Here is a 144,179-nt window from a genome sequence, read left to right on the forward strand (position 1 = left end):
GAGTTGAAGGTTTTTACGGAAAAAGAACAAAACAAGAACAGATTCTAGAATTTAGAGAGCTTTACTGAAGACTACACAGAAAGAGAAAACCTTTAGTTAAGCTTGAATGTCACCTCACCAGAGGACAGGAATCTAAAATTATGATCATAGGGCTGTGCTGTGTCTCTGCCTCTAGGCCATCTAGGATATTTAACATGTCTAGTCATAAAATTCATTAAACTGGGGGTATCATTTATTTCGGCAGTATCTTGCCTGTGGAACCAACAAAAATTAAAATACATATTTTAAAAAAGATCTGAGTTGGTTTCTAGTTACTTAAACTACAAGCGTGTAAGTACTTAGTTTTCATCTCCAGTAACCTAAGAGGATAAAGCTTTTTACCTTTGATCTGGAATTTATTTAATCTTCTAGGACTGAGTTGGCAATTCTAGGTCCAAATTACAGATATTTAATACATTTCAGTTCTGTTCTCTGGTTCATGATGATAATTTTACCACTAGCTCTTAACACTTGTACCAAATTGCTACATTAATATTAACATGAGAGTGAAAATTTAACTGGTAAATGGTATGCAAATTTACCTAACGCAAACTTTAATGGACTAGTGCACTCAAAAAAATTCTTTAAAACAAAGGTAGCTGAAGTGGTAAAAAGACCCGTTAATCAGCATTAAAAGGGAAGATTACAAGTAAAAGAATGTAAAATAATTTAAAGCAAGAATGACTGATATTAATCAAACAATATGAATGTAATAGTTTGTATAACCCATTTATTATACTATGGGTTGTAAAGAGGAAGACTTTTTTTTTCCTAATCACAGCTCTCTGTCAAATTCCATTTTTCTCTCCTCTTAATTAAATCTGGGACCAGTCCCATATTTTCTGTCAGTTGCCTGAGGGTGGTTATTTGGTTTACTCCTAATCCAAGACCTCCCCGTGTGGGGTACTTCTTTTCTATGGTTTCCAGAGGCTCATGTCCCGGACTGGGGAGAGCCTCAGAGCTGCTGCCTTTCTTCCATTCTGTATAACTTCCTGCAGAGGCACAGCACCACCTAATTTCTCCATTCCTTTGCAGGACCTTGGGACTCAAATGGAGAAAGGGCTGCAACCTCTTTTTCCCAGTCATACCACTCCAATCCCCTCTCACAGGCAGAGCAGCGCAGGCCACTGCTGGAAGCATCGTGCCTTCAGCATTCCCTAGGCAGGAAGTGGTCTCACGCTGATGCAAGGGAGAACTTCTTCCCTCCCCGCCGGATGGAGCAACCCCTCCAGGATTCCCCTTTCCAACGGCAGCTCTAAGATTCCGCAGCACCCAGCTGGTGAGGGTGGTGTTTTTACATCCTGGTTGCAGGAACCCCCGCAACCTACCAATAATTCTTTTGGGGTTTTGGTGGCCTAGTTTTAGTGGATACTTTCAGGATCCTCCTCTTCACCACGGGAGGAAAAGGACTCACTCTCACTGTAGACATTTATGCAGCTGCTGGAGATTCCCAGGGCTCCCTCCCTCCTCTAGTCCTGTTTCACAGCCTGGAAAGTTGTGGGGCTGGTATGAGAGTTGAGTAGAGCAGAACCAATTCAATCCTGAGGAAATTTTCTTGACCCAGTTATTAATGGAGCTCCTTACGGCGTGGGAGTATTTAATGCCTCTTTGCCCTTAGTTTGGAGTCTCATTTACTGAATTCCGGGAAATAAAAAGTTCCATTCAACTGTTGTTACACCAGAAACATTCATTTTCTGTTTCTGGGTTTTTTCCATCCTCATTCTTCTCTTTTGATATTGCAAGATATTCGATTTTGCCAACATGCCAATGATTACCAAGATGGAGGAGGAACTGCGGTTAACACATTTAATGTGCTGCTAGGTGTCTGTGGTGCATACCCCCTGGCCCCGCAACTTGGGGGGAGTTCTAATGAGTTTTAGAGGAAGTGAGTTGGCTTCCATTTGCCTGCTTGGAGATTGGCTGGGTAGGTTTCATTTGAAAATTCAATCGCTAATTCAGGAGGGGAACCCTGGAGTTGTGGTGGTTAAATGCTAGGGCTGCTAACCAAAGGCTTGGGAGTTCGAAACCGCCAGGCGCTCCTTGGAAACTCTATGGGGCAGCTCTACTCTGTCCTATAGAGGCGCTATGGGTTGGAATCGACTCCACGGCACTGAGTTTGGCTGGTTGGTTTAATTCAGGATATCTGTTTGGCAACTCCTTCAGTAAACCACGAAACCCTGGTGGTGTAGTGGTTAAGTGCTACAGCTGCTAACCAAGAGGTCAACAGTTCAAATCCACCAGGCACTCCTTGGAAACTCTATGGGGCAGTTAGTTCTACTCTGTCCTATAGGGTCCGACTATAAGTCGGAATCGACTCAATGGCAGCAGGTTTGGTTTGGTTGTTTTTTTTTCTCTAAACTAGGAGTTCTCAAAGTGTGGTCCCCTGATCAGCAGTAGCACCATCACCCGGGAAATTGTTAGAACTATAAATTCTCAGGCCCCACCTTGGACCTACTGAATCAGAAACTGGGCTAAGTCCCAGCCATTTGTATGATTAGTCTGTATCTAACAAGCCCTCCAGGTGATTCAGATGCAAGCTAATATTTGGAACCACTGTTCTCAAGACCCTCCTCTTCCCCAATTCAAAATGATATCCTGGCCTCTCTAAGAAATGGGTGTCTACCTGGTATGGCCTAAATAAGAACGATGTGATTTACTCTAAAAATTATTCCTTCACAATTCTCTGACCATATTTCTTCCATCACATACTTCAGCTTAAAAGCTTTGTGATGCACTTTAGCCAAGGCAAAGAAAATCTCTTTTCTCCTTCCTGAGAGGACGGAACTCCTGAAGTTTATTCTTAACTACTTTAAACAAAGTAGTTTCCGCTTGAATCTGGTTATCCTCACAGTGATGGGTGTTATTACAGGTATTCCCTTGGAGGCAATAACACCTCAAAGTGGAGCTTTCCCTTCCCTACGTCATTTTTTCCCATAGCACTTACTACCACCAAACAGACCATATATTTTACATACTTATTTTATTTACTGATATCTTCCCCTACATAAATGTGAGCTTCCTGAAGGAAAGGGTTTTTGTCTGTTTTATTCACTGCTGATTCCCCAGCACCTGAACAGGACTTGGCACAGTGTAGACACTCAGGAATTATTTGTTGAATGAATGCATGGAGGTTGTTTTACAAGCTGTTGTAGATTTCTACATTTATTGAATAATTAAAGAAAACGTATGGTTTTTGTTCTTATTTCTGTTTGTGAGAATGCTTAATATCATAGGCTTCATAAGGTCCTCAAAAGTCCCATCATTTTAGTACAATGTAACTGAATCAGTGAGCTAGAGAATTTACTAGGCTGATGTGCAAGTTATTGTGCTTCAGGGAGGGGTGGGCTGGAACTGGACAGGGACGTCTATGACGGGCGTAAGGGGAGCTTAACTATACGAAACCAACACAGAAGAGTTCTGTCAGCAACTCCTGGACGTGCCAGTTTGCTGTTTCAACAAGAATGCCTGACCGTAGGGATTATAGTTGGATAGTAAATCTGTTTATCAGTAATCGTGTTAGGTCAAACACCTCCCAGGATGCAGTATTTCCAGCTTCCTCCCGGCACATTTTATAGCTCCCACTTCACAGATGTTCAATGTTTTCTCCCTTGTTGACAATCCTGTTGTGACGCAGTAGAGTTGGTTTCCACCTTTGAAGCACTGAGGGGGCAACAGGCAGATACATTTGGAAGTGGAGGCTGCAATGGAAGAGGAGATAGTATGACTCATCACAATACCTTAGGGTTTGGTTTCACCTAACTCCTTCCCAGAGTGATGAGCTCCTTGATGGCAATGAATGAAAAAGCTTAAACAAAGGCAAAAGCCCCCAAATCCCAGCTGAGGTTGAATGGGGTGATCTGGATATGAAAGCAGAATGCACTAATAAACCGATCGATTACCGTCTCCTGTCAGCTTTATTTCCACAATGTCTTAAACCTGTTCTTTTCTATCTTTTCTCATTGGCCTTGTTTTAGTATGTTTGTAGTTATTGTTTATCTAGCACGGGGCAGATTATCCAATAGCAAGGTAAACACAGTGCTTGTCTTGCTTACCAGATCATCTGTAGTGAACGATTTCACATTTTCACCACATCAAAGGTTCTGCTTCTAAGTATGTCTGGCATCTATCTCTCTCCCAACCCCACAGCACTTTCCTACAGAATCAAAGCCTCTTTTCAAATTTACAGTCTCTGGCCAGGACGGATTACCTGGTAAGGAAGGTAAGCACGAGCTTACTTGCGCTTACAATCTGTAGTGACCAATTTCACATGAGTTTCTGGTTGTGAGAAAACCAAAAACATATTTTAAATTATTTAAATAAAACCCTTCTTAATAAATATCCAAGTTTCAATTGATTACCCCAAGACATTATGCTAATTTAAGCCATATTGATTAAGTGTTCAAACTTTTTATTATTCTTTTTTTAGACAAACTTAGAGTCTTGGAGTCTGCAGGGATTTAGATATATGTACAGCAAAGGGGTAATAGTAAAGGCAGATATTTTGATGAAATTGTAAACTACATATTATTTTTCTGTCAGATTTGAAAAGAATAATTTATGGGGAAAACAGCAGAAAAAAATGTCTTGGAATAGAAGAGTTCCATGAAGACCTTTTATCCACAATAAATGAGAAAAAACAGAAGCAACTCACTAAACACATCCCCAAATACTTGACCTACCTATTGTAGTATATTTAGGGATCATTTTTATCCTCCCTGCTGTCCAAAATCCCATTATTTTCTGCACGTATTTTTGATAATAGCATTCTCACAGTAGCAATTCCCAGAGTGATATTTTGAGTACAAAATGCTGTACATTTTCAGCTATTTTCTACCACAAATTATTGTTTCTGGGACAGATGCCAGTAGGGTAATAATGTTGGTCAAGCATCATTAAAATAATAATAATAAAAAGGCATAGTAGTTTTTATCTACAAGGTAGCACTGATTACAATTAAGCAATGTATGCACTGGGCCCTGTGTGGTACCAAGGTTGGAAGCTTCAGATGTTGATCTCCTGGTTTGTTGCCAGCAGGTGTGGCCTGCTGACTATGCCTCCCGTGTCCATCCTCTGTCATGAGTTCAATTCTGTGCCTGCTCAAGGGAAATGGGGCCTGATGATCGACTTTCAGTGTATCAGGAAGGAACTGGACTTGGGAGGTAAGACCTCTCTCTTTTCCAGTACTACGCTCAAGAACATTGGGCTGGAATGTGAAAGCAGAGTCAAGTGGAACAATAACGCTTTTGTCTTTTTTTTTTTTTTTTGCAAAAGTAAGATGGTTTTAGCAAAATTTAGAATAACAATTCAGTTAAGTTCCCATTGCATACTTTCTGCCCTGATTTAAGATAATTTCTCAAAATGTGTCACAAGAGAAATCTAGCTGCCTGTCTGGGTTCTGTTACATCCTAATTTCTAACTCACCTTTGTGTATTATATGAAGCTTATTTAAGCTACTTCAGAGTCATATTTCATTTTAGAGTGAATGTACTTCTGTGATGTCCCTGCTTCCAAACAATTCACAAATGAAATTCCAATAGCCAATAAATTATGGAAAATAGAAATGCAGTGCCACTTTTAATCATCAAGTTGGCAGGGATATAAAAGAGTGATAACTTCCAGGTTTGGTGAACACGTAAGAGGGCAGGTCAATATAGTACATTGTAGGTAGGAATATAATACGGTAAAAACATTTCTGCAAAGCAAGGTGATACATTGTATCAACAAAATTTGTTTTTAAATATGTTTTTAAACAGTTCTACTCTGTCCTATAGGGTTGCTATGAGTCTAAATCAACTCAATGGCACTGGGTTTGCTATATTTTTAAAATATATATTCATATATTTTAAAATACAAAAATAAATACGTTCTAAAATAACTTCTATCTTCAATTCCAGTTTCTAGAGTATATCCTAAGGAAATCTTAGTTTATAAATTTTTCTGTGATGGATTTATCTATCAAAACACTGATTATAATAGTGAAACAGTGGGAAAAAATCCAAATGCCTAACAGTATTAGTTAAATAAATCACAAAAATCCACATGGACTTCTCGCAGACATCAAAAATGATGTGACAGAATAATACACAATGACATTGAAATAGTTTCATGATACATTAGGTACAAAAAGGCCATATATAAAATAGCAGGTAGTGTGTGGTCCCATCTTATTTTTTAAGAATCTGTATTATATACACGGCCACTCCCGAGGTGTGTGAGGTCCCTGGGCCAAGTTTTTTATGGGCTTCTGTTTATATAAACAATTTAAGTCACCTCAATATTATTAAGGTAGTTACTTCTAATTGCGGGCAGGTCATGTATTTTTCCTTCTGTTTAAATCATTTTATATAAAAAATTTTTTTACAATGAAAAGGAATTATTTTTGATTAATGAAAAGGAATTATTAAGGAAGATTACGTATATATGCAAATAAGATACACTAGCTGGGGTGAAGGTTAAGGAAGAGCTTTTCTATTACAGTGTGTAGCCAGGCCTGGAGCTTACCTAAACATTTTTCCCAGTCATAGCAGGTGTCATAGCCACAGGATTCTCTCTTTGTGCTATCCAATGAAAGTTTTACCCTTTCAAGGCCCCATTCTAACTGTGGACCATCTTGGCAGGAACCAACATGTAGAAAATGCAGTTGTTGGTTATTCAAACATTTCTCAGCCGACAACTCACAAGCAGATGAAGTAAAGTGATGGCTGGAGGCTGTATCAAGCACACAGAGTTCTTCTGAATAAGAGCTGTCCAAGAAAGGAAAGCAAGTGTTTACATGTGAAGATCAGAAAAAAAAGAAAGGGTGTATAACCAGTTAATTATGTTAACTTACCACTTACAATCTCTCTCTTTTTAATCCCTCCATTTTATCCTTCATGCTGCCTGGGATTAATTTTTCTAAAATTTCATTTTAACCTTTAACTCCCAATTTTCCACAAATTACAGTCTGAATTCTTAAACTCTGATAATCAAGATCTTTCATAAATTGGCTGCAGCTGACTTCTTTTCTAGTGTTATTTCCTATCCTCAAAAATTCCGCCTCATCACCTGCCAATTGTATTTATTATCTACTAACGTGAAGAAAAGGAGTCCCTGGATGAGACAAATGGTAAAGGTTGATGGTTCAAATTCACTCAAACCAAAAATAAAAACCAAATCCATTGCTGTTGAGTCGATTCTTATTCACAGCGGCCCTATAGGATGGAGTAGACCTGTCCCATAAAGTTTCCAAGGAGCACCTAGTGGATTTGAACTACTGACCTTTTGGTTAGCATAGGTAGCTCTTAACCACTATGCCACCGGGGTTTCCAAATTCACCCAGAGGTGCCACAAAAGAGAAACCTAGTGGTCCACTTCCGAAAACGTCACAGCCACTGGAAACTCTATGAAGAGCATTTCTACTCTGACACAAATGGAGTTACCACGTATTGAAACTGACTTGACAGCCACTGTTTTTTTTTTTGCTTTTTTAGCATGAAAACACTATTCTCCTTTTGCTGCCATCTCATGCGCTGCTCAGTCGACAATACATTGTTTCTCCTCTGTGTTCAGTTCGATTCTTGGCTACATTTTGAAGTTTCTTTTACCAGCTTAGCCCATGATAGTCTGTACTTCCTCTGAATTCTCTAACACTCACTGATTGCAACATTAATTTAGAACTTGTCATATACAGTTTTATACCATTAAGCAGCTTTTGAAGTGTGACCTTATTCTGACTAAGAGTATAAGCTTTGAAGTCATTCCCTGGGTAACCTGCTTAATCTAAGTAGGTCCTACCACCAAGATGTAACAAGTAGTCACAGTCTTTCTCCTGCTGAGAGGATATGATGGTGGTTGCTCCAACTTGTGTATCCTCTCTGAAGACAACTTTAGAGTCAACAATCAGTGCACCAGTGTGTAAGATTGTTTCCAGGAACCGGCCTCTAGAACCCACAGCTGAGAACAAAAGATGGCTTTCTAAATGCAGAGAATCTAAGCTGTGGGTCCAGCCACTACACAAGCTCCTCCAACTCCAAATATAAGAGGCCCGAGTTGTACAGAAAGAGGCTATTGAGTTATGGACAAACTGAGAGAGGAGTTCCAGGGGGTAGTCTGTATTTCTACCATTTGGTAGGACAAAGATTAAGAAAGCAATTTCCTCTGGATTAAGTGGACAATGTAAAAAGTGTAGGTATTCCCAAGAGGGCTTTTTGCTGAGTGAGGGACTCCAGCAACAAGAAGTTATGAGGTGGGCTGCTTGTGCTGAATAGAACCGCCTTTGAGTGGAATCTTTCCCCTGTCAGTGGAATTATCAGAAAAAGACCCCTCTAGCACTCTTTAAAAAAAAAAAAAAAAAAAAACCAATAAATGTGTTTTTATAAGCATCTGGTCAGCTACAGCACAGAAGAACATGAGAACATGACTTTAACATAATCAGTGTTAAAAGTGAAACATCGTAACTGTGACCAAGTCTTTTGGCTTCCAACCCCATCATTCTCTATTCTTTTCTCCAACATTTTTTAGGTGTACAATTTAGTGATATCAACTACTTTAATTATGTTGTGCTATCATCACCCATAATCATTGCCAAATTTCCCATCACCATAAACAGAAACTCATTGCTTACAAAACAATGACTCCTCCCTTTCTGCCTCCCTGCTGCCCCTGGTAAGAAGCACTCATGGCACAACGGTTAAGCACTTGGCTACTAACTGAATGTTTGGTCGTTTGAATCCGCTCAGTGGCTCTGAGGAGGAAAGATCAGGCGATCTGCTTTCTTAAATATAACCCATGGCTACTAAGGCGATTCCGACTCATGGTGACCCTATAGGACAGAGCAGAACTGCCCCACAGGGTTTCTGAACTGTAACTTTTACAGAAGCAGACTGCCACATCTTTCTCCTGCAGAGCAGCTGGTGGGTTCGAATTGCTGAACTTTTGGCTGATAACTTAACCACTGCACCGCCAGGACTCCTTCCCGTAGAGACTGTATCCTAGAAAACCTTATGGGGCAGGTCTACTCCCTTACATGGGGTTGTTATGAATCGGAATCAACTCGACGGCACCTAGCATCAACAACGGCACCACCCCTGTTAACCATGAATAAACTGTGGTCTCAGCACACTTGCCTACTCTAGATATTTCGTGTAAGTGAGATACAAAATATTTTTCCTTTCATGATTGACTTGTTTTACTCAGCATAACGTTTTCAAGGTTCATTCATGTTGTAGCATGTATTAGGACTTCGTTTTTCTTTATGGCTGAGTAATTCTTTCCTCCTTAGTAATTTAACTCTAGTTTTGTTCAGAGTGGCTGTGCATCTTGCCAAAAGATTGCATTTTACTGCGTGCCTTGCAGGCAGGTGTTACTGTTGTTAGGTGCTGTTGAGTCTGTGTGGACTCTTAGCGACCCTATATGTAATAGAACGAAACACTGCCTGGTCCTGCACCATACTCACAATCACGGTTATGCTTAAACCCATTGTCGCAGCCACTGTGCAGGTAGGTGTAGCCACGCGTTATTAGTCTCTTAGGGCTGCCTGAACAAAGTACCACAAACTGGGTGGCTTAAAACAACAGAAATTCATTCTCTCACAGTTATTGAGGCTACAAGTCTGAAATCAAGATGTTTGCAGGACTGTGCTCTCTCTGAAGATTCTATGGGAGGAATAATTCCTTGCCTTTTCTAATTTCTGGTAGCCCGAGACATTCCTTGGCTTGTAGAGGGGTCACTCCAATCTCTGCCTCTTCATTACATGGTGGTCTTCCCTCTGTGCCTCTCTGTGTCTGTCTCTCATAAAAAGGGGACCAGTCGTATTAGGTTAGGGCCCACCCTACATCAGTATGACCTCATGTAAACTTAACTAATTATATCTGCAGTGACCCTGTTTCCCAATAAGGTCACATTCTGAGGTTCCAGGAAGGAGACGCACTTTGGGGGAAACTATTCAACCCAATACACCATGTGAGTAAGTGAAGGTTAGTAAGGAGGAATCAGGTGATGGGTTTTCCAGGAAATCTCCTTAAAAAGAGGAGATGTGCCCATTTTTAGTTTTTCTTCTTCCCTGCTCTGGCAGAGCAATCTTGGATCAAGAAATAACTTTAAAGATGTTAGAGTAGAGAGCTGGAAAGACACTCAGCCCCACATGAAATGACAAAGTCACCTTACTAGCCTTCAGCTTCCTACCTCTGCATTTATTTTGTGCAATAGAGAAGCAAAATTTTATTTTAAGCTAATGATATTTTGGATTTGTCTGTTAAACTTAGCTGAAACTAGCTCTTAAGCAACCTTGCCACTTCTGGGTTGGTTCACGTAAAGAAAAGGCAGTTACACCAACACAGAGCAGGCAGTAGTGGCAGTCACATGCAGACCTGCCATTTTTCTTCTCCGTGCTCTCTGCCGCAGCATGAAGGAATAAATTGGTAAAGCTGTGTGTGTGTGTGTGTGTGTGTGTGTGTGTGAAGTCCATGGTCATAACATTTTTTCCGTTTCAAGCTTTTAGAATCACAATTTTTCCCTATATTTAAGGGAAAGGGGAAGAGCTTTGAGATAATTGAGTCTGGAGTTTTAAAATGGACAGGAATAAATCCTTATAGCCCAAATAGGACTGTTTTAAAAAACAAAAGCCAAGCAAACTTAGGGATGCAAGCTGAATGATAATTAAGAAAGCTTGCTACCAAGTGGAGAAAGAGGCATTCAACGGAGCACAGGGGTATAAGTCATGTGAAAAATTAATATGTTCCATGTTTGTGCATCAATAAGCTCAACTCCTCCACCAAGTTGGTTACCCTAGATTGGCTTTTCCAATTTCCAGACACAGTCCATAGGGTCTCTCTTACCTACAGTCTTCTGCTGGAGACATACAAATGCATTCAGATCCTGACTGTTTTTGTCCCAGCTGACAATGGCCCTGTAATTTTGTCAGAATATCTGAAACAAAAAGAGATAAAAGAAAAGTGCACCACAGGACTCTACATGGGAAGCTTGAATTCAGGGCAAGGAGGCAGAGGTGAAAGATTCTCATTTATCTCCTGGAGTTACAGCACTCATTTTGGATTTTCCAAATATGTTGTCATGAAATATTCTATTGGAAAAGTTCTTTCCAGTTCTCACGAGCTGTCATTTTTCAACCTCAAATTGCCATTAAATTCAGAGAACTAAAGAAAATAGAATTAGCGATATTTATGTTCATTTGTTTTTCAAATATGTATTGAGCACCTAAAGTGTTTCTGGCGCTGTGCTAGGTTCTGGGCATAGTGGGTAGAGTAAAATCTGATCCAGACCTTCTGCTCATAGAGCTTACAGTCTTTTGGGGCAGATAGACAGTAATCAAACACAGTAATACAGATAGAATTGCTGCTGCTATTAGTGCTATTAAAGAGAAAGCATATAATCAAGAAAATTGATGTAGCCAGAAAGGTTGGGAATGGTAAAATGGGGAGAATGGAGAGTGTTCAAAGGAAAGAAAGTATTAGATAAAATGTGCTCAAAAGAGAGGCAGCCTGTGACTTTCCTGGAACTGTAAGGAGGCCAGTGTGATTGAAGTAGAGAGAAAGAAGACCATGGAGCAAGAAGCAGCCAGAGAGTAGATGGTTTCCAGGCTGTGCAGCATCTTATAGGACATTTGAAAGATATTTGTCTTTATTTTATAAACAGGGGGAAGTCTTTGATGGGTTTTATGCAGATGGTTGTATGACAAAATCAGATCTGGATTTTGAAAAAGAAATTCATTCTGGCTTCACCATGGAGAAGGCATGGTGATTTGGAGAGTCATGGTGGACAAGAGGGCCATGGGTAGACAATCTATGAGGATATTATAGTAGTTCAGGTGAAAGACGATGGTAATTTGGACTAAAGCCCAACAACAACAATAACACTTGGGGTATATTATATGAAAAGGGAAATTTTGGTTTTCTTTGTTTGCTGTTGAGGCCCACCCAGAGAACCTTAACTGGCTGAGTTGGAGCTGGTGCTGACCTCCCAAGCCTGTTGGATGACAGTAGAACTCCCTGGTCTGGATCTGACATTCACAGAACCAAAATGGCCTTGTTAAGAAAGTAATTGTCAGGAAGAAGCAGTAGGCAGGCTTTATCTAGATAGTCTGCCACATTAGATGGCAGAGCAGGTTATTCAGCTCATAGTTTCTTCTCTTAACCTACCAGCTAGAAGGTTTGATAGGGGAAGGAGGTTTATGCTAGACGTAAAAATAAAGATTTTTAAAATTTGGTTGGTTTTCTTCATTTCCTACTATTACTGACTATTAGGACCCTAATTCCATATGATGAAATTCAGCCCAGAACCTCCATGAACATGGAGATGTGCAGCCTGTAAGGCCTCAGGTACTAAGATTTACACTGACTTGGGATTGATTTTCTTTTTTTGTGTGTGTGTGGCTATGCATCTTTGCCCTTTGTAAATAAATCCACACTTAGTTCTGGCAGAGAGTCCAAGCTATAGATTGTTTCCAAAGAGAATCAGCTTTCACGTAGCACACAGCACTGCTCTGTCACTAGTGTTTAGAAATTTTCAGTGATCACATGGAAGGAGCCTTTGTTTCCCCACTAAGTGTAGAAGCCTGAGCTGGTGCTCAGCTGCCCCACACTCCCGGGGATTTGCGAGCTACATGTGGATGAAAACACTACTCAGTCTTCAAAGTGCTGAGGGCAAGGGGATCTTCTGAAGTGAGGCAGGAGGTGTCAATTCCTCAGAAGAAAGAAGGAACTGTGAAGGCATACAGTAACTCACTCCTGCAGGAAGTGACACCCTCTTTCACATAGAAAGAAGTAAGAGTCTTTCCCCGGCCAAGTGACAGCCTAAAATTCTCTTTACCTTACTGTTCTCCACACATTGAGAGGAAAGAGTGTTCTGATTTATTGATTATTTTGTTTCTCCTTCTATGACTCCCTTCACTGATCTTTAGTTCTTTCAGTATTGTAGGAGAGGAAGCATATAACGTAGGATATTTATCTCCTTTATCTAGATATAAAACGTATCTTAGTTTAGATTATGATTTAAATTTCTTTTCTAATCACAGAGTTGTATTGTGCATCTGAGCTCACACACATGCACCATTATGTATATAGGGAGGAGGATCCTCCCTAAGGTACCCCGGGATTTTAACTCTCTAAAGCCAGCAGTTGCCCATCCCTCTGACAACATCAGGCTTCAAGTGAAAGCAAGATACAATATTAACCTGAAAGATTCTCAAGAGGTCTCCATACCAATAATGTTATTTAATGTTACTCAATATATTAATTTCCTCCTTCCCTAAATATTTTATAAATGCTGAGAAGAGAATAAAGAAGACAACATGGCAAAGAGCTTGGAGGGATTAGCGGAGCTGGTGTCTAGTCTCTGTTTGACCCAGACTGTGTAACCTTATGTTTAATTTAGCCTCTCTGTGCCTCTGGCTTTTCCATAAGTAAAACAGACCAAATCATATCTGATCTCAGCTACCTCCACAAGAATTCTCTGATTACAAAAGAGGAATTATTTCAGCAAGTATATTGAGAACTTTGGAAGATATGAATTTTAACAGAAGCTCTCATAACTGTCCTCCAATTAACTGTCTTGCCAGATTAACTAGTGTTCTCCGGTGCCCTTGTACCAGCCACCTGTTGAGCTATATGTATACTAACAGTCTTCTTTATTTGCAAATCTATTTATGCCAGCTTTTTTTTTTTTTATAGTTGTTATAGCTGGTGGCCCAGTGGTTAAAAGTTTAGCTGCTAACCAAAAGGTCAGGAGTTCGAATTCACCAGCCGTTCCTTAGAAACCCTATGAGACAGTTCTACTCTGTCCTACAGGGTCGCGATGAGTTGGAATCAACTCAACAGCAATGGGTTTGGTTTTTGGCTTATACTTGTTATTGTAATTGTGTAAGGTGATTAAATATTAAATAAACTGACACAATAAAGAAAGAGAAAGGAGTATTCTTATGACAACTAGGTCAAAAACTTTGAACAATTTAATAAAGGTGATCAGCAAAAAATTTGTTTTAAATTAGTTGTGGATGGGACTTCTGTAAAAAATCAAGGAAAAAAAAACCACATTTAATCTAAAAGTATTTTCTAGTCAGTTTGCTTCAATATGCTTCAGCTCTCTTCAAAACAATGGTTCTTTACTCTGGGTGCACATTTGGATTAGCTAGAAGAGCTTTTAAACAAGTGCTGGGCCCTCCCCCAGTTCAGTGAAATCAGTATGTTGGGGATGGCAGCCTGGCCATAGGTATTTTCTGGAAAAGTGTCCCTCGTGGAGTTAAAAATCATTGTTTTAGAGACACTGATATGAGATAACATAGGTGAAGAGTTATGAGTGTGCTTTATTTGAGGAAGATGCTTTGAAACTCAAGTCAGGAGACCACACAGGAAATAAAATCCCTTTGTCCTACACTGGAAAATTGATGAATGCCATTTTTATGTTTTACATTAAAATCAAATGCTTCATTATGTGGGTACTCCTTTTTTTAATACCCAGATACTCAGAGTCACTGTACCAAAAAGAATTGGTTGATTTTCAACCATTTTGGGAGGTGGCATATGAACAAGAACTGATGGTACTGAAGGAAGAAGTCCAAGCTGCACTGAAAGCATTGGTGAAAAACAAGCCTTCAGGGACTGATGAAATATCAGTTGAGATATTTCAACAAATGCATGCAGTGCTGAAGGTGCTCACTTGTCTACGCCAAGAAATTTGAAAGACAGCTACCCGGCTGACTGGCTGGGAGAGATTCATATTTTTGCCCATTCCAAAGAAAGGTGATCCAACAGAATGCAGAAATTATCAAACATTATCATTAATATCACAACAGGCAAGTAAAATTTTGCTGAAGAAAATTCAAAAGAGGCTGCAACAGTACATCCAAAGGGAATTGCCAGAAATTCAAGCCATATTCAGAAGAAGACATGGAACAAGGGATAACACTGATGATGTCAGATGGATCTTGGCTAAAAGCAGAGAATACCAGAAAGATGTTTACCTATGTTTCATTGACTAAGCAAAGGCATTTGACTGTGTGGATCATAACAAGTTATGGATAACATTTTGAAGAATGGGAATTGCAGAACGCTTAATTGTGCTCATGCAGAACCTGTACATAGACCAAGAGGCAGTTGTTCAAACAGAACAAGGGGACACTGCGTGGTTTAAAATCAGGTTGTACCAAGGTTGCATCCTTCTACCATACTTATTCAATTTGTATGTTGAGAGAATTACTCAAGAAGCTGGACTATATGAAGAAGAACACAGCATCAGGATTGGAGGAAAATTCATAAACGACCTGTGATATGCAGATGACACATCCTTCCTTGCTGAAAGTGAAGAGGTCTTGAGGTACTTACTGACGAAAATCACAGACTACAGCCTTTGGTATGGATTACATCTCTGTGTAAAGAAAACACAAATCCTCACAAGTGGACCAATAAGCAACATAATGATAAACAAGAAAAAGATTGAAGTTGTCATTTGACTCAGATTTTATTTTACTTGAATCCACAATCAACACCCATGGAAGCAGGAGTCAAGAAATCAAAAGATGCATTGCCTTGGGCAATTTTGCTTCAAAAGACCTCTTTAAAGTGTTAAAAAGCAAACATGTCACTTTGAGGACTAAGGTGAGTCTGACCCAAGTCATGGTATTTTCAATCACTTCATATGCATGCGAAAGCTAGACAACGAATAAGGAAAACTGAAGAAGAATTGATGCCTTTGAATTACGGTGTTGGTGAAGAATATTGACTATACCATGGACTATCAGAAGAACAAACAAATCTGTCTTGGAAGAAGTATAACTAGAATGCTCCTTAGAAACAAGGATGGCAAGGCTTCATCTCACGTAATTTGGACATGTTATTAAGAGGGACCAGTTCCTGAAGAAGGAAATTATGCTTGGTAAAGGGTCAGTGAAAAAGAGGAAGACCTTCAATGAGATGGCTTGACACAGTGGCTGCAACAATGGACTCAAACATAACGATGGTTGTTACGATGATGCAGGACTGGGCACCATTTTGTTCTGTTGTTCATAGGGTTGCTCTGCGTCAGAACCAACTCAACTGCACCTAGCAACCGGAACACTTTTTTAATGGCCCTTTATTCAAAATTTGTAGTTAACTATCAATTCTGTTCTTTCTAGAAGAGAGCCCTTGTATTCCTCAAAATATTGAAGTTTTATATTGGGAAGGAAAGTTGAACTTACCCTCTAAAGACAAGATTTGAAAGCTTGAACTACAGCAATAACTCCCCATTTGCTGCCTGACCTCGTTACTTACTTAAGATGAAATATAACCTAGCCCTTCAGTAGAATCTTCTGGCTTCTCCCTCAAAACACACTTAAGGGATAGCATTGCTGTAGGTAATATACTACCAATCTTGGGGTGCACCACCTTAGCAGACAGCAGAATCCTGAGCTACTACTCACCTTTCTCACAGGTGAGTGAGTCTGAAATGGGTGGTGTCCAGGAATCCCCACTGCACGTATACTTTGATGGCCCAGCTACTACAAGGCCTTTGGGGCAGCTTAGCTCAATGGAGTTGCCAATTTTATATACTCTTTCGAAGGGTGACAGTGTGAGGACTTCCGGCAGAACTGGCTTGAGGCACCCTATCCCTGCAAGGAGAAAAACATTTCAGATGTGGAGCAGAATACTCAAGCAAATGAAGTTAGATTTTATACAACCAAAGAGGTGATTTTAGTGAGATTTACTGCATTCATTAAGCTATAAAAAAATATAGTGCCTCCTTTTAATCAGAAAACCTGGGAGTTAAGGATCCCAGGGAGTTCCTGGGTGGTGAAAATAGTTCAGTGCTTCACTACTAGCCAGATGGTTGACAGTTGTATCATGTCCAGAGGCTCCTGGGATCACAGGCCTGGCTATTTTCTTCCCAAGAGTCACCGCCTTGAATACCCTGTGGAGCAGTTCTACTCTGCACACTTGGGGTTGCCATGAGTTGAAATTGACTCTGTGGCAAGTAACAACAAAAGGATCGCAGGACTTTCCTCTGAGGTTCTTCCACGAAGAAACTCCCTTTAGTTCCATTACCTGAGGTTCCCTTTCTCAGGAACTGCCTCTGACACAATCAACTTTTGTTACATTAGTGGGATCTTTACTTTTCAAGAAATTAATGTCTTGCCTCTTCTCTCTAGTGGGTTTCCTCAAAAGCAAGACACTACATTGTGGGTAATAGAGAGGGAGGATATTCTAATTGACATTCACAACTCTGCTTCGTGGTGTACCATAATAGCTTTTTTGGGTCCCCATTTGAGCTTTGAATCTTGTTTTTGATTTTACTGTTACATGGATATGTGCAAAGTTTACAAGCTCTTGAGAGTTTTCTTTACTCTTCCTCAGCAAACGATGTGACTATGCTCCAAGGAGGGGTGCCTTGGAGAAAGCTGCATCACATGAAAAACTCCATTTATGATACATAAAGAGTGTAAGTATCATCTTTCTGGGACTCATCAACTCGTACCAATTTGTGCAGCAGGCAAGGCAGATGTCTGTGGTTATATGTGGTATGCAGACTTCCTGAATTTCTTCTCAAGTGCATATTTCACATCCCTGTGAGTATGAAGCTAAAAGACAGGGACAGTAGAACTGAAACATGATGATATTTTGAAATCTAATTTTAGCAAAGGAGTCCTATTTTCTGCTTCACTAAATCTTTTTACCAGAGTTACTGAAAAAGTAGTAAAATACACTGATTTAAGTGTATGACTATGCTGTATTTATATTGGGCACATTCATTCTTTAGAGTAGTCACACCAAATGTCTGCCTGGGTTCTCACGTTGGCATTGCACGTCTCCTTGCCTCCAGGTCTGGTCTGGTAAGCATCTGAAGTACTGGTACCCAACAGCTTTGAATCCAGTAAAGCAGAAAATTTCAACTTCTTCCCCAACTGAGTATAGTTTCTTTTCATTCTAGAATTAAAACAAAAACCAGGAAACTATTAATGCTATGAATAAAGAACTCAAAACACCTCAGGGTCATCCTGGATTCTTTGTATTCGTTCACTCCTGTGTCTGCTTAGTCGCAGAGTCCTCTCAAATTCTACTTCTAAATATCTCTCAAGTTCTCTTCTTCTTTCCTGTGCCATCATCAATGCCTTTGTTCAGGGAATTTACTGTCTCGTGCCAGGACAACTTTCTACCTGGTCTCTCTTATTGTTAGAATCTTCCTCTTCTAATCCATCTTACATATTGCTGCTATAAATTGATTAAGATTTTTTTACTTGCTTTCCACCTGCTTTGAATTGAATTATTATTATTATTTAAAAGATATGCTGAAGTCTTGAACACTGTACCTGTGAATGTGGACTTGTTTGGAAATACAGTTTTTGAAGAGGTTATTAGTTAGGTTAGCATGCAGTCATCCCGGAATAGGGTGGGTCCTAATCTTATACAACTGGTGTTCTTATAAAAGGGGAGAACAGATACGCAGAGACAGAGAGATGATGGCCATGTGAAGATACATCTACAAGCCAAGGAATGCTAAGGATTGCTGGTCATTACCGGAAGCTAAGAAAGAGGCATGGAACAGAGTCTTTCTCAGAGAACTCAGAAGGAATCAACATGACTAATACCCTGATTTTGGGCTCCAGAAATATAAGACAAAACATTACTGTTCTTTTAACTACCTCATTTGTGGTATTTTATTACTGCAAACCTAGCAAATAAATATATTACTGCGTACAGGGTGGTCTTAACCTATGCTTCTTAACCTGTGGCCTACTATTTCAAGAACAGAAACACTATATACTCAGTAAGTGGTGGTTATAAATGGAATAAATAATGCATCCCACCAAAACAAAAACAAACCCATTGCCATTGAGTCTATTCTGATTCACAGTGACCCTATAAGACAGACTAGAACTGCCCCCTACAGTATCCAAGGCTGTAATCTTTATGGAAGCAGGCTGCCACATCTTTCTCCTGTGGAGTGGCTGGTGGTTTGAACTGTCAACCTTTTGGGTAGCAGCCAAGTGCTTAACTACTATACCATCAGAGCTCCTAATGTATCAATACATGCAGCAATTATATATAGTTACTATCATGGCTAATCGACTAAATCGCTGAAAAATGTTACTCAATTCCTAGTAACCTATTGAAGATCAGGTATTTTCTCAATTAATGGATAATTAAAGTAAAACTACTGTCATTTGGGGGTTCACTTACAAATTTCAAGATAAAGTGGATTTTACTTCGCTTGGAATATTAGCTTTATTCTGCTTTACCATCCTCACCTCCTGCCCTTCCTCCTATAAAACCTATATTCTGGCAAAAAATGAAAAATAAACCCACTTGACTTTTTGAGCATATTATTCTCTTTCATGCTTCTGTGTATTTATCTGGCTATTCCCTCTATCCTCAACACTTTCTCTTTTCCTGGCCTGACAAAGTCATTCTGCAAGATTTAACTCAAATATAACTTCTTCTGTGAAAACCACCTTGACTTCTCCAGTTTCATGAGGCGAATCAACCTTTCAACTTTGGTGGCAACTTGTGCAAAGCCCTATTTTTTATAGTGTTCATTGCATTTATCGGTCCCATCCTTGACACTTGAATGGCAACTCAAGTACAGGTCTCTGTCTCACAAGTCTTTGCTTAGTAACTGTCTGCTGAAAGGATGAAAGACACTATTATTCTTAGGGAGATAGTAGCACAAAGCTCTTTTCCTTTACTGAGAGGAAGAAGAGTGCAAAAAATTGACTAGAAAATGAAGTTGGCAATTTTACGACAGGTGAAAATTCAGTCATCAACTTGTGCTATTATTTGGCCACATAATTCAACTTGTCTCCTAGAAGATTCTTAATTTCCTGAACATACAAAGACTAAAAAAAAAAAAATCCTATTATTGGTTATTATTGGTGTGGCTTTGTTTCCAAGAGAAAATGGAGCGATGAGTAGTGTTAATGATTATGATGTTTTATTCAAAGGCTGCATGTATATTTTTTCTTGTACTACCCATGAAATTAAGTATTGCCTCAATCATCTATTTCCATTTCTCTTATGAAGCTAGCCTCTAAGGATATGTTGCAACTGTCGAGTTTAGAACAACACATTCTGCTGGACTGACTAAACAAGGAAAATTTACCTAACGTCACTGTCACTTACCTACAGGGGTATTATCACATGATTGTTCTAGCCTGGAATTAGGCATACCTTCCTCTGCTTGATTACATAAAAGGGCATGTTGTTATTAGAAATTCCAGAAAGTTCTCATTAGGAGGAATTAAAATTATATTACTTTTGAGTAAAAACTACTGTCAGATAGAGATCAGATTTTTAATAAGGAGCAAAATAAAACAAAGTGTGAATTTGTTCATGAAATGGAAACATAATCTAATTTTATAAAAGGAGTCATAAGAATAATGAATCACTATTTCAACCTTTTATGTGCCATTAAAATTAGAATGTCTATAATTTTAACAGTTTTTGGAAGCAGCTGGTGTAAATAGAAAGGTTAAAAGTTGTTTAGGTCTCTGGATCTGACAATATATAACTTACTTCTGAGGTTAATGTTCCAGGGAAAAGATTGGCAAACTGTTTCTATAAAGGTCAGATGTGCACTATTTTAGGCTTTGCAGGCCATACCATCTCTGTCACAACTACTTACCTCCTGTTGCATGAAAGCAGCAATAATAGACAATATGTAAACAGATAAGCGTGGCTGTGTTCCAATAAAAGTTTACTTAAGAAAAAAAACAACAGGTAATGACTGGATTTGACCCATGGGTCACAGTTGCTTACCCTTGTTCCTAAAGATTGATTTCCCAAATGTGGGTCCTGAACCAGCAGCATCAGCATCACCTAGGAACTTATTAGGTATAGAAATTTCTGGGGCACACCTAAGACTTATTGAATCAGAAACTCTGGAAGCGGGACCCAGTCATCTGTGTTTTAACAATCCCTGCAGTTGATTCTTTTGCATTCTAGAGTTTGAGCACATTTCCCACCAAAATACTTCCTCTCCTTAAAACTTTTAAACATGGTACCTTATACAAGGGCCGAAGACAAACAATCATGGAAGATACATTAGCCAACTATGCTCCATGGATATTTATTAGCTGTTGTTGTTGTTAGGTGCTATTGAGTTGATTACACATAGAGACCCTGTGTACAATAGTGGGAAACATTGCCCGATCCTGTGCCAACCACACAATTGTTGCTATACTTGAGCCCATTGTTGTAGCCATCTCGAGGGTCTTCCTCTTTTTTGCTGACTTGCTACTTTACCAAGCATGATGTCATTCTCCAGGGACTGGTCCCTCCTGATAACATGTCCAAAATATGTGAGATGGAGTCTGAACATTCTTGCTTCTAAGGAGCGTTCTGGCTGTACTTTTCCCAAGACAGGCTTGTTCATTCTTCTAGCAGTCTGTGGCATATCCAATATTCTTCTTCAACACCATAATTCAAAGGTGTCAATTCTTCTTTGGTTTTCTTTATCCACTGTCCAGCTTTTGCATGCATATGAGGTGATTGAAAACACCATGGGTTGGTTCAGGCACACCTTAGTCTTCAAGGTGACATCTTTCCTTTTCCACACTTTAAGAGGCCTTTTGTAGCAGATTTGCCCAATGCAATGTGTCTTTTGATTTCATGACTGCTGCATCCATGGGTGTTGATTGTGGATCCAAGTAAAATGAAATCCTTGATAACTTCAATCTTTTCTCTGTTCATCATGATGTTGCTATTTATTTGCTAGCCTTAGAGAATCAAAGGTTATTGCTTTCTGATCATGGACATGATGCAGTTGAAAAAAGATTAATGCCTTTGCCAAGGTTGAGAAAGGTAAAATTGATCCAGGAGCATGCCTTCTGTGATCAATTTAAGATATGATACATCTGCTGGGACATTTATATCTAAAGCTACCAGCCTGTCTGATGATTTTAACTATTCAGTTTTTTTTTTCTTTCTCTTTTTAAATCATAGAAACTTATTGTGGCTTAATTGAAAGAGATAAAGTTAATTTAAAAAGTACATTAAAATTGTTTTGATTGCTAAACAGCGCTACTGGTTTCTAACCCAATGAGACATTATAGACTCAACACCTACTATGACTAGAGAAAGGACTAGCTTCTCATTCTCATAACAATCCTCGGACAGGAGCTAGTTTGCTCAGACTCAGAAATAAGCAGCCAGCTCTTAGGGTCATATTCTTTCAAGTCATCCAAACCTACATTGTGTTCAGCTTCCAGTCTCCATTCATATAAACATGTCATTATCATATGAACTTAATAGTGGCAAGGGGCCTGTTATCCTTTGGCCAAACAACCAGGTCTGAAGGTATCTCCAGGGTATTTCAAGAAGGAATAGTGGCAAAGCATTTCTAATTTTTTTTTTTTTTACATTTTGAGTCGATATATTATTAAATAGGAAAATGATAATTCTCCTTAAAAAAAAAATCCATACTTCTCAAATTCTGTTTTTTGAACTCTGACCCTAAAGGAGGCCCTGGTGACACAGTTAGCTGAAATGCTGGCAGTTTGAACCCACCCAGCAGCTTCATAGGAGAAAGACCTGGTGATCTTCTCCCATAAAGATTACAGCCTAAAAAACCCTATGGAGAAGTTCTGCTCTGTCACACAGGGTCTTGATGAGTCAAAATCAAGCCGATGGCACCTAACAATAACAATAACAATAACAATAACAATAACAATAACAATAACAATAACAATAACAATAACAATAACAATAACAATACCTGAAGCGATGGTCAGGACACTTACCCGGATAAATCCATTTTCTGGAGGAACAGGCCGAGGACACCCTGAATCTGCTTCTATCTCAGGTAGATCTACCTCTTTCATTTCTTCATCATCACTGATACATGGTTGTCCACTAAAAGGGAAAAATAAGTGTGTGTGTGTATCTAGAGACATATTTATGTATGTATATGTATATATGTAGAAGCACATATGTATAAATACATATATATGTAGGTATACATACTTGTGTGTGTGTGTGTGTTTAAACAGAGAGAAAACATCACATAGAAAGAAGTAGCAGCAGATCCAATGCCCCACTAGTATGCTGTGTCGGAATAGGTAAATTCTAATTATTCCTTTTTCAGCAGTAGGTTAATAAATATCTTGACTCTCTTTGTTAGTTGGTGGCGGGGTGGGGGGATGCCCCATTCTTTCCCCTTACCCGTCCTTACTTGTTTTCCATTATTGAAAATGTACAGTCCTCTTCTTGCCGCTGCTCCCCGTCACAGGGTTTGCCCCCTTGTTGGGGTGCAGGGTGATTGCATTGTCGGGTTCTTGATCTCTTATAAGTAGCATCACATCTGCTCCAGAAAGACCAGCAGCCCCAGTTCCCATTTACAGCCTCTGGAACAGAGGAAGACCCACCCATGGAGCATGGTGCATCTCAGAGAGTTTGGGCTTTAGAAGTGGACCAAACTGACTTCCTCACTTTTTAGCTGTGTGACCTCCTTTGTGGAATATCAGAACAAAATGGCAACAATTATGAAGCATTTTCAACTATTAATAAACATATATATGTTTATATATAAACATCTTCAAATAGAATATCAAATCACATTTTCAAAGACAGTAGATATACTCCTACTTCTCACCCCCTTTCTAAGGAAGATTTGAGGTAACCATGACCATTACTCAGTCCTGTATGAAATCCTTGGTTCTGATTTATTCCTTATTACAAGACCACCCTCATTCTACATTATAATACCTAAAAGGCTTAAAACTAATTTAAAATGATTTCTAATAATAACGCTAATAAAGATAATAATAGTATCATTTATTTTATAGCATGCTATTTTATTTATTTTTTGTTATAAGGGTTGTACTTTTTTGTTTTGTTTTTTTAATATTCAGGTCGATACTACTATTATCCCCAATTTATGGATGAACAAAATGAAGCATAGAAAGGTTAGGTAACTTTTCCAAGATCACATAACTGGTAGGTTACAGCTGAGACCTATACCATGCTTGATTGACCTTAGAGTCTACTTTTTACAGGCTTATTTTCCTTGTGAGCTTGCACACAGTGGATGTTGCTAACAGAAGGGTTTTTTGTGTGTGTGTGTGTTTAATTGACCAACCTAGGATAGTTTTTGGCAGGGCAAATGGTTACTCAGAAAAAGTTACCGGTACTTACTAGATTGAAAATCTGGAGACCGCTTCTCACAGTTCTCGCCATAGGTGCCACTCTGGCAAACACACAGACATTCAGTCCCTGAGAGCGTGGGCTGGCCATTATTAGGACATGGAGCACACTTGCAAGGGTCGAACTTGGCTGCATATTCTTGAAAAGCTTTCCTGAGGTTGTTCCGTTTTGTCACTGCACAGGGGATATTTCTTAGCAAGTCCATGATGGGAGCAAGCTAAGGGTAAAAGGTAAAGAGGAGGTATCGTCACATCCCACTGCCTGAATCTCATAGAATGAAAGGCAAGGCCTGGAAAATTCCACACTTCAAAGGAATTATGGCAGAACCTAGTATATCTGTTGAGCCCAGTCGAGAAAAGTCCTCTACAAAAGGCAGGAGGATTTCTTTCCCCTTTAGAATGGGTACAATAAGAAGAAATAGCCATCTGCAAAATTAGCCAGCTTCTGCTGTTCCTAAGAGGTCCCGGGGTGGTGCAAACGGTTGGCTCTTGGCTACTAATGGGAAGGTTTGGCAGTTCCAACCCATCCAGCAGCAACGTGGAAGAAAGGGCTGGTGATCTGCTTCCACAATGAACCCAGCCAAAAAAAACCCCATGGTGCTCAGTTCTACTCTGTAACACACAGCATTACCATGAGTCAGAATTGACTTGAAGACAGTGGGTTTGGTTTGTTTTTTGCTGTTCTTAAACTAAGGCAGGTCTGATGTATCTGGAATTTACCCACCCTAGAATCCTACTGTGTAGGAAGTATTATATGAGGTATCACTTGCTTGGACTTACATCATGAATTCATTAAACTTTAAATATTTGATTAAAGTACTGAGATAGGTGACCAAAGGTTAGTCAGCTCATTAATTCTCTGCTGAAGCTCATTAAGTTTAGCTCAAGCAGAAAAATCTAGAGCGGATGAGGAAGAAAGGCTTTCGGTGTTTTATGGTTTTCCAGGGACAATATTGGCTTTTGGTGAAACCAGATGAGAAGCTATGGAGTGGGGAATAATGAAGAAATGAACTTGCCAGTAGGATGAATGGAAGAATTACAGTAACCAAAAAAAAAAAAAAGAGCTAACCAACAATTCAGGGCTCATTTTACTAACATTTTCAATTCCCAACAATAAGTATTCAGCCCAAGGCATGACTCACAAGTACCCAGCTGGGTGATTAGATCTCGTCTTCCTACCATAATCTGTAGATCTCAGTCAATGTACTTAGTGCCTCACGTGAATGATTCCACTTTCACAATGACTGAACTCTCCTTTCTTCATTTACATGGAATGAACATAATAGCTTCTTTGGGGGCCTTTTTTATGTGGTTATGTTTTAGGCCAAACTGGTTCTAAATGGCATATGACTGATACGTGGGCAAAGTATTCCATAAATAATAAAAATGACCTCTTTACTAATTATGAAAAACACTCTACTGGTCATGTCATTCAATGGTGATAAAAGCAGGAAGCCAAATGACTCTAAAAATCCATTTATCTCACAGAGCCATCAACGAAGATTTAGGAGTGCTTATCAGATAAAGCGGCTTGAAAACCACAGAAATCAGATTTACTGTATACACTGAGAGATGAAGAATGCGAATACTCAAGGCAAGTCCGAGCACTTATAGTCACTAAGTTCTCTTTCTTGGTTTTTCATGCATGCTAGGAATTATAACTACTGTACTGCAGAATGTTTGTTTCCATAGCAAAGCAATAGGTGAGCAATTTAGCATTGGAAGAAAAAAGAGTAGATTGTGTATGTATGGTAAAGACAGACATGTCTTTTATCATCTGAGAGGAAAATGGAAAAGGGATTGTATGAGGTAAAATTTGGGCTGCTAGAGAACTACTTAAGCTTTTACCCGTATATGTTGTAATCTTACCTCGAAGTTAATCACAGCAGGATTTTCCTTCACTGATTCTAACCACTCAGAAAAGACCTTCTCCTCTGGCCCAGAGCTCCCCTTCTCCCACGCCAAAGCTGCTGTGTACTCACTCCTCCCTCCTCGAACAAGGGATATGGATTTCTCTGCTCCCTGCAAAAATGAACCTGCAAGGCGTTGCAAGAAAATTACCCATTTAATTTTATTGCAAATTCATACTTTAAAGAAAGGTGTCTTTGCACCACAGAGTACAGTCATGTAGCTCCATGAAGTAAGCTAAGTGAAAAGCAAGAAAATACTTCTTATCCCTTTAGGGAGCTTAATAACAGAAATGCTAATAGCACTGCTAAGAACTGCCATTTATTTAACATCTTGTATATGGCCGGCACTTTACACACATCCTCTTATGAAATTCTCACAACAACTCTGAAAGGTAGGTATTATTATAAAAGTAGACATTGAAGCTAAAATTAATTGGACATGAGTCATTAAGGCTAGGCTGGGATGCAAAAGCAATGCAAGTCTTGACTACTCTGACCCCTACTCTTTGATGACAAAATAGGCTTTTGGTTTACATTAGCTTATGTCTTCTGTCACGGAAGTAATATAAACCACATGGATTCTGATATCCAATCAACTGACTGCAAAGCTGGAGACTCCCAATTACAAAACAAAAAGAAAAAAATTGATAAAATGCCTTTAAACTTAGAGAAAGGGGTAAAAGTACAACTAAACAAAAGGTGAAAACCTTCAGGGTAAGATTTGGCACAATATTTTTATATACATATTTTCAAAATAATTCCTATTGACTAATGGTAACTTTAACTAGTATGGATGTTGTTGTTGCCATTGTTGATAGGTGTAGTAGAGTCAGCTCTGACTCAGCGACCCTATGTACAACAGAACAAAACACTGCCTGATCCTAAGCCAACCTCACAATTGTTATGCTTGAGCCCATTGTTGCAGCCACTGCGTCAATCCATCTCACTGGAGGTCTTTCTCTTTTTTGCGACCCTCTACGTTACCAAGCATGATGTCCTTCTCCAGGGACTGGTCCCTCGTAATAACATGTCCGAAATATGTTGAGATGAAGTCTTGTCATCCTTGCTTCTAAGGAGCATTCTGGCTGTACTTCTTTCAGGAAAGATTTGTTCTTTCTTCTGGCAGTTCACAATATGTTCAATATTCTTCACCAACACCATAATTCAAAGGCATTAATTTTCTTCAGTCTTCCTTATCGACTGTTCAGCTTTTGCATGCATATGAGGCTATTAAAAACACCATGGCTTGGGTCAGGCACATGTTAGTCCTTAAAGTGACATATTTGCTTTTTAACACTTAAAAAGGAAGGTCTATAAAAAAAAAATTTTTTTTTTATTGCAGCAGATTTACAGACCCACACCTTTCTCAACTTTAAACCATGCAGCATCCTCTTGCTGTGTTTGAACGACTGCCTCTTGATTTACGCACAGTCTCCTCATGAGCACAATTAAGTGTTCTGAAATTCCCATTCTTCACAATGTTATCCATAATTTGTTATGATCCACACAGTCAGATGCCTTTGCATAGTCAATAAAACACAGGTAAACATCTTTCCTGTATTTTCTGCTTTCAGCCAAGATCCATCTGATATCAGTAATGATATCCCTGGTTCTACATCCTCTTCCAAATTTGGCCTGAATTTCTGGCAGTTCCCTGTTGATCTACTGCTGCAACTGCTTTTGAATGATCTTCAGGAAAATTTTACTTGTGTGTGATATTAATGATACTGTTTGATAATTTCTGCATTCTGTTGGATCATCTTTCTTTGGAATGGGCATAAATATGGATCTGTTTCAGCTGGTTCGCCAGGTGGCTGTCTTCCAAATTTATTGGCATAAACAGTGAGCACCCCTGGCTCCCCATGTACCTGTCAGTTTGTCGTACTGGGGTGGGTTGCGTGCTGCTATGATGGTGGAAGCTATGCCATCAGTATTCTAATACCAGCAGGGTCACCCATGGTCGACAGGTTTCAGCTGAGCTTCCAGATCAAGAGAGATTAGGAAGAAGGACCTGGCGGTGTAGATCTGAAAAAATTAGCCAGTGAAAACCTTATGAATAGCAACAGAACATTGACATAGTGCTGGAAGACGAGACCCTCAGGTTGGAAGGCGCTCAAAATATGACTGAGGAAGAGCTGCCTCCTCAGAGTAGGGTTGACCTTAGTGATACAGATGGAGTCAAGTTCTGGGGCCTTCATCTGCTAAAGTGGCATGACTAATATGGATAGAAACTGAATAACGTTATATTGTAGTGAGAAATAAAAGCAAATGAAATGGATGCTAGTTAAGGATATTAATTTAGTATTTATTCTGGGGTCTGGCCCAGGAAGGATTGGTTGTGCCCCTACTGTTCAGGAATCCTCAGGCAAGATAGTCTAGAATAATTAGAACAATATTCTCCCTATGAAGAAAGCCATCTGATTGTTCAAAAGTAAGGTGCATAAGAAAATGTAGAGGAGTACAAGAAGAAACTTTTAGACAATTTTACATTCACTTTTCATATAAAAATAGCAGAGAAATTAGTTTTTGCTGATATATACGAATTGACAGTGGTTTTGATGAACTATTTCATATTTGGATTGTTGTTATTGTCGTTGTTAGGTCCCATCGACTTCGTTCCAATTCATAGTGACCCTAAGTATATTAGAACAAAACACTGCCTCGTCCTGTGCCATCCTCACAATCCTTGCTGTGTTTGAGCTCATCTTTATTGCCGTCTTTCTCCTTTTTGCTGTCCCTCTACTTTACCAAGCATATTGTCCTTCTCCAGGGATTGTTCCCTCAACATAAGAATCCATCTGACATCAGCAGTGGTATTCCTGGCTCCACGTCCTCTTCTAAATCTGGCTTGAATTTCTGGCAGTTCCCTGTTGATATACTGCTGCAGTCGCTTTTGAATGATCTTCAGCAAAATTTTGCTTGCATGTGATATTAATGATATTGTTCGATGATTTCCACATTTGATTGGATCACCTTTCTTGGGAATAGGCATAAGTATGGATCTCTTCCTGTCATTGGTTGGCCAGGTAGCTGTCTCCTGAATTTCTTGGCAGAGAAGAGTGAGCACTTCCAGCGCTACACACATCTGCTGAAACGTCTGAATTGGTATTCAGTCAATTCCCAGAGCCTTGTTTTTTGCCAATGCCTTCAGAGCAGCTTGGACTTCTTTCAGTAGCATTGGTTCTTGATCATATGTTACTTCCTGAAATGATTGAACGTCATGTTCCTTCCATCTTCTTTGGATGTTTTCCGGGTTGTTCAATATTTTGCCCATAGAATCCTTCAATATTGCAACCCAAGTCTTGAATTTTTCCTTCAGTTCTTTCAGCTTGAGAAATGCTGAGTGTGTTCTTTCCTTTTGGTTTTCTATCTCCAGGTCTTTGCACATGTGATTACAATACTTTGTCTTCTCAAGTCACTCTTAGAAATCTTCTGTTCAGCTCTTTTGCTTCATCATTTTTCCCTTTTTCTTTAGCTACTCAACATCCAAGTTTCAGAGTCTCTTCAGACATCTGTTTTGATCATTTATTTCTCGCCTGTTTTCAATGACCTCTTGCTTTCTTCATATATGATGTCCTTGATGTCACTCCACAACTCATCTGGTCTTCAGTCATTAGTGTTCAATGCATCAGCTCTATTCTTGAGACGGTCTCTAAATTCAGGTGGGTTATACTTACGGTTGTACTTTGGCTCTCGTGGACTTGTTCTAATTTTTTTCAGTTTCAACTTGAACTTGCATATGAGTAATTGATGGCCTATTCCACGGTCAGCCCCTGGCCTTGTTTTGACTGATGATATCGAACTTTTCCATCATGTCTTTCCACAGATGTAGTTGATTTGATTTCTGTGTATTCCATCTGGTAAGGTCCATGTGTATAGCCACTGTTTATGTTGGTGAAAAAAAGTACTTGCAATGAAGAAGTGTTGGTCTTGCAAAATTTGATCATGTGATCTCTGGCATCATTTCTATGGCTAAGGCCATATTTTCCTACTACAGATTCTTTGTTTTCAACTTTCACATTCTAATCACCATTAATTAGCAGTGCATCACAATTACATATTTGACCAATTTCGGACTGCAGAAGTTGGTAAAAATCTTCAGTTTCTTCAACTTTGGCCTTATTTGTTGGTGTGTAAATTTTAATAATAGCCATATTAATTGATCTTCCTTGTAGATGTATGGATATTATCCTATCACTGACAGCATTGTACTTCAGGATAGGTCTTAAAATGTTCTTTTTGACTATAAGTCCAATGCCATTCCTCTTTAAGTTGTCGTTGCCGGCACAGTAGACCATATGATAGCCTGATTCAAAATGACCAATACCAGTCCATTTCAGCTCACTAATACCTAGGATATCAATATTTATGCATTCCATTTCATTTCTGATGATTTCCAATTTTCCTAGATTTATACTTCATACAATTCAGGTTCCTATTACTAATGGATGTTTGTAGCTGTTTCTTCTCATTTTGAGTGGTGCCACATTAGCAAATGAAGGTCTTGAAAGCTTGACTCCAACTACATTATTAAGGTCCACTCTACTTTGAGGAGGCAGCTCTTCCCCAGCCATCTTTTGAGTGCCTTCCACCCTGAGGGGTTCATCTTCCGGCACTATATCAGACAATGTTCCAGTACTATTCATAAGGTTTTCACTGGCTAATTCTTTTCAGAAGTAGACTGTCGGGTCCTTTTTCCCTAGTCTGTCTTAGTTTGGAAGCTCAGCTGAAATCTGTCCGCCACAGGTGACCCTGCTGGTATTTGAATACTGGTGGCATAGCTTCCAGCAGTACAGCCCAGCATAAGCCCGCACAGTACAACAAGCTGACAGATGTGTGGGTGGTTATGGTGTGTATTGTTGTTGTTGTTAGGTGCCATTAAGTCAGTTCTGAATCATAGCGACCCTATGTACAACAAAACAAAACACTGCCTGGTCCTGCGCCATCCTTACAATCATTGTTATACTTGAGCCCATTGTTGCAGCCACTGTGTCAATCCACCTCATTGAGGATCTTCCTCTTTTCCACTGACCCTGTACTTTGCCAAGCATGATGTCTTTCTCCAGGGACTGATCCCTCCTGACAACATGTCCAAAGTATGTAAGACACAGTCTCACCATCATTGCTTCTAAGGAGCATTCTGGTTGTACTTCCTCCAAGACAGATTTATTCACTCTTCTGGCAGTCCATGGTATATTCAATATTTTCCCCCAACACCACAATTCAAAGGCATCAATTCTTCCTCGGTCTTCCTTATTCACTGTCCAGCTTTCACATGCATATGACGTGATTGAAAATACCATGGCTTGGGTCAGGCGCACCTTAATCTTCAAGGTGACGTCTTTGCTCTTCAACACTTTAAAGAGGTCCTGTGCAGCAGATTTACCCAATGCAATGCATCTTTTGATTTCTTGACTGCTGCTCCCATGGCTGTTGATTGTGGATCCAAGTAAAATGAAATCCTTGACAACGTCAATCTTTTCTCCATTTATCATGATGTTGCTCATTGGTCCAGTTGTGAGGATTTTTTTTTTCTTTATGTTGAGGGGCAATCCATACTGAAGGCTGTGGTCTTTGATCTTCATTAGTAAGTGCTTCAAGTCCTCTTCACTTTCAGCAAGCCAAGGTTGTGTCATCTGCATAACGCAGGTTGTTAATGAGTCTTCCTCCAATCCTAATGCCCCACTTTTCTTCATATAGTCCAGCTTCTTGGATTATTTGCTCAGCATACAGATTGAATAGATACGGTGAAAGAATACAACCCTGGCGCACACCTTTCCTGACTTTAAACCAATCAGCATCCCCTTGTTCTGTCTGAACAACTGCCTCTTGATCTATCTAAAGGTTCCTCATGAGCGCAATTAAGTGCAGCAGCACTTAATTCATCTCATTGCTGTAAAGTATTCCATTGTGACAATGTATAACAACAGGATATATATTTGAGTTGTATCCAGTTTATGAATAATGATGCTTTGAACACCCATGTTCGTGCATATTTCTGTCGCATTTATACCTAGCAGTGGAATTCATATGTTCAGCTTTAGTAGATACTACTAACCAGTTTCCACAAATGGTTTTATCAATTCATAGTTCAACAGCAGTGTATGGCATGTTTAGTGGCTCCACACAGTGCCAACAGCTGTCAATTAAATACTTTTGACCATGGTTGTGTAATGGTAAAGCACTCAGCTGCTAACCAAAATGTGGGCAACTGGAAATCACTAGCAGCTCTGCAGGAGAAAAATATGTCAGTTTGCTCCCCTAAAGATTACAGCCTTGGAAAGCCTATGGGGCAGTTCTAGTCTGTTAAACATGGGGTCTTGACTGAAGAAATCAAGTCTGGTTTTTGGTTTTTAAGGACATGAAGTAGTATTTTATGGTTTTAATAGTATTTCCTCCATTCCTAGTGCTGTTGATCATCTTTTGATACGCTTATTGGCTATTTCAATATCCTCTTTTACGAAGTGCTTATTCAACACTTTTTGGCTATCTTTTAAATTGATTGACTGCCTTTTTCTTTCTGATTTGTAGGAATTCTTTATATATTTGGGATATAAGTCCTGTGTCAGTCTTCATTTTTTTCTTGTATCTGTATTCTTTAAATTTCCACTTCCATTTACCTTATGTTTTATTATATCACTTGGACAACTACAAAATTATAATAGCTGATATGAACTGAGTTTTAGTGTGTCAGGCTTTGTTCTTATCACTTTATATAGATTATTTTAACTCTCTCAATAAGCTTATGAATTAAATACTATTATTATTATTTTCATTTTACATATGAGATATAAAGCACAAAAAGATTAAGTTACTTGGTCTTGGCCACACGGTCAATAAAAACTGGAGTCAAGATTTTAATACAATCTAACCTGCAAGTTTAATCAATTGCAAAGTATTCAATGCACTACAGCTAGAAGAACATTTTATTATCCTACTTAATAATATTGGTGGAGCCCTAGTGGTGCAGTGGTTAAGAGCTATGGGTGCTAACCAAATTGTTGGCAGTTTGAATCCACTAGCCGCTCCTTGGAAACCCTATGGGGCAGCTCTACTCTGTCCTACAGGGTTGCTCTGAGTTGGAATCAACTTGATTGCAACGGGTTTGTTTAGTTTGGTTTTACTTAATAATCTTTGGTGCTTCCTACTGAATCCAGCAGTGTTTTACCCAATATCATTTCTGTGTGTTTCTTGGTAAAGTATTTTTTTTTTTTGGAAACTGCATACCACATCAGTCTCTTGAAAATCATAGTGTTCTTTATAATTTTAAAAACTCTGAGATGTTCTGCTTAACTCTGTTACACTCAAAGTTTTCCAACCTAAAAATAGAACTTTTCATACATAACACTTTAGGGTAATGAGAGTCCAAAATTAATTATGTCCAAATTCCTTAGCACGGTATGTAAGTCTCACTTAACATGAATCAAACCCAGCTTCCCAGCTTTGTTTTACAAAACTTTCTTTTACTTACCTTATGCTCAAACCAAATAGAAAGGCCCTTTATTTATTCGTTCTTTACCTGTCTGTGCCTCAATTGCCTCATTTGTAAAATGGAGGTAATAATGGTAACGCTGTCATGCGGTTGTTGTGAGGATTACAAAGTTAACACACACAAAACACTTAGAACAGTGCCTGTCATATACTAAGAGCTTAATAAAGGTTGATCGTTTATTCAGCTTTCATTATTCTTTCTTTGCTTCACTCCTTTGCTCATTGAGACACATCTATTAATCATTGACAATGTTACAGGCACAGTCAGGGAGGACATAAAACCCACACCACTATCCTAAATTTGCTTACAGCTCAGTGGAGGAAAAAGAAAGTAAGCATGATAGAGTCTGATGAGTGCCATGGTTTTGTAAATACAGGTGGCAGTGAGAGCAAATAGAAGAGCATCTAGCCTTCATTACGAGCAAGGATAGAGGTGGTAACTAGGAAAGACTTCTTAGACGAGATACTATCTAAGCTTTTGGCTAAAAATTACAATTTCAGGATTTGATTTGATTGGTTTAGTATCTTTATTATAATAAAAGCTGAAAAAATAGAGAAACATAAATCATTATTCCCCTTGTTGTGTAGTCTTAGTTTTATATGTTAAATGGATTCAGATCTCATTGCCTCATTATTCCTGAGTTCTATATTTATCTATTAGAGTAATATCTTGTTATTAATTTTTGCATGTGTCTCTTAACTGCATTTATCTGTCTCACTTCCCCAAATCAAGTTGCCTCATGGACTTTCTACATGTACAGTCTTATGTTCGAGAGGACCCAGAGAGAAAAAGAGTCTAGCTTTATCTTTTGAGCTCCCAAGTACACTTCTGTAAATATACAGCAAAATGATAGATATGAAGACCATGTCAAGAGCCAGGCTCTTGAGAGAAAAAGAACAATTCTTGAATTTTTAATGCATTAATTTAAATATTGAGAACAAAATGTGCTAGGACTCAGAACACAGAATTTATAACATTAATCATAGAATGGTAGATAATACACAGCAACATAAGAGTCATTATCCTTTCCAAAAAGGAGGAAATACTTTGAGCAGTGGGGAGAACAGAGAATATTCGACATGAGACTAGGATTTAGATGTTGGTAGATTCCTCAGCACCAGTCTAGGATTCTACCATTTTGGGTAGAGTCTTGGGAAGGATGGTGGCAGAAGAGAAACTGGATAAAATACAGATACATTTGTATCTAAAGGAGGAAGAACATTCACTTGGCTTCTCCAGTAGCAGGGTGAGAATGAGAAGCATTGTAGAGAACCCCTACATCCAACATGGCACCCAGGCAGGTGGCCATTAGGGCAGCCTCAAAGCTGCTTACAATTTACTATGATGTGCAGAAAGCTGGAAGGAGTTCCCTAGACCTTAAAGAGGGCTACAGACACAAAAGTTCCAGGGTTTGGTATGAGGAAGAGTCAAAGGGTACAAACCTAATAACCAAAGGCCAAGACAGAATTATGGACATCAAGAGTGAGTACTAGTGCGTACAGATGAGAACCAGAAGAGGCAAGTGACACCTGAGGCAAGCAAAGGCAGAAGGAAACATGTTGACAAAGGTCTTATTCTTCTTCTGACCCCAGGGTGTCTCTCTCTCTCTCACTCACACACACACACACACACACACACACACGCTCTGTTCACCCCTGGAAAGCAAGAATGGAGAAGGGTGAGAGGGATCCTGAGTTTGATCAAGAAATAAAATTCAGAATATCTGGGTTACATTACCTTGGCAATTTTATTTCTTATTGCCACTTAGAAGAAATGGGAATTTGAGAGATATGTTGCAGTCCATTTTAGGAAAAAAAAATCTTTCTATAACAATTATTAGAAATATTTGTTTCATTAATCTCTTTATTCTACAGATTTTATAGTGGAGTAGTTTTTTTTTTTCAATACATGATCCACCAGAAGGTGGAAATTCTCAAACAATATCATAATATCACACACAAGTATAGTTTTGCTGAGGATCATTCAAAAACAGTTGTAGCAGTACACTGGCAGTTCAGAAGAGGATGTGGAATGAGGGATATCACTGCTGATGTGAAAGGGAACTTGGCTGAAAGCAGAGAATACCAGAAAGATATTTACTTGTATTTTATTGATTATGCAAAGACATTTGACTGTGTGGGTCATAACAAATTATGGATAACACTGCAAAGAATGGGAATTCCAGAACACTTAACTATGCTCATGTGGAACTTGTACACAGACCAAGAGGTAGCCATTTGAACAGAACAAGGGGATACCGTGTGGTTCAAAATCAAATACGTGTGTGTCAGTGTTGTATCCTTTCACCATACTTATTCAATCTGTATGTTGAGCATATAATCTGAAAAGCTGGACTATATGAAGAAGAACTTGGCATCATGATTGGAGGAAGAGTCATTAACAACCTGCGATATGTGGATGACAAAACCTTGCTTGATGAAAATGAAGAGAACTTGAAGCACTTACTGATGAAGATCAAAAACTACAGCCTTCAGTATGGATTACACCTCAACAAAAAGAAAACAAAAATCCTCACAATTGGACCAATAAGCAACATAATGATAAGCAGAGAAAACATTGAAGTTGTCTAGGATTTCATTTTACTTGGATTCACATTTAACCCCCATAGAAGCAGCAGTCGAGAAATCAAACAATGTATTGTACTGGGCAAATCTGCTGCAAAAGACCTCTCCTCCTTCTCTGTTGCTGTCAAGTCGATTCGGACTCACAACCACCATATAGGATAGAGAATTGCCCCATATGGTTTCCAAGGAGCGGCTGGTAGATTTCAACTGCTGACTTTTTGGTTAGCAGCAGTAGCTCTTAACCATGGCTCCACCAGGGCTCCAAAAGATCTCTATAAAGTGTTAAAAAAGCAAAGATGTCCCTTTGAGGACTAAGGTGCACCTGACATGGTATTTTCAAGCATGTGAAAGCTGGAAAATGAATAAGGAAGACTGAAGAAGAATCAATGCCTTTGAATTATGGTGTTGGTGAAGAATATTGGATATACCATGGACTGCCAGAAGAATGAACAAATATGTCTTGGAAGAAGTTCAGCCAGAGTGCTCCTTAGAAGAGAGATGTCGAGACTTCGTCTCTGTACTTTGGACATGCTATGAGGAGGGACAATTCCCTGGAGAAGGTCATCACGCTTGGTAAAGTGGAGGGTCAGTGAAAAAGGCGAAGACCTTCAATGAGATGGATTGACACAGTGGCTGCAACAATGGGTTCAAACAAAGCAAGGATTATGAGGATGGCACAGGACCAAACAATGTTTTGCTTTGTTTTACACAGGGTCGCTCTGAGGTGGAAATGACTCAGTGGTACCTGACAACAACAACAACTCAAGAATGAGTCTTCTAGAATTCTTTTATGTTTTGAGAATGGCTTTCTGTTTTCTTTACACATGAATACATTTTTTCCCCTCTTTCAGAAATTCGTGAGCATTCTTCTAGTGTCTTCTAGCATTGGACTTTTTATGGAGAAGTCTGAGCCCATTCAGATTTTGTTGTTCTTGTTCTGTAAGAGCCTTGTTTTTTCAGCCCAGACACTTGAAAATTTCATTTAAAAAACTTTACATTTTGTAAATTAACCAGAATTTGTCTTGAAGTTGCATATTTGGAACTAATATTCCTGATACACATAATCAAGGAAAACTTCTTTTCCCTTCATTTCAGGTCATGTTCTCATACAGCATTAAAAAAAAAAAAAAGTCTTTCTGTTTTATTTTTTGGGATCTCTATTTCAGGAACACTAATTCCCATATGGGAAGCCCTGGTGGGATAGTGGTTAAGAGCTATGGCTGCTAACCAAAAGGTCGGCGGTTTGAATCCACCAGGTGCTCCTTGGAAACTCTAGGGGGTGGTTCTACTCTGCCCTATAGGGTCGCTGTGAGTCGGAATCGACTCGACGGCTCTGGGTTTGGTTTGGTTTGGTTTAATTCCCATATAAGGAACCCTGGCAGCATAGTGGTTAAGCACTTGGCTGCTAGCTGAAAGGTCAGTAGTTTGAAACTACCAGCCAATTTGCGGGAGAAAGATGTGGCAGTCTGCTTCCACAAAGATTTACAGTTTGCTTGTTTTTGTCTCTTAGCTCTGAAACAGCCCTTTTTTTAAATTCATTCTGATAGTGAATACTTTTGTCTCTGAGCTCTTGATTTATTGAATTTATATTGCTTTTATTATTATGTTTTGTGATAAATTGGTAAACAATTTTCATCCATTCTTCGGTTTATGTTATTTATCTGTTTTTGCATACTATGTTTCTCTTTCCCCTCTTTTTCCTTTCTTACTATAATATGAATGCATATTTGTCAAGCCAATTCTTCCCATCTTGCTTATGCTTAACATGGGCCTTTATATGTAGACCATCTCTGTGCTCTGATATTATATTTAACTTTATCTATTTATTATTATAGTAAAAATTACATTTTTATTTGTTCCTTGTCTGTCTTCCCCATTAGAATATAACTTCCATATTTTAGAAGTTTCTGTGATTTTTTCCCCCTTTTTCTATGTAGATTGAGTAGCAGTCAATGAAGCAAAGTCAGGGAATAAGGGAATTTTGCATAGAGGAAGCAGTTATTTGTAATGGTGAGACATACAAGAGAGCATAACTTCTTTAGGACATGGCATAAAGTAGCAAAGTAGAGAGAGAAGTAGGACTATACCCTGAAGGCTGTAAGAAACCATCCTATGTTTGAAGCATGAGTATTTTATGGTAAGTTCTGTCCTGGAGAACATTACTGTCACAGAAGCGTGTAGAATAGGTTGGAGAAAGGCTAGACTAGAGGCATTAAGACCAGTTATGAGGCTTCTGTGGTAATAAAGGTTGGAATAATGAGGACTTGCATGGAGGGCATGCCCAGAGAAATAGAGAGATGGCAACAATTTGCAAAGATATTAAGGATGGCACACAATGACTTATACAGGGTTACTTAGTGGATGTGGAGGGGAGAAAGAGGGAGGAATCGATGAAAACACCCAGGTTTCTGACTTCGTTGCTTGAGTTGATGGCAGTGCCATGCATCAGGTTGGGACTTCTGTAGGAGAAGAAAAGGGAAAGGGGAAGGGGAAAGTAGCCAACAGCTGCTGGTCACTATGACAGGCTCCTTATAATCATCACTTAATCCTCACAACAATCTTATTAGTTGACTGTATAGTAACGAGAACTATATCTGAGGCAGATAGAATATATGAAGTATTGGTGCTCATGATAGAAGCCCTGGTAACACAGAGATTAAAGCAATTGACTGCTAACGGTAAGGTAGACAATTTGAAACCACTAGTGGCTCTGGGGGAGAAAAATGTGGCAGTCTAAGTCCGTAGGAATTTACAGCCTTGGAAACCCTATGGAGTCACTATGAGCAGGAATTGACTCAATGGCAGTGGGCTTGGGTTTGTGTTTTGGTGCTTGTAGATGTCCAGGTGAGATATCCAGTGCATAGTAGATGTCTAGAGCTCAGAAGAGATGTCTGAGTTGGAGATTAGTATATAGGAGTGAAAGCCCATAGAAAGTGGCTGAAACTCTGGAAAGGGATAAGATCATTCTTTAAAACCTGACTTATATCTTCTTACTCCAGTTACTTTGCCTGGATTTTCCCCCTCACTCTCCATTTGCCAAAGTCTCCTGCAATTTTCAATGCATAGTCCCAAAATAATTTTCTTCATGAGACCTGATGTACACTGATCTCAAGAAATATCTTCTGCTGTAGCACTTCCTAGTTTGTGGCTTTTAAAAAAAATACTTCAGTTGAACTCTTATCAGCCTATATTTTTAATGGTTATTTATAAGCATGCTTATTTTGTAAGCTCCTCAACAATAAGACCTGGTTCACACCCATATTTATTTTGCAATTGAGTTATGGAGTGCCGATCATAAATAAATGTTCATTAAATTGAACAACATAGGTATAAGATAAAGAAAACCTTAATGATTTCCCTTTTCAAATAGTGTTAATGATATTTTATTTGTGCTCCTTCCCCTACTCCTGCCCCACACAGGCAGCTCTATCGTGAAATAAATGAAAAGTTAAAAATAGCACAGTCATGTAATACTGTGATACTTAAGTTACGACCTGCTGCAGGACATGTTCAATGACCTGCTAAGAGAGAGTCCCGTTACCTTCATATTTCTCTGACAGCTTGTTTTTTGTACACCGGTGTTCCACTGTTTTTTTCTTAAAGAAACCAAAGCGTTTTTTTGTTTCAATCCGGACACAGTTTTGGGATTCTTCCTCTGTTAAACCTAGGAAATGGAGCAGAAAGAGAAAATACTGAGAATGTACTATTGAGAATTCAGAGAGGAGGAGCCTGAGGTGCTGGTCACCTTCGGAGTTAATTTTTATCTCCTTCAAGTACTACATGTCGTCCCCCATCTTGCCCAATCCCCATAAACTCGCATGATTAATAGCTTTGACCTATGGATGCAGTCCCCACAGGTCCTGAGATGATCCTGAACAGGAGAGGTTCCTGTGAGTCTCTGCCATTTCCTCCTTTAAAACTGGCCCTAAGATGATGCGTGGGGTCACTATGGCCCATCCCTTCCGGATGCTGTTTACCTCTCTCTGTTGCTTATCCCTTGTTGCCACTGCCACATGATAGACCACTAAACTTGCACTTCCTATTGGACAGTGCCACTGTGTGGCCTGCAGATCAAGAGATTAAGGCGTGTTCTGTTCCCCACTCCACTGCCAGGTCTACTTAATGGCCCTACTTCATGATTCCAAGAAATTTGAAGTCCCAAGGTCCTTCAAGAAACTAAATCCATCATGTCCACTTTGCTTTTTCCCTTAAAATGTAAATCTTATTGGTCTTCTTCTGTTCTCCTGTCCACTCATTTTCGTACTTCTCTGGGCTTCCTCTCCCTCACCCAACTGCCCACTTCTTTCCTCCTTCCAAAGCCCTTTTATTCAACTCTCAAAAATTCTAACTTCCTGACCTATGAACCCCTCTTTTCAATTGCCTCACTGGATGTTCTACTCCCTTGCTTTAATTCAAGCCTGTACTTGCTACTGTTTCTGCCATTGTCTCCAGGGGAGGTTGATACTGGCTCATCCCCTCTCCCTTCAGGTTTAAGAGCTTAGATTGACATCGTCCTGGTTTCTTAGGGGTGCTTCGAGATGATGACTGTTTACAGTCTTATAAGTCACATAAAAGCCCGATCCTCTAAGGCTCAGGCCATCCAGTTACAACACCTCTAACTCTCACACTAAATTCTCAAACATTCACTTGTTGAAGGTCTTGACATTTAAGCCTCCTTTTCTACTTGCCATCATTCTCAATGACTTTGAAATCCATGTGGCTATCCCATCCAAATCTCTGTCCCTTACTTCCTTCACCTCTCTACAATGACCTTATCTTTTACTCCTTCTCAATCATCTCACCCTCGGTCATAATCTGGGACGTGTCACTTATTCTGTTTTTCAACAAGGATTTGTTATATACGCATTATGTCCAGTATTATGCTAACACATGAAGCTAAAAAAGTAACGAATTAAAATGGTTCTTGCCCTATTGAAGCTTATGGTAAAAGACTTGGAGATGGAGATGGCATGAAAGAAAATTAAAAGATGGTAAAAATAAATAAATAAATAAAGGCATCATCTACTAAAAACATTCACACAGTCTAGTAAATAAAGATGGAGATGATGTTGTGTTGTTGGTTGCCATCAAGATGATTTTGACTCATGGCGACCCCATGCATGCAGAGTAGAACTGCTTCATAGGTCAAGGCTGCGATTTTTCAGAAGCAGATGTCTAGGCCTGCCTTCCAAGGAACCTCTGGGTGGGTTCCAGTCACCCGCCTTTTGGTTAGTAGTGACATCTTAACGCTTTGCGCCACCCAGGGACTCCTAATGCTGGAGATACATAACATGAAAAACAGTGGTTTATTGAAGGTTAGAAATTTACACTATTATATGGAGACAGTGCCACTCAGAATCTAAATTAAAACAATGAGACATTTTGAAAGTTCAGGATGGGAGCTAACGGCAGCATGAGAATGTCTTTCTGTCTTTCAGTCCATTAACTTCAAAGCATACTGATAGCATGAGAGTACTTACTGTCACCACAGAAATTGCTCCACCTCTGACATCTCTAATTTAGAAACCCCTGTCAGACAGTAATGTCTTACCCTTCCTGCTTGTCCACTACTCTGTTGACCAGTTAGAAACTCCATACCCCTGTATTTTCTCTTAATTCTTCATCCTCTTTCTCCCTTCACTTTAGGTTATCCTACTTGTATTTCATGATCCTTCATTTCAACCAATCTCTTGCAAATATCCTAAACACCCTACTCTTTTATCTTTTCTTCTTGTTAACCTAGAAAAACCATGATCTTGACTGATTCTAACCATCCTCCTTCTCTGTGCTTGCTCAGAAACTGCTGGAGAAATTGTATCACCATGCAGATTGGTACCCCTACAAATACCTGGTCTCTAATGTGTTTCTCAAGAGAATTTGCTTGCCTACTCTAAGTAACAACAATTTCAAACATTTTTTTACACTGTGCAAACCTCTGTAACATTTAACTCCCAAACTGAAAACTTACCTATAGCTTCCTTTATCTTCTTGTCCCTCACTGTTGTTAAACCATCCTAGGTATGCATTAGTCACTGTCTTCCCTTCTCCCTACTTTTGAGATTTATAACTGCATTTTCTACATAAAGCTAGAATTTTCACTTAGACTTTGAGCTTTATTCTGAAACTTGGACCTGTTAATTGGCATATTGATGTTCTATGTGCTCTGTGACACTAGTCTTTGTTCTTAAAGACCATAACAAAAGCTATTAGCTATTGAGAACTCACTATGTGCCAAGTGCTGTGATAAGTTCTTGACTACTACCTGGGGTTCCATTTTGAAAGGTGTCATACTACCACTTCATGACCACTTGCTTGACATTGAGTAATGCCTGCTGTCTAGAACTTCCTTTGACTACATTTCAACTAGGCGGGATATCCTTGGAGATCAATACCTGCTAAAGTAAAATCTAAGAATGCCACCCACAGATCTTAATGGCAGGCAGTTGAATTCACAACTCCAGATAAATAACTTTCATCTCCTGACAAATGAGGGAAGTCTGAATTTGTGGTCAATTAGTCAGTGAATTAAAATTTGCCAAAAGCTACTCAAAATGTCTCAGAGGTGGCCCCATTTGTTCTCTTTGATGTTAGTGATTAAGTGAAACACAGAGCAGGGAAACAGGTCTAGCATACCTGTAGGCTGAGTTGGCACTGCCTAACTGGGAAATTTAAAAGAATCAATACTCCCTCTTCCTGAACAGTTTCCCAGGCCACCTGACACATCGCCTAAATCACCAAAATGAAAATCCAGTTCTTTTGGTCTTTAGTAAAATAATTGTCTTGCAAAACACAAGCATATGAGGGATGGAGCTGTTATTATTAGCTCTTAGGTACCTTAGAGTGAAGTAGTTTTTGAAATACTGCTATTAAGGGTTGGAGGTTACTCTAGGCAGGGAAGAGTGTTTTCAGAGCTTGAGGCACTGATTGGGTAAGATGGTGAAGGTGAAATGTGAAGGTATTGGTCGCTGGTGAGTGAGGCTTGGCAGATGGAGACCAGGTCTGCCTAGTTCACATTTTTTTTCAACCGTCTGACACATTCGAAGAGAGGCATTATCACGGAAAATTAAATTTAAATTAAAAAGTTCTTGGTTTGATGCCCTCATGTTTACCTTGAATCTTCAACACTAACAAAAAAGATGTCTGTTTCAGTCAGGCTGAATAAATATGGTTCATTTTTCTTCTGGTAGTATTGCTCTTATAAGAGAATTGGTTGAATGTTTAGGTCATGTTAAGAATTTAATGCAATCTATTATGCAAGACTTCCATCTTTTTCCTATTATTTTATTAGGTTTTTATTATGTATAAGTGAAAGATAAATTTGATATGTCCAAGTCTAACTATAAACTTAATTTATTTCATTTTCTGAGGGTTATAGGAGAATCTTTGAAGATTGGGATGATGAATCTAGCCTATGAGCCAGTGGCACTGATCATGTAGTGACTAAAATGTCAGGTCTTTATCAATGAATTTCTACACAAGACTTTTCTTCTCTGCAGTCTGCCCCATAGATTGCTGCCTGACCCTGAGCCACATTAACTAAGTAGTTGCTTGATGCTGTAGCCCTTGGCCTCTCAGATGGGCGTGTTCCCTCTGCTGTGGCACATGGATGGGTATTTCAGTAATGCCCTCAAGCTACTTGAACTGAGCAAAAATCAACTGAAAATGGCATACTGATAAGTAATGGAGAGAAAAATTTTTCATCTCCAATTTCGAGCAGTTAATGACTTACCCAAGAAAGAAATTTAAAATTACCATTTGTATATTTTGATATTTTAATTGTTTAATATTTTCATTTAAATTCTTTTCACCTTGCAGACTGAAGCAATGTCAACTTTCACTCAAGGTTTTAAATTGACTATGGGGCACTGAACAATAGAGGAATAAATCAAGGGATGCAAATAAAAAGGAATTTAATTTTGTTTTCTTCTTCTTGAGAGAGAGAAAGTAATATGAAAAATTCAAGGCATTATTTTGAAAATTAATTGTGAGGGATATAATTCTTATTGAATAAAGAATAACAAAAACTAAAACTATACTGTAACTCCATGTTATAGCTAAGTAAAGCCAAAAAAGATAACAAGGATAAAAACAAGGAGGGCAGAATATGTATTTATCTAGAAAGTGGGCAAAAACAGGTAAGCATACCCATTTGAGAATTCCATTCTATTGAGATGTGTTTCTCTTTGGGTGTGCTTCATCTTAACAATTAAAAATGTGCACCAATGTTATTATTGTGATCACACATATACACATACCAAACCCATTGCTGTTTAGTCAATTCTGCCTCATAGTGACCCTATGGAACAGGGTAGAACTGCTCCATAGGGTTTCCAAGGAGCAGCTGGTGGATTTGAACTGCCGACCTTTTGGTTAACAGCCAAACTCTTAACCACTTACGCTACACATATATATGAATATATGTTGTTGTTAGGTACTGGTGAGTTGGTTCCAACTTACAGTGACCCTATGTACAACAGAATGAAACATTGCCTGGTCCTGCGCCATTCTCACAATTTTTATTATGCTTGAACCCATTGTTAGCCACTGTGTCAATCCATCTTGCTGAGTGTCTTCCTCTTTTTCACTGACCTTCTACTTTACCAAGCACGATGTCCTTCTCCAGGGACTGGTCCCTTCTGATAACATGTTCAAAGTATGTGAGATGAAGTCTTGCCATCTTTGCTTTTAAGGAGCATTCTGGCTATACTTCTTCCAAGACAGATTTGTTCGTTCTTCTGGCAGTACATGGTATATTCAATATTCTTTGCCAACACCATAATTCAAAGGCATGAATTCTTCTTCAGTCTTCCTTATTCATTGTCCAGCTTTTGCATGCATATGAGGTGATTGAAAACACCATGGTTTGGATCAGGAGCACCTTAGTCTTCAAAGTGACATCTTTGCTTTTTAACACTTTAAAGACGTATTTTGAAGCAGATTTACACAATGCAATGTGTTGTTTGATTTCTTGACTGCTGCTTCCAGGCATTGATTGTGGATTCAAGTAAAATGAAATCCTTGACAACTTCAGTATTTTCTTCATTTATCACGATGTTGCTTATTGGTCCAGTTGTGAGGATTTTTGTTTTATGTTGAAGTGTAACCCATACTAAAGGCTATAGTCTTTGATCTTCATCAGTAAGTCCTCTTCACTTTCGTTAATGAGTCTCCTTCCAATCCTGGGGCCGAATTCTTCTTTATACAGTCCAGCTTCTCAGATTATTTGCTCAGCATACAGATTGAATAAGTATGGTGAAAGGATACAACCCTGATGCCATGAATATGTATATATATATTTACACACATACACACTCATATACGTAAACATACAAATACATATACACACTATAAATACTTTGTGCATGCATGTATAATTATGTATATATAGTATGTATATTTGTGTGTGTATATTTATGTTTCCAGTTTCCTATCACTTTTCAAACTCCCTTTCTTTACCTCTTTATGTGTTTCTGTCGGTCTGTCAGTTTGTACTTCTATTTATAGAGAAGAAGATGGAAAGTGAGAAAGTTCAGTAGGAGAGAGTAGCTCATCACTCTTTATTTTGGTTATGAGGTTTCAACCATTGAAAGGTTGAATGGTTGATTATAGATTCACATACTTCTTTAACTGACTTGATCTTTAAGGCTTTAGAGTCTTTACTCTGAATGTCTGATGAGTATAGCTTATCAAGTGGGAAATTACTCTCTAGGTTATAGCAGCAGTGACCAGAATAATTTCCTCCCAAGGGTCAGATGAAAGCAAGCCAGGAGCCAGAGGTTTCCCCCAAACATGTTTGCTTGGCATTGATGTTAATGCTATTCTTGGTGGCAGAAGACATCAGCTTCATCATGCAACCGTTGCACCAGTGGAAAGGACCACAACTGAAATGAAACATAAGGGCAGGCCACATGGAAAGCCCTTCCCAGCAAAACCTTTTGGATTTTAGTAAACACATCAAGCAAAAAAAAGTAAAAACTTCTTTCCGAAAAATCCTTCTCAAAGGTTATTTATCCCATCTTTTCTCATAGCAAGGAGATCATGGGGGAACACCTGGTGACTTAAGAACTCAGGTGTCCTTATTAGGTATTAGGAATTTACCATATTAAGATGTAATAGATTGAAAAGAGGAGTTGAAACTCTATTGCTTCCAGTGCTGGCCTGATGTTGCCTTTTAAAATAAATTCATGGTTCCTTTTGCATAAAATTTGAATGGACAATAATTCTGGTTTATTGGGGGAATTAGTGAGTTGGCTTCTGGTGACTATATAATTTCCTAACCTTGTTCTCTCTCACGAGACACATGATAAGATCATCACAAAGACCCTGAGTTCTTTGACACGGAAGCCTGAGAGCAACTATATCCAAAGGTGCTTAAGCTGTAATAATAATTGATATTGGTGATTTTAGATAATACTTTAGAGCCCAAGATGTCAGGTTCATATTGTTATTTTACATGTAAGCAGAAAATACCTCTGATTATACTTCGAGATGTAACTTTTCCTCAAATGAAAGTACTTCCCATGTGGTTTTAAGTTTTAAGTTTCTTCCCCAGAAGAAAGATCTGGTGGTCTGCTTCCAAAAGACCAGCCACTGAAGATCCTGTGAAGCACAGTTCTACTCTGACACACCCAGGGCTGCCATGAGGCAGAAATGACTTGATGACAACTAGTTTTTTGCTTGGTACATATCTGGCTCGGAAACCCTGGTGGTGTAGGTGGTAAGAGCTATGGCTGCTAACCAAAAGGTCGGCAGTTCGAATCTACCAGGTACTCCTTGGAAACTCTATGGGGCAGTTCTACTCTGTCCTATAGGGTCGCTATGAGTTGGAATCGACTCAATGGCAGCATTTTTTTTTTTTAAATATCTGGCTCATATCAATTTCGTCCTTGTCAAGTCCTCACTTGCTCTTTCATCGTATGCCCTTGGCTTTTAGTTAAATTACTAAAAAAAAAAACAAACTGCTATTGTGTTTGCTATAGACGGCACTGGGTTTTTATAAGTATTATCTCTTACAGAAATGTTATAAGTAAATTATCTTTTAGAATTTAGTTCCAGGACAAACTTTGTCCCCCTTAGGTATGGCATGCTTCTCCCATTCTAGGTAACTAGTGGTACGTAGCTTATGATGTTCCCAGATGCCAAGCAAGTCAGAAGCAAATCTGACGCTCCATCACAGAAGTTCAGGATACTTGTTTTTCCTGCTTTTTGGTCCTAATTTTCTATTTTTATTTCACTTACTCGAGTGTGTATGTGGTTGATTGTTTTTCACTTCATTTTGGAAATAGAACAGGGTCAAAATAAGGTAAATGGAGGCCCTGGATGGTATGAGCGGTTAATGTGCTTGGCTGCTACCTGAAAGGTTGGAGGTTCAAGTCCACCCAGAGATGGCTCAGAAGAAAGGGCTGGTCATCTACTTCTGAAAATTCAGTCGTTGAAAACCCTGTGAGCACAGTTCCACTCTGATACACGTGGGTTCGCCCTGAGTCAAAGTTGACTTAATAGTAACAGAGTTTTTAAAAATAAGATCAGTAAATAAAAATGATAGAACAAGATAGGCAGAAAAATGTATTACATGATATCACATTGGTCATAAAAGTGAGGCTGCAGAAAGCATACCTGAGTTCTTTAGCTCCTCACTGCTAAACTGATACAGGAGGTCATACACACCACCCAGGGAGCCAGAGGTGAAATAGTGAGTCCCGAAGTCGTCAAATATCCGGCTGTACAAAGCAAAATTGTATTCCAGTGGCAGATGGCTAAGTGCTTTCAAAAAGACGTCAGAAAGCTGTAGATCTTTACTCTTCATTGTAAAGTTTAAGACTTTTATCGCTTTATGGATCCTAATAAACCTAGAATCCTAAATGGAAGAGAGGAAAAGAGGAAAAAATGGTGATTAAAGGCAATAAACCCTGGAGGAATCAAACATTTAAATGTCGATTTATCATTATCTTCGTTCCTACCACAGTGTTATTACAACAATTTCAACTCTCTATTGCCTGTTCTTACACATAAAATTATAATTCTACTTTACTTTTCAGTACCTTTCCCTGAGACGTTCAAAGTCTCAACAGATAAGATTGTCTTAATAATGTAGACTGTGCCACAGAGAAGAACAAATGTTTTCAACCACAGAAGAGAGCAATTATCAGAAAAGTAAATCTTTCTCTCTTGATTGCAGATCATGGCTGCATCCTGCTGAGTTTTTATTTAGAAGACCTTGCTAATGCAAATAACTGAGAAAGGATTGTGGAAATTTTCAGCTGGGAGGTACGCAGCTGAGGTTCTTTGTCTCTAACTGGAAAAAAACATTTAATTTTTTTAGACCTCAGTTTTCACATGATAAGATGAAGGCTGCACACCAGGTAATGTTTCACACCGTTTTCCACTACAAAATGGCTGTGATTCTAAATTTCTTTGGGGTAAAATTAAACTTATTTTTTCTCTTCCACCGAGATGCAAAAATAATTGGATATGCTTTTTGATAATTTCTTGTTATATCAGGTTAATTTAAGATTATTATTGTTGTTGTTAGTTGCTGTTGAGTTGATGCCGGCTCATGGCAACCCCATGTGTGCAGAGTAGGGCTGTTCCATAGGGTTTTCAGTGGTCTGTATTCTGTTCAAAATCTCATTCTATTTGATTGTCCTTTTCCATAGCCACTGAGTTTTTTGAGTGCATCCATGTGCACTAAGTTTAAGAAAAAATTATATACTTTATTTGATCTCTCCAGTTTAGCAAATTGTAGCATTTGAGTAACAGTAATACAGTGAGGAACATATTTTAGCAAAAGAGCTTCAGTGTAGCTATAAATTATTGAACAGCCATCTTGCTGTATGCTGTAATTATGGCACAAAAAGACTGCTAGCACAAAAGGAAGAAAAAATAATCATAAGGATTGAAAGAATCCTCATCCATCCCCTTCCCTCCTTTTCTCCCTCCCCCTTCTTTCTTGCCTTCAACACATTTAATACTCAAGAGAAAGTTTGTGCCTTTATGGAGCTTACATTTGAGTAAGTGCCCGTTATTTCTATTTTTAAGTTTAATACTTGAATCCTGCCATAGAACCATAGCTTTTAAAAGCTGGAGGACCTTGTGCTTTTAGTAAAAACCACACTCCTTAAGTACATGAAATGCTTATTATGGGAGGTTCAAACTTGCCAGGTTGCTTTAAAAATGAAGTCATGGAAAAACACAAATTAAACTTTAGTAACTCAATGTAGTACAAGCTCAACTTGTCAGTGCTCAATGGCTGGAAATGGTGATTTTAGATTAAAAAATTAGGTTACTGTAGATGATTAAGCCATATATAATCTATTTCAACAATTTGTGAATTCTTGCTTAATTTTAATTTTTTTTTATGATTTTGATTTTTTAAAGTAAACCAGAAAAGCACAGAAGCTTAGTGAGGTTAACTGATATTTTGACTTTGAAACAGATTATCTGCCCCACAAATGTCTAGTCAGATGTGTGATGGGCCAAAGAAAAGAAAAATAAATAAAACATTAAGCTCTACTTAACGGCTTAGATTATTTTCAAGTTTGGAATACCTTGTCTTCACTACTTGAAGAATAAGAAAATTGGGGTATCATTTTCTATGAAGCCTGAGATTCCCTGATTCTGTTCAGATCTAATCAAGGGTAATAGTTGCGATCTTCAGCTGAACCATATGATGTTGACTATTTGTAGGTCAAAAATGGTTGAATGTCAGCAGTTTCATGTGGTCCATGAAATGGCCCTAAATGTTTCCACTTTGGGGCAGACTAAATATTAGAGGATTAAATGACAACTGTTTGAGTTGGAATCGACTCGAAGGCAGTGGGCTTGTTTTTTTTTTTTTTGGTTTGTTTATCTACAGATAGAGTTTCACAAATGTTCTCTAGCATGTTGGAAACATTTATAAATCCTTCTGTAAGTCTTAAGTCAGGACTGATATCTCTATCAACATTTCTTTCAACATAATCTCCATCCCCACTTTTGACTATATTTTTAAGCAGTTTTTTCTAGTCTGGGATGTTGCGTCAGAGTGAGCTGGGGACATTTTAACAAATGAAGATTCACATGTCCAACCCCCAGATATTCTGAATCAGTAGAGGAAGGGCTTGGAGATGTGTATTATTACTTCCTAGTAATTCTGGTAATAACTTGTATGAATAATCTCATGTGGTATATCTGGAACACAATTCAAAACTGAAGTGACAAGTTATATTATAGAAAGAATCTATGTATTCTTATTTATTTATATATTTTTGCATGCCCATATCGCCAGATCCGGGCTCTTTCCACAGTTTGTTGTAATTATTAATAAATGAATGAGCAAATGGCTTGAAGTGTAGTGTGGCGGATAAGAATACTGGATAAAAATCAGAAGGACTGATTTCACTTCTCGACTGTGGCATTTACTCACTGTAAGATCGTGGAAAAGTCACTTAGCCTCTTGGATGTTGTGTAGTTAGTACCTGCCACATGGTATGAATTTGATAAATATTTGTTGACTTAAAAAATGTTTGGACTTCAGTTTGCTCATCTGCAAAATGGTGTTAAAAATATCTACTCAGGTTACCTCTTACAGTTCTTTTGCAGATAAATGAGATGCTCGGAAAAATTATAAAGTGCTGAAAGATCTCATATTTATGTAAATGTACGAACAGGTGAATAAATAAATATATGAAAGGCACGATGGTAATTGCAGGAGGAACTATAAAATGGTGTTCTCTATGTGCTGCTCCCATTGGCCAGTGTCAAAGCCTCTGCCTCCTCCTCTCACCTCCCATCTTTCAGGTTGCATGATTCAGGCCTCATTCTCGCCCTTCATGTCTTTGGAAAGAACAAATACTATTTAGAATGATGGCTGCAGGGAGGCAGATACTATTTTAAAAGACGTTTGGTAAATGTCTAAATGTGTCAAATATAAATCCATCCCCTAAATCATTTAAGAATTCAAAGACATATCCAAGAGGTTTAAATACAAATACTAGCAGGAGAAAAAGGAATAGATGAAGGAAGATGAAAAGATGGAACTGTATCTTTACATAATGAATAGACTTCACGAGCTCCTGACAAGATGAATGGGAAAAGTACAACATTTACACATATCCTGAATTCTAAGAGTAAAGAAAAAAAAATCTTGTAAGTTTTCAGACAGAGAATAAAAGAAAATTAGCTGTATATATGATTTTTTATATGCAAAAATGGAAATTAGAAGACAGTAGAATAATATATACTGACTTTTTTTTTTAATTGAGAAAAGGACTATGATCCGAGATTCTTATATTCAGCAAAATTTTCTTTATCTTCATTGTTCTGGAAAAACGCGGGCATTTTAAGATATATAAGGATTTAAGAGATACCTTGCATGTACCCTAGTTGAGGAAAGTACTTAAAAAAAAGACAATTGAATAAGAACAGGATCTCAAGAAAGGGAATATGAGAGTGGAGGAAATGATAATGAGTAAATATAAATATATATATATATGCATACATATATATCTACATATGTGTGTATACATATATGTATATATACATACATATACATGTATAAATGAGTCCCTGGCTGGTGCAAACAGTCAAGGGCTCAACTACTAAACGAAAGTTTGGCAGTTCGAACCCAACCAGAAGTTCCTTGGGAGAAAGGCCTGGCAGTCTGCCTTTGACATATCATACCCTTGAAAACCCTATGGAGCTGTTTCACTTTGCACACATGGTGCCGCCATGAGTCTGAATCCAGCAACTAGTTTGGTTTTTCGGTTTATACATATATAAACTATAATACAAATATAAAATATAGACTATGAACTTGGAATTTATAAGTGTTATGTAGTGAACCATTAAATAAAGAAGACAAGAGCCAGAATAAAAATATAAATTAGCATGTTTCTGTCGAGTCAATTTCGACTCATATGATAAAAACCAACACAAAACAATCCCTAGCAATAGCTCAGAATGCAAAGGTTTTTAACTATCTCACTAACACTGAGGGGTTGGGAAGCCTGTGAGGATAGTGGTGGGAGAGGGGTGGGATAGGGAAGCAAATGTATTTTCAAGGAGGTAGTGGGGATGGGAAGTGGGGAATAGGTAAGTAACACCTTTTTGTGTGTGTGGGGGGACTACAGGTATTATTTCATGTTGATATAATAAAAGAAAAATATAGGGCTTGTAACTACTCTGTAGAGTTTTCTTGATTGTAATCTTTATAGAAGCAGGTTGCCAGGCCTTTCTTCCACAGCACAGCTGGGTGGGTTCGAATCACTGACTTTTAGGTTAGTGGTTGAGTGTTTGTGCCACCCAGAGATCTTAGAGAAAGAGAACCACAAGCACAATATAAAAGTATAATAGAACTTCCAAAATGACTAAAAGGACAAAATGGAGTAAATAGAAAGGTAAGAAAGACAGCAAAATAGAGAAGTAAGGAAATAGCAACAACGTGAAATGAGCAAGAAAAAGAAAATAACATGGAAAGAATAAGATCATCTATTTCACTGAGTATAGTAAATGCAAATTAGTTAAAACCTGAGACTGTCAGATTATATTAAAAAAAACCCTGCTATACGTAGTTTGTAAGAAACATACCTAAAGCAATAACGAAGAAAACTGAAAATAAAGAGAATACAAATATCAACACAGCCTAATGTACATGAAGAGGAAGCATCGTTATACATATTACCTCTATAATTTTTGAAGTGGACTATAACAAAAAAAATGTAAAACTATTTAGATCTGTGTTAGAAATCCTATTGATTCGATACGAAAAATTTCCGCTTCTCGTCACATCATTGCTGGAATTGGCGTTAATTTTCAAGAAGGAATAGACATATCAGTAATTATTTTTATTACCTTTTTGTGGGAGGCTTGAATGGCTTGTTTGAAGGCAGACATATGGTTGACGCTTTGACTTTTTTTTGAGGAATAGAAAATTGGTACAGAAAAAGAGCCCTCGTGTTGATTTGAAAATGCCTCTTGTTGATTTTTATCCCTTTCTTGTGAAATTAAGTCCTTGCAGAATTCCGTTTCCAAATCATCCTCTTCGGTACTTACCTGAAGAAAAATCCATAAGAAATAAAACATAACTTAGGAAACACTAGAGCTACTTGGGGATATCTAACATAACAACCATTCATTCATTTTTGTATTCAACCAATATTTTTTGAGGATCCATTTTACTAGAGAATGAGGAATAACATTTGCCCCTGCTGTCAAGGAGTTAATAGTTTATTTAAGGAAAGAGACCACAGACAGTCAATTTAATATGGTAAGTAGTGTGCTGCCAGTAGGATATCATGGATAACCATAAAACCCAGAGACACAATATCAGTGAAGTCTTCCTCAAGGGAATAAGACCAAAGCTGAGACTTAAAGGAAGGATAGCCATGGGGGCTATTTTTAGTCTGCCCATGTTTTCAATGCAGTTTTTAATTTAATTGGTGACACAATTGGTTAAATGCTTGGTTACTAATCAAAAGGTGGACAATTCAAATCCATGAAGAGGTGCCTCAGAACAAAGTCCTAGCAACCTACTTCCGAAAGGTCACAGCCATTGAAAACCCCATGGAGCGCAGTTCTGTTCTGACACACGTGGAGTTGCCACGAGTCAGAGTCAACTCAACAGTAACTGGTTTGTTTTTTCAGAAAACTGAGGCCTAGCAGGAAGGAACCCTGTTCTGGTTCCATCCCCATATCCTTGGCCTTATTCAGATCTTGGGCTTCAGCCCACGTCTGTGTGGAGACAGAGGACAATCAACTGAGTCTTCCTGGTGAGTGGTTGTAAGTCTTCATTGACTGGGTCTGGGAAGAAGGGAAAAATACAGCCAGTGGGATTTGACTGGTGTTATGAGTTATGAATCCGGCAGGGTATCTTCCAAATACAAGTGAAGCCTCTGTTACAGTTATGCTAGTAAGAAATAACAGTGGATGAATTAGAAAAAGTTTCAAGTAAGTTGACTGAAGAGCACATCCTTATGTTAAAGATGCTTGTCTAGTTTAAAATGGAAAATAATATCTTTTCTTGTTTTGAAGTATTCAATATTTAAGTGCACTATGAGACAAGACGTTCTGGTGGCGCAGTGGTTAAGTGCTTGCCTGCTAACCAAGAGGTTGGCAGTTCACACCTCTCAGCTACTCTGCAGAGGAAAGTGGTGGCAGTCTGCTCCCATAAAGATGACAACTTTGGAAACCTTATTGGGCAGTCCTACTCTGTCCTATAGGGTCGCTAGGAGTAGGAATTGACTGGATGGCAATGGATAAATAAAAATGGATATATGGGACAAATCACATGTCAAAATTAAATAGCCTACAGAATTTAGTCAAGGAGGGACAAAATAATCCAGTGTCAAAGGAGTCTTGCTCAATAGCAAAATACAGTCAACAGCGTTGTTTTGATATTGTGGTACATACTAGTTAGCATTTGAAATGTCCAGAAAATGAAGCTCTTCAGAAATAGTGGTCATATACCAGTTTTAAATAAAATTGCAGACATTTCTTTAAAAAGTTCAGATTACAAATATTTTATGCTTTATAAATTAGCCCTCACATAAGAAAGCATGTGTCATATTAAAGAAAAAGATGTTAGCATGTACAGAAGGAGGTTAGGCAGCCTGGGCAGAATCTCAGAAAAAATAGGATTTTGTGTGGTTCCTGGGAGGTGCAAATGGTTAAGCACTGGACTATTAACTGAAAGACTGGCTGTTCAAACCCACCCAGAGGTGCTTGAAAGACAGGACTTGAGATCTGCTTCCAAAAAGTCACAGCCTTGAAAATCCTGTGGAGTAGTTCTACTCTGCACACTTGGAATCACACCATGAGTTAGAATTGACTCATTGGCAACCACCACCACCACCACCACCACCACCAATATTAGCGTGGCAGGAGGGCAAGTTCACAGGTAGGCAGTGGTGAGAATTAGATTGAACTGGGCAACAGGGGCCAGATCATGAGGAGTCTTGTATGCTTTGCTAAAGTATTTGGATTGAATTTTTAAGGCAAGCGTTTGCATCTAGTAAGTTCTTAATAAATGCTAATTGAATGAATGAAAAATGGGGACTGTCACCATCACATATTTGTTTTGCAAAGATCCTATGAACTGTAGTTAACTGAAGTAGATCTAAGGCCAAACCAAAAAACTGAGCCCAGTACAGTCGAGTCCAAGGAGAGCAGTTTAAGTAAAGTGTTGCAATAAGCCAAGTGAGACATGATGATGGCATGGTCTAGAGAAGTGATGGTCAGGGTGGAGAGAAACCAGTGGATCTGAAAGATATTTAGACAGCAGATCAATAGAAGTTGTTGACCAAATAGATGGGGGCAGGGTGGGTATGTGGCGGGGAAGAGACATAGAGAGCAAGAAAGAGAGAAAGACAAGAATGCTATTCCAGGAGAGGGAATATAGAAAACTGAGGAAACTTTTGAAAGGAGAAAGGTGAGTTCTTTTAGTGGTCCAGTGTAAGGAACAAGAGCTTGACTCTAAAATAACTCTTTTTTTTTTTTTCCCACTAAGAGATGTTGACTACACCCCAGGGAAAAGGTTGGGAAAAGGTTTTAACGTCTAATTTTACATACTTTTGCTGACGTCTCAGTTGAGTCCATCCTGGGATTCAGAGCCTGCTATTTGTGGAACTGGTAGGCTGGTAACCTTGATATGCACTGATATTTTTACTTTTGTGTTTGAAGAAGAAGGAGGTAGTTTTGTAGGGAGAGGCAGGAGAGACATGGGGAATGCAGTGGACATGGTAGTGTCTGGTTTTCTATGGTGTGAGTATTAGAGAAAGAACCTGTAAATCACGAGGTATTAAGGGAAGGCTTGAGGGAATGCAGGTCTATTAAGATGCCTTGAGGATTTTTAAGCTCTGGGAGGCAGCAAGAGGAGGTACCTAGTGTGGGTCAGTATATTAGTAAGTGTGTTGAAGTCTAATAATAACCATGCTCTGTGGTTTGCTGGTGACAGCAAATGTTTAGCAGGTACTCTGTAGCAAACCAGTGGCACCATGGAAGACAGGAGGATCCCTGAGTAAGTTATACAGCTATGGGAACAGTGCAGGAATCTTATGGTAACTGAGTTCTGCATTTAGCTGTTGGGAGGTCCCTAATGGTCAGAATTCTGGTGTTATTGCTAATGTGACCTCATTTAAAAGTCCTCACTCAAAACGCAAAACATTGAGGAGATTAAAAACGAGTATGCAACAGGCATCAGTCATATTCAATACTTGGGTTACAGAGATAGAGTAATGGCTAAGGACTTGATTATTGACTTAACGGACTTCTTGACTTCCTCCCCAGCTTCTCTTCTTTCATCTCCATATAGAGATTCAGTCAGAGTCCCAACTCCCAGAAGACCCTGAGCTTTGGGCAGAATACAGTTCAAATGCACCCCTACATGTGATACCATAATTATAGTAACTGGGCTTGTTCTTATAATCAAGTTCCATCTTGTTTTCTTGCATTAAGACTGTTTTATACTTTCTCGAGAGGCTGGACCCTGACCTCAGGATCATAGTTGCTGTGATTGGGTCTCCATTGTCTGCTACAAAAGCCTTAGATGTTGTCCATCTTATGGCTGGCCCCTGTGCTAGCCATTAGTCTGTCCACAAACACTCCAGCCTCCTCTTCTGGGAACATGGTAAGTTTGTACTTCCCTACTCCCTTTAAACCTGTAAATCCCTTTGGTTAATTGAATGTGTGTTATCTGTCACTTCTCGGTAAAAACTTTAACATTCAGTGGGCAATTTACCGCTTTCCCTTTTTTTGTAAACTGATCCTGGAAAGATGTGTCAAGATAGAGCCGCATAAGCTCTGAGTCTTTGGGTTTCTGAGTGAGTGCTATGAGCAAAGCTCCCCAACCCCCTCCATTAACTTGCACTGTCCAAGTAGTAAAAGTGAGAAATAAACTTCTGTTGGGTTAAGACACTGACACTTTGGAATTGCTACTGTAGCATAAACCTAATCTATGTTGACTGATAAAATGTTCTACCTGGTGTTGGCTCTGTGTTCCACCACCTGTCCTGTGGTCTTCCTATGATCTTCTATTCTGACTTCCTTTTCAATTGTCTTTCCTACTCCTTCGTTCATGGGCTCCTCTAGTCTTTGTGTGACAGCCAGTCCAATACTAAAGGAGAAGGGAAGTCAGATGCCTGCTAAATTTCTTCTCCTCTATTGTTTTCAGTAAGATACAGTATAGATTTGCACAGCTGCCTGCTAAAGGCATGAAAAGAAATATAGAGGTCACTGAAAAGTAAACCAGTGGCTTATGACCTTGGGCTTGGTCATTTTCAGGTCTTTGTTTGAATAAGTGTCACCATGGCCTTCCTCAGTAGTTGAATATTAGCTAAAACCTCAGTAACATATAGTTAGAGACCAGCATGGGCAGCATCTCAAGATTGGACAAGTTTTAGAACCACATTAATAATGAAATAAGTCTACTTTAATCTGAACGAAAACTTGCAGGTTGTATTTCCTGATGTAACTTGCCAGTGAGGCTCTTATTTCCAAATTATGTGAGTGGACACAGTGGTCTGCTGTTCTATGATGGAAGGGGTTGGGGGGAGGGAGGAGGGAGACCTGACTGTAGTATTTGCCTTTTCCCACAGCATGGCAGATTTCAACCTATGTGATGCAAGAGTAAATTATTATATAATAGTCCCACACACAGATAAAATAGATGTAAATGATTTTCAGAACCCAGATAATGGTAAAATGTAGGAAAATAATTAAGAAGTTGTAAAAATGGCGTGGGTATGGTATCTGACTTCCTTTAACTTCACAAGGGGGAAGGAGAATCAAGATCAACAGTTGATTCCTGTGAAGCAGAGGTCAGACATGCCTTCTTTCTCTGTCATCTTTACCAATTCTGACACCAACGGTCCCTTCCATGGCACTCTCCTTCTTTGCTAGTTCCATAATGCATTGCAATGGCCACACAGAACTCACAGACAATACTCATGATTATGGGGTTTATGGTGGCACAGTGGTCAAGAGCTTGGCTGCTAACCAAAATGTTGGCGGTTCGAATCCACCAGCCACTCCTTGGAAACGCTATGGTTACTATGAGTCCTATAGGTTTGCTATGAGCCGGGATCAAGTCCATGGCAAGGGGTAACAGGTTACAACTCAGGTTCAGGAACACTCAGTATACAGTTCTTCCATCAGGAAAACCTGTTCTCAGCTGTACTCACAGGCACACCTCTCTGGCCCTCAGCCTCTCCCCCTCTGGGGCAAGTGTTACAAAGCTCTTTTAGCTCTGCTGATAAGTGCCTAGGGGCACCCTATTCTGCCAGAAAGCCTCCTGCCCAAAGGCACTCAGCTTTCTTGCTCCGTGGGCTGGGAAGTCCACCTCAAGGTCTCCTAAAGTCGTTTCTCTGCCACTGCTTCTTGAAAGCTTTCTCTCCTGTGTTTCCTGGTTCCAGTGCAGGGATCCTGGTTCCAAAGGACATGCTCTTCACTCCTAGCTATTTTTCCTTGGTGGTGGTGGGATCCTCTTTTGCCAGCTTCTGGGATGGCTTATTTCAAGCCCAGCGAGATGATAAAACTTTCCAATGCCCTTTGTGGGGTACAATTACCCTATTTGCACAGTTCTACCCAGTCTCTTGGGTGGGAGTTACAAGACCATGGTGAGAAAGACCACACAAAAATGGTACCGCAGAAGTGATAAATTTTGAGTAATGATTACCCTTGTTTTTAACTAACTTACTCAATTGTAAAATTACATATTTAAATTTTAATGTTTAACAATCAGCTTGCAAAATTTCTGAAAATTTAACAATTAGCTCTTGAGAGCTGGGACGAGCTGGCTCCCGCAAAACACTGTGTGACCTCATGGGTGATTTCTTTTGAATCAGAGTTTATGAAAGGTACTCACACCTTGAACCCATTGTTACCATCTTCCTGGAGATTACTACCAAGGCCTGGTGTAGCACAGGTTAGACTAAGAGCCAGGATATAGGAGTTCTGTTTTGCCTTTTACTTGCTGCATAACTGAGAAAGTCATTTAACCTTAATGAACATATGTTTCCTTATTTGTAAAATAAATAAAAATCATTTTCTGCCTTCGTGGGGGCTTGCTATGGGAATTCAATAAGGCAATATATGGAAGCATGTTTTAAAATCTCGAGTGTTAACCTAAGTGTGAAGTATTTTCTAAGCCCAAATTTGCCCTAGTCTCACGTGCTGAATTTAACATTTGTTGCTTGTAGTTTAACATAGACAATTGCTGAGTATATACGCAGTATGTTTCTTGGGAAGTTATTGCATCTTGAAAGTAAGTTTGTGGATTGATTTTTTAGAAACTAGTAAGCATCCTCTCACAGAGCATTATTGTATGAGAAATATTTGTATTCTAGATCTGTCCACACAACCTACTGGATAAATGTTAAGAGTAATACCATCATTGATAGAATTTTTGATGTTATTTCCTTGAAAAATACGTCACCTAAGTTCCTATTCAGGACACCAGTAAGACTCCTTTCACCACCTTTGTTGGTGGTGGCCCTTCTTGGATTAGTGTCTTCTGGATCTGTGCGGTGATAGACAGTAGTTTCTTTACCTGCTCAGAAGTCATTTGTTGCTCTTTCATCTCTTCCTCCAGGCAGAGATGAGACTTCTCTAGGTAAGTCTTCCCTGAGATTATATAAATTTGGCAGTTGGACATTCCCCTCACCCACTGATCTATATTATACGTATATTGTTGTTAGTTGCCACTGAGTAGATTCTGATTCATGGAGCCCCCATGTGTGCAGAGTAGAACTGCTCCATGGGTTTTCAAGGCTGTGACCTTTCAGAACCAGGCCTGTCTTCTGAGGTACCTGTGGGTGGATCTGAACTGCCAACCTTTCATCTAGTAGTCAAGTGCTTAACCATTTGTGCCACCCAAGGACTCCAAATGTATGTTAGATGGTTTTAAATTGAATTTAGCAAATTGTAGAATGCCTGTATTTGTATGGATATAAAGGCTTTTTCAAGAAAGGGTTAAATGACTTCTTGCTGAACTCCGACTATCCATAAAGTGGTTCTGAGAAATCATGAGACCTTCTGAAATGCTCTCTGATGTCAAATTAGTATTAATGGATGTCACCATTACAAACATGTCCTTCCTGTTTCCCTTATCACAAATTAAAAGAAGTAGATTGTTCACTTTAGTTCAACAAGAGCACTTATCATGTATAGGGCACTGGTAAGTATGAAGTACGCTGCTCATGATCATTTATGAAAACAAACAAAAAACAAACCAACGAATAAAACAGAAAAGAAAGGATGCAGAACTCCCCCATCATCCTTAGACTCATCCTGATTTTTCTTAGGAACCAGGTACGTTTTTATGTTTAAATTTCACAATTACTTAAGAGAACCAGCTATGGAAGGAAAAAATTCTGAATAAATCAAACCATTTATCTTTGTAGGGGCAAGTCTGAAATAGCCGTGTGCTCACTTGAGAAAGCATGGGCTCTGGAGTCAGAGAGGCCTTGGCTTGAATCTCTAATCCCTTATTTACTGTTTGACTTTGGGCAAATTAGCTACATCAGTTTTCTTCATCCGTAAATCGGTGATAATAATACTGACCTCACTGAGTTGTAGAAGGATTAATAGCAACACGTAACAGGGGATTACAGACGTTCATTACCTTTGCGTGCTGTCCCTTCATTCGTCACTAATTTTTCACCAGAAACTTAGCTTATAATCACCATTGGCCCTGGAGTACCACCATGATAAGCTGTCATACCTCGAAGTTGACAGTTTCCAGATTGGCCGGGACACGGTATGGATTACTTGCTCTACTGCTTTTGACAGTTTTACACATTCCTCCAGTGAAAGAGTTATCAAGGACTTCTCCTCTGGGCTCTCCTGCCAGAAAATGAAATCTAGAAACAAAGTAATTTTCAAGAGTTCAATAGATGTAGAGAAATCTTTAAAATTTACTTTAGTTATATGAAAGAAATTCCTCTCCTAGACAGCTTTGACTCATGACAAATGACTGGAAGGAAAACCCTTTTTTCTAGCTCATGGTGAGGCATCCAAAGAGGTTTGAAAGCCCGGGCTCAGCCCCTCTGGCTCTGTTTGTTGTTGTGTGCCATCAAGTCAATCAAGACCCTATAAGACAGAGTAGAACTGCCCCATAGGATTTCCTGTGGCAGATATGGAAGCAGATAGCCAGTCTTGTCTTCTTGTCTCCTGTGGAGCCACTGGGTGGGTTTGAACTGCCAACCTTTCAGTTAGCAGCTGAGCGCTTAACCATTGTGCCACCAGGGCTGGCTCTGTTTAGGTTTTCCTATTCCTCTCACTTAATTGTTCTAGGCTTTCAATATGAGATAAAAATTTAGGTTTATAATTATTTCATGACTTACAAAGCCAGTACGGGCTTTGGAAACAAATTATGAAATAAATTATTATGAAATAAATGCCATTCAGGGTCCACCTCCTTCAATGTGATATAGTAAAGGAATTCTGATAGTTAGAAATGAAATACTAATAGTAATATTTTAAGACTGCTCTAATCATATTATTATTGCTTTTACTAATAACTGTAATAATAATATTTAAAATATACTTTATTTAAGAAATGCTTACATACTACTTACTATAGGGTGAACACTGTTTTAAGCACTTAACAAATACTATTTAACATTTATAATAATGAAATGATACAGATACAATTATGATACCCATTTTACAAATGAAGATATTGAGGCACAAAGAAATTAATTAGATTGACCTGAATCATGTAGTTAAGTAGTTTTGTGGTAGATAAAATAGTTAACCAAGATGCTAATACACAATTCATAAATCAATAATTCTTTTTTTCTCATTGATCCCACATCTTAACTTAGAAAACACAGACAAACGAAAGAGAATTTAACACTTGTGTTTGTAAAGTTAAGCAGTTTGTGAGCTTCTTCCCAGACCAGCTCTTCTTCCTTTCTTCTCAAATACCTATTGATACAGCTATCTGAGTATCAGATGCATCTGAGAGAACCTGGTAATCACTATTTTAACAGTATTATTGAAATATAATTCACATACCATAAATTCACCCATGTAAAGCCTACAAGTCAATGGTTTTTAGTATATTCACAGACTTATACAACCATCACTACAATCTAATTTTAGAACATTTTAAACACTTCAAAAATAAACCCTGTTCCCATTTGCAGACATTCCCTGTTGTCTTCACCTCTACCCTGCCCCAGTTGTAGGCATCTTCTTTCTGTCTCCATGAATTTGCCTACATTGGATATTTCATACAAATGGAATCATACAGTATGTGGCCTTTTGTGTCTGGCTTCTTTCACTTAGCATAATGTTTTCAAGAGTCTTCCATGTTGCAGTATGTGTCAGTACTTTATTCCGTTTTATTATTATTCTTTCCCCATTGAATAGTCTTGGCACTCTTGTCAAAATCAAATGTCCATAGATGTAGCAGTTCATTTCTGAACTTTTAATTCTGTTCCATTGATCCAAAAGTCTATCCTTATGCTAGGACCACATTGTCTTACTTATTATAGCTTTGAAGTATTTTTAAATCAGGCAGTGTGAGTCCTCCAACTTTGTTCTTATTTCTCAAGATTGTTTTGACTATTCTGAGCCTCTTGTATTTCTAAATTTCAAGTTCTGTCTTGGAGAGACGCAATTTAAAAGAGGAGGCAGTCATTCAGGAAGCCACCTTTTGTGGGTGGAAATGTGTTCTTGTGGGTAGAAATTTTAAAGTCAGAAGATTAGTAAAGAGATTCCAGTAAGCAGCTCTCAAACCTTAGTCCCTGTGGAGGCGAGGAGAGGACTGGCTGTCCCTGAGCCAGCAGGTTTTGCTCATTTCTGAGAATCACTGGGGCAACAACTCTGCTTGGCAGAGGCCCACATGCTTCTTCTGCCAAAGTACACATAGCATGTGGTCCTCCCCGTCTGTAACTCGAGAATCCAGACCAGCTGAGCAAGAGGTGAGATTGTAATGTCAGCCCCCATCAATCAGAACATTAGAAGATAGGATTATCAACAGAGTTTTTGGCTGATTTGGAGCTGAGTTTTTCTTCCAGGGAAAGGAAAAGGGAAAGAAGGAAACTATTTCTGCACATTGATAAGAAGGTGATGTTCAAGTACTCTCATTGGAATCAGCCCTAATTGGGATTTCTTAGTACAGAACCTCAAATCAGTTTGTAATTGTTCAACATACAGATGAGAAAACTGAGGCTCAGAGATGTTAAATAACTTGGCTGTGATGTAGTAAGTCAATGCAGAACTAGCCCTAGAACCAGCTCTTCTTACTTCCAGACTAACGGTTGTTCCACTTTATTGGTGTTCCTGAATTTGGCCCAATCTTCTGGTTTTTATTCTAAATCAAGTGAGGCCGTACTTTCAATTGTTGCCGTTTGTCTTCGGTGCTTCAAGGTTTCATATTATGCAACTCTGGCAGCATAAGTAAATACTTAAATAAAAAAAGAGTCCAGTATGAAGCAATAAAAACCAATAGCAAAATATCTGCCTTCTGGCTAAAAATTTAAGGGAAATGTCTTTATTATAGGAAGAGGAAGGCACAAGAGGCTATCTTTGTTAATTTTTCTTATGCTTTCAACTAGGGCTTACTTCTTTTGTTTCAATGACTTACCTTTTATTTCCTAAAGTTTTCCAAGACACTGGCCCAGCGTAATGAATTTAGAATCCCTTGCCAAACTCCCAATGCTCTCATGAGGAGATAGTCCTGAAATAGGTGCATTAGAATTTCTGAGCACTATTCAGAGATAGAGAGGAGGGTTGAATGGTCTCTTGATGCATCATCCAGTATGTTCACACCTCTAATGTAAATATTTTTCTGAGTCAGCATGAAATAGTGGAAATAACTTGAATTTTAAAGTCTGGATTTGAATCCTGGTCCCACCATTTACTAGTTGGTGGACTTGAACCGCTATTTAACCCTTCTGAGGCTCAGTATCTTGATTTGTGAGTTGAGCATATAGCATTAGATGGCAATGCAGGTCTGACCTTCTGACTTTAAATTATATTGACCAAAAAAAAAAAAAAAAAAAAAATTTTTTTTTTTTTTTTTTATGCCCCACATGGTCTGTGTAAGAGGAAGTTTTGGGCACCCTGGTCATGTTCACCTTACCTCTCTCCACACCATTTTTTCTCACACTCTCTTTTCTATCTGGGCCTAACTTTTCTTCTGACTCTGTCTCCCATTATTATCCTGGGCTTGCCTCTCACACTGGAGGACTGGTGTTGCTTCTTTATTGTTTTGACTTTCTACACTCTCATAGGCATGCTTCCCTGATATCCACTTTCTCCATTTGCTCCTGGTATTTATGGGTCTTACTTACCCATTTAAGACCTAGTCCTGGGAATCCATCCTGGCACCTGCCATTACCAGTCTGCTCTGATCCTCTCCAGAGCTGTCAGAATTAGAATTCCTGTCAGAATTAGAAATTCTAATCCTCCTATTTCAGGAACATCTGAAATAGCGATGTGATGAGATGTAAAGAAGGCCATGTTTATGGAAGGCCCACAACATTGCCTGGCACAAAGTAAACATGCACATATTAATCCTTGTATTTCCCAGGCATGAGGATCATGGCCATAGGCCACCTGCGTATGGTAGCCATTATCACAGACAGAGCTGGCTAGGAAGGTGGACAATGACTTGTGTCATTGCTTCATTGCTCTCAGCATCCAACCCATTAGTTCCGAGATGCCTTTCCACCCCAAAATGATAAATGAAAGTTACCTACCCCGTACCCATTAGCTGCACACTAGGGATGGGGTAATAATTTCGCGGGCATACTGCCTTTGTTCTCCCACAGTCCCTTTCATCTGAATTGTCTCCACAGTCATTCTCTCCATTGCATTCCAACTTGCTAGCAATGCAGCGGCCTAGTCAAGAAAAGCAAACAACATCGACAACAAATTATCACTTAACAAAGGATTTATACACTTGCAATACAGATGCTTTAAATTTCCAGGTAAACTTGAAGGAAAGTTTTCATTATTTTTGATAAAAATTTAGGAACATATGGAAATGAAGTGATAAGGTGATATTTTCTTTCTTTTTTTTAGGATTATAAGAGTCACCACAGAATTATTTAGTTCACTATTGGGCTGATTGTTTTGATATAGAGAATTGATTCCAGAATCCCATTCCCATTACAGTAAACTTACTGCAGATTTCAAGATCATGTTGTATGTGAGCAAATTAACGGTAGGTTCAGAATTTGTTTTGATCCAGGATGGCAGACTCAAGGTCACTGTTTTCATTTAAGAAACTATAATTTTACAGTTGAACAAAAGAAGTCAGACACGTAAGAGTCATGACGTATGATTTCTTTACATGAAGTTCAAGGACGAGGATGGGATTGACTGAAAAGGTGAAGGAAGGAACTTTATGAGTTTATGGAAATATCCTATATCTTGATTGGGGGTTGTTTATATGGGTACATACATTTGCCAAAATCAAACTGTACATTTATCTTACTATATATAATTATTTTAACATACATAACTACTAAATATTTTAATATATATATCCAGTATAAACTGTTAATATATATAATAGTTTTATTATATATAGTTATTTTTTGGACAAGGTAAGTGCCTAGACACTATAGTATTAGGTAGTAAATTGAGTGAGAGAATATAGAAAGTGGTAAAAACCACATGTACTCAGATATTTCCCTTCCCTTTTTGATTTATTAAATTTTATAAGACTCCCAGAGATCAGAGTGCAAATATATATTACAGAAATTGAAATGCTCTGTGTACAATAAGAGATTTCCCCTCCCCTGCTCCTAATCCTCTTGCCTGTAACCAGGGATCCTGGCATCTGTAACAGTATGTATGGGTATCACATGACAATGATTAAATGTTTTACTGTAGACCATCCAGTTGACTACTTTTAAGTTGTGACAAGCATCTCACTATAGCTATGTAAAACTATTTTGACTAACTCAAATGCTTGGGGAAATTGAATGTTCTGATTAATTAAAATTTTTGATTAATAGAATGTTCCTCAGAAAGCACATAGCTTCAACTGTTTTGGATAGCACTCTTTACTAAGAAAGTAGAACATAATGAATATAATTATGTCTTCTTTTGATTATTCAAAACCTTACATTGCTTCTGAATCATTATTATAAAGAATTATAATTATGAGCACCATTATTATACAAGACTGAAAATACAGATGGAATTGAATTTCTGTCAATCCGAAGATATAACTTGAAGGATGCTCTGTTTTTCGAACAGTACATCTCTGTAGTTTTTTGTTTGTTTATTTTAGGGCAGAATAGGGTGAGTAATTGTCATGGATTGAATTGTGTCCCCCTAAAATATGTGTCAACTTGGCTAGACCATGATTCCCAGTATTACTTAACTGTCTTCCATAATTTTGATCTGATGTAATCATCCTCCATTTTGTGATATTATGTAACTATCCTCCATTTTATGTGTTGTAAATCCGAAAACCTCTATTAGATGGTATTAGGGTGTGGTGTATCTTGAGTCACACCACCTTACTTAAGTCACAGCTTCACTTTTGTCTCACAAGAAATAAAAGGAGAGAGAAGCAAGCAGAGAGAAAAGGGCCTTCACTACCATCAGGAAGAAGCAGAGCAGAGCACATTCTTCGGACCCAGGGTCCCTGCACTGAGAAGCTCCTAGACCCAGGGGAAGATTGATCCCAAGACACATGGAGATCACCAAGGAATGTTGGGCCCACAGATGTTGAAGGGAGATGAGGAATTTCCCCAGAGCCAACAGAGGCAAAAAGCCTTCCCCTAGAGCTAACACCCTGAATTCAGAATTCTAGCCTCCTAAACTATGAGAAAATAGTTTTGTTTGTTAAAGCCATCTGCTTGTGGTATTTCTTGTTATAGCAGAACTAGATAACTAAGACAGTAATTTAGTTTGAAATAGAGAATTTTTTTTCTGAATACATGAACATATTGTACACTTTTAAAAGGTTTTAAATGTGACACTTGAAAATTGATACAAAAGCTAATTTTTGATATGGTTGCATTTGAAAATAAAAGAAAACCATCACATTTTATGAGACAGAGTAGGAGATACACATGCACAGCACAGCTCTGTGAGCAGGGTATACAATATGTTAGAATGAGAAAGTCTACCCATTTAATACTTCTAGGGATTTTGGAGAGGGTCTACTAGCAAGAGTAGGGATAAAGAGAAGAGGACACCTCTTGAGTGATATATAGCAATGGATTTCAAAAATGACACAGCTGAGAATATTCCAGACCACGGAGGCTCAATGAAATAGGAAGCTCATGGGGAGAAATAGTGTAAGCCATGAGTATATCCTACACCAAAGAAGGGATGTGAAAGGTAAGGGGCAGTTTGGATGGTGCAGAATTTGCAGAAGTCAGCATGCTTTACCCAGCACGTGCACACACACACTTGGACCTAGAGCTATGTAATCAATTAGAAATTGCACAAGTTTTTCCTATCAACTTAAACTAATTTGTGTTACTGTAAAGACCATACTATTTTTATAACCACTTGCAAATTCTGCAGTCTTCTATACTTAAAATTAGGACTTTGAGAGAGGCGTTAACACAGTGCCTGGGGATTAAAAAAAAAAATTTTTTTTTTGGGGGGGATTACTCAGGATTAATTCTCAAAGATCCATGGGTACATTAAAATAGTATATTAAGTCTTGGGGACTCATGGGGGATTCTGAACAGCAATCATGAGCGAGGTAAGGGGAAAGGGTAAATCTGTTTAGGATAGACCCAAACCAAACCCATTCCAGTCAAGTTGATTCCACTTCAGAGTGGTCCTATAGGATAGAGTAGAACTGTCCCATAGGGTTTCCAAGGCTGTAATCTTTACGGGAGAAGACTGCCACATCTTTCTCCTGTAGAGCAGCTGGTGGGTTTGAACCGCAGCCGACCTTTTGTGTAGCAGCAAAGCACTTTCACCACTGTGCCACGAGGGCTTCTTTAGGATAGACAGTTCTCTGTTAATTGAAGGCCAAATTTCTACCTAAGTCAGACAGTAGTGGTCCAGGCAACCTCCTATTCCCTTTGAGAGTGGTATTAGTGGATGTTTTTAGGGAGGAAAGTAGTATGTTATCTTTAATGGAATATTTAACAACCAATTTTCCATGATACCACCTAATCAGAATGATTGCCAACCATGGCTGTGTGGGGAATTAACCCACTAGTGGCTGGATCATGGGAAAATCTCTATGTTCCTGGTGAAGGAGTCTAGGCAGCAGGGCAGGGGTTACTCAGAAAGCTCAGGACAGCAGTTATTTACCAACCATTACAGATGAATTTCAATAGTTCAGTGTTTTAGCAACAGCTAGGGACATATTGGAATCCCTGGGTGGTAAAAAAAGTAAATGTGCTCAACTGCTAACCCAAAAGTTGTCAGTTCAAGTTCACCCACAGATACCTCAGAAGAAAGGCCTGGCAATCTACTTCTGAAAAATCATCTATTGAAAAGGCCATGGAGCACAGTTCTACTCTGACACACAAGGGGTTACCATGAGTTGGAATTGACTAGATAGCAACTTTTTTTATGGACATGCTGCTAATGAACTGGAAATCATCTGTGCTGACACATAACTTTCCTGAAATAGCTTATTATGGATTGGTGACCCATGGATTTAACTAAAGTCTTTTCATATTTGTGAATATTTTTCGCCTAAACAAGGCTCTCTTGATAATAAAGTTCATCAGTTTATAATCTGTTGAATAGAAGAGTCCTTCCTGGTTATTTGTTCTAAAAACCATTTCTCAAGCTCCGAATATTCACACCAGTTTCTAAACATTGATTTTAATAGTTTGGATGTAATGCTCAGGTCTGGATTCCTCTAGTTCATTCCCAACAAGGATTTTGCTCATATTTCCTCTTCTTTCAATGTGTAACATGATCTTATTCATACAGACATGATGTATGTCTTCCTACCGACACTTATCCCAGGTTTGAGAGGTATAGGGGGACAACCGTGACACCAGGATTCCTGTCTGATATTCAGAAAAGGTTGGCAAAGCTGAAGTCAGGAAGCAAGGAAGAAAGAGAGAAAAAATTTAGATCCGAATTCTTGGGTCAGTTATCTATGGGATTTGAAATCTGCTATTATCTAGTTAGAAGCACTTTACTTTTCAGCGTGTTTCAGATCACATGGCAATGAAGTGGGTTTTATTCATCTGAACTCTAATCTTGTTTTAAATTCAAAGTGATTATTTAGAGGTCAGAGAATTCTAGCTTGTGGGTCTGAGACTACCTGCTGCCTGATTTTCTAAATACAATTTTATTGGAACACAGGCTTGCTTGTTTGTTTATATATCATCTATGGCTGATTTAGAACTACACTACCAGAGTCGAATAGCTGCCACAGAGGCCATATGACCTGCAAAACCTTTGCAGATTTGCTCTCTGGACCTTTATAGAAAAAGTTTGCTGAAATCTGGCCTAGACTGTTCAAAATGGTGAACATTTGGGAACTATAAATTAGCAAGAGAATACACATGATTAAGCAGTATATTCAAGACTTGATTACGATTCAACGAAATTTGGATACCAGAATTTATGCATCGGGTGGGTATAAGACTTGAAGGTGGTGCTGCCACACTTTAAATCATTTTTGGATTCCTCTTTTGGAGTTAACTTTGTAGCTAGTTCAGGGACCAACCACAAAAATTTGTCATGTCCTCTCTAGTCATCCCCTGACATAATAAAAAAAATTAGCATACTACTAATATTTTTATGTTAATAAACTATATTGAAGATCTTTTAAATGTATTACTTCTTTTCATTTGCTTATTCCGACTATTGACATTTGTGCTTATTAACAGCCAATTTTTAAAAATATCTACCTACTACTGTTTTTACTCCTCCTCTTCTCTCTTCTTCCTTTATAACAGGATAGGGACCTGGGCACCACTACTTGATGAGCAAATGGTCAAGATGATTACAACTTGAAAGCTGCAATTTCACACATGTAATTACATGTTTAGCTTGGGGTTTGGTAGCATAACCCTTCTACCCACCTCCATGCTTTAAAATGTAACAGGGCTTCTCTGTCATGGCTTTTACTGACAGTTGGAATAACTTTGGTTTAGTCAAGTTATTTTCGGTCGAGACTGAACATTTTATAAAAGTACATTACCACTGTCACAGCGGAATTTATTCTTGCAGTCGACCTCTTCAATTTTGCAGAGCTTGGATGGAACGCATGGTTGAAAGGTCACCAGGGGTTCAGTACATGGCTGTCCCCCAAATTGACTGGGGCGCAAGATAGACCTAGACTTAAACTGAAAGGAAAAGAGAGAAATGTAACTCTGAGGTTGGGTCTATGCCAGAATATACTTAAGAAAACTGGGCATTTTTTTTTCTTATAATTTATTTTTTGTTGTTACTGTTGGGAATATACACAGCACAGCATACACAAATGTAACAATTTCTACATGTAGACTTCAGTGACATTGATTGCATTATCTGAGTTGTGCAAACATTCTCACTCTCCTTTTCCAAATTATTCCTCCCCCGTTAACATAAGCTCACTGCCCCCTAAGTTTCCCATCTAATTTTTTTAGTCGCTGTTGTCCTGGTGGTGTAGTGGTTAAGTGCTATGGCTGCTAACCCAAGGGTCAACAGTTAGAATCCGCCAGGCGCTCCTTGGAAACTCTATGGGGGGAGTTCTACTCTGTCCTATAGGGTCGCTATGAGTTGGAATCGATTCGACGGCACTGGGTTTGGTTTTGGTTGTCAGTTTGATCCCCTATAGTTAGATCTTAAAAGAGCACAATGCTCAGGGCAGACACTCTGTACAAGTTGAGCTGAATTATTGTTTGATTTTAAGGAGACTTCAGGAGGATATTTTTGGTTTAAGATTTAAAGATTATCTCAGGGCAATAGTTTTGGGGGTTCATCCAGTCACTAAAGAAAAAAAATTTTTTTCCAGTCACTATGGCTCCAAAAATATGAATTCCATGGGAATTTGAAATTATGTTCTGCATTTTCTCCTTTTTGATCAAAACTGGGCTTCTTAATTCCAACGTTGTTGTGACATAAATTTTACTAACAGTTCTTCCAATTCAATTATTGTTCATCCTTAGGGAAGTCACTACCTCTCTCTGCCGCAGTTTCCCAACCTGTAAGATGAGAAAGTGGGGCAAAAAGATTTCTAAAATCTCTTCTAATTCTGAAATTACACGATCCTAAATTAAATCGAATGCACAAATATTTACTGAGAGTCTCCTGAGTGCAGTAAATTTTTCTAGGCAATAATAATAGCCCCTCTGCATGTCAAAGATAGTGTGGAATGATAAATGTGAAAGGATTTTTGAGGTCCTTTTGCACAAGGAGGTAACCATGGAAACCAAGGTTAACATATTCTCCACATTTTAAAAAAATTTCGAATGGCAAATAGTCAAATTAAGAGTGAATAAAGGCTAGAACTCTGAAGGGCTGAAGAGTAATGACTTCGAAGTCAGAAAATCCCAAGATCGAAATGTGGCTCCTCCATTAATTAGTGGTGTATACTTGGGCAAATTGCTTACCCACCTGTGAGCTGTAACTTCCTTATCTATAAAATGAGTAGAAAAGCACAGTTTGAAAAGAAGATTAAGTAAGGTGATGTATGTAAGGGGCCTATGGGAGTAGTGGTGGTTCAGTGGTAGAATTGTCGTCTTCCATGTAGGAGACCTGGGTTCAATTCTTGGCCAGTGCACCACATGCAGAGCCACCACCTGTCTGTCGGTGGAGGCTCATGTGTTGCTAAGATGCTGAACAAGTTTCAGCAGAGCTTACAGACTAAGACAGACTAGGAAGACAGGCCTGGAGATCTACTTCTGAAAATCAACCAATGAAAACTCTATGGATCAGCATGGTTTGATCCACTACCAATCATGGGGATGAAGTGGGACAGGCGCGGTTTCATTCTGTCGTGAATGGGGTCCTCATGAGTCAGGGACAAACTCAATGGCAGCTAATAACAACAACAACAACAACAACAACATGTAAGGGGCCTAAAACAGTTTCTCACATAGAATGAATTCTCAAAAAATGAATTTCTTTTTCTTACGTAATGCGTGAATGCTCAGCGTGACCTGGCCAGGGTTCACATGGGCCAAGATCCTTACAGGAATGAGCTCGAGGTGGGTAAATATTGCAGCTAAGAACAGTAAACAAATTGATGGACTTTCTCACAGGGAGGGGGGAGTTCAGGCTTTTAATTCACTTCCCTAATTTCTGCCTGATTTTAAATCTTGGACTGGAATTTCTTAAAAAAAATTATTTACTTATTGTACTTTAGGTTAAAATTTACAAATCAAGTCACTCTCTCATTCAAAAACTGATACACACCTTTATGTACTCCTAGCTGCTCTCCTCCTAACGAGACAGCGCATTCCTCCTCTCCACCTGTATTCGCCGTGCGCGTTCAACCAGCTCCTGTCCCCCTCTTCCTTCTTATGTTGCCTCCAGACAGGAGTTGCCCACATAGTCTTAAGTGTCTACTTGAGGCAAGAAGCTCACTCCTCACCAGTATCACTGTCTATCTTACAGTCCAGTCCATTCCCTGCCTATAGAGTTGGCTTTGGGAATGGTTCCAATCTTGGGCTAACGAAGGGTCCGGGGACCATGACCATTAGGGTCCCTCCAGCCTCAATCAGACCATTAAGCCTGGTCTTTTTACGAGAATTTGAGATCTGCATCCCACTGTTCTCCTGCTCCATCAGGGATTTTCTATTATGTTCCCTGTCAGGGCAGTGATCAGTGGTAGCTGGGCACCATCTAGTTCTTCCAGTCTCAGGCTGTTGGAGTCTCTGGTTTACGTGGCCCTTTTTGTCTCTTGGGTTCATCTTTACCATATGTCTTTGGTGTTCTTGGACTGAAATTTTCATTTTCTAGCTCCTGCTTTTGCTCTCTGAGCAGTGGGGAAGTTTATTTTCAGAAATTAAAGGAATTCAATGTTTCTGTGATTGCTGAGCCTATCAGGGAATCAGGGTCTTGATTCAGATTTCTTAGCTATGCCTATCACCCACCTACCCGTTTTTCAACACAAGGGTCACATTCTGACCACGGCCCGTAATCACCCAGGAGGCAGTTGATAGGACATGTTTGCCAGTTACATTCTCTGGTCTCCTGCTTGCAAAGCTGGTCACAGAAGTTATCCAGATAGTACTGGTCCACTACTATTTGTCTGCAATAGTGAGAAAAAAACTGCTTAGGAAGAGTGCATTCACTGTGGCTGTAGCCTGATAAGAAAGACATCATTGAACATTAACAACCGTGAATAAAAGGAAAGAAGGTTTTATGAAAAGTTAGGCAGGTTGGCATATGCGCTGTTCTTGTGATTTACTGGAACTCAGGAATGACTACATAATTTGTGGGGCTCAGTACAAAGTTAAAGTGCAGAGCCCCCTTGTTAAAAAATTAAGATTTCAAGACAGCAATGGTACAGCATTATTAAACATCAAGTCAGGCATAGAACTCTTTTAAGTGACCTCCACGAGTCACATGTTCATGGAGATGACAGTAATAGAACTCCTGGAGGGACTTGAAGTGAAAGACAAGAAGGAAGGAATAAAAGAAAGTTACTGTGGATTGTTTAAAAAAATAACATAATGTGTTAAGTGCAATGATTGAGGGAGGCCCAGGGAGCTATGGGGCCAGATTCAAAGAGAAAGTAACATGAGAGCTACATCTGGAAAAATTAGTGCCAATTCTCCAGGTAACAAAGGGAAAGATGTCCAGAGGGAACAGCATGTGCAAAGATTAGAGGTAGAAGATGGCATGACATGTCCAGGTTACAGCTTGTGGGACGGGCCTGCCAAATGCATGATTGAGAAGGCAGGATATGTTGTATTACATTTGGTAGCTAGTAGACGGCGCTGGTGGTTCAGCAGTAGAATTCTTGCCTTCCAAGTGGCCGTCTGTCAGTGGCGGCTTGTGTGTTGCTATGATGCTGAAAAGGTTTCATCAGAGCTTCAAGACTATGATGGGCTACAAAGAAACACCTGGTGATTTACTTCTGAAAATCAGCCGATGGAAACCTATGGATTACAACTGAAAATTGTCCGATTCCTAACCCATCATGGGGATGATGCAGGACAGGGCAGTGTTTCATTTCATTCTGCAAGGGATCATCATGGATATCAGTCAATAGCAATAAGAGCACTACTGAAGGTTTCTTAAGTAGGGAGGTTTATAAACAAATCCGTTTTCACATGCTTAGTGCATTGCTTATTGGGGAAGTCAATTGGAAATTTTAATGAGGCTCACACTACATATGTAAAAATGTGTTGTTGTTATGTGCTGTGAAGTTGGTTCTGACTCATAAAGACCCTTTGTACAACAGAATGAAACATTACTCGGTCATGCTCTAGCCTTACAACTTTGTTATGCTTGAGCCCATTGTTGCAGCCACTGTGTTAATCCATCTCCTTGAGGGTCTAACTCTTTAGACCATCTACTTTACCAAGATTGATGCCCTTATCCAGGGACAGGTCCCTCCTTATAACATTTCTTAAGTATGGGAGATGAAGTCTTGCTGTCTTAGCTTCTAAGGAGCATTCTGGCTGTACTTGTTGCAAGACAGATTTGTTCATTCTTCTGGCAGTCCATAGTATATTTCATATTTTTCGCCAACACCACAATTCAAAGGCACCAATTCTTCTTCAGTCTTCCTTATTCATTGTCCAGCTTTCACACGCATGAGGCGATTGAAAACACCATGGCATGGGTCAGGCGTACCTTAGTCCTCAAAATGACATCTTTGCTTTTGAACACTTTAAAGAGGTCTTTCACAGCAGAATTTCTCCATTTATCGTGATGTTGCTTATTGGTCCACTTGTGAGGATTTTTATTTACTTTATGTTGAGGTGCAATCCATACTGAAGGTTGTAGTCTTTGAGCTTCATCAGTAAGTGCTTCAAGTCGTCTTCACTTTCAGCAAGCAAGGCTGAGTCATCTAACATATCGCAGGTTGTTAATGAGTCTTCCTCCACTTCTGATGCCCTGTTCTTCTTCATATAGTCCAAATTCTCAGATTATTTGCTCAGTATACAGATTGAATAAGTATAGTGAAAGGATACAACCTCGATGCAAACTTTTTCTGATTTTAAACTACGCAATATCCCCTTGTTCTGTTTGAACAACTGTCTCTTGGTCTACGTACAAGTTCCCCACGAGCACAAGTGTTCTGGAATTCCCATTCTTCACAATGTTATCCATGATTTGTTATGATCCACATGCATAGTCAGTAAAACACAGGCAAACATCTTTCTGGTTTTCTCTGCTTTTAGCCAAGATCCATCTGACATCAGCAATGGTATGCCCCATTCTATGTCCTCTTCTGAATTCAGCTTGAAGTTCGGATGTTCTCTGTCAATGTACTGCTGCAACCACTTTTGAATGATTTTCAGCAAAATTTTATTTGTGTGTGGTATTAATGATATTGTTTGATAATTTACACATTCTGTTGGATCACCTTTCTTTGGAATGGGTGAAAATATGGATCTTTTCCAGTCAGTTGGCCAGGTATCTCTCTTCCAAATTTCTTGGCATAGACTAGTGAGAGCTTTCAGTGTTGCATCCATTTGTTGAAACATCTCAATTGGAATTCTGTCAATTCCTGGAGCCTTGATTTTCACTAATACCTTCAGTGCTGCTTGGACTTCTTCCTTCAGGACCATTGGTTCTTGTTCATATGCTACCTCCTGAAATGGTTGAATGTCAACCAATTCTTTTTAGTACAGTGACCCTGTGTATTCCGTCCATCTTTTTTTTTTTAAATAATTTTTATTGTGCCTTAAGTGAAAGTTTACAAATCTAGTCAGTCTGTCACATATAAACTTATATACATCTTATTACATACTTCCATTTACTCTCCCCCTAATGAGTCAGTCTGCTCCCTCCTTCCAGTCTCTCCTTTCATGACTGTTTTGCCAGTTTCTAACCCTCTCTACCCTCCCATCTCCCCTCCAGACAGGAGATGCCAACACAGTTTCAAGTGTCCACCTGATACACGTAGCTCACTCTTCGTCACCATCTCTCTCCAACCCATTGTCCAGTCCCTTCCATGTCTGATGAGTTGTCTTCGGGAATGGTTCCTGTCCTGGGCCAACAGAAGGTTTGGGGACCATGACCGCCGGGATTCTTCTAGTCTCAGTCAGACCATTAAGTCTGGTCTTTTTGTGAGAATTTAGGGTCTGCATCCCACTGTTCTCCTGCTCCCTCAGGGGTTCTCTATTGTGCTCCCTGTCAAGGCAGTCATTGGTTGTGGCTGGGCACCATCTAGTTCTTCTGGTCTCAGGATGATGTAAGTCTCTAGTTCATGTGGCCCTTTCTGTCTCTTGGGCTCGTAGTTATCGTGTGACCTTGGTGTTCTTCATTTTCCTTTGATCCAGGTGGGTTGAGACCAATTGATGCATCTTAGATGGCCGCTTGTTAGCATTTAAGACCCCAGATGCCACACTTCAAAGTGGGATGCAGAATGTTTTCTTAATAGAATTTATTTTGCCAATTGACTTAGAAGTCCGCTTAAGCCATAGTCCCCAAACCCCCGCCCTTGTTCCGCTGACCTTTGAAGCATTCAGTTTATCCCGTCCATCTTCTTTTGATGCTTCCGTGTCATTTAATATTTTCCCGGTAGAATTCTTCAAAATTTCAACTTGAGGCTTGAATTTTTGCTTTGGTTCTTTCAGCTTGAGAAATGTTGAGCATGTTCTTCCCTTTTGTTTTTCTATCTCCAGGTCTTTGCACATGTCATTATAATGCTTTACTTTGTCTTCTTGAGCTGCCCTTTGAAATCTTCTGTTCAGCTCTTTTACTTCATCATTTCTTCCTTTCACTTTAGCTGCTCTGTGTTCAAGAGCAAGTTTCAGAGTCTCTTCAGACATCTATTTTGATGTTTTCTTTCTTCCTGTATTTTTAATGACCTCTTGCTTTCTGCATGTATGATGTCTTTTATGTCATTCTACAACTCATCTGATCTTTGGTCATTAGTGTTCAATTCATCAAATATATTCTTGAGATGGTCTCTAAATTCAGGTGGGATATATTCAAGATTATACTTTAACTCTAATGGAATTGTTCTAATTTTCTTCAGCTTCAACTTGAACTTGCATATGAGCAATTCCGTCCACAGTTTGGCCCCTGGCCTTGTTCTAACTGATGATATAGAGCATTTCTATCATCTCTTTCCACAGATGAAGTCAATTTTATTTCTGTGTGTTCCATCTCGTGAGATCCGTGTGTACAGTTATCATTTATGTTGTTGAAAAAAAGGCATTTGCAATGAAGAAGCCATTGATCTTGCAAAATTCTGTCACACAATCTCTGGTATTGTTTCTATCACCAAGGCCATATTTTCCAAATACTATTGCTTCTTCTTTGTTTCCAATTTTTGCATTCCAATCACCAGTAATTATCAATGCATCTTTGATCAATTTCAGATTATAGAAGATGGTAAAAATCTTCAATTGCTTCATCTTTGGCCTTAGTGATTGGTGTGTAAATATAAATAATAAAAAAAAACCTGTGCCGTAGAGTCAATTCTGACTCATAGCAACCCTATACGACAGAGTGGAACTGCCCCATAGAGTTTCCAAGGAGTGCCTGGCAGATTCGAACTACCTACCCTTTGGTTAGCAGCCATAGCACTTAACCACTACGCCACCAGTGTTTCCACAAATATAAATAATAGCCGTATTAATTGGTCCTCCTTGTAGGTGTATGTATATTATCCTATCACTGACAGCATTGTAGTTCACAATAGATCTTGAAATGTTCTTTTTGACAGTGAATGCAATGCCATTCCTCTTCAATTTGTCATTCCAGCATAGTAGACCATAGGATTTTCTGATTTAAAATGGCCAATACCAGTTCATTTCAGCTCACTGATGCCAAGATATTGATCTTTATACATTCCATTTCATTTTTGACTATTTCCAATTTTCCTAGATTCATACTTCATACATTCCACACTTCTATTATTAGTGGATATGTGCAGCTGTTTCTTCTCATTTTAAGTCATGCCACATCAGCAAATGAGGGTCATGAAAGCTTGACTCCATTCACATCATTAAGGTCAACTTTACTTTGAGCAGACAGCTCTTCCCCAGTTGTATTTTGAATGCCTTCCAACTTGAGGAGCTAATCTTCAGGCACTATATCAGATGATGTTTTGCTGCTTTTCATAAGGTTTTCACTGGCTAATTTTTTTCTGAAGTAGACAGCCAGGTCCTTCTTCCTAGTCTGTTTTAGTCTGGAATGTCAGCTGTCTATCTGTCCACCCTAGGTGACCCTACTGGTATTTGAAATACTAATGGCATAGCTTCCAGCATCACAGCAACATGCAAGGCACCACAGCATAACAAACTGACAAATGCATAGGGTATTTAAAAATTATTTTCTAAAATAAGTGTCCAAATAGTGTTATAATATTCAAAACACATTAAATATAGGCCTTTCTCCCCTATGTCATGTGAGCATCTCCATGGTTATAGAAGAAACTATGGGGAATGAGTAGTCTGAATTTGTGAAAAGACTGAATTATTAACTATTATCAAGTAAACGCAGTTTGCTTGCCTTCTTGTACATGCCAACAATCAAGCTAATAGCTAACAGTGCTGCTCAATTGAGGTCCTGTTAGACCTGTTTTAATGAGTAGAAAATTCTCTATAATTAACTCACTAAGTGTATGCAAGCAGAGCTGTGTGTTGATCGAAAAAAAAGCTTGAGTAGTGATTCTAAGTAAGTTAAATAGTCAACAGCAAATCTTGCACAGACTCTTAATAATACTTTTTGAAACCCATCACTTTTATGGAAAGGACAAAGTAGACTCAAATTCCATCCAAATTCATGAATTCTTACTTTGAGATATATTCTTCCCCATTGCCTAGATGGCACTTCTCATGTTATTAACCCAGTCCTTGAGGTCTCCTAGGACACAAAGAAAAGCTACATAGCTCACACTCACCTCTGTCTACTCTGGGTTCCAGAATTGCAGGTTTTTGAGCAGCTGGACCACTGAGTCCATGGGTAACGATCACAGAAGCAGGCTTGGGTCTTGTCGACCAAAGCAGCCAGCAGGATGAAGCGCAAGATGGAGAGTCTGGCCATGCCTTGAGAGCTTCCAGGCCCTGAAATGGAAAGATGGAATGCATATCAAACACTTTTTGGGGCTAGAATTTTCCAAGTCATACTGAGTCACTGACTGAAATGTGATCCTAGAAAACACCTTTTCCATCTCCATGTCTTCCTTAAGGCAAGTCAACCTACAAATTCACGTGTGTACAAGTCCCATTTCTAATACTTTTTAGGGTAGAAGATTATCAAAATTATAAATCCCTTTATTAGTTTTTTATTAGTTAAGTTGCGGCATGCCCTACCCCTAGGTTTTTAGTTTAATGAATAATCTCTTTACCAGGAGCTGGGTCTCCTGACTGTTAGTGAAAGGCTACAAGACAAGGTATGTAGTATATGCTTATAACCCATTCCATTCCAAAAAAAGTGTCTGATGCATCTTATATAGTGTTATAAAAGGAGCCCTGGTGGCACAACGATTATGCACTGAGCTACTAACTGAAAGGTTGGCAGTTCAAACTCCCTCATTTTTTCTATGAGAGAAAAGACCTAGCAATCTGCTCCCATAAAGATTACAGCCTGGAAAACCCTATGGAGGCAATTCTACTCTATCACATGTGGTTTCTATGTATTATTGTATTATACTTCTCAAGAAAACAGCTCATTTTCCATGGACAATACTTAGGTACATTTCAGTTTTTCACACTTTTGGGTGCCAGGGAAGGAGTTTAGTCCTTCTCTTCTGGAGGTTTTATTTAGTTTTTTAGCACACTGAGACTCTGCTTGACCTGCTAAAGAAAGAGAGTGCAGCCGACAAACTAAGTGTAGAGTCTTGGAAGTTAGAGCAGGAAGGATCTTTGAAACTTCCAGGTCAAACTTCCTCATTTTACATGTGATGAAACTGTGGCTCGAGGAGGTAAAATAATGTAGAGGCTGCATGACAGCTAAGAGCCCAAGATTCCTGGTTCTTGGATGAAATGTATGTCTTCACCAGGTTTTTTTATGATACTTACTGCATACTTGGAGGTCGATTGCCCAGGCCATGAGATGTTTTATTCAGCCATGGCTAGATGCCAGAGAATCCTTTGACTGGTGGTTCCCCACCGTGTGCTGTAGAGCCTTGAGGATCCCTGAATTATTCACAGGAATTTGGGAAGCCGTATCTACTTCTACCTTCAATACTACCATTTTAATATCTCTGTCTCTAACAAAACAGGCAACATGATATCTATCTGTCTACCTGTCTATCTATCTAGCTAGAAACCATGGTGGTATAGTGGTTAAGAAAGAGTTTGGCTGGTAACCAAAAGGTTGGTGGTTCAAATCCACCAGGTGCTCCTTGGAAACCCTAGGGGACAGTTCTATTTTGCTACTCGTCAGAAATGACTCAACGGCAATGGGTTTGGTTTCGGTTTTATCTTTCTCTCCCTCTCTCTATATATATCTGTAGATATATAGAGAGGACTAATGTGTGGCCTACCCAAGCCATGGTATTTTCAATCGCCTCACATGCATGTGAAAACTGGACAGTGAATAAGGAAGACTGAAGAAGAATTGATGTGTTTCAATTTGAATTATTTGAATTATGGTGTTGGTGAAGGATGTTGTATATACCATGGACTGCAAGAAGAACGAACTAATCTGTCTGGGAAGAAATACAACCAGAATGCTCCATAGAAGTGAGGATGGCAAGACTTTGTCTCATGAAGTTTGGACATGTTATCAGGAGGGACCAGTCTCTGGAGAAGGACATCATGCTTGGTAAAGTAAAGGGTCAGCAAAAAAGAGGAAGACCTTCGATGAGATGGATTGACACAGTGGCTGCAACAATGAGCTCACCATAGCAAAGACTGTGAAGATGGTGCAGGACTGGACAGTGTTTCATTCTGTTTGCATAGGATTGCCCATGCCCCTCACTCCCAGCTGGCTTTGCACCACTTCACTGCAGCCAGATGACCTTGCCCATTCTCCCTCCCCACTGCTAGCTCCAATCTGCTGCCCCACAGCAGAGCACCCCTGCCGTGCCATTCTTTTCCTGCTAGCTCTGCCCCACGTCCTGCAACTGAGTGTCCAGCCCATGCTCCTCACTCAACATAATGCCTTCCAGGTTCCTCCATATTATGAAATGTTTCACAGATTCCTCACTGTTCTTTATCGATGTGTATTATTCCATTGTGTGAATATACCATAATTTATTTATTCATTCATGTGTTAATGGACACCTTGGTTGCTTGCATCTTTTTGCTATTGTAAACAGTGCTGCAATAAACATGGGTGTGAATATATATCTGTTCGTGTAAAGGCTCTTATTTCTCTAGGATATATTCCGAGGAGTGGGATTGCTGGATGTTTTTATGGTAGTTCTATTTCTAGCTTTTTAAGGAAGTGCCAAATCGATTTCCAAAGTGGTTGTACAATTTTACGTTCCCACCAGCAGTGTATAAGTGTTCCAATCTCTCCATAGCTAGCCTCTCCAACAGTTTTTATTTTGTGTCTTTTGGATTAATGACAACCTTTTTGGAATGAGATGAAATCTCATTGTAGTTTTGATCAGCATCTCTTTAATGGCTAATGATTGTGAACATTTTCTCATGTATCTGTTGGCTACCTGAATGTCTTCTTTAGTGAAGTGTCTATTCATATCTTTTAGCCATTTTTTAATTGGGTTATTTGTCTTTTTTGTAGTTGAGTTTTTGCAGTATTATGTAGATTTTAGATATCAGGTGCTGATCTGAAATGTCATAGCTAAAAACTTTTTCCCAGTCTGTAGGTACCCTTTTTACTCTTTTGGTGAAATCTTTGGATGAGCATAGGTGTTTGATTTTTAGGAGCTCCCAGTTATCTAATTTTTCTTCTGCATTCTTATTAATGTTTTGTATACTGTTTATGTCATGTATTAGGGCTCCTAAAGTTGTCTCTATTTTTTCTTTCATGATCTTTATTGTTTTAGATTTTATATTTAGGTCTTTGATCCATTTTGAGCTAGTTTTTGTGCATGGAGTGAGGTATGGGTCTTCTTTTTTTTTGCAGATGGATATCCAGTTACGCCAGCACCATTTGTTAAAAAGACTGTCTTTTCCCCCATTTAACTGTTTCAGGGCCTTTGTCAAATATCAACTGCTTATGTGTGGACGGATTTATGTCTGGATTCTCAATTCTGTTCCATTGGTTTATGTATCTGTTTTGTACCAGTACCAGGCTATTTTGACTACTGTGGTGGTATAATAGGTTCTAAAATCAGATAAAGTAAGGCCTCCCACTTTGTTCTTCTTTTTCAGTAGTGTCTTATTTATGTGGGGCCTGTATCCCTTCCATATGAAGTTGGTGATTTGTTTCTCAATCTCAGTAAAGAATGCCTTTGGGATTTGGATTGGAATTGCATTAAATGTATAGATTGCTTTGGGTAGAATAGACATTTTTATAATGTTAAGTCTTCCTATCCATGAGCAAGTATATTTTTCTACTTATGTAAGTCTCTTTTGGTTTCTTGCAGAAGTGTACTGTAGCTTTCTTTGTATAAGTCTTTTACGTCTCTGGTAAGATTTATTCCTAAGTATTTTATCTCTTGGGGGCTACTGTAAATGGCATTGATTTGGTGATTTCCCCTTCTATGTTCTTTTTGTTGATGTAGAGGAATCCAACTGATTTTTGTATGTTTATCTTGTATCCTGATACTCTGCTGAACTCCTGTATTAGTTTCAGTAGTTTTCTTGAGGATTCTTTAGGGTTTTGTGTGTATAAGATCATGTCATCTGCAAATAGTGATCCTTTTACTTTTTCCTTGCCAATCTGGATGCCCTTTATTTCTTTATCTAGCTAGCCTAATTGCTCTGGCTAGGACCTCCAACAAAGTGTTGAATAAGAGCAGTGATAAAGGGCATCCTTGTCTGGTTCCCAATCTCAGTGGGAATGCTTTTAGGTTCTCTCCATTTAGGGTGATTTTGGCTTTTGGCTTTGTATAAATGCCCTTTATTATGTTGAGGAATTTTCCTTCTATTCCTATTTTGCTAAGAGTTTTTATCATGAATGGGTGTTGAACTTTGTCAAATGCCTTTTCTACATCAATTGATAAAATCATGTGATTCTTGTCTTTTGCTTTATTTATGTGGTGGATTACATTAATTTTTTTTCTAATGTTGAACCATCTCTGCATACCCGGTATGAATCCCACTTGGTCATGGTGAATTATTTTTTTGATATGTTAATGAATTCTATTGGCTAGAATTTTGCCGAGGATTTTTGCATCTAACTTTGTGAGGGATATAGGTCTATAATTTTCTTTTCTTGTGGTGTCTTTACCTGGTTTTGGTATCAGGCATATGGTGGCTTCATAGGATGAGTTTGGTAGTATCCCATCCTTTTCTATGGTCTGAAATACCTTCAGTAGCAGTGGTGTTAACTCTTCTCTGAAAGTTTGATGGAACTCTGCAGTGAAGCTGTCCAGTCCAGGGCTTTTTTTTTGTTGGGAGTTTTTTGATTACCTTTTCAATTTCTTCTTTTGTTATGGGTCTATTTAGTTGTTCTACCTCTGTTTGTGTTAGTTTAGGTAGGCAGTGTGTTTCTAGGAATTCATCCATTTCTTCTAGGTTTTCAAATTTGTTTGAGTATAGTTTTTCATAGTAATCTGATATGATTCTTTTAATTTCAGTTGGATCTTTTGTAATATCGCCCATCTCATTTCTTATTCCAGTTATTTGCTTCCTCTCCTATTTTACTTTTGTCATTTTGGCCAGTGGTTTATCAATTTTGTTGAGTTTTTCGAAAAACCAGCTTTTGGTCTTGTTAATTCTTTCAATTATTTTTCTGTTTTCTATTTCATTTTGTTCAGCTTTAATTTTTATTATTCGTTTTCTTCTGGTGCCTGTGGGTTTCTTTTGTTGCTCTTTCTATTTGTTCAAGTTGTAGAGATAATTCTTTGATTTTGGCATTTTCTTCTTTTTGTATGTGTGTATTTATTCATATAAATTGGCCTCTGAGCACCGCTTTTGTTGGGTCCCAAAGGTTCTGATAGGAACTGTTTTCATTCTCATTGTATTCTCTGAATTTCTGTATTCCATCCTTAATGCCTTCTATAATCCAGCCTTTTTCAAGCAGGGTATTGTTCAGTTTCCAAGTGTTTGATTTCTTTTCCCTGCTTTTCCTGTTATCGATTTCCACTTTTATGGCCTTATGGTCAGAGAAGATGTTTTGTAATATTTCGGCATTTTGGATTCTGCTAAGGTTTGCTTTATGACCTAATATGTGGTCTATTCTAGAGAGTGTTCTATGTGCGCTAGAAAAGAAAGTATACTTGGTTGCTGTTGGGTGGAGTGTTCTGTATATGTCTACGAGGTCAAGTTGGTTGATTGTGGCATTTAGATCTTCCGTGTCTTTATTGAGCTTCTTTCTGGATGTCTTGTCCTTCACTGAAAGTGGTGTGTTGAAGTCTCCTATTATTGTGGAACTGTCTACCTCACTTTTAATGCTGATAGAGTTTGTTTTATGTATCTTACAGCCCTGTCATTGGGTGTATAAATATATAATATGGTTATATCTCCTTGTTCTATTGCCCCTTTAATCATTATATAGTGTCATTTCTTATCCTTTATAATGGATTTAACTTTAAAGTCTATTTTGTCTGAAATTAATACTACCACTCCTGCTCTTTTTTGATTGTCATTTGCTTGAAATATTTTTTTCAATCTTTTGAGTTTAGGTGATGTAGTGGTTAAGTGCTACAGCTGTTAACCGAGAGGTTGGCAGTTTGAATCCACCAGGCGCTCCTTGGAAACTCTATCGGGCAGTTCTATTCTGTCCTATACGGTTGCTATGAGTTGGAATTGACTTGATGGCAGTGGGCTTGGGCTTGGGCTTTGACTTTTAGTTTGTTTGTGTCTCTAAGTCTAAGACGTGTCTCTTGTAGGCAGCATATAAACGGATAGTGTTTTTTAGTCCATTCTGCCACTCTCTGTCTCTTTATGGGTGCATTTAGTCCATTTACATTCAGGGTAATTATGGATAGGTATGAATTTAATGCTATCACTTTGATGTCTTTTTTTGTGTGTTGTTGGCAGTTTCTTTTTCCCGCTAAATTTTATGTGCTGAGTAGATTTTCTTTATGTATTGTCCTTTCCTCATATTTGTTGTTGTTGATTTTGTTTCTGCTGAGTCTCTATTTTTTTCTTCTATTGTATTTTGATGACTAGGATACTTTAACACCTTTGTGGTTACCTTATTATTTACCCCTATTTTTCTAAATTTAAAACTAACTTTTATTTCTTTGTATTGCCGTATCTTCCCCTCCATGTGGAAGGTGTATGATTATATTTCTTAGTCCCTCTTTATTGGTTTAATGTTGTCTTCTTTTATACAATAACATCGCTCTTTCCCTGTTTTGAGTTTTTTTTTTATAATCTTGCTTTTTTTTTGGATTTCCTTGTCTTGGTTGGCTTCTGGTTGCTCTACCCAGTGGTCTAGTCTTGGGTTGATACCTGATATTATTGATTTTCTAACCAAAGAACTCCCTTTAGTATTTCTTGTAGTTTTGGTTTGATTTTTATGAATTCCCTAAACTTGTGTTTTTCTGGAAATGCCTTAATTTCACCTTCATATTTAAGAGACAGTTTTGCTGGATATATGATTCTTGGCAGGCAATTTTTTTCCTTCAATTTTTTAAATATGTCATCCCATTGCCTTCTTGACAGCATGGTTTCTGCCGTGTAGTCTGAGCTTATTCTTATTGGCTCTCCCTTGTAGGTGACTTTTCATTTATCCCTCGCTGCTCTTATAATTGTCTCTTTATCTTTGGTTTTGGCAAGTTTGATTATAATATGTTTTGGTGACTTTCTTTTAACATCTACCTTTTGTGGAGTTTGATGAGCATCTTGGATAGATATCTTCTCATCTTTCACAATATCAGGGACATTTTCTGCCAACAAATCTTCAACACTTCTCTCTGTATTTTCTGTTATCCCTCCCTGTTCTTGTACTCCAACGAGTGTGTAGATTATTTCTCTTGATAGAGTCCCACATGATTCATAAGGTTTCTTCATTTCTTTTAATTCTTTTAACTGATTTTTCTTCAAATATATTAGTGCCAAGTGATTTATCTTTGAGTTCAGAAATTCTAGCTTCTACTTGCTCAGTTCTGCTCCTCTGACTTTCTATTTAGTTGTCTAATTCTGTAATTTTATTCTTAATCTTCTGAATTTCTGATTGCTGTCTGTCTATGGATTTTTCCAGCTTATTAAACTTTTCATTTTGTCCCTGAATAATCTTTCTAATTTCTTCAATTGTCTTATCTGTGTGTTCCTTGGCTTGTTCTGTGTATTGCCTCATTTCCTTCCTGATATCTTGAAGGGTTCTGTATATTAAACTTTTGTATTCTGCCTCTGGTAATTCCAGGAATGCACTTTCACCTAGAAGACCCCTGGATTCTTTCTTTTGAGAGCCTGTTGAGGTGGTCATGGTCTGTTTCTTTATGTGACTTGATACTGACTGTTTTCTCCGAGCCCTCTATAAGTTATTGTATTAATTTGTGCTTGCTTACTGTTTCGTAGCTTCTTGCTTTGTTTTGTTTTGGTATACCCCTATGGGTTGCTTGAGTGAGCTAGCTTGATTATTTTTGCCTTTGGAGCTCTGACGTCCTGTCCCCAGCTGGCTAGAGCTGTTATCAGGTATATCAGTCTAGGAGTCCATTCAGTTTTCTTCTATGAATTGAGCTCAGGTTTCTGGGTAGTTTATCATCAAGTGTGTAGTACAGGCTGTGCCCTACAGTCTTAGAGGGGCAGGGGTGATTGGCGTATATACCCGTATCTGATTGCAGCAGGGGATCATGCTCTGAACAAGGCAGGGGGCTGAGAACCAACCCCTGAGTATCCCTGAAGAAAATGCATCCCTGTTCCCTAGAGCTTGCAGGTGGGTGAGTTCTGCAGATGGACCTTGGGCACCCAAAATTTTTGGTTGTAAGGACTGGGAGGTATAAGTTATCTTTGAACCCCTGTCTCAGGTGGCTGGGTGACCTGAGTGGAGCTACCAGTCCTTAGATCCCTGTTGTGGGTAGGTGAGGACCTTGTTTAATAGGCAAAGCAATGTCAAACATCAAACACCCACCTCTCCACCGCACAGCTGAAATGGTTGGAGTTAGCCAACAAGGGCTTATTCTCCCGAAATAGGCCCACACAGGTCCATGAGGAAGGGAAAAGTGCTCAAAATCCACAGACGGTTTATGCCTGGACAGGAGCTGCTTGTGTCCTGAGCTCCCCCAGTTAGGAGAGCTAGCAAATTATTGTTTCCCCCAATTGCAAATTTTTTTTTTCTTCCCCAAGGCCGGGAGGATGGCTCTAGGTGCTCAACAGGGCCTATCTCAGGCCCAGGGAATTCAGCCACTGAAGCTGGCTTGGGGGTGGGGAGAAATGGTAAAATATACGCAAGTACTTAGCTTTTGCCAAGAGCGCCATTGTTCTCTGGTTCCGGAAGTGTGAGTAGGCTGTGTGGCTGGCTGCTTCTTCCCTAGGAAACTGTGGCCAAACATTAGTACCAGCCCAGTGCCGCTACTGCTCTGGGAATGGTGCCTGAGGGCTCCCCCCGATTCAGGTCTGGTAGCTCCTCTCCTCTTCTGAATGGTGTCTTCCAGCCCCTGTCCCTGCCCCTCAGTTTGTTTTGTAAGCTTGTCTTTGAAGCTCAGGGCTCCCAGCTTGTCACAAATATACTCATTTCACTTGTTTCTTTGGATCTTTGTTATAAACAGGGCTTGCCGGAAGTGTCTTTGTCTATTCTGCCATCTTGGCTTTGCCTCCCAAGGCTGTAATCTTTAAGGAAGCAGACTGCCACATCTTTCTCCAGCAGAGCAGCTAGTGGGTTCCAACGACTGACCTTTCCTTTAGCAGCCAAGCACTTAGCCACTGTGCTACAGGGCTCCTTTTAGGCAGAACTTAGGCAGTGACAAGTCAGACTGATGAGCCCTAAATAGCAGACCCAATCTCCAGATAGGGTGATTTTTCTTCTTCTTTTTTTAATCTTTTATATTATTTACCATTAACAAAGAAGATGAGCAAAAATAGTAGAAATATTACTCTAATGGGATTTTCCCATTCTGCTGTTGTCTTTTAACCTTAGAAAATGCTTAACATTGTTTAACATTATGGTTATTTTTAAGTTTTAATACACTTGGCAAGTACTCCTTTTTTTTTTTGAGTTATGGTATTATTGCCATAATTTAAAGAACATGAATTGAGTGCCTATTTTGTGCTAGGTTCTACATTAAACTATGAGAACAAAAAGTGAGTAAAGCATGCCTCATTGCCTTCAAGATCATAAGACCAGTGAGGGAGAAAAGTAATGTTATGATAAATTATGATTATATTAATATTATATATTACGAATATGGAAAAGATCAGCAGTTTGAATCCACCAGGTGCTCAATGGAAACCCTATGGGGCAGTTCTACTTTGTTATATAGGGTCACTATGAGTTGGAATCGACTTGATGGCAAGGTTTTTTCTTTTTTTTTTTTTACGAATAGAGGTGTTATCAAGGTGTTACCTGAGCACAGAAAAGAAGTGCGTAAGTCTGTCTCTCAGTAAAAGGATTTTGGGAGAAGACAGAAGCAGAAAAGAAGGATGGGGAGGAACAGGAGCGGGAGGAGAAAGAAGAGGAGCTATATGAAGTCTTTTCTATGCAGCTTTTCCCGCTCCCAATTTCATGAGGCAAGAACCCATTTCAGTTTGGCAATTCCTGAAGCATATTTTTTATTTAGAAAATGACCCAGTTGATGAATGTTTGGCAGTGATACCTTCCCTCATGTATATCCTTTTCTATCCTATGGTATTCGGAGAACTCTTTGGGTTTCCAATCTATGCCACAGGATCTTCCCACAAAGGACATATAAATATTTTAATAATGAATAATAAGGCATAACAGATAGGGTGATGTTTCATTGGCTTCAGGGCCATTGAGAGCTGAGGCTCCAAAACAATGAGAAAAATCTCTGTTAACCACTACACAGACTCTCCTTTCCCCAGATGGGATCTTCTCATATACGGACTGCTTTGCATTCTGATGCCATGGACAGCAAGGAAACATAAATGGGGCTGTTTTTTGATTTAGATTTTGGCACAGGAAGAGACAGAAACCTTCAGACTATTCCTCTCAATTATAAGAAAAACAAATTCTTAAAGTATCTTGAGGAACCAGCATGTAAATAAATGATTGGGAGAGGTTGCATTATAAGAGATTACTAGTAATCAGTTCTCAGTAGACACCATCTGCTTTAACTCTCAAAAGCTTGAAAACTGTAGGTGGATTCATCCCATTTATCATCAAAAACTGCAAGAACAGACCCTTTATAAAGTACTGTCATCTCTTCTTTGGCTATGATTGCCCTGAGACAAATTGGAAAAACAAAAAAAAAAACAAAAAAAACCCCAAAGCCACTGCTGTCCAGTTGATTTGGACTCACAGCGACCCTGCTATAAATTAAGATGGTAATATCAAAATTTCTTATTTGATGAGATGCTAATAAGAGCTAATTAGTATTGTCTCCTTTTATAACATTTCATTGTTATGAACAATTGTTTTATTGTAAATAGATCATTTTCATTCCAATAAAGCTAATTCTCTGATTTTTTTTTTTTTGTTACCATGGCCTAGCATATAATATCAAATTGTTTCACTTATTAATTTCCTGTATCTCTAGGTATTCTAGAGTTATCTAAAATGACTAACAGGCATCTTGCCTGCTATCATAAAACTTTCGTATAAACATAAGGCAAAAGAATGTTTGGTGAATACACATCTTTCTCTGATCATCACGAAAAACTTCCCCCCACAGTGCCAAGGTAAAAGAGCAACAATTCTGCAGGTTTCTCATAATTGACAACTCTTCCTGAACTCTCTAAAAATCAGAGATCCCATTGAACCATTGAAGATGGCTTTGTGGGCATTTATAGAATTCTGGTTAAAAGTGAAGTCTGTCTTATTCTGACCGGTCACCTTCCAATGCACCATCTTCCAGGAATGTGAATAACTTGTCCGCAAAGTAGTTCAGCACAATGTCTTACCCTATTTCAGAGGGTGCACCAGTTTACCCCTGACTATAGGTTCTTCCTTTCCCTCTCCTTTCAAAATTCTCAAGTCTCTATTTCTTTTTCTTCTTCTTCTTTTTGTGTCTGCTCTGCATTCCCCAGAGGCTCAGGAGATGATGTTTACCGTACTGGAGTAGGCTAAGGTGTCCAGGTGCATGCCTGACCCTTTGGCTAAAGGGTTTGTTTACTTTTAAACTGTAGTTTAACTCATAGAAAAACTTAACCTCAACAAAATTGCTCTCTAGAAGGACATTTTCTTAAGAAACCTGAATCTTTGGTTCTTTTGAGATTTAAGCAAAGCAGTTATTTCTTATACTAAAAGAAAGAAAGAAATGGCTATAGTTGGGTATAAATGTTCATGTATGAAAGGAAAAGTTTATTGGAAACACAATTTATAAGTTGAAATATTAAGAATGAAAATGAAATCATTATATCACTTACCTTTAATCAGAGTTATGGTGTCCAGGCAAATGGCTGCAAATGGCTGAGGAAAGCATAGAAATTCACCATAAACAGGGTTTGTATGTCAAGCCAAACAAGCCTTTTCCCCCATTGCTAGCTAACACAGGTAATGCTTTCACATCACAGAGACCAAACAACACCCAAGAGTGTTAATAAACATTCAATAGAAACTTTGGACTTCCCAAATGATTACTCCAATTCAGCAGCTCTGAAACTCTAAGAGTGAGATTTTACATAAGGTCCTGAATTTTCAATGATTTTCCCATTCAAGGGGACTGATAGTTTAATAGTTATTTCTACAGTAGGGAAAAGAAATCTCTGACTCCATTTAAAAACTTTTCACTATAGATTGCTTAAGAATGAAGCAAAGTTGCCTTCCACTTTAGGAATGTGTTAATTTAATGAAAATATGTAGAGGTTCTGATTTATTTTGAGTGTGGAATATTTATTGAGAAAGATTTAGAAAATATGGAAAGTGTGAAAATTAAAATTGAATTATATAATAACATAAAATAAAGCTTAATATTAAATAAAAAGAAAAAGAAAATTGCATTTTTAAAAAGGAAACGTTTCTCATAACCAGAGAAAACCAAGCTTAACATTTGGAGTAAATACTTCCAGTCATATAATGTGTATGTGTCTCTGTACATCCGTAAATATACACACACAAGCATACGCATGTATAATTTTTAAAAGTGGTAGCACATTTTTTTTTTTTTTATGATTTAAAGGAACAGAATTGATCACATTACAAAATTTATAGAATAATAGCATCACTAGTCTGTGCAAGATCTTCTTTTGTTTTATTTTGTTTCATTATTTTCCCCCACCATCTGGTTTCATTTTTTCTCCCATAGTACCCATTGCCTTCAAGGAGATTCTGATAGTACCAAAAAAGCAAGCATTGCCCTCAAGTAGATTCCTACTCATAGCGCCCCCTATAGGACAGAGTAGAAATGCCCCAGAGGGTTTTCAAGGAGCACCTGGTGGATTTAGACTACCTTTTGGTTAGCAGCCAAATGCTTAACCACTGTGCAACCAGGGGTCCAGATTCTGATAGTAGGTACATGTTAATGTATTTAATTAGTTTGCCCTTCCATATAATGGAAGCCCCGGTGGTGTAGTGGTTAAGAGCTAGGCTGCTGACCAAAAGGTCGAGAGTTCAAATCTACCAGATGCTCCTTGAAAACCCTGTGGGGCTGTTTTCTCTGACCTATAGGGCCACTGAGTCAGAATTGACTTGAAGACAATGAGTTTTCCATATGATTATTTATGTATGTGTGTATAACTTAAAAATAAGTGTCATTTCCCATGTGTATTTTCATAATTTTCAAAGGAACAGTGTTTTGCTACAAATTTCATTTGATTTCTTACTGTGTTCGTTCAACATTCTGTTCCCAAGCTTTATTCATATGTACATCTACAGTGGCAGAGACATCCACTTTGAGTACCAACCACATTGTGCTTGTCCGTTCCCTTAGTGTTGTGCACCTACTTGTTGCCTCCAACTTGCAGCAACTATAGAGAAAGCGTACTTTTTTCTTGTGATCTTGTAAGGGAAATTCTCTGGGGCAGCTACCTGAGAGTGAAATAACTGGACTTTTAGGTAGAAAGTAATTTCCCTAAAGACTGCCACATTGCCCTTTCAAGACTACACAAGTTCACACTCTTACAAGCAGCACATGAAGGGTTTCATTTCTCCACGTCCTCACCAGGATTTATTCATCAACCACTGGTGTTTACTTCTGACATATGTAAAGTAGTGTCTCAGGGTTGCTTAAGTAGCAGGTGTCTGATTTACAGTGAACTTCAGCATGTCACCAGACATCCTGGCTTCCTTTCTGTGAATCAGCAATTCATATTCTCTGATAGTTTTTCTATTGTGTTTCTTTCCTTTTCTTACCCGATTTTCAGGTGGGCCCCATGTATTCTAGATTTAATGCCTTGTAGGTTTTGGATGTTGGAGATCTCTTCTTCCAGTTTGTCACCTATGTATTTAGCTTTAGCTACTGTGTCTTCGGTCAAAGAACAAATTCTCATGTAACTAATCCATCTGTAGGAGTCTTGGTGGTGCAGTGGTTAAGCGCTTGGTTGCTAACCAACAGGTCAATGGTTCGAACCCACCAGCCACTCTGCAGGAGAAGTATGTGGAAGCCTGCTTCTGTAATGATTTAAAGCCTTGGAAACCCTGTGGGGGAAGTTCTACTCTGTCTTACAGGGTTGCTATGAATCAGAATGGACTCGATGACGGTGGGTTTGGTTTTGGTGAATCCATCTATTTTCTCCCTGATATGTTCTCTTTGGCTTAACAAATTATTTTGCTTAAGAAATTGAAGTCACAGATGCAGCTACATTTTCTTTAGTTAGTCTTAGAGTTGTATATTTAATAAAGAGTTCTTTAATCCCTCTATAGCATTTTTATAAATGGTGTGTTAGGAATAAAGTAAAAACAAACAGACAAAAAACAAATACTCCCCCCCCCAAAAAACCGTAATCATCTCAATAGTTGCAGAAAAGCATTTATTAAAACTCAACATTAATTCCTGAAAAAAACTTTTCCAAACTAGGAATAGAGGAGAACTTTCTTAATACAAGAAAGAGTATCTACAAAACACCTAGAGCTAACATCATAGTTAATGGAGAAATACTGAATTCTTTCTTCCTAACATCAGAGAATAGACAAGGTTGCCTGCTATCACCACTTCTGTTCAACACTGTACTGGAAGTCTATCCAGTGCAATACAGAGAGAAAAAGAAAGAAAAGGCATAACATTGAAAATAAAGTAATGAAAATGCTGTATGTTGTAGACAACATAATTGTGTGTGTAAAAAATCCAAAAGAATCTAAAAACAAGTCATTAATTAGAATTAATTATGGAATTTAGTAGTTGATTTCTATATGCCAGCAAAACCAAATAGATAATTTAGGAACATTTAAAGTAGCAATGGTCAATTGGGCTTTTTATATCCAATGATGATTACAGTTCTCTGAATGGATCACAGTATTGCTTGAGATTGTGCAATGTAGATATTATGCTAAGGCAAAGCAGACCAAAACAATGCAATAGAGAAAAAGGAAACAATAGAGGTTGAAAATGTAGAGAATCATATTCTGGCCTTGATTCTACACTAGCTGCAGAATCTTCAACAAATCACTTTACCTCACTGAAGTTCTGTTTCCTCATTTGAAAAATGAGTGTTTTTCAACTTTTTTCAAAGCAGTAGGAAATTTCTTTAAAATGCAATATTTATTATATTTTCAGTATAGAAAACAGCTAAAACAAATATTCCTCAAACGACTTAAAATTTTACTGTGCGGTGGGAAATGATTATCTTAGCAGGACTAAAGAGGCTTTGAAACATAGTTGGGAAACCACCACTCACAGGCAACATGCCGTAACATGCATGATAATAATCTGCCCAAAGATAGGGTAAGTCATATGAGATATATGTATCTGATTTACAGTGCTATTTTCTTTCCCATACTGTCTGGAGACTTTAAAGTTTGAAATTTCAGGCTAAGGAGGAAAGCAGAGTCATGTGCTGCAGATCAGTACTGAGGATATTTGGGGGCAAGTAGAGCCCTGGTGGAGCAATGGTTATACTCTCAGCTGCTAACTGGAAGGTTGGCAGTTCCAACCCACCCAGTGGCTCTGAGGAAGAAAGAATTGATGATCTGCTTCTGTAATGACTATACCCTACGAAACCCTATGGGGCGGTTTGACACTATCACACGAGGTCACTGCGATCAACTCTGTAGCATCTAACAATCACAACATAGCAGTTTCACCTCTTGAGTGCCTGAGAATATACATAAGGGAGGAAATATGGGGTGACTAGGCAACGAAATATAGAACTTGTATGTACACATCTTTTTCTAGCTGATTGTGGGCCTAGAATTAAAAAACAAACAAACAAAAAAACATCTTTCCTGAGGTCATGCTGTTTGGAGCTAAGAGCAAATGCTAGAAGTCATAATAGTGAAACACAAAATCAAGGTCTAATAAAAGGAGCCTAAATATTTTTTAAATAGGATTGTTAAGTAATGTGGGCTCCTAGGAGGGTGGAGAAATGAGAAGGGTATGTAGCATGGCACAGGAAAAGCACAGGTGGACAAAGTTGGAGGTGGTGTGGAGGAATTTCTGAGATAGACTGCAAATGTTTTTGATCCAAATAATAGAATGACCTGGTATCAACTGAGAATTGAGCACCTTCTCGATGATATATAATAATTTCCTGGTGACAAAGTCCAACATATGGACAACTCATACTTGCTCTTTAATGTTATATAAATTCACCCTCACTATGAAACAATTGAACCAAGCTCTACTCGTAAAAAATTTTTCACCACAATCACATTCATTTATTGCATGTGACACTTTTAAATTATTGAAAAGGCTTTGAGCCTTTTCTTGTACTAAAAACCCAATTAAAATGATTAGGACCCAGACTCCTTGCTGTCAAGTCAATTTCGATCTATAGAGACCCTGTAGGACAGGGTAGAACTGCCCCATACGGTTTCCAAGGAGAGGCTGGTAGATTCAAATTGCCAACTTTTTGGTTAGCAGCTGAATGCTTAACCACTGTGCCACCAGGGTTCTTGCACTAAAGTAAGACTAAATAAAACTGTATACACCCGTTCTGACTTACCTATATATTTGACTTAAAGATACAGGAACTAGTCTTGTTCATTACCTGGGGACTGCCTGTATTGGGTTCTCTTCCTTGGAACCTCATGGATGGTTAAATGACAAATCCCATTCAAAGCTTCTTTTCTAGAGTAGAGATTGTCAAGCCAGTGAGACAAATCTAGCCTGTTGCCTGTTTTTGTAAATAAAGTTTTACTGGAATAAAGTCACACTCATTAGTCATTTTCTATGGCTGCCTTGGCACTACAACAATAGACTAGTTGCGACAGAGGCTGTATAATCTTCAAGCCTAAAATCTTTACTGTCTGAACCTTTGCAGAAAAAATTTTCTGAATCTTGCAACCCACAGATGGAGATTCTGATCCTATCAATATTACCTAAGCGTGTCCATTTGGCTTTGGGAAGTAGGAGTAGTTCTACTTGGGATTGATGACTGAGTGATTGTTCCATATCTAGGAAGTGAATAACCAAATCAGTTGCCAGCCAGTTGATTCCAACTCATTGTGACCCCGTATGTGCTGAACAGGATGGCAGTCCATAGGGTTTTCAAAGCTGTGACCTTTTGGAAGCAGATTGCTAGGCCTTTCTTCCAAGATGCCTCTGGGTGGGTTCAAAGTGCCAACCTTTTGGTTAGCAGCTGAGTGCTTAACCGTTGGCGCCACTTGGGGTACTTAGGAATTAAATACTTGTGTGCAATTGTCCTCAGGTCTGCTTCTGGGCATGCTAAGAATATGGCTACTCTCTAAACAGCATTTGGACGTGTGCTTCTGAAAAACAGAGCATGCTATGAAGTTCACCAGCTGATGCAAGCTTTAGAAGGTTGGCTGGTGACAGGGAACACCTTTTCAGGAAAAATGCTCTGTGTTTTCATAACACAGAAAGTTGCTAGTGAGCTTAAGTTTATACTGACCAGTAGAGAAAGTCTTTAATTGTAAAGGAACAGAAGGGTGTAGGAGGAAATGAGAGCTAGGACTTGGAAAGTTAGGACAATTAGTGTTTTTCTAGAAGGAGGATATGTAACTTGTTATAAAAAATCTTTATTTCCTCTCCTAATAATGATAGATTCATAGCCAAATGGTATTTTCTACCAAGAAAATAGCCCCAAACATAAGACAATGAACAGCGAAACTTCTTACTATCTGAAGCCTTTTTCACATGCTAAGTATTCACATGCCAACTTATCATTACAGTAAAAATACTGTAATTTCTCATGAAACCAAGTCTACTGACCCTGTCTATTACACAAGCCTTCAGAGTGTACTTCGTCAGACAAAGTGTGAGTAGATTAAGCGAAGAGGCAAATGGAACTATTTCACTTAGGGAAACGTAGATCAAAAGTCTCAAATACAGAGGAAATAGAGGTTTACTTTGGATCTCAGGCCATCATTCTTCTCTTTTATTAAAATGATTAGAACCCAGACTCATCGCCGTCGAGTCGATTCCAACTCATAAAGACCCTATAGGACAGAGTAGAACTACCCCACAGGGTTTCCAAGGAGTGCCTGGTGGATTCAAACTGCCAACCTTTTGGCTAGCAGCCTTAGCTCTTAACCACTATGCCACCAAGGTTTCCAAAATAATTAAAAGGGTAGTCTAAATTGACTGCATTTGCTTTCTTACTATTTACTTCTCATTAACTTCACTCTTCATAATTTGGCTTATAAATATAACCAGGATACAAGAATTATTCTCTCAGTGGTCACCAGGAAACTCCTAATTGCAAACTAAATGACTTCCTCTCAGTCCACTTTTGACTTCCTGGAAACAGTACAATTCAGGTTCTTCTCTGAACTCTGACAATTCCTCTCTTGTTTGCCTCTCTGATCGTCTTCCTATTCTCATCTGGGGTGCTATTCTCAGCCTTTTTTCCTTCATCAGAGATTTCATCTGCCCTCTCTGTGTTAATGGCCTCCTCATCCACCAGTCTCTGTATTCTAATATTCACTAACAGTATCCAAATGGAACACAAAAGCAAGACATCAATGATGATGGCATCCTCGCTCCTCCTCTTCTTCTAGATGCTAAATACTGTTATTTTTGCCTCTGTACACTTCCCATTTCCTCACCTACCACTATGTCTACATACTGGTCTATTTTCAGCCCTTATAAACTCAAACCTTGAAGTTGGCAACAGTGGCTTAACTGGCCTCTAAGCCTCAAGACTTCCCCTCATGAAAATCCTCCTCAGCTACTCTGCCAGGTTAGGCACTCAGGAGCTCACCTCTCAATGTCACAGCCCTATTCCAAATCTCAGTGTGGTTTTTTTTGAAAAAAAAAAAAAAAACCCACTGAATTAGGAACAGAATCCCAGTCCCCAATATTTGAAACCCTGAGGAATATGATCTCACATTACCTCTTTAGGCTTACGTTTTTTCTCTCCTTACTTTTGCATACTCCATGATCCAGCCAAATGGAACAATTATTGTTTCTCAAAATGGGCTATAGTTTCTTCTGCCATTGTATCTCTTTCTTGAAATTCTTTCCTTCCCAAATCTGAATTTTAAAATATTAGTGTATACCATGTGTGTTCTTCAACGGCCATGCTAAGTGTATTTCCTTCCTAAACATTTTCTGTGTATCTTTTTACCCAAAAATCACATACTACATGATTTATCCATCCTGTAAGGTTACATGACTCCTTTTATCTCTCATGAAAGCTACCTGCTATTGCCAGGTATTATGATGATTTGTGTACTGTCCTATCAACCACTCTCTCTTACTCCACCAGATAGATTCGAATTTCCTTAATGATGGAGCCTGGATAATACTCATCTTTATATTTGATTAACATAGAAGTTAAATTAATTTGAGTGAACTGAGTTGTCTATACTCGATTAATTTGCCAGATAACTGCTGGAGTCTATGTATGCCTATATACATGTGTCCTTAGCTGAATTCCACTATGTAGGGTCTCACTACACTTGGCATAAGAGGCGATGACCTTTCCTGCAGCAAAGTGGTCTAAGAATTGTTTTTATTCACATATTTGCTATATGTTGAGCAATGCATAATGGTAATGTAGGTTGAATAAGCCCTTTGATGATTCTCTAGAACAAAATGAACTGTTACTTAGGCTCCTAATTTAAAACTGGTTTAATTTAGACCGTAATAGAAATCTAGTTTGAGATAAAACAAGTTAAACCTCTCTCTGGAATTTTTGCCCCTTCTAGAGTTATCAAGAAACCTGGATTAGACTCTAGTCCTTCTGACAAAAGGTAACAAAAAAGGCTGATTGTGGTGAAGTGGGTCTTTCCTAGACTTTCGGATCAGCTTCCCAGCTTGTTTCTTGATCTTCAGTTGTTTCTATGCATCTTGAACACTGTTACTTGAGTAATTTTCCTTAAAGCTCTACGATGATGAAAATAACAAAATAATATTTGGGTAGCATTTTATGGCTTGAGAAGCGCTTTTCAAGTGTGATAGGAGCAAGAACATCTTGACGATTTACCCATTCCACTCATTCACCTAGCACCCATTATGCCGTGACTTAAAGATAAAAAGATGAGTAAGACTTGGTTAGTTCTTTCAAGAAATTTAGTTCAAAAATATTGTTAGCTGGGTAGAAAAAAATGAATGTGAGAAGTATTGATAATTATAAGAAATCTATCACAGAAATTATAAGGTCTCTGTGCATGTGGTCTCTTAGTCTCTTGTCTTTAGGTTGAAGTCATGATAACTACCATGATTGTCATCATCCAAAGTCCCTTATTTACTCACTTGGAAAAGATTTACTGAGTAGCTATTAGTACAAGACACTGTTCTAGGCACTTGACCAGAGAAAAAAAAATTCTGTCTTCGTGTAACTTACCAAATGGTTTACTCTGTCTCCTACAATAGTGTGGTGTGGGAAGAGGGAGCAAAAGAAATTGTGCTTCCAAATTAAGACAGCTTCCTTGAGATAGTGACATCTGTTATCTTAGCTGCCATCAAGTTGGCTCTGACCTATGGCAACTGTCATGGATTGAGTTGTGTCCCCCCAAAATATCTGTCAACTTGGCTAGGTCATGATTCCCTTGTATGATTGTATGATTGTTTACCATTTTATCATTTGATGTGATTTCCCTATGTGTTGTAAATCCTATCACTATGATGTAATAAAATGGATTAGTGGCCGTTATATTTATGAGATCTACAAGATTAGATAGTGTTTTAAGCCAACCTCTTTTCAGATGTAAAAGAGAGAAGTGAGCAGAGAGACATGGAGACTTCATACCACCAAGAAAGCAGCGCTGGGAGCAGAACGTGTCCTTTGGACTTGAGGTTCCTGCTGCTGAGATGTTCCCAGACCAAGGGAAGACTGATGTTAAGGACTTTCCTCCAGAGCCGGCAGAGGGAAAAAGCCTTCCTCTGGAGCAGATGTCCTGAATTTGGACTTGTAGCCTACTAGACAGTGAGAGAATAAATTTCTCTTGGTTAAAGCCATCCACTTGTGGTGCTTCTGTTATAGCAGCACTAGATGACTAAGACAGCAACCTTATATATAACAGAATGAAATGTTCACTAATCCTGTGCCGTCTTCTATCACTATAAACCAAAAAAACTCACTGCCATTGAGTCGATTCTCACTCATAGCAACCCCATAGTGTTCCCAAGGATGTTAATCTTTATGAAAGTAGACTGCCACATCTTTCTCCTGCAGAGCCACTGGTGGTATCGAACTGCTGACCTTTCTGTTAACAGCCAGACATTTTAACCACTGTGCCACCAGGGCTCCTTATCAGACAATATTCTGTTGTTACCCATAAGGTTTTCATTGGCCAATTTTCAAAAGTAGATCACTGGACCTTTCTTCCTAGTCTGTCTTAATCTGGAAGTTCTGCTGAAACCTGTACATTATGGGTGACCCTGCTGCTACTTGAAATTCCAGTGGCACAGTTTCCAGCATTAGAGCAAAACACAAGCCACCACGGAATGACAAACTGACAGATGGGTATTGTAAGAACATCCATTATCAGTCTATAGGATGGAAGGGAGGAGGCTGAGAAAGGAAGACCATTCCAAGTTCAGGAATGGCTATTTGGAAAGTTTTGGTAGACTGTATTGAGTACTATTTATCTTCTGTGTTGTAAGTAGTTAATAAACAAGACAAAGCAATGAAGGGAGATGTGAGGTCCTGTAGATAGTTCTCATGCAGCACTCTGAGGCAAAATTTTTATTCTGAATTCTGTTGGTGTGGAAAACTACTGAAAAGGCTAATCAGCATTGTGATCCTCTGGGCATAGGGCAATCCCTGAAGTATGGGAGGAAAAAAAAATAAGTCTAGGTCAGAGATAATCAGGATCTATGCTAAGTTTGTGGCTGCAAGGCAAAGGGAGAGGCGCTGTGTTGGGGCATGCAAAAAACTCCAAGTTTAAACAACAGTGTTAGAGGAAAGAGAGAAATAGAACATATCCTGTATTTGAGATTTGAATAACACAAAAAATTATCAAATTTTTTTCAATTTTTTCAAGAAGGGAGATTCTCTTAGTCAAACACTTGGAAGCTTACCAATCCCATTAACAGCAGGGTATTTAACCAGGCAGTGGAAGACTGAAGTCCCAATCTTCCTTGTACATATTAAGATATTAAGCCAACTGTGGCCAAAGTGCAGAAGAAAATGAAAGAAAAGGAATAAATGGAAAAGAGTTTGTGGAGGCCAATTTTTAAAACAACCAAACTCTGATGATTAATTGCAAGTATACCTTAAAAGAACAAATGGACCAAGAGGCAGTCGTAAGTCGATACTTACGGAGTGGTTTAAAATTAAGAAAGGTTTGCGTCAGGATCGTATCCTTTCATCATACTTATTCAATCTGTATGCTGAGCAAATAATCCAAAAAGTAATCTGGACTATATGAAGAAGAATGCAGCATCAGAATTGGAGGAAGATCCATCAATAACTTGTGATACACAAATGACACAACTTTGCTTGCTGAAAGTGAAGGGTACTTAAAGTACTCACTGATGAAGATCGAAGTCTTCACTTTGGATTACACCTCAACATAAAGAAGACAAAAACCCTCACAACTGGACCAATAAGCAACACCATGATAAATGGAGAAAATATTGAAGCTGTCAAGGATTTCATTTTATCTGGATCCATATTCAATGCCTGTGGAAGCCACAGTCAAGAAATCAAAAGACTTCGTTGCATGGGGCAAATCTGCTGCAAAAGACTTCCTTAAACTGTTAAAAAACAAAGATGTCCAGTTAAGGAGTAAGGTGTGTCTCACCCAAGCCATGCGTAGCCTCATATGCACTTGAAAGCTGGACAATGAATAAGGAAGACAGAAAAAGAATTGTTGTTGTCTTTGAATTTTGGTATCGGTGAAGAATACTGAATATACTATGGAATGCCAGAAGAAAGAACGAATCTGTCTTGGAAAAAGTGCAGCCAGAATGCTCCTTAGAACCAAGGGTGGAGGGCCTTTGTCTCATACTTTGAGCATATTATCAGGAGGAAGAAGTCCCTGGAAAAGGACATCATGCTTGGTAAAGTAGAGTGTCAAGGAAAAAGAGGAAGACCCTCAATGAGATGAACCAACACAGTGGGTGCAGCAATGGGCTCAAGCATAACAATTGTGAGGATGATGCAGGACCAGGCAGTTTCCTTCTGTTGTACATAGGGTCACTATGAGTTGAAACCAACTTGAGGACACCTAACAACACAATAGCAATCTTTAGCACACCTTAAACTCTAAATTTTGTATCCCCAGCACTATAGGACTTCCAATTGTTAAAAAAAAAAAAAAAAATCTTTTAGATAATTTAGCTTCTGCATGTGGAAACCCTGGTGGCATAATGGCTAAGAGCTACAGCTGCTAACCAAAAGGTCAGCAGTTCGAATCCACCAGGTGCACCTTAGAAGCTCTATGGGGCAGTTCTACTCTATCCTATAGGTTCGCTATGAGTCGGAATCGACTCAACAGCAGTGGGTTTGGTTTGGTGGGTTGTCTTCTACACCTCTTATCACAAACTTATCATGAGGAATGAGTAAATACCTGAAGAGCTGAACCAAATGTCAGTTCTCTTTTTTTCTGTTTGGTTCCTTTTTCTCTGACACCTAGCTCCCTGGTGTTATGGCCATCCCAGTAGCTCATATTCCCTTTGTCTTCCCAAAACTGTGAAATAGTGGCAAGGTGAGAGTTACTGCATTTTGCTGGATCTTATGGCCTCACTTAATGAGACATAGGGGGTTCAATGGTGGATTCTTGCCTCCCTTGCAGGGGACCTGTGTTCGATATCTGGCCAACACATGTCATCCACAGTCATCATCCATCTGTCAGTGGAAGTTTGCATGTTGCTATCATGTTGAGCAGCTTCCAGACTAGGATGAAGTAGGAAGAATGGCCTGGCAACCTACTTCCAAAAATCAGTCAATGAAAACCTTACATAACATAGTAGAGTATTATCAGATCTGCAACTGATCATGGAGGTTACACAAGATGGGCCATCATTTCTGTTGGGCATGGGGTTGCCATGACTTGGGGTGACTCAACAACAGACAACAATAACATGGCCCCACCTCATATATAGATTGGCAAATCTGTTAAAAGGAAAAGTGGCAAAGAATTTCAGTCTTACCGTAATTAATTTTCTCAGATTTCCTGGTTGTTTTTTTTTGCTTTATTTGTACTCTTTTTAATTCATTTTTTAGAGTTTTTTTTCTAGGATGTTTGATCTGATAGAAAATATTCTGTCATAGAATCAGAAGTCAAATTAGAAATGAAGAAAACTAAAGACACAAAGGAAAGATTTGTCCAAAGGACTAATGGACCCTAACTGCCACAGTGTCCACCAGACTGAGTCCAGTACAGCTGTATGGTGCCCAGCTACCACTGCCGGCTGCTCTGACAGGGATCATGGTAGAGGATCCCGGACAGAGCTGAAGGAAAGTGTAGAACAAAATTCTAACTCATAAAAAAAGGCCAGGCATACTGGCCAGACAGAGACTGGAGAAATCCTGAGAGTATGGGCCCTGGATACCATTTTAGCTCAGTGATAAACTCACTCCTGATGTCAGCCAAAGATTAGACAGGCCTGTAAAACAAAACAAGACCCAAGGGGCACACCAGCCCAGGGGCAAGGACTAGAAGGCAGGAGGGGATAGGAAAGCTGGTAATAGGGAACTCAAAGTTAAGAAAGGAGGGTGTTGACATGTCGTGGGTTTGGTAACTAATGTCAAGAAACAATATGTGTACTGTTTAATGAGAAGCTAGTTTGTTCTGTAAACCTTCACCTAAAGTACAAAAAAAAAAAGTCAAACTATATTGTTTAAAAAAAAAGTAGCTGTTATGCATTGTTTCTGACTCTTAAAGTACTGCATGTGTTTTGTACAAATTTGGAAAGTCAGAAAGTTAAAATTTCCCAAAATCTTTTTCTTCACAGTCATCACCGGGTTAGCTCCTAGTCATCTTTCTATTCTTTGCTTCAATCAAACTTCTTCAGAGTTTATTCAGTCCCCATTAATATTAAATTGGATACTGTTCTTAAGGACCTTGGTTTGTTGTTTTTCTTTTAAACACTTTTCTCAGTGTACTATTATATACTTATATTTGTGGTTCTTTGATTAGCATTTGTCTTTCTTGCTAATAATCTCACTAGATTATTATTACCAGTGTGACGAGGACCATATATGCTCATTGTATTTATCAAAGCCTAGAATAATAGCAAATATTTGATGTGTATAAAATGAACAAACATTTTAGTATTTTCTACAGGATTTCTTCTTTGTATGTATACATATATATTTTAAAAATTAATATTCTATTGTCTAGTCTTCATCTATATTTTTACTTTTTTAATAATTTTTATCCATTTGACAACACAGCATAAGCATTTATCTATATGAAGCATTGCTTCTAATACCAGCTCAGTCACCAAATATTTAACCCTGGGAATGTCAATAAACATTTTAAGACTCAGTTTCCTCATCCGCAAAACAGGGAAATGGTAACAGCTCTAACTACTTACTCTGATAATTGCAAAAATTAAATGAGACAACTAATATGAGAAAAGTGAGTCATGTTGTTGTTAGGTGCCTTTGAGTTGGTTCTGATTCATAGTGATCCCATGCTCAGCAGAATGGAATTTACCGGTCCTGCCCTTCTCCACAATCGTTACTATGCTTCAGCTCATTGTTGCAGTCACTGTGTCAGACCATTTTATTGAAGGTCTTCCTCTTTTTTGATGACCCTCTACTTTACCATGGGTGATGCTGTTCTCCAGGGATTGGTCCCTTCTGATAACATGTCCATAGTACGTGAGACGAAGTCTCGCCATCCTGACTTCTAAGTACAGCACTCTGGCTGTACTTTTTTTCAAGACAGACTTGTTCATTCTTCTGGCAGTCCATGGTATATTTAACATTCTTTGCCAAAGCTACAATTCAAATACATCAGTTTTGCATGCATAAGAGGCAATTGGGTCAATTGCACCTTAGTCCTCAAAGTGATATCTCTGCTTTTCAATGCTTTAACAAGGTCTTTTGCAGCAGATTTGCCCAATGCAACAGGTTGCTTGATTTCTTGACTGCTGCTTCCACAGGCATTGCTTGTGGATTCAAGTAGAATGGACTCCTTGACAACTTCAATGTTTTCCTTATTTATCATGGCATTACTTACTGGTCCAGTTGTGAGAATTTTTGTTTTCTTTATGTTGAGGTGTAATCTATACTGAAGAGTGTAATCTTTGATCTTTATCAGTAATTGCTTCAAGTCCTCTTCACTTTCAGCAAGCAAGTTGTGTCATCTGCATATCACAGGTTGTCAGTGAGTCTTCCCCCAAAACTCAAGCCACATTCTTTTTCATATAATCCAGCTTCTCAGATTATTTGCCTACCACACAGGTTGCATAAGTATGGTAAAATGATACAACACTCACGCAAAACTTTTCAGATTTTAAACTACTCAGTATTCCCTTGTTCTGTTTGCATGACTCCCTTTGGTCTATGTACAGGTTTCACAGGGGCACAATTGAGTGTTCTGCAATTCCCATTCTTTGTAATGTTATCCATAATTTGTTGAATGCCTTTGCATAGTCAATAAGAAACATCTTTCTGGTATTCTCTGCTTTCAGCCAGGGTCTACCTGACATCAGCAATGATATCCCTCTTCCCACATCCTCTTCTGAATCTGGCTTGAACTTCTGGCAGTTCCTTGTCAATGTATAGCTGTAGCTGTCTTTGAACTATTTCCAGCAAAATTTTTGCTTGCATATGATAATAATGGTATTGTTCAATAATTTCTGCATTCCTTTGGATCACCTTTCTTTGCATTGGGCATGAATATGGGTCTCTTCCTATTGGTTGGCAGGTAGAGGTCTTCCAAATTTCTTGGGATAGACAAATGAATTGTACCCATTTGTTGAACATTTCAATTGGTGTTCTACCAATTTCTGGAGCTTTGTTTTTTGCCAATGTCTTCAGTGAAGCTTGGACTTCTCCCTTTGGTACCTTTGGTTTGTAATTATATGCTACCGCTGAAATGGTTGAATGTTGACCAATTTTTTTGGTACAGTGGCTGTGTATTTCTTTCATCTTCTCTTGATGCTTCCTGTGTCATTCAATTTCTTGCCCATAGAATCATTCAAAATTGCAACTCAAGCCTTGAATTTTTTCTTCAGTTCTTTCAGTTTGGGAAATGGCAAGCGTCTTCTTCCTTTTTGGTTTCATAACTCCTGTTCTTTGTGCATTTCATTATAATACTTTACTTTGTCTTCTCCAGCTGCCCTATGTTTTATCTTTTGAAATCTTCTGTTCAGCTCTTTTACTTCATATTTTTTCCTTTTGCTTTAGCTACTCAATGTTCAAGACCAAATTTCAGACTCTTTTCTGACATCCATTTAGGTCTTTTCTTTCTCTCCTGTCATTTTAATGACCCCTTGCTTTCTTCTTGTATGATGTCCTTGATGTCATTCCACAACTCACCTGGTCTTTGGTCATTAGTGTTCAACACATCAACTCTATTCTGAAAATGGCCTCTGAATTCCAGTGAGATATACTCACAATCATACTTTGGCTCTTGTGGACTTGTTCTAATTTTCTTCAGTTTCATCTTAAACTTGTAGGTGAGTAATTGATGGTCTTAGCTGCAGTCGGCCCCTGGCCTTATTCTGATTGATAATATTGAGATTTTACATTGTCTCTTTTCACAGATGTAGTTGAATTGATTCCTGTGCATTACATTTGGAGAGGTCCATGTGTATAGTTGCCATTTATGTTGCTGAAAAAAGGTATTTGCAATGAAGGAGTCATTGTTCTTACAAAATTCAATCATGCGATCTCTGACATTGTTTCTATCACCAAGGCCATATTTTCCAACTACCAATCCTTCTTTGTTTCCAACTTTCACATTCCAATCACCAGTAATTATCAGTGCAGCCTGATTGCACATTTCATCAATTTCAGACTGCAGAAGTTGGTACAAATTTTCAATTTCTTCATCTTCGGCCTTAGTGGTTGATGCATAAATTTGAATAGTCCTATTAACTGGTCTTCCTTGCAGGCGAATGGATGTTATCCTATCACTGACAGCTTTCTATTTCAGGATAGATCTTGAAATGTTCTTTTTGATGATGAATGCAATGCCATTCGTCTTCAACCTGGCATAGTAAACCATATGATTGTCTCATTCAAAATGGCTAATACCAGTCCATTTCAGCTCACTAATGCCTAGGATATTGATGTTTACATGTTCCATTTCATTTTTGACAATTTCAAATTTTCCTAGATTCATACTTTGTACATTACAGGTTCCAATTATTAATGGATATTTACAGCTGTTTCTTCTCATTTTGAGTCGTGACACATCAGCAAATGAAGGTCCCAAAAGCTTGACTCTATCCACATCATTAAAGTCAACTCTACTTTGAGGAGGCAGCTCTTCTCCAGTCTTCTTTTGAGTGCTTTCCAACCTGGAGGACTCATTTAGCACTATATCAGACAATGTTCTGCTACTCATGAGGCTTTCACCAGCCAATCCTTTTCAGAAGTAGACTGCCGGGTCCTTCTTCCTAGTCTGTCTTAGTCTGGATGCTCAGGTGAAACCTTTCTGCCATGGGTGGCCCTGCTAGTATTTGAATACCAGTGGCATAGCTTCTAACATCACAGCAACACACAGGCCCCCACAGTATGACAAACAGACATGTGGGAGCCTACCAGATTGTGAGCAAATAAATTTCTCTGTGTTAAAGCCATCCACTTGTGGTATTTCTGTTATAGCAGCACTAGATAACTAAGAAAATACATGTGAAGTTCACTTTAGGAGAAATGATCCCTATGGGAGAACATTTTGTAGGGGGTATCTTTTTGAAATCGACTTAATGGCAACTGTTGATTTTTTCCCCCCATTTCTCTAGTTTTGCAAACTGTATGTACCAAAATATTGAATTCAATGCAAAGTCTAATGCGAAGTTCACCCATACAGATAGACTGTATAACAATACTTGAGAGTTTTAATTTTAATCTCAAAACCTTAACAAAGGAACCAGAACATTCATAGAAATGATTGAATTAATATTTAATAATGATAATGCTGCAATGTGCTTATTATGCCTAAAAGGGCATAATAAAATAGCTAAATTAATTGTAAATGTATACACAAAAGGGTTCTCATATCTGCTGGTGATAACCAAGAATAATTAGAAGAAAAGATCCAGTCTCATCTGGATTCTTCTCTGAAGGTCTTACCATGGGTGATCTTTCAAATCTTCTGAGTTAGGGTAGCCCCTTTTTCTTCACAACCTTATTAATAACTGCAACTATTTCTTTTTGCTCATATAAATGAAATAACTGAGTATTATATTTCTGCAGCTTTCTTTGCCTCCTTCCAAGGTGTCCTTTAAAAAGCTAACTGCATGCTGTACTGAAATAAAAATAGCTGCTCCTTGCTTTAGCTCTGTATTGTTTTTTACCCAAGTGCTCTATCACAGTCCTTCCTCTGCCTTGACGTAAATATTTGATGTAAATATTAGCTGCGTTAAAAACTTCTCGATCTACGGTGGCAATGGAAAGAACTACAGCCTGTTTAGAGATATGAGGTGAATATGGTTCTCACATCAAATAGCCAAGTTATATATTTACAGACCACCATTAGGCAGCAATGGCGGCAACAGCCTAAGTCATCATTATTTAACTATTCTGTGTTTAATATCGTTCATGGCTCAAGTTTTTCGTATCAGTTGTCGCAGATCATCAATTGCTCATATGCAAGTTCAAGTTGAAGCTGAATAAGTAGAAAACAAGTTCACAAGAACCATAGTACTGCCTTAAGTGTATGATAGAGACCATCTCAAGAATAGATTTAATGCATTGATCATTAATGACCAAAGACCAGGAGAGGTGTGGGATGACATCAAGACATCATACATGAAGAAAGCAAAAAGTGATTGAAAGACAGGAGAGAGAGAAAATACCAAAATGGATGTCAGGAAGACTTTAAAATTGACCTTGAACATAAAATAGCTAGAGGGAAAGGAAGAAATGATGAAGTAAAAGAACTCAACAGAAGGCTTCAAAGGGCGACTTGAGAAGATAAAGTATTATGAAGACATGTGCAAAGAGCTGAAGATAGAACACCAAAGGGAAGAATATACTCAACATTCTCAAGCTGAAAGAACTGAAGAAAAAATTCAAGCCTCGAGTTGCAATAGTGAAGGGTTCTAGGGGAAAGTATTAAACGATGCAGGGAGCATCAAAAGAAGATGGAAGAATATACAGAGCCACTGTACCAAAAAGAATTGGTTGACATTCAACCATTTCAGGAGGTACCATATGAGCAGGAACAGATGGTACTGAAGGAAGAAGTCCAAGCTGCACTGAAGGCTTTGGCAAAAAAAACAAGCCTCAGGGAATCAACAGACTACCAACCGAGATGTTCCAACAAACGGGTGCAGCACTGGAAGTGCTCACTCACCTATATCAAGACATTTGGATGATAGCTACCTGGCCAACTGACTGGAAGAGATCCATATTTATGCCTATTTCCAAGAAAGGTGATCCAACCAAATGTGGAGATTATCAAACAATATCATATGCAAGCAAAATTTTGCTGAACATCATTCAAAAACAACGGCAGCAGTATATCGACAGGGAACTGCCAGAAATCCAGGCCGGATTCGGAAGAGGATATGGAACCAGGGATATCATTACTGGTGTCAGATGGATCCTGGCTGAAAGCAGAGAGTACCAGAAAGATGTTTACCTATGTTTTATTGGCTATGCAAAAACATTTGACTGTGTGGATCATTAACAAATTATGTATAACATTGCAAAGAATGGGAATTCTGGAACACTTAGTTGTGCACATGAGGAATCTGTACATGGATCAAGAGACAGTCGTTTGAACAGAACAAGGGGATACTGCATGGTTTAAAGTCAGGAAAGGTGTGTGTCAGGGTTGTATCCTTTCACCATACCTGTTCAATCTGTATGCTGAAGAGATAATCTGAGAAGCTGGGCTATGTGGAACAGAACGGGGCATCAGGATTGGAGGAAAACTCATTAACAACCTGCATTATACAGGTGACACAACTTTGCTTGCTGAAAGTGAAGAAGATTGAAGCACTTACGAAGATCAAAGACCGCAGCCTTCAGTATGGATTATACCTCAACATAAGAAAGCAAAAATCGTCACAAATGGACCAATAAGCAAAATCATGATGAATGGAGAAAAGATTGAGGTTGTCATGGATTTCATTTTACTTGGATCCACAATCAACACCCATGGAAGCAGTCAAGAAATCAAAAGACGCATTGCATTTGGCAAATCGGTTGCAAGAGATCTCTCTGAAGTGTTAAAAAGCAAAGATGTCACCTTAGGGACTAAGGTGGGCCTGACTCAAGCCACGTTGTTTTCAATTGCCTCATTCGTTGAAAGCTGGACAATGATTAAGGAAGAACGAAAAAGAATTGACGCCTTTGAATTGTGGTGTTGGCAATGAATATTGAATATGCCATGGACAGCCACAAGAATGAACAAACCTGTCTTGGAAGAAATACAGCCAGAATGCTACTTAGAAGCAAGGATGGAGGTGTCTCGGATACTTTGGATGTGTTATCAGGGGGGATTAGTCCCTGGAGAAGGACATTATGCTTGGTAAAGTAGAGGGTTAGCAAAAAAGAGGAAGACCCTCAACGTGATGGATTGACACAGCGGCTACAACAATTGGCTCAAACATAGCAACAATTGTGAAGATGGTGTAGGACCAGGCAGTGTTTCATTCTGTTGTGCATAGGTTGCTACAGTTGGAACCAACTTCACGGTACCTAACAACAACAACAACAGTAGGCTAGAAGTCCAAAGTAGGGTGTCAGCTCTAGGGGAAGGCTTTCTCTGTCTTTTGGCTCTGGAGGAAGTTTCTTTTTATCAATTTTCCCCTGGACTAAGAGTTTCTCAGTACAGAAACTCCAGGTCCAAAGGACTGGCTCTGCTCCTACAGCTGCTTTTTTGGTGGTAGGAGGTCCCCCTGTCTCTCTGCCCACTTCTTTCTTTTACATCGCAAAAGAGATTAACTCGAGACAAAATCCAATCTTGTAGATTGATCCCTGCCTCATTAACATAACTGTGACCTATCCCACGTCATTAACATCATAGAGGTAGGATTTACAACATACAGGAAAATCACATCCGATGACAAAATGGTGGACAATCACACAATAGTGGGAATCATAGCCTAGCCAAATTAATACGCATATTTTTTGGGTACACAATTCAATCCGTGACATATATCATTATGAGAAATCAATATTGATACCCTCCACAGTAACTAGATTTCTTGTCTCCATAATAGAAATTGCACTTTCCCATAGTATTCAGGGGGAAAAATCCTGTTAAGATTTCTTTTGCTCAGAAAATGCTACTTAACTTAGGGAACCGGAATTGATTCATCAGAAAAATTGGCAATAAATATATTTCCTAAATGCTTCTTTAAATTTTATTTGGTATAGTGGCCATGTCATCAATGTTGTTGTTGTTAGGTGCCATCGAGTCGGTTCCAATTCATAGTGCCCCTATCTATGCACAACAGAATGAAACACTGCCCAGTCCTGAGCCATCCTCACAATTGTTGTCATGCTTGAGCTCGCTGTTGCAGCCACTGTGTCAATCCACCTCGTTGAGGGTCTTCCTCTTTTCCACTGACCCTGTACTCTGCTAAGCATGATGTCCTTCTCCAGGGACTGATCCCTCCTGAAAACATGTCCAAAGTATGTAAGACGCGGCCTCACCATCCTTGCTTCCAAGGAGTACTCTGGATGTACTTCTTCCAAGACAGATTTGTTCGTTCTTTTGGCAGTCCATGGTATACTCAATATTCTTTGGCAACACCACAATTCAAAGGCATCAATTCTTCTTCGGTCTTCCTTATTCGTTGTCCAGCTTTCACATGCATATGATGTGATTGAAAATACCATGGCTTGGGTCAGGCGCACCTTAGTCTTCAAGGCGATATCTTTGTTCTTCAACACTTTAAAGAGGTCCTTTGCAGCAGATTTACCCAATACAATGCAATAGAGTGGGAAAATTAGAGATTTAGTTTAGAGCTTAATTGAAGCAGGGCTGATAAGAGTTGGAAAAAGCAGAAACATTCATTAGTCTGAAGTTTCTCAAATTTTGTAAATGATTATTAGTGGCTAATGAAGTAATCATCTATGTCTTCTGTACCACTTGTGGAAATATAGGAGCAGAAAACTCTCTGCCTGCAGATTGCTATACTAAGTTGGTTCTGTTAAAGATGCTGAGGGAACGAAATTGTTCATGTTCGCTACTAACTAGCTTAATAAAATCGGGTTTATTACCATGAAAAATTAAGAAAGTTATGAAGAACTAAGAATACCAAGGTGGTGAAATATGGAGATGCATTTGAAATTTGGAATTATTCAGAGCTCAAGATGGACAATATATTGCTCCTTGTTGCTATGACAAGTTCTTATTAATAGAATCTTATTAATTTGAAATTTGGGATGATTTGGAATCTGGGATGAAATTTACCTTTCTATTAACTATGAAGAAGTTAGTAGTCAGGTGATGGGTATAACCTTTTTTGAGATCCCAGGTCTTGGTGTGTTTTCTCTTTTCAGTAATGTGGTTTTTTCTCTTCTGCCCTTCAGCCATTATTGCCTTTTTCTAACCCAGAAAAAAAAAAAAAAAGTGGAGGGTATAGAGTTTGGTCTTGTCACACATGAAGCAGAGAAGATAAAATCTTTAGAGCTCTGAAAAGAAGAGAAGAAGGAGAGATGAAGAATTTAAAGAAGTGATAGGCAAGAGGTGAGGCATGAGAAATGGTGTAGCAGTAAATGTTTAACAATTGTGGCATTTGCCAATTTCCATGGTGTAAATAGTTCTATTCTAATTTCAAACTGAATGGAGAGTTGGGAAGATAGGTACAGTAGAATACTATATAGTTAAAAATGCACATAAATAACCTGAAAGAAACCAAAAAACCTGAAAGACATACTAGTAAATACTACATATTAGTAAAATGTAGTGAGATTACTAGGAAGTTGTGAGTTGTATTTATTACCTTTATTTTTTAATATAAATTAATTATAAATTTATATAATTTATTTTTAAGCATTGTCTGTGTTTAACAACTGGTTAGCAACATTCATGAAAATTTAACAGTTAGTTCTCATGATCTGGTATAAGCTGGCTCTAGCATATCATTAAATAGAAAAGCATATCATTGGACATTTGATCTACTCTCTCTTAGAATTAAAACCCTTGGAGGGAGCATAACACCTGCAAATAAATTTGGGGGAATGCAAAAATATTTGTCCTTAAACTCTGATTCCCTGGATGTAGCTGGATGTAGACCAAGAAAAAAAACCCAAATTCAGAATTTCATCACTAACACCAAGACCTAGGATTTCAAAAAATATTATCCCCATCACCTGACAACGTGTTTAGGTAAGAGGAAAGCAACAGTGGTGTAGGAAGTGAATGGGCCTGAGAGGATTTTGCCAATTGCATGAAACATATGTGTGGCATCTAGAAAATCTGGTGTGAACAGATGGGGTGACAAGAAAATGTTGAGAAAACTGGTGTGACAGAAAATATTTTAACTAGATGCTATGACAGGGAACATGGTCTTCATAGTGGGTATTAGCATAAAATCAATCTTAGAAGATATACAATCAGAATATTCCTTAGAGGTGAGGATGGTGAGACTTCAGCTTGTTTACTTTGTATACGACATATGAAAAGAGCAATCCTTAGAAAAGGATATCAAACATACCAATGATCATTAAGATGGCACAGGACTGGGCAACGTTTTGTTCTATTATTCATAAGATCACCACGAGTCAGAGCATAACAAAAGGCACTTAACGACAACATTAGCATGAAGCCTAAAAAAACAAGACAGTAAAGCTAGTAAAAGTTAAGGATATTTACTAACTTGTTGTTGCTGTTAGGTGCCATCGAGTCCGTTTTGACTCATAGCGACCCTATGTACAACTGAACGAAACACTGCCCAGTCCTATGATATTCTGACAATTGTTGCTATGCTTGAGCCTATCGTTGCAGCCACTGTGTCAGTCCATCTCTTTAAGGGTCTTCCTCTTTTTCCCTAACCCTCTTCTTTACTAAGAACGACGTCCTTTCCCAGGTACTGGTCCCTCCTGATAACATGTCAAAGTATAAGATGAAGTCTCGCTATCCTCTCTTCTAAGAAGCATTCTGGCTGTACTTCTTGCAAGACAGATTTGTTTGTTCTTCTGGAAGTCCATGGTATATTCCATAATCTGCACCAACACTAGGAAACCCTGGTGAAGTAGTGGTTAAGTGCTATGGCCGCTAACCAAGAGGTCGGCAGTTCGAATCTGCCATGTGCTCCTTGGAAACTCTATCAGGCAGTTCTACTCTGTCCTATAGGGTTGCTGTGAGTTGCAATGGACTCGACGGCAGTGGGTTTGGTTTTGGTTTTGGCACCAACACCATAATTCAAAAGCATCTTCTTCAGTCTTATTTATTCATTGTCTAACTTTAAAATACATATGAGGCAATTGAAAATACCATGGCTTGGGTCAGGCTTACCTGAGTCCTCAAAGTGACACCTTTGTTTTTCAACACTTTAAAGAGGTCTTTTGCAGCAGATTTGCCCAACTCAATAAGTGATTTGATTTTTTGACTGCTGCTTCCATGAGCATTAATTGTGGATCCAAGTAAAATGAAATTCTTGACAACTTCAATATTTTCTCTATTTATCATTGCTTATTAGACAACTCGTAAGGATCTTTTTCTTTTTTGAGGTATAATCCATCCTGAAGGCTGCAGTCTTTGATCTTCATCAGTGTTTCAAGTCCTCTTCACTTTCAGCAAGCAAGGTTGTGTTATCTACATACTGCAGGTTGTTAATGAGTCTTCGTCCAATCCTAATGCCCCATTCTTCTTTATATAGTCTAGCTTCATGGATTATTTGCTCAGCATACAGATCAAATAAGTATGGGGAAAGGATACAACCCTGAGGCACACGTTTTCCGATTTTAAACTACACAGTGTCTCCCTGTTCTGTTCGAGGGACTTCCTCTTGGTCTATGTACAGGTTCTCCATGGGCACAATTAAGTGTTCTGGAATTCCAACTCTTTGCAATGTTATCCACAATTTGCTATGATCCACACAGTCGAATGCCTTTGCATAATCAATAAAACACTGGTAAACATCTTTCTGGTGTTCCCTGCTTTCAGCCAAGATCCATCTGACATCAGTAATGATATCCATTATATCCTTCTGAATCTGGCTTGAATTTCTGGCAGTGCCCTGTTGACATATAACTGCATCCATTTTTGAATTATCTTCAGCAAAATTTTACTTTATATGATATTAATAATGCTGTTGTTTGGTAATTTCCCCATTCTCTTTGATCTCCTTCCAGGTAGATGTCTTCCAAATTTCTTGGCAGAGACTAGTGAGCGCCTCCAGCCCTTTATCCATTTGTTGAAACATTTCAGTTGGTATTGTGTCAATTCCTGGAGCCTTGTTTATCCCCTATGCCTTCAGTGCAGCTAGGACTTCTTCCTTTAATATTTTTGGGTTTTGATCATATACTACCTCCTGAAATGGTTAAACGTCGATCAATTCTTTTTGGTACTTGACCCTGTGTATTCCTTCCATCTTCTTTTGATGACTCCTTGCGTCTTTCAATATTTTGCCCATAGAATTCTTCAAAATTACAATTCAAGGCTTGAATTTTTTGTTCAGTTCTTTCAGCTTGATGAATGCAGAGCTTGTTCTTCCCTTTTGGTTTTCTAACTCTAAGTATTTGTACATTTCATTACAATACTTTCTCTTCTTGAGCCAGACTTTCAAATCTTCGGTTCAGCTTTTTTACTTTTTCATTTCTTCCATTTTCTTTAGCTACTCTACATTCAAGAGCAAGTTTCAGCATCTCTTCTGACATCCATTTTGGTCTTTTCTTTCTTGACTTTTTAATGACCTTTTGCCTTCTTCATGTATGATATCCTTGATATCATCCTACAGCTCATTTGGTCTTCAGTTCAATGTATCAAATCTGTTCTTGAGATGATCTCCAAATTCACTTGAGATATACTTAAGGTCCTACTTTAGCTCTCTCATGTACATGTTTTAATTTCCTTCAGCTTCAACTTGAACTTGCATATAAGCAATTGATGGTCTGTTCTGCAGTCAGCCCTGGCCTTGCTCTGACTGATGATATCGAGCTTTTCAATCCTCTCTTTCCACAGATATAGTTGGTTTGCATCCTGTGTATTCCATCAGGTGAGATACACTTATACGGTTGCCATTTATGTTGTTGAAAAAAAGTATTTGCAATGAATAAGTTGTTGGTCTTGCAAAATTCTATCATGAAACCTCAGGTGTCATTTCTATCACCAAGGCCTTGTTTTCCAACTATAGATGCTTCTTTGTTTCCAGTTTTGCATTCCAATCACCAGAAATTATCAATGCATCCTGATTGCATGTTTGATCAATTTCAAATTGCAGAAGTTGGTAAAATCTTCCATTTCTGCATCTTTGGCATTAGTGGTTGGTGCATAAATTTGAATAATAGTCATATTAACTGTTCTTCCTTATAGATATATGGTTAATATACTGTCACTGACAGTGTTGTAGTTCAGGATAGATCTTGAAATGTTCTTTTTGACAATGAATTTGAAGCCTTTCCTCTTCAATTTGTCATTCCCAGCATCAAAGATCGTATGATTGTCTAATTAAAAATGAACAGTACCAATCATTTTCAGCTCACTAATGCCTAGAATGCTGAACTTTGTATGTTCCATTTCATTTTTCATGACTTCCAATTTTCCTAGATTCATACTTCATACATTCCAGGTTTCAATTATTAATGGATGTTTGCAGCTGTTTCTTATTTTGAGTCATGCCACATTATCATATAAAGGTCCTGAAAGCTTGATTCCATCCATGTCATTAAGGTTGACTCTACTTTGAGGAGGCGGTCCTTCCCCAGTAGTATTTTGTGAGCCTTCCAACCTGAGGGACTCATCTTCCAGCACTATATCAGACAATGTTCAGCTTCTATTAATAGGTTTTCACTGGCCAATTTTTTTCAGAAGAGACTTCCAGGTCCTTTCTCCTAGTCTTAGTCTGTAAGCTCCACTGAAACCTGTCCACCAAGGGTGACCATGCTGGCATTTGAAACAGCAGTGGCATAACTTCTAGCCTTATAGCAACATGCAAGCCAACACAGTATGACAAACTGACAGACACGTGCTGGATTCTTCTGGTAGTCCATGGTATATTCAATATTCTTTGCCAACACCATAATTCAGAAGCATCAGTTCTTCTTCCCTCTTCTTTATTCATTTTTCAGCTTTCACATGCATGTGAGACGATGGAAAATACCATGGCTTGGGTCAGGCACACCTTAGTTTTTAATCAACTTTTACCCACTTGTGCTCTTTAGTGACTAGGTAGGACAGAACACATGATGTGCAAATGATGATTTGTAGATGAAAGGTTTTACCCCATAACCTCCATGAGTATTTGGATGAATCTTGGATAGAAAAAAAAAAAAAAAATTTTTTTTTTATTTTTTTAGGAGAAGAGAAATCCTATGAAAGGACACACATAGTTCTGGCAGAGAGTTTAAATTTTGAATATTTTATTTTTAAAATATTGTTAAATGGAAAGTTAGAGGTTTTTTTTCCCTCCCAAATTGTAATATGCGCAGAAAGGCAAGAAAAAAATCACAGAAAATAGTTACATTTTTGAATTACATCTGATTTCTAGTATGTAAACTTCAATTCCTTAGAGTACATTTGTAAGGAGAATGTTTTCTTACTTAAGAGGAGAAATTTTTCAAAAATCTCTGTATAGATTTATTATTTTGAAAAATAATAATTTGTAAACTGTGTTTCATTCCCAAATAAATTTCTAACCAAGCTTTTTCTTTAAATTTCTGTCTCATATTTGCAAGTGCCTCACAAATCTCATGTTTATGCCTTCTGGTCACCTCCAGAGCAATGTGTCTAAATCTGGACTTCTCCTTTCCCTCCTTTGCCCCATTAACTGATTCCATACCCAATTCCTCAGTATCTAATAGTGCCACCACAACCGTTCCAGTTCTTCTGTCTTACAACTTTGATTTCTTCCTTTCCTTAGATCCATATGCCCTATCATTAGTCAACAGGCCGTGTCCAGTCTTCCTTCATGTTGTCTCTTATAGCTCTTCATTCCTTCTGATTTTCTCCTGTCTTAACTATAATCCATGTTCTCTTTATCTCTTTTAAATAACTGTGGTAGCTTCCTAGCTGATCTCTCTACCTCCAGCTCTCTTTCTTCCTTCATCCTTCTAAAAATAATGTTGGTTTTATCTTCCTAGCAACTCCTGTTCATCATATTGATACTCTGCTCTTACTGAGTCAAAATGTTCAGAGACCTCCATCAATCAGCTCCCTGTTTTTTTTCCTAAACAGAGCATTGTAATGCTCCTCTTAGTTCCACAAACACTGTTTATGTTAAGTGACTAACTGTTCTGTTCCTGTTCATCAACTCCGTTTGTGAGCTCATTTCTCTACATTTCCTTCTTTCAGATTTCTCCCATCTCCACTCATGGAAATTCTATGATTTCTCACCTGAAGATCGCTGTCATCCCCTAAACCTCCCAACCACCTTAGCCCACAGGAAGAATTTCCAGCTCAGAATACCTGTAACGTTATAACCTGCATCATATACAGATGTCATTTAATTAGAGATTTTCTTGTTCTTTTATCTGACTCACTTACAAAGTCAGATTATGAAGTACTTGAGAACAAGGTTTAGATCTTCTACTTCTTTTATATTCTCCACAACACTGAGCATAGTCTTGGGAATATGTGTTTATATTTTTTAAAAAAACTTATTTGAAATGCTAATTATAAACATTCATGCAGCAGATCAGTTAAGGAAATATTTTTGCTTATACATTTGAGCAATAACATTTTATTTCTTTAAGGCTATTTCATTAATCGAAACCAGCCTTCTTTCAATCAGTTTGAATTGGGAAGTTTACATGTAACCGGAAAGTGAAATTTTTAAGAGGAAAAATATGAAAGCATAATATGCTCTGGATTAGTGCTAAGTAGTTTATTTTATGATTCTGTTCCAATAAATAGTCTTGTATTTATCACAGGAAAACAAAGCTACTGGCCCATCATCAACCAACTGACCATCCCTTTTCAGTTATTTTGCAGTGCAGGATTGGTTATTGAATGGCTAATTCATTTATTCTGCAAATGTAAATCAGACACCTGTTTTGTGTGGGGCTTTGGACCAGTTCATTCTGGTTTGAACCTCTGCTGAGAATTTGCATTTCCACCTCAAATATAGTGAATCACAATCTACAGTTTAACAAGATCCCCAGGTGATTCTTACGTATGATAAATTTTGAGAGCCTTTGCTGTACTAGTGGTTCTCAGAATTGGTCCTTAACTAGCCACATTAGCATCACCTTGCAAGTTCTCAGCAAGGCTTCCAACCAGATTGAACCTGTTCAAAGCCTGATTTTGTGCCAAGCATAGGTCTAGGTTCTGGATATATGGCAATGAATAATGTATATTTTGTCCCTTCTCTCATAAACTTTAGAATCTTTCAAGAAGATGGTAAACAACAATGATAGAACTAATTAAAATTATTATGGGGGCAGTAGAGCATTGTGTAGTCAGACAACTTGGTTTATCTAGGTTCCAAGTCTTTCTAACTGTGACCTTGGGCAAGATTCTTAAATTTATCAAGCCTCAATTTCTTCATATATAAAACTTAGAATAAATTTAGTTATGATGAGAATTAGATGAAAAAATAAGTAAATGGATTGAATTTACAGCATCATATAAAATATTGGCAGTTGATATAGATGAATCTAGAACTTTCTTATAGTAATAATAATAGTGTAATTAGGGAGAAATCCAGTTGGCATCGATCATTTCATTTTCATTTGTTCCATTTCATTTTTGATGACGTCCAATTTTCCTAAATTCATACTTCATACATTGCACATTTTGAATATTAACAAATGTTTGCAGTGTTTCTTCTCATTTTGACCCATGAGCCACATCAGCAAATGAAGGTCCCAAAAGCTTTACTCCATTCACATCATTAAGTTTGACTCCACTTTGAGGAGGCATGAAGATTGATACCCTAGGCATAGGTAAGTTGAAATGGACTGGTACTGGCCATTTTGAATGAAATAATCATATGGTCTACTATGCCAGGAATGACAAATTGAAGAGGAATGGCGTTGCATTCATTGTAAAAAAAAAAAAAAAATTTCAAGATCTATCCTGAAGTACAGAAACCCTGGTGGCATAGTGGTTAAGCGTTCGGATGCTAACCAAAAGGTTGGCAGTTCAAATCCACTTGACACTCCTTGGAAACCACGTGGGGCAGTTCTACTCTGTCCTATAGGGTTGCTATGAGTCAAAATGGACTCAACAGCAACAGGTCAACAGGTTTTATCCTGAAGTACAATGCTGTCAGTAATAGGATAGCATCCGTACACCTACAATGAAGAACAGTTAATAGAACTATTATTCAAATTTACGTACCAATCACTAATGCCAAAGATGAAGAAACTGAATATTTTACCGACTTCTACAGTCTGAAATTGATCAAATCTGCACTCAAGCTGCCTTGATAATTTTTGGTGATTGGAATACAAAAGTTGGTAACAAAGAAGAAGGATTGGTAATTAGAAAATATGGCCTTGGTGATAGAAATGACACCGGAGATCACATAATAGAATTTTTCAAGACCAAGGACTTATTCATTACAAATACATTTTTTCAACAACATAAATGGCAACTATACTCTTGGATCTCATCAACTGGAAAACAAATCAAATTAACTACATCTGTGGAAACAGATGATGGAAAAGCTCAATATCATCAGAACAAGGCCAGGGACCAACTGTGAGACAGACCATCAATTGCTTACATGCAAGTTCAAGTTGAAGCTGAAGAAAATTAAAACAAGTCTGTGAGAGCCAAAATATGACCTTGACTATATCCCACCTTAATTTGGAGACCATTGCAAGAAGAGATTTGATGCATTGAACACTAACGACTGAAGATCAAATAAGTTGCAGGATGACATCAAGGACATCACACATGAAGAAAGCAAAAGGCCATTATAAAAAAAAAAAAAAAAAGAAAGAAAGAAAAACCACAGTGGATGCCAAAAGAGACTCTGAAACTTGATCTTGAACACAGAGTATCTAAGGCGAATGGAAGAAATGATGAAGTAAAATGATGAACAGAAGATTTCAAAGGATGGCTGAAGAAGACAAAGTACTATAATGAAATGTGCAAAGACCTGTGGTTAGAAAACCAAAAGAGAAGAAAAGGTTCAGCATTTCTCAAACAGAAAGAACTGAAAAAAAAAAAATTCAATCCTTGAGTTGCAATTTTGAAGGATTCTGTGGGCAAAATATTGAACGATGCAGGAAGCATCAAAAGAAAATGGAAGGAGTACACACAGCCTCTGTACCAAAAAGAATTGGTTGATGTTCAACCATTTCAGGAGGTAGCATATGATCAAGAACCACTGGTAGTGAAGGAAGAAGTCTGAGCTGCACTGAAGGCATATACAAAAAAAAAAAAAAAACGAGGCTGTAGGAATTGATGTAATACCAACTGAGATGCTTCAACAAACAGACGCAGTGCTGGAGGTGCTCACTCATCTAGGTCAAGAAATTTGGAAGACATCTACCTGGCCAACTGACTGGAAGAGATCCATATATGTGCCCATTCCAAAGAAAGGTGATCCAACAGAATGGGGAAATTATTAAATATTATTAATATTAGAAGTAAGTAAAATTTTGCTGAAGATGATTCAAAAATGGTTACAGCTGTACATCGACAAGGAACTGCTAGAAAGTCAAGCCAGATTTAGAAGAGGACTTAGAACAAAGGATATCATTGCTGATATAAGATGGATCTTGTATGAAAACAGACAATACCAGAAAGATGTTTACCTGTGTTTTATTGACTACACAAAGGCATTTGACTGTGTAGATCATAACAAATTATGGATAACATTGCGAATAATGGAAATTCCAGAACGCTTAATTGTGCTCATATGGAAACTGTACATAGATCAAGAGGCAGTCGTTCAAACGGAGCAAGAGGATACTGCGTGGTTTATAGTCAGAAAGGTGTGTATCAGGGTCATATCTTTTCACCATACCTATTCAATGTGTATGCTGAGCAAATGATTGGAGAAGCTGGACTATATGAAGAAGAACAGGGCATCAGGATTGGAGGAAGACTCATTGACAACCTGTGATATGTGGATGACACAACCTTGCTTGCTGAAAGCTGAGGGGACTTGAAGTACTTACTGATAAAGATTAAAGACTACAGCCTTCAGTACAGATTACACTTCAACATAAAGAAAATAAAAATCCTCACAACTGTACCAACAAGCAACATCATGATAAATGGAGAAAATATTGAAGTGGTCAAGAATTTCATTTTACTTGGGTCCAGAATTAACTCCCATGGAAGCAGCAGTCAAGAAATCAAATGACTTAGTGTATTGGGCAAATCTGCAAAAGACCCTTTTAAAGTGTTAAAAAGATGTCACTTTCAGACTAAGATGCATCTGACCCAAGTCATGCTATTTTTGGTCACCTCATCTGCATGTGAAAGATGGACAATGAATAAGGAAGACTGAAGAAGAATTGATGCCTTTGAATTATTGTGCTGATGGAGAATATTGAATATACCCTGGACTGCTAGAAGAATGAACAAATCTGTCTTGGAAGAAGTATAGCCAGAGTGCCCTTTGAAAGGAAGGAAGGTAAGACTTTGGCTCACGTACTTTGGACATATTATCAGGAGGGATCAGTCCCTAGAGAAAGACTTCATGCTTGGTAAAACAGAGGGTCAGTGAAAAAGACGAAGACCCTCAATGAGACAGACTGACACAGTGGCTGCAACAATGGGGTCAAACACAGCAATGATTGTGAGGATGATGCAGGACCTGGCAATCTTTTGTTCTGCTGTACGTAGGGTCACTATGAGTTGGAACCAACTCAATGGCACCTAACAACAACAACAACAACCATTTGGCAGTGCAGGGGAAGAGGGTCTGGAATAGTGATGGTTTCCCTTAAGGAATGGGAAAAAGAATGGGTAAGAACTTAATGCTGGAAGAGTAAGTTGAGGTAAACCACAAAGCAAGATGAGCTTCTACAAGAAGAAGGCTATGATCTGGAAGGAGGAGGAAGGAGGTCAGGAGATCAGGGGGAGGGAGGTGAACACCAACCGCCTTTTCCAGGCCTTCTGCTAAACTTGACAAAGGACGATGAACAGCTACTTTGGGGAAAATTCAGGGGACAGTCTCGTTTTCTTAAGAGAAGAACATGAAGAGAGTGTTGAGGCCATAAGAAGACTTGTTTAAACCAGAAAATAGCTATAACACCTGAAAGACAAACCTTAACAACAATGTGTCAATGAATGATGGAGTAGAAAGTTGCTCCAACTTCAGGAAAACAACTAGACCAATTTTCATTCTTAAAAAAATCTAGATCGGAAGATTTCTATATTGACATTTATATCTAATAATTTACAGATGCATTATTTTTCTCTTATTTTGTAGAATTCTAGGCATTGCAAATAACTATTTAGTGATTCATTATGTTAAAAATTCTTGTACTTGACCTTTTTAAGTTTGTATAGTGCTTTTTAAGTTTGTATAGGGTCTTTGAGTAGAATTCCTTGAATTTAGCTGCTTAAAAAATATTTTCAAACATTTTCTTTTTATTCATAAAGCTCCTTTGGGAATAATGTAACTAGCTAATAGACTAGACACAAATGTTATTACTTAGTATATCTCCTATCTAGAGTGTGTGTGTAACAACAGCTATGGTTGATCTGTCATATTCCCATTTGCTGTCCCGTGAATACACCAAATTCTGCTTAATGAAATCTCTGTTTCTCTCTTCCTGAGGGCCCTTTAATGGCCCTGGGACAACTCTTAGCCCATGTGAAGGGCAAGCCAGAAACACCAGAGAGTTAATATTGCTGGAAGGAGTCCTCAAACTTGGACAATTGGACAGCTGATGGGAAAAATATTCTCGCTTTCCTGTCCCTCAGTTGGAATAACTCTGAGATGTGTTCTATGTTGTCTCCCAGAGATCTTCAGTGGAATTAAGTCACATTTGTCCTCACTGATAACCTGGATGGTAACATACAGTATACTGATTTCCTTCCTTTCCCTGTCTCATTCTCCCCTTGCAACCAATGCTTCTTGGGATCACTTTCCAAATAAATGACATGCACTTGCCTTCTTGTCTCAGGATCTGCTTCTGAGCACACACATTTTAAAACAGTTGAGGAGTCAATATTTGCTTCTTAGATTGGTCTCTTCCTGCCAGGAACAAAGGAGATTGAAGAAAACTGAACACCCAATGAAGCAATTAACCTGAAGGACTAATGGCCCACATGAGACACAGCTTCCTCTAACCTGTGACCAGAAGAACCAGATGGTGCCTGGCTACCACTATTGAACACTCTGGCCAGGATCACAATAGAAGGTCCCAGTTAGAATGGGTAAAAAATGTAGAACAAAATTCAAGTTAAAAAAAAAAACAGACTTACTGATGTGAAAGATATGAAAGAGACTGGAGGAACCCCCAAGACTATTGCCTAAGACAACCTTCTAACTCAAAACTATAGACACTTCAGAGGCTACCTTTAAGCCAAATAATAGATGGTGCAATAAAATCAACAATAACATTTGTGAAGAATGTGCTCCTTAGAGCAATCAACTATATGAGACCAAAAGGGCAACATTTGCCTAAAACCAAAGATGAGAAGACAAGGAGAGACAGGGAAACTGGACTAATGGAAACAGGGAACCCAGGGAAGAAATGAGGAGAGTCCTGACACATTGCAGTGATTGCAACCAAGATCATGAAACAATCTGTGTAACAGTCATTGAATGGAAAATTAATTTGCTATGTAAACCTCCCCCTAAAGCACAATATAATGTTTAAAAAAAAAAAAAAAAGGAGTCAAAACTGTGTTTTCTAGTTTTGAAGTCAAAGTTATTTTCTATAGTTCTCAAGTCAGAACAATTTTCTGTAGTTTTTAAGTCAACGTACCAAAAATAAATGGAGTTTTATAATAAATATATAAAAACAATGTTGTAAACACGCAAGTTCTAAATCAAAGAACTTGATACCAGGTCCTCTCCTCTTTTTTCATCCTATTCTCTCTATCTAAAAATAACAATAACAACAGGAAAAATTAAAATCTATCAAATACGTAGTGCCAGGTCATCTTTTAAACATTTTGCACATAGCTTTAAAGAGGAATAGTGAGAAGTCAAATTTCCTGTCCCAGGATCATAACCAATAAATGTTAAAGGTTGGGCATCACTCAAGCAATGGGATTCCAAAGCCCATATTCATAAACACCATGTCATGCAGCTTCTGTGCCACTATTGCTTTAATAACTACCTGCACAGCCACGACTTTTAAATTTATAATTCCAGTCCGTACCTTGTTAAACTCCACAACTGCCTACCAGCTATCTTCTTAGCATTTAAAAAAATGTTCCCAAAACCAGGGTACTTCAAATCCAATGTATTCAAAGTTAAACTCATGATTTTCCCTTCCAAATCTGATTCTCTTCTACATACTCAACTTCAGTTAATATTATTAACATTCATTCGGTGCACAAGAGAAATTGAAGTTATTAGCTTCTATTCATATAACTATTTTCATTAGGGTCTATAGTTTCCTTTTATTGTAACATCTTTTCTGGTTTTGGTATCACAGTAATGCTGAATTCATAAGATTAGTTGGAAGTGTTGCCCTCCCTTTATTTTCTGAGTTATTGTAATATTGGCGTTATTTTTTTTCTTAAAAATTTAATAAAATTCACCAGTGACAATATCTGGACCTTGAGGTTTTTTCTGTGGGTAGGTTTTTAGCTATGGATTTGGTATTTGTAGCTTAATTTATAAAGAGGAGTTCCTGGGTGGTGCAAACTGTTAACGTGCTCAGTTGCTAACTGAAAGGTTGGCGGGCTCCTTGGAAAAAAGGCCTGGCCATCTACTTCCAAAAAATCAGCCTCTAAAAAATCTGTGGAGCAGAGTTCTATTCTGACACACATGGGGTCGCCATGAGACAGAATAAATTCTGTAACAACTTTTTTTTTTAATTTATGAAGAAGTTAATTTGCAAAGAGTTTTTTTTTTCTTTTTTATATCATGATTAGTTATTGAATTTTGTTAAATACCTTTTCTTCTTCAACTGAGATGGTCATATACTTTCTTCTTTATTCTCTTAAAGTGGCAAATTAGATTGATTGATTTGTAAATATTAAACCAAACTTGGAAACCCAGAATAAACCCAATCTGGTTTTCATATATTATCCTTTTTAACTATTGTAGATCCTTGATTTATGATATTTTGCTTAGGAGCTTTACATTTGTGTTAATGAGAAAGTGGTTAATAATTCTCCTGTTTTGTAATGGCTCCACTGTTATTTGGGTGTCAAGGGTTTGCTGGGCTTCTAAAATGAGTGAGGAAATATTTCTTCTGATGAGGATTTACTTTTGCTAAAGTCAGTTAGAGTAGGGGTTGTTGTGTGCCATCAAGTTGATTCTGACTCACTACGACCACACAGGACGGATAGAACTGCCTCCTAGGCTGTAATCTTTACAGAAGCAGACCTCCAGTTCTTTCTTCCACAGACCTTTTGATTAGCAGCCAAGTGCTTAACCATTGGGATATCAGGGCTCCTCAGAGTAGAGGTAGATAATCTTCTGAGAGGTAGAGTTGATTTGAAACTTTAGTCTTCAACAAGGCTAGACCTGACTCTTGGGGTGTTTACCATGGACCTTCTTGGCAAGTCACGAAGTTCAAATTTTGCTCCCCAGTCTAAAAATTTGCTGATCTTTTCAGCCTCTTCGTGCTTCTTTTCTCGTGGCTTCTGTGCCTCTTGGCTTCTTTGCTGTTGTGTCTCTCGGTTTCTAGGCCACTGTTAGAAATCAACAAATGCCTCAAGGCTAAAAATCTGGGCCAAAAGCTGAGCTCATTTCTGCACCTTACTTCCCTCTGGTATCTTGGTTTTTCACATCCTCACTGATCCCTTCGCATAGATGTTTTTAGAAATTCAATTGGCTACTCTAATTATTCTTGGCGGGAGCATTATCTGGGTAAAGACTTTCTGCCATATGTGTGAGCAGAGTGTGTCCCAAGTCAATGTCAGATGCAAACAACTTAGTCATACCACTTAAAGCAGCAGCAGCAGCAGCTATATCGGATTGGCAAGTGAGTCACAGATGACTCGTTGGGTTAGGCTGCATCTATCCAAGAGTTTTCAGTAAAGCCTGGACACACTGGGGAGTCCCTAAATCAACACTCTAACTCAAGGATGCTGCTCTGCAAGAAAAAGAAACCCCTAAATGTTTAAGCCACTGTGATTGGCCCTCTATTACCAGTACTGCAGCTAAAAGCAATTCCTATTTGATTCAGCAGAGGCTGGAACAAACTATTCAGTGAAGACAAGGATGGTAGCTATGTCTTCGAGCTTATAAAAGTAAATTTGGGATAAATAAAAGCAATATATCTTTACAATTTGGACAGTAAATCAATGAGACAATTTACCTTTAGAGTAAAACAATAAATTTATCACCTGATTCAGAAAGAGTATAAATATTTGCAGTAATGACTAATATCAGGTAAAGATTAATAAAATAAAGTTGATTAGATATTGCATCCTAATCTTTATTTAGATCAACTATGAGTAACTCTGTCCTTCCATTTGTGCTCACATGCCATAAAAAATACAAGGTTGGCTGGGCTATGGGTTGGATTTATTAGGCTAATTATGCTGCTCTAAATAAGTCAGTTTAAGTTTCCTTAACAGTTAAAAGAACTATATCTGAGTATTCTCTGCCTTATTTATTCACTAGTTATAACAAAATCAAATGCTTGTTAATACTAAAAAGAGACTATTCTTATATACATCTACCCTCTACTTTGCTATAATAAACTTCCTTGCATTTTAAAATTCTGATTTTGAAAATCACACAAGAGGAATTTTCTTCATCCTAAATCTTCCTACTATAACCTCCAGCAAAGCATAAGAGAAATTTGTATTAGGGATTATCCAGATGTGTTTTGCATCCCACCTAAATTGTTTTTGTAGCTCGCTCTATCATACCCCCTGCCTTGAGCTCTCTCTTGCTGATGGGCTAAGGTTTTGCATGTGAAGAAAAAGTACATCTTGTCTGAGAGCCAGTAGTCAGAACTTGAAGAGGGTCACACATGTTGCTCTTTTCTGGATAAGTTTGAATTCTTAAACAAATGGATTCATCTGAGATTCAACCCACAGTATAGATAGATTAACTAATTAACTGATATAGAACGCTCTTAAGAAAATTGACAAAAATGTGTCTTAAAGAAGCATGTTAAAAAAAAAAAAAAGGAAAGAATAAAATGGATTGACCGCTTCCACTAATCATGTATTACCCTCTTAAATGGAGAAGATTTTATGCTCCTAATTCTTTAAATGGGGATGAATTTGCACTTTTTCAGCTACACATGCAGAACCAACTGATCACACTCTCAACTTGTGGCCAATGGCTTTCAACAAGCAGATAATTATCTACAGTTAGTGGTGGCCCAATGGTTAAGTGCTCAGCTGCTAACCAGAAGGTTGGTGGTTTGAACCCACTTGGTGGCTCTGCAGGAGAAAGACCTGACGATCTGCTTCCATAAAAATTAAAGCCAAGAAAACCCTATGGAGCAATTCTACTTTGTCACATGGCACTGCTATGAGTCAGAATCAACTTGATGGCACCCAATGACAACAGCAATGGTAGCAGAAGGATTTGGTATATAGCTCTGGCTTCTCCAGCACCATGCCCTATTTAACAGAGTTGACAGTACATTCAAGAAGGAAGATTTCCACTCCCATCCATATCCCAGGCTTGGTGAGAAGTTAATGTAATGTAATATTACCTGATAGAAAGTCCACCAACACAGACATTAAGCTGATTAAGAACTTTCAGGTATCACATAACTTTATAGATTTCAAGTTCCCCTTCTTTAAAATAAGCTGTAAGGATTGGGTGTTTTCTAAGTACTCTTTTAAAGCTATAGTCTATCCATCCATGGCCCTAGAATTTTTTTTAACAATTAACTTGTGCTAAACTTCATCTCACATACTTTGGATATGTTATCAGGAGGGACCTGGAGTCCCTGGAGAAGGACATCATGCTTGGTAAAGTAGGGGGTCATGGAAAAAGAGGAAGGCCCTCAACAAGAAGGACTGACACAGTGGCTGCAACAACGGGCTCAAACATAGCAACAGTTGTGAGGATGGCACACTGGGAAGTGATTTGTCCACTCTCTTCTTCACCCACCTTATTCAAGAAGGATGCTTTCCTGTCTCATTTATGTTGGGCCTGGCCAATGGAATATGAACTGAGCAGCACTAACAAAATTAGACAACCCTGTAAACCTTTTACACGGTTGTTTGCCTGGCTTTAGGTATTTTCCTCACACACACATTCTCTGATAATACTCAGCTGAAGGCTGGAGTTGGGGTAGGGAGTGGGGGAGCTCTGCAGACCTCTCTCTCTCTCTCTCTTCTTTCTGTCTGCAGGTCTCTCCTCTTTAGTGTGCTTCTCTATGAACTAGTTGGCTTGGAGTCCCTGAAAGCCTAACTCTGTTTCCTCAGCTCAGGGAGACGGCCAGACTCCACCTAGGTTTTCCTTCTTATGCTGAGTTTTAGCAACTTTAAACAAGCCTGTAAGCTGGGCAATTAAAAGCTCCCTCCCACTTGTTTCTCCTCTCACAGGGATCACTGCTCATGCTGCCTGTTTTCCAAAGACTGAAAAGCCATTTATTTTATCTTTTAAAAAATTGTTTTGACTGGAGCATAAATCTGGTTTTTCTAGGTGCCAAACACAGTGTAATTGTAACTATACAACTAATCTCTGCTATTGTCTTTAGCAACAATAATTTTTTAAAAAAGTATATTTAATATGTTCTTTTGTTTTTGTTTGTTTGTTTCCCCAAAGCTACAATTAATTTGATAGTGCTTCTTGATGCATTTTAGAGTTGAGAAAATACATTGTATACAGCAATGAAAATATAAAATTGATGACTATGCTGAAAAGGCAATGTGTAATTTAGGGTTTTATAACATTTTTAGCAGTATAAATAGAAACCCCTCTCACCCTCAAAAGTTGCAAATATGGGAAAATTTCACACAGTTGGCTTTATCACGTGTTTCTAGGGATGCTTTGGGTATAAAGAAAGTTTCTGAGAGGTGGAGCCAACGTGGCCCTAGACAGGTGCATCATGCCATCCTTCTGTGGCAAAGACCTTAAAAACTAAGTAAAACAGATACAAATATCAGTCCTGGAACCCTAAGTATCAAAGGAAGGGACACAGAACTAGATCAAACGCCAACTGCAAGAAGAAACTGAAGGAAATTACAGAACGAGAAGAGAAATGGAGTGGAGGTCCCCTGCCAACTAACATGGCACAATGTACCCATCTTGGAGCACTGCCAGCAATGACCCTGGACAGGGAATACAAGAAGGCAATTTTATGGAGCTCCCAACAGGAGACAGAGCACCTGGTAACCAGAGAAACATACTTTCCCACTGTCTTAGTTACCTAGTGCTACTATAACAGAAATACCACAAGTGGATGGTTTTAATAGAGAAAATTTATTCTCTCAGAGTCTAGTAGGCTAGAAGTTCAAATTCAGGGAATCAGCTCCAGGAAAAGGCTTTCTCTCTTTATAGGCCCTGGAGGAAGGTCCTTGTCATCATTCTTCCCTAGTCAAGGAGATCCCCTGCACAGGAACCTCAGGTCCAAAAGACACGCTCTGTTCCCAGTGGTGCTTTCTTGGTGGCATGAGGTCCCCTTGTCTCTCTGCTCTGTTCTCTCTTTAATACCTCAAAAGAGATTGGCTCAGGACACAATCCAATCTTGTGGATTGAGTTCTGCCTAATTAACATAACTGCTGCCTATCCCACCTCATTAAGATCATAGAGATAGGATTTACAACATATATATATATATATATATACAATGGATAGAAAAATCACATCAGATGGTAAAAGAGTGGACAATCACAGAATACTGGGAATCATGGCCTAGCCAAACTGATACACATATTTTTTTGAGACACAATTCAAACCATGATACCCATCCCTCATTTTTCTGCCCCATATACCAACCACACCCCTTCCCGACAGGCCAAACCACCTCACTTGGCTTGAGAGCTACTGGCTCACTGTCACCCTGGGTCTGCTCCACCTTAGCCAACAGCTCCTGCCATGCTATTTCCCCCCTTTCTTACTTTTCTTTCTCCCTCCCCTCAGCATCATTAGCCACCTCCACCCCTTCCTACCAGGCCACACAGCACTGCCGCAGCTAGAGAGCTACCAGCTCACTACTTTCTACCTCCCACCTAGCCCTGTATACCATCTCCCCCCTCTTCCCATTGGCCCCCAGGTCTGCCCTGCACCTACCCACTAGTTACCTTTTTCTTTTCTCTCTCTTTTATTTATTCCCTCCCCCCATCTAGCTTTGTATGCCACCTATGTCTTCTTACTAGCCTTCACCTTGCCACCGCAGCTAGAGCATCCCCAGCTCAGGTTTGCTGCTGCACCAGGCCTGCACTGCCCCTCCCCTCATGCCACTCAACCAGCTGCTGAGCAGTGGGAAGTGAGCTCACACCACTCCCCGTCTGGCACCCCTGCCTATCTGGTGAGGGGCTGTGAATGCTCCCACACTGCTGGACCAACATCAGGAGGTAGACAGTGTCTGCCTAGCCTGCTTTCAACCACCTTGCCAAACCTGCCTGTTGCTGGACAAGCTGGTGAGAACTATTGTGCCAATAGATGAGCAAGCAGAAAAGCACACCTGGCCTGCCCACCCTGGCATACCAAAATAAAACAAAGAAGCAGGATTAAACAAACAATCAATAAATAAGAAAGTAATACTTTAGTGTCTCAGAGACAGAAGACAATATCAAAACATATAACAAAACAGGACAAGATGGCTCCAGTGAGTGACCAAAATGAAGAATCAGATGACCTTCCAGAAGAAGGAATGGCTGTGAAACTTGATATGGACTTCAAACTACTAATAGTTAGGGCTTTCCAAAAGATTAGGAAAGAGATCAAGGAAAATGGAGACAATGCTAAGGGAAAAATAGACAAAATCATGGAAAACACAGACAAAAAGAATGAAACAAAGCCAAAATCAAGGAAAATACAGGCAAAGAAATAGAAGAATTCAGGAAAATAATACAAGAAGAAAATGTCAAAATAAATAAACAATTAGAAATCATACAAAAACAGCAAGTAGAAATCCAAAATATAAACAACAAAATTTCAGAAATGGACAACTCAATAGAAGGTTTTAGGAGCAAATTTGAAATAAGGGGAGGAAGAATTAGTAAGACGGAAGACAAATCCATGGATGCTACTTTGAGGAAAATTCAGAGAAAAGAATGAAGAAAACTGAAGAATTATGTTGGACACAATTTAGAAGAAAATTTTTAACATGATTGGAGTTCCAGAACAGGGGGAGAAAATAGAAAAGACAGGAAAAATTGTTGAAGATTTGCTGGCAGAAAACTTTCCAAATATCACAAAAGATGAAAAGCTGACAATCCAAGAAACTCAACAAACCCTGTATAGGACAGAACCCAAAAGAAAGTCACCAAGACATAACATAATCATACTTGACAAAACCAAAGACAAAGAAAGGATCCTGATAGCAACTTGAGAAAAATGGACAGTCACTTACAAAGGGGAAACAATAAGCTCTGATTACTTGGCAGAAACTATGTAGGCAAGAAGGCAGTGGGATCACACAAACACACACACACACATATATGACATACATAAAAACTTGAAAGAAAAAACTGCCAACCAAGAATAATATATCCTGCAAAATTCTCTCTCAAGTATGATGGCAAAATCAGGAAATTTCCAGATTAACAGAAATAGGAGAATTTGTAAAAACCAAAACAAATTTATAAGAAATATTACAGGAAGTGCTTCTCTTAGAGTAGCAACATCAGACAACAACCAGAGTCTAGGACACAGGACAGCATCAGCCAGATGCCAACTTAGGTAAAGAACTCTCAATATTCAAATTTATGTAAAAAAAAAAAACAGACTTACTGGTCTGACAGAGGCTGGAGGAACCCCTGAAATTATGGGCCACCTGACATTCTACAAACCCAGAACAGAAACCACCCCTAAAGCCCACTTTTCAGACAAAGATTTGACATGCCTATAAAACAAAATATAACATACATGAGGAACGTTCTTCTTAGTTCAATCAAATATATGATACCAAATGGGCAGCTCCTGTCCAAAAGCAGGATGAAAGGACAAGAAGGGACAGGAACTGGACGAAGGGACACCAGGGGCCTGGGGTGGAAGTGGGGAGCATGCTGTTGTATTGTGGGGATTACAGCCAATGTCACAAACAATATATGTATAAATTTTTGAATGAGAAATTAACTTGAGCTGTGAACTTTCACCTAAAGCATGCTCACGCGCATGTGCACACATGCACACACACACACACAAAGACTTAACACAGGAAAACAGGAATGTTAATCTGTAAATGATGACTGTGTCAAAGCAATAAAAGCAGAACTAAGTGCTATAGGTATAAAAGTTTCAAAAGGAGAGGAAGTCAAGGCTATAACAAATGATAAAAGACTGGTTCAAACTTAGGAAGATAAGGGTAAATTTCAAAGTCACCACAAAGAAAGTTAACAAACTTACTCATTAGAATAAAAAAGAAAAAAAATAAAGTCTCAGTATACAAAAAAATCTGTAATAATGAAAGAAAAGACAAGAAAATCCACAAACAGAAGGCACCCAGCACAAGAAAGTAAGACCAAACCAAATCAAACCCAGTGCCATCGAGTCGATTCTGACTCAGAGTGACCCTATAGGACAGAGTAGATCTGCCCCATAGAGTTTCCAAGGAGCGTCTGGCAGATTCAAACTGGCGACCTTTGATTAGCAGCCGTAGTACTTAACCACTACGCCACCAGGATTTCCAAGAAAGTAAGAGGAACAAAGAAAACGTCAGCACCACAAAAAAGCACAACAATATGACAGCAGTAAACTCATAACTATCAATAATCACACTGAATATAAATGGCTGAAATGTGCCTATAAAGAGACAGAGAGTGACAGAAAGAATAAAAAGGCATGATGCATCAATATACTGTCTAGAAGAGACATGCTGTCATGGATTGAATTGTGTCCCCCCCAAAATTTATGTATCAATTTGGTTAGGCCATGATTCCCAGTATTGTATGGTTGTCCTCCATTTTGGATTGTAATTTTATGCTGAGAGGATTAGGGTGGGATTGTAACACCACCCTCACTCAGGTCACCAAAATAAAGAATCAGATGACCTTCCAGAAGAAGGAAAGGCAGTGAAACTTGATATGGACTTCAAACTAATAATATTTAGGGCTCTCCAAAAGATTAGGAAAGAGATCAAGGAAAATGGAGACAAAGCTACTCACAGCAGACCCCATCATGGGGGTCATCACATATAAACACTGAGAATCATGGCTTTGTCATGGCCCATCCAAGTTGACACACAGTCTTAACCATCACAGAAAGAATCAACAAGACCAAAATTTGGTTCTTTGAAAAGATTTACAAAACAGAAAAATGACTGGCCAAACCAACAAAAGAAAATCGGGAAAGGAAGCAATTAACCAAAATAAGAAATGAGATGGAGAATATTACAACAGATCCAACTGAAATAAATATCTAGTTGATTCTGACTCATAGTGATCCTATAAGACAGAGTAGAACCACCCCATAGGTTTTCCAAGGAATGGCTGGTGGATTTGAACTGCTGCAGTTTTGGTTAGCACCCAAGCTCTTAACCACTGCACCACCAGAACTCTGATTCTTAAGTACTTTATCTTTCTTTTAGGGGCTGTTATGAATGGCATTGTTTTCCTGATTTCCTTTTGCAGTTTACTTTGTTGGTATAACAATCCATCTGATTTTTGTATGTTTGTCTTGTATCCTGCTACTCTGCTGGATCTTTCCGCTGAATAGTTCCACAAGAAAACTATTTTTTTAGTTATTAAATTCTTCCTCTCTCTTGGATTATTCTCATTAACGTATATGCATGCTGCATTTCTCTTATCTGAAAAACTAAACAAAAAGCTTTCCTTACTCCCATTTCAACCTTCAGCTACCAGCCCATTTCTCTGCTTTCCTTCTCAGTAAAACTTGGAGTCACCTATTTTGACTCCAACTTTTCTATCGTTGTTTAACTTCTTTTTTTTTCGACAAATGCAATGATTTACTAAAAAAAAAATAAGGTAACTGTCAGCATAAAAGTTAATAATCTAAATGAAAATTTAATATAGGAAAATATTTTCACATAAATGCTGATATTTTTTTCCATAAATATGTTTACACTAAATCACAAAATTTGATATGACTTTCAAAAAAAGATGAAGAAAACATCAAGGGATGGCCCTCACAAGCAAAACCTAAATTGCTTTAACCCTCTTGATTACTGTATAATATCTTTTTGGTACCATCCAAATCTTGATTTAAAGATCTTATTATGATAAAAGAAAGATGAAATAAAAACTTAAATTATTATTATTATATTACTACGTAGAGCCTAAAGACTCAAAGGAGACCTGTAGAGTCAAATATTATAAACTTCTTTATGTAGAGTGAAGAAGAAAGATTCTGATACTTTTTTTTTTTTTTTTAGGCTCAGGTCTCTGCATAGTAGTAGTTTGATGCTTTAATAAGCTAAAATATGAGGCTACATTCCAATGAAAACAGAAAGGCTGCATGTATCACAGGGAAACCACCAAACCGGAAGGCTGCTCTGTCCCTTTCTAAATGGCGGAACTTGGCACCCACGCATGCAAGTGCTCTGATGCTGTTTCCATATATGTAGTTTGGGGATAAAACCACCTAATTCAGAGATTGTTGTGAGACTTAATTAAGAAAATATCAAAGAGTTTTCTAACATGAAACTAATGTGCACTTCAACTAACTGCAAAGTAATAACTTAAACTCAGTCCAAAGCCAAATAATTATTTTTGAATGATCCACCCTACTTCACAGTAATAACTCAAAAAGTTGAGAAAAGAGAAACACACAACTAAAGCCCAACCTCACCATAAAAGATGCCAAAAATATTTCTGAAAGATCTTAAAGCAGGAGACCTATCAAATGAAAGTTAATTATAGCTATAAAACATAATGAGATCAATTAACACGTTCAAGGGTTTTCAATAATTAAGAACAGGGTTCTGGGTCACTATTATAGATGAGGAATTGTATTTTGAAAGGTTAAAAAAAAGAGTGTAATAAATTGGTGCTGCCTATTTAAAAAAAAAAGCATTTGATGAAATAAAAAAGAAAATATTTGAATTGAACCTTAGTTCCTCTTAATGAAGAAAAAAGGGTAAAAATGTTTAACTGGCAAGAATGAACTCAGTAAATGACTTACTTTACCTTCTGTTTTGGGGTATACATATGGGTTTCTAGGGCCTTGGGGTCTGGGTAGAGCCTCTTGTGTTTAACTCTACCATCAATTTAACAAATGATCCCTGGACTCTTAACGGGGTCGACCATAATTCTAAATCCTTTTTCTCAGGTCCAATGTCATTAAAAGCTCAACAGCTGTCCCAATGTTGAGCACTTGAAATCACAGGAAAACTTTTTTGTTTTCAGACATAAAAACGGTGTTTTCCTACAACAGGATCTAAGCAGTTTCCAACACATTACCACCTTACATAAATCCAGCAAATCCCTTGGCACCAATCTCGAGAATTTAAATTACCAGTTGCTTGCAGTGTGTGTTAACTATAATTTCAGGAAGAGGAGGTTTCAGTTTCCTAATTAGTTCTTTTTATTGACCTGACGCTGCACTTAAAAAAAGAGAAAAAAGGCTCATTATTCTAGTTTTCTATTATTTTCCATATGTCATACCTATTAAGAATAGGCACATCACTTCTCAACAGAGGTGTTATTGGCACTAGAATATGACAGTTCTTCATTAAGTCAGATTATCTGCCATGCATCCAGGGTTATTTGGCATCTCCGGCCTGAACCCACTAAATGCCCGGGGCTGTCCCCAGTCATTTGACAATCAAAAACCTCCTCCACATGTTTCCAAATGTCCTCTAGGGAGCAAAGCACCCCCAGCTAGAGACCTAATCCCTGAGGAGGAAGAACTAATTTTTTTAATGTATCTGTTTATCATCTACTTTTGGATAATGATTTCTAGGTTATTCACAAGTTTCAGCCAATATTTCCTGTACTTCGTTTTTTCAAAAGCAAACTCAGACTAACATTTTTTCCCCTTCTACTACAAGCTTAGTATAAGGCACAAACACAAGTTTACTACCTTTGAAATACTCATTTGACTGGAAAAATGAAGCAGTGTTGAAATGGCTGCCTGCACTGGCACACAAACGCAGAGAAACAGCTTTCTAACTCAGTTACCTAACTTTCTTTAGGAAAAGAATACACTCTAAATATTTGAGGCAGCGAGTTTAAAATGCATAATATCAAGCCTTTTTATCAGTGCTTTCAGAGAAACAGAATGAATAAATACGTAAGAACAAGTTACATTTGACAAGATAGCACTTCAATTAGTAATGACAAGTTTGCTTCATAAATGTATAAAGAAAATCTGCATTTACCTCACATAGACATAGCAATCACATATTATAAAACACACCATGTACCAGGGTACTAGAAAACACGTTCTATGACACTAAACTACTTCCTCCATCAACTTTCATCTAGAAATCATTTTTGTGATAAATTATTTTTTTATGTGATTGTTGAAAATATACACAGCAGAACATACACCAATTCAACAATTTCTACAAGTACACTTCAGTGACTTTGATTAAACTCTAAACCGTGCAACTGTTCTGTTCTGAATTTTCCTCCCCTATTTTACTGATATAAACTCACTACCTCCTAAGTTCCCTATCTAATCTTTTGAGTTGCTATTGTCAATTTCATCCCATATAGCCAGTTCTTTAAACAAGCACAATGTTCAAGGCAGACATTCTTTACTAATTAAGCTAAACTATTGTTTGGTTTAGTTTTTTTCTTTTTTTTTTTTTATTGTTTGGTTTAAAGGAGGCTTTAGGGGACATTTTTGGTTCAAGGTTTAAACATTATCTCAGGGCAGTAGTTTCAGGGGTTCATCCAATCTCAATGGCTCCAGAAAATCTGGATTCTGTGAGAATTTGAAGTTTCCATCCATATTTCTCACCTTTTGATCTTTTTAAAAAACCTGTTATCCCGATAAATACAAGCCCCATATACACATCCACTGAGAAAAGAAGGTAAAATAAATGTAGAAAAACCACAATCTAGCTATGACTTGAAGAAATACCAGAAAATACTTCAGCACAGAAACAGACAAGCCCAGAGTAACCAGTTCCATATCCATTATTATGGGCTTTCACCAGGAGTCCCATTATATACTGAAATGTTTAGGTGTAGTGGTTAAGAGCTACTGCTGCTGATCAAAAGTGCAGCAGTTCAAGTCCACCAGGTGCTCCTTGGAAACCATATGGGGTAGTTCTACTCTGTTCTATAGGATTGCTATGAGTCAGAATCAACTCAATGGCAATGCGTATGGTACAGTACAATTAGGTTATGAGACTCTAATAGAAACATTTCTCTTCAAAAAACATTTTAGTTTTTAAGACTCAGTTTCAGAATAGAATTTAATAAATGTGAAGTTGAAGATATATAAAATTAAGAGAGACTCTAGGATACATTTAATAGAAAAACCCCTATACACTGTAAACCTGATTTTTAAAAATGTCTACATATTTAAGTTTTCTTTTTAAAACAAATTATTGAAGCAAACAGAGGCATAACTGTGTTGTTTTGTTCCTTTCCCCATTTTACCTCCTGTTTATTAAAAAAAACTTCTATATTTTTACAAATACACTTAAACATGAAAAAAAATTCTACTTCAGTTTTAAAAAATTATGAATTAAGGAAAAAACATCAGAGTTGCATCTAAATATTTGAAATGTATCTCAAAGAATTCAAATGGTAAAAATAATAGTTAAAAAATTATTTTATCAGTCTAAACTTACCAACCCAAAAAAAGTTATTGACATCTTTTATTTAATTTTTAATGAGAATGTCTTTTTTTATTTATTTTAAATAAATGTCACTGCCCTAGAAGGTGGTTGTTTTTCTGCCTTCAAGATAGTTTTCAAATTCTATGTTTCTGACAAGCTTTTGAAATACACAGGAATAAGAAACTGCCCATTGAATGAAATATATTAAATACTGTAAAAAACAAGTTGTATTCCTTTGAAGGGGACAAAAAACTGCTGAACAAAAATTCTATGTTAAGTAAACAAATTCTCTCTCTGTGTCTGTCTCTGCTTTTGTCCCCTCTCTCAATGCTTTTCTCCCTCTCTTACTTCCCTTCTTCTTATTTTTCCTTCTTCCCTTTCTTAAATAATTCACTTTTCCTAAAGTTTGTTCAACAAAACTGGAATTGGAGAACAAAGATGATTGGAGAAGAGAAGGAAGAGTACAAACACAAAATAAAGGGGCATAAAATTGTAGCAAACAATTTTTAAAATCTAGGATTAATTTGTTGTACTGTGGTGGCTTGGTTGTTGCTGTCATGCTGGAACTTATGCCATTTCAAATACCATCAGGATCACCCATGGTGGACAGTTTTCAGCAGAGCTTCCAGACTAAGACAGACTAGGAAGAAGGACCTGGTAATCTATTTCTGAAAAAAATTGGCTAGTGAAAACTTATGGATAGCAGCAGAACATCGTCTGATGTAGTGCCAGAAGATGAGCCCCTCACGTTGGAAGACACTCAAAATACAACTGGGGAAGAGCTATCTCCTCAAAGTAGCATCAGCCTTAATGATGTAGATGGAGTAAAGCTTTCAAGACCTTCATCTGCTGATGTGGCATGAATTAAAATGAGAAGAAAAAGCTGCAAATATCCATTAGTAATTGAACATGGAATGTACAAAATATAAATCAAGAAAAATTGGAAGTCATCAAAAGATGAAACGAAAAGCATAAACATCAATATCCTAGGCATTAGTGAGCTAAAATGGACTGGAATTGGCCATTTTGAATCAGACAATCATATGATCTACTATGCTGGGAATGACAGATTTAAGTGGAATGGCATTGCAGTCATTGTCAAAAAGAACATTTCAAGACCTATCCTGAAGTACAATGTGGTCAGTAATAGTATGATATCCATATGACTACAAGGAAAACCAGTTAATATGACTATTATTCAAATTTACTCACCAACCACCAAGGCCAAAGATGAAGAAATTGAAGATATTTCCCAACTTCTGCAGTTTGAAATTAATCATGCAATCAAGATGCATTGATAATTATTGCTGATTGGCATGTGATAGTTGGAAACAAAGAAGAAGGATTGGTACTTGGAAAATGTGGTCTTGGTGATAGAAACGATGTTAGAGATAAAATAATAGAATTTTGCAAGACCAAAAACTTATTAATTGCAAATACCTTTTATCAGCAACATAAACGGCTACTATGCACATGGACCTGGCTTGATGGAAAACACAGGAGTCAAACTGACTATATCTGTGGAAAAAGACGATGGAAAAAGAGATGATGCTCAATCAGAACAAGGCCAGGGGCTGACTGCAGAACAGATCATCAACTGCTTATATGCAAGTTCAAGTTAAAGCTGAAGAAAATTAAAACAAGTTCATGAGAGCCAAAGTAGGACTCTGAATTTAAAGACTGTCTCAAGAACACATTTGTCCCATTGAACACAAATGACCAAAGACCAGACAAGTTGTAGGATGACATTAAGGGCATCATACAAGAAAACAAAAGACCATTAAAAAGATAGGAAAGAAAGAAAAGACCATAATGGATGTCAGAAGAGAATCTGAAACTTGCTTTTGAATATAGAGTAGCTAGAGTGAATTTAAGTAAACATAGCAATGCTTATGAGGATGGAGCAGGACCAGGTAGTGTTTCATTCTGTTGTACATACGGTCACTATGAGTTGGAACCGACTTGATGACACCTAACAACAACAACAGAGCCTATACAACAGTCCATTGGTGCATGACATTCTTATTTTTACACCCTACTGAGACTTGATGTTCTAAGAAACCTTCCTAGTATCCTGCTCTATCATAAAAACTTGCCTCTCTTTATAGCTTTGCTTTCAAGTCTCCAAATCTTAACCAAGTCTGCTAAACAATTCTTGCTGATCCAATGCATCAGTGTGTTCCTCTGCCAGGTAACATTTCTATGTTTTAACAGAGGCTACCTGAGTCATAAAACTTAAGCTCAAATACAGACTGAACTCCACTCCCCCAATATCATAGCACAAATACATGCCATTGGTCACAACAAAGGCCAACAGAGGCAATATCAGTTGTCCAGTAATCTATCCTCACCTATGGAAAACAGTGTGAAACATCTGCCTTTTTATAATAGATGGTGATGAAGTTATGGGATGGGGGGTTAGCAAAAGCATTCACAGCAACGAAATGCAGACTATTCATTTCCCTTTTATAATAACATGAACCAGAATCAAGTAGTTGGAAGCCAATTTTGAATTAGAGGCAGATAATGTTTCCTGTATCCTGCTATAATTTTTCTGCCCAGCATGTGCTCAATGAAGATAAGTTCTGCGAAAAATTACCTGACTGCATGAAACCATTAGGCCAGAGTCCATCGAGATACTGCAACTGTGCTGGGGGCCAGATAGTACAGAAAGAACAGCATTCAGGATTTTCATGTCATCTATCTCCACCATGAAAAGTGCAGTAGAGAGAAGACAGGACCCAAAGTAGAGTGGTTCCAACTGCCCTGGTTATGCCACGAGACACCAGAGGGGATGGGAGCTAGCAAAAGAAGTAATCTAAGACAAGGGTCAAGAGAATCTATTTAGGTTAGGTATCTCATAAATACTAGAGATTGGTATAGTCCTGTTTTTCAATCTCTCTTCTCTTGTTCCTCTGAACTGTGGTGTTGATGAAGAATATTGACTATACCACAGACTACCAGAAGAATGAACAAATCTGTCTTGGAAGAAGTACAGCCAGAATGCTCCTTAGAAGGAGGAATGGTAAGACTGTGTCTCGCATACTTTGGACATGTTACCAGGAGGGATCAGTCCCTGGAGAAGGACATCATGCTTGGTAAAGTAGAGGGTCAGTGAAAAAGAGGAAGACCCTGAACGGGGTGGATTGACACACTGGCTGCAACAATGTGCTCAAGCATAACAATGATTGTGAGGATGGTGCAGGATTGGGCAGTGTTACGTTCTGTTGCACACAGAGCTACTATGAGTCAGAACCCACTCGATGGCACCCAACAACAGAAACTTCTCTTGTTATTATGGAAGAACAGGATGTAAGCAAGATTTTACAGTGAACTTTAGCCTTTAAGATAAACCCAAAGTTCAGATGATCTTGATAATTCAGGAATATGTATCATGAAGTTTTTTCTCAGCAAGTGAGCAGTAGTTGGTTGAAACATATCAACTCCTTAGAGCATATGTAGCTCTCTCCTAGATAGGTCTGGAAATTGGATAATGTGCTGCTTCTATTGCTTCTTCTGATCAAACTATGATGTTTTGTTTACTTAATTAATAGCTTTCTTCTCATTAGGCCTACTGCCATAGCCAAATGGAGATTACTCAGCCTGCCAAACGGACGAGTCTGGACTCTGATTGCCCATATTCTTCAGGCTTACTTTTTGCTTTCATGCTCTAATTAAAAAAAAAAAAACTGTCTTGAAGGCATAACTTTAGGCTACTTTAGAAACAGACTGAAGTAGCAGCAAATACCATTGAGAAGAGTTAAGTGAATAGCCTCAGGGTATTATGTACAAAAGGTCAGATCCAATCTAAATAGCATTTCTGTCTGGAAGTCAGAATTAGGATATTTTTGAAAGATCTATGTGTTTTCTTCATAATTAAGTCCACAGAGATAAGTTCTTTTCACTTGTAGCCTATTTTTTTGAATAAATAAAGGCTTCTTATCCAACTCAAAATACACGTAGAGTCTGGCTGTGTCTCTATGGCATTGACACATAGAGAATAAAGGTGAAACATTCACTCTTTTTCTCCCTGATGATTTATTTGATGTAAAACAAAGCAGACCCCACTTGTGGTGCCTGAACATTATCCCTCCTTGAATAGGTTTGTACTGATAACTGCAAGAAAATATGAGAAAGATCATGGTAAGATAAGGTGTAGTACATGTTTACAGAAGAGTAAACAAAAGATGAAGAATTTTTAGATGAGAATATTTGATGGTCTTTTGAGGCTAAATGAAGAGAAATAGGAAAAAAGACCTAATACATCACTCTTGAGCACAAATATACTCACATCTGCTGTGGGAGTGGTCATTTCTCAATACTTTCTGGTCTGGTTTATAGTAGAACTGTACTAGTCTTGGCTGAAGCTAGATGAGGATCAAGTTTGGACAAATATTATTCCTTAGAACATAATTTTACCAATTCCTTCATTTGAAAAAGCTTGAAGAAAACTTCTATGGGCAGAAAATAATGGCTTAAGGAATTTTAGGGCAAATCATTTGGATATCAGCAATACATCATTGAGGCAAACCTAGAACTCTTATCCCTTTTGCCTTAATTTCCTGAAGAAAAATGGAAAGTTTACTTATTATCCAGGGCATATTTATGTAGACCACTTTGAAGCACCTGAGAAGAAAATGTCTTCATGAATGCAAGAGCAGGAGGGACTTCAAAAGCTTTTTTTTCTGATATATAGGACATATTAGCTCCTCTTCTTATCCAGAGAACAATAACTTTAATTGCGTTTTTGTACTCATTCAAAATGAGAATACAATTTTCTGAGGATGCTCTAGCAAAGCTCTATCATTTAGATATTGGCCCTGCTTTGGGAGCAGAAAGTTGGACTATAAGCTCTGATGACTGTGGGGCCTCAGAAAAGAATGCTTAACCCTTGGCTTTAGCTTTTACACCTGTAAAACATGGGGATTGAATTACAGGTATTGTCAGATTCCCTCTATCCAACATTCTGGAAATCAATGCTTCTCCTCGTTAGCTAAGAGGAAGAAAAGAGGGCTATACAAACATTTCTCAAGTACCTGTCCTATTGATTATGTTGTTAGATGCCACTGAGTCAGTTCAACTCATAGCTACCGTATGGACCACAGAACAAAACACTGCCCGGTCCTGCACCATCCTCACAATCAGTTATGGGTGATAAAAAAAGGGTAATATTGTGGTTTAGTAATGAAGGGATTTTTGTGTTTTGAACAAGTGTGTTTTCTAAACTAATCCCCAATTAGGAATTACAGAGCAAGTGGGAATAGAATTTGTGGCTGT

At 38.4% G+C, this 144,179-nt stretch overlaps 1 protein-coding gene across 1 annotated transcript; it reads right to left on the minus strand.

Annotated features, from left to right (window-relative positions):
* Positions 1-3,285: 3,285 nt before the first annotated feature.
* Positions 3,286-79,173, minus strand: C6 (complement C6). Its single transcript, XM_003407898.4, has 17 exons — positions 79,031-79,173; positions 73,096-73,249; positions 70,214-70,358; positions 64,815-64,956; positions 60,824-60,962; positions 52,960-53,160; positions 47,746-47,986; positions 39,671-39,793; positions 26,012-26,178; positions 24,135-24,360; positions 23,173-23,344; positions 22,742-22,853; positions 17,798-17,930; positions 16,430-16,618; positions 10,854-10,944; positions 6,541-6,782; positions 3,286-3,737 (listed from the first exon to the last, which is right to left on the minus strand). Exons 1-17 carry the CDS (start codon positions 79,171-79,173, stop codon positions 3,556-3,558), a joined length of 2,802 nt encoding a protein of 933 aa, XP_003407946.2. The 3' UTR covers positions 3,286-3,555.
* Positions 79,174-144,179: the final 65,006 nt, after the last annotated feature.

Source organism: Loxodonta africana, chromosome 2 (assembly GCF_030014295.1).
Source record: "Loxodonta africana isolate mLoxAfr1 chromosome 2, mLoxAfr1.hap2, whole genome shotgun sequence".
NCBI lineage: Eukaryota > Metazoa > Chordata > Mammalia > Proboscidea > Elephantidae > Loxodonta > Loxodonta africana.

Bases quoted from the DNA above. Each gene is read 5' to 3' on its own strand.
- C6 (XM_003407898.4), bottom strand. From the start codon at position 79,173: ATGGCCAGACTCTCCATCTTGCGCTTCATCCTGCTGGCTGCTTTGGTC. The intron at 23,345-24,134 runs GTAAGTACCGGT...CCTCTGTTCCAG, and splicing joins GTCTCCAGATTTTCAATCTA to AGGCTGTAAATGGGAACTGG. The intron at 6,783-10,853 runs GTAAGAGAGACC...TTTCTTGGACAG, and splicing joins TCTCCAGCAGAAGACTGTAG to CTCTTATTCAGAAGAACTCT.